The 144,179-nt window shown below is 36.0% G+C and overlaps 1 protein-coding gene and 1 long non-coding RNA gene across 3 annotated transcripts; both read right to left on the bottom strand.

Moving 5' to 3' along the window:
- Window positions 1-3,277: 3,277 nt before the first annotated feature.
- LOC145663704 (uncharacterized) lies at window positions 3,278-10,739 on the bottom strand. 2 transcript variants are annotated; one of them, XR_014127233.1, is made up of 3 exons: window positions 10,445-10,739; window positions 6,439-6,606; window positions 3,278-4,462 (listed from the first exon to the last, which is right to left on the bottom strand). It is a non-coding gene; the product is annotated as an uncharacterized LOC145663704 (long non-coding RNA). The 2 variants fall into 2 exon arrangements; XR_014127234.1 differs by having other exon boundaries at window positions 3,288-4,462; window positions 10,429-10,708.
- An 82,178-nt stretch (window positions 10,740-92,917) lies between these two features.
- Window positions 92,918-143,851, bottom strand: Rpn5 (regulatory particle non-ATPase 5). Its single transcript, XM_081731325.1, has 9 exons — window positions 143,704-143,851; window positions 135,976-136,162; window positions 124,973-125,209; window positions 122,317-122,457; window positions 117,385-117,527; window positions 112,682-112,906; window positions 108,402-108,579; window positions 106,996-107,073; window positions 92,918-95,940 (listed from the first exon to the last, which is right to left on the bottom strand). Exons 2-9 carry the CDS (start codon window positions 136,138-136,140, stop codon window positions 95,716-95,718), a joined length of 1,392 nt encoding a protein of 463 aa, XP_081587451.1. The 5' UTR covers window positions 136,141-136,162; window positions 143,704-143,851; the 3' UTR covers window positions 92,918-95,715.
- Window positions 143,852-144,179: the final 328 nt, after the last annotated feature.

The raw sequence follows: 144,179 nt of genomic DNA, 5'->3' as shown, positions 1-144,179 counted from the left end.
TCGTCACAGCTTTTTTTCTGAAAAAATAATTATTTTAAATTTTAATCCTTGAGTAAATCACCCTTACTTTTAGGTGTCGACGGATATAAAATTCAAAAGATAGTATGTTATTAAAACGTTATGTCTAGAATTCTGTTCAGATACGTTGAACAGTGTGGCCTCTATTTGAGTGCATGTAAAAGCGTGTCGAACCGAGAGGCGAATAGATGGACAGACATCGGAAAATCATTTTTTCGATATGTAGGAGCCATGTAACTTAAATTCATTGAAATCTGGTATTCGGTTCTTATAACTATCACCACACTTTCTTTCGCCGCTCGAATGTGAAAACGAATAGGCCTACACAGACACGTAATGTGATAATTTGTAATCCCAAAAATTTAATTTGTTATGTTTAACGTGTTGTCACGCTAAAAAAAAGCTTCTGCATGTTACATCATTTTATTATCAGTTTTTTTCACTACTGTATATTTCTGAAGAATGGTATGATTATAGTTAATATCCATGGCATCTTTTGGAAGCATTCGTGTTTCTCATAAATAGAGCTGTAAAATTTTTTTGTTTAAAGAAAGCATTCTTTATTTCTTACACAGACTTATAATTGCATTTGTTGCACTTGTGGATATGAAAGAAAAGGAGAGAGAGAGTCAATACTTTAAAAAGAAACACACACACAGAAACACTAGAACAGTAATTTAACATCACCTTTTTTTATGCATGACAACGAGCTATCGCTGTGACTGTGTTCGTCACGCTGTGTGTAAGGCTGCAGGTCGCGCATGTTTTGTTTTCTTCTGTTCCTGAATCACAGAACACTCGCAGTCAGTTGAACTTACTTCTGCTGTGTAAAAACGGAGAGGGAATAATTAAGCATGCCATACCAAAAACTGAAAACAATCGCTGTTACTAATAGCAAGCTAATTCTGAATAAATACGTCATCAGAAAAAACCAAAAGTTATTTCATTATTATATTGTTTCGGTTGTTATTAACATAAAAATTATACACTTTCTACAATGTTTTGTAAAAAAAATGGATGGTATCGGATGGGATTCGATCTGGTGTCAAAACAGTATAAGAATTACCAGCCCATCACTCTACCCACTTTTTTTAAAAAGTTAACTGACTCACCGAACGTGCCTCAGAAACTTGAACTACTTTTTACTTTTCTACTTGCTTTACTCATTTTAACTTGCTTTTCCAATGATCTAGAATGACAGGGACTCGAACACAGAAACATCGAGGACAGTTAAAATTACAAAGGCTCTCCCAAGCAGCACACCGACGTCGAAAAGACGTGTTTTTTTTGGTGTAAAACACCGTAAAATACACCAAACATGACGTGATTTACACGTCTTTTCCCACGTGGAAATGTCCGGGAATATGACGTGATTTTTATGACGTCTTTTTCACGTCATAGAATATGACGTGATTTTTATGACGTCTTTTACACGTCATAGAAATGACGTGTAAATCACGTCTTTTTTACGTGATTTTCACGTGTAAATCACGTCTTTTTCACACCCTTCATGTGAATTGGGGGGGGGCGTTCTCGAAATGAGGCGGCGAGAAGCAAAGGGGTGTAAGTGATATTTGCAATAAAGTATGGATGTCTCAAAAATGGATTCTGCACAGCTAAATATACAAATTGGATGGTGAAGCTCGTCGCAGTCAAATAGAAAGTCTACCCATGAATGCTCTACGCCGAACTTCATTATGCAGTTTGTATATTTTGCAATGCAGAATCCATTTTAGAGACATACATACTCTATTGAAAATGTCACTTACACCCCTTTGCTTCTCGCTACCTCAAATGTCATGGAAGCCTGACAGGATTGTTCAGTTCCAAATGTCAAAACCATTAGAAATTGATGTGCATCCGCAGTTTTGATATTAGGAATTTCAATCCATGTACTACCTCGATTATTCGCCACACTTTTGAGGCTATTTATCAGCCCCTATTCAACCGTTTTGCACCAAAGTTAGGGGTTAGGCTACTAGAGCTACCTAGTTTTGGCCCCGTAAATTTTGAAATAGATCGATTGAATAGTGGTTGAAACAAATAACCCTGAAACTGTGTCGAATAATCGAGATCCTACTATACATAGATTGAGATTCCTAATGTCAACACTGGATACACATCAATTTATGATTATTTGGACATATGGAACTGAATAATAATAATAATAATAATAATAATAATAATAATAATAATAATAATAATAATAATAATAATAATAATAATAATAATAATAATAATAATATCTACTCTAAAACACACAGCTTACAACACATTTTTTTAAAAAAATGATAAAAAAGAAAAAATCATACTTTTTTTCTTAACTGCGTTTTTTTTCTTGACAGTTCTGAACTGATCTCTGGCCGCAACACTTTTCTTGGGTAAAAAAAAAAGTCTACGAATAACAACTGGACAACGATTATTATAAGTAAAAACAATAATGAAAATAAATTTATCCTTGTGGCTACTGCTTGATTTTTCACCATTGTGTTGTAATTTGCATAATAATTTACAAGCTCCTATACCAGATAAGTAAGACCACTAGGTTATTGTAATAAATAACAGATCAGGATAGACCCTAAGAACCCTAGATCTTGCCACAGCGAAATACATCACCACCCTCTCTCGGAAGCACACATTGGGGAACGTCAAAGTATTGTGGTCTATTTGATTGGTCTGTACCAAGAATTTGGAAATTTCGCTTCTCCGAAGGTTCGTATTATCTATGGATTGGGGATTTCCATATCCAATTGACCACCTCTAGTGTTGTTGATTTATATTTTTTTAGTATTTGGATAGTAACCTATTGAAGAGTATATATTCGCCTCTTAATGTGTGGTATATTTACCTACATATTAAGAAGCGAATATACAATAGCTGTCAAGGAATAATTATATACGTAGTGCTACAGAAAAGAAACGGCAGCGCTTGCTCCACGAAAGGATAAATTTAAAGCCATACATTAAACAGAAAACCGAGACGCATTGGATCGACTTGAAAAACATTAAAAAAAAGCCCTCGAATGTAAGACTCACCCTTGGCGGAAAAAAAAACCCTACATAACTTTTAAGAATGAGAAAAGACGAATAAACATTGTAAAAACAAACAATGAAATGGAAAAATAAAGGAACATTGTACTTACAGTCCTAAGAAAATGAAATCTTTAAGTTTTACGTCCCACGCTTATACCGGTTAGGCTAAAGGAGACGGTGATAATTAGAAATGAATGAAATGGTGGAATGAAGAAAGTGGGAGGAAACGGGAGAACCCCGAGAAAACCCACGCACACGGTTTGTCTACTACGAAGTTCACTTGGCGGGGGCTGGGATCGAACCCGGAACCCCAAGCACCAGAGATGAACGCTCTACCACTGAGCCACCGCGGCCCTTGGTACTAAGAAGAATCCACTCATTTCGTCACTGGAATTTATTCATGTGCATTTATTTGTACCTTCTTCTTAATGAAATTACGGTACAACACGTGCTTCGATAAATTTTATAGCTATCCATTATTACGCTAGTATGCGCACACATACACACAAACACAACCACCCACATCCAACACACACTCACATACACAAGAACAATGGGTTTTATTGACAGTGCAAAATTTAGGACTAAACTTTTATAACTCCAATTTAAGACACCTTTATTTTGGAGGTGAAAAATCGAAAAAGAAAGTACATTTTAAAATTAATTAATCTCTGAGGGATGAAAGCGAAAACACATAACCATTAATTTGAATTCTACATTTATTAGTTATATGTACAATGTGCACGTTTTGTCGTATAAAATAATATTCATACTATTTGTAATGCAACAAGAAACACTGATTGTCTATATTATTTGTAATACAAACAAGAAATATGTAGACAATGCAAATCTGTTGGTTATAATCTAAAACTTACAGAGATCTTTTAATAATATAAAATAAAAAGAATTAAATTTTCCTATAAATTTCGTATGAAGGAAAACACCTTTCATAGTTATTGAAAGTACAGAAATACAGCATCATATCAAAAAAGCCTCACCAGCTTAAGTAGGTTAAAAATGGGGACTGCAGTAAGTATCCCACTTCTTCATCTATTATACCAGTAGCAGTTTCTTCCATCTTTTAGTTTTCGAAAGAGATGCCTTTACATTGATTTCCAAACAAAGCGAGGAGGAACAGGTCAACATGTTTCAAGCATGCCGAATCCTTTTCATCCTCAAACAACAAGGCAGATGGAAGTGAATATCTTTCTACTAACGTTTTGAAGATTTGTGGCATTTGTTCATTTGAAGATCTTTATTTTTACTCACGAATGATAAGTGTCTTTAAGGCTAGTTTGCACAACGTGAACTTTGCTCTTTTTTCCGCGGGAGTTAAATTTCATCGCCAACTCTTTGGAAACCAAGCATCAGAGAAAGGTCCCTTTTTCTCCCAACGATGACAGATAGGAACACTGAAACAGAAAAAAAAAATCATGAACAATCATAGTGCAATTTTTCAGGTGGGGAGAAAATTTAAAAAAACAATTACAATACGTCATGTGTAACTACAATCAATACGCAATAAAACGATTAGTTACTGCACTCGCTTGCATGAAGTCCCACTTTTAACGTCCTTCCATACAGCGAAATTAAACTACCATTAATTTATTTATTCTGTAATAGCTTAACTTTTGATTTTATTGCAGCTGTTAACTCTGATTGTTTAGGAAAATCAAACAAGTTGGGGATATAAGACTTTGTATATACAGATACATGACAAATAATTCTGAAACACTCATAGAAGGCTACATTACGTATGTGCTCACAATATAAAATGCCACTCCAAGACCAACTTTAGGATGTGAGCTAAAAGTGACGATCAAGTATATTGATACGATATTACAACTGATGCAAAAAAAAAAAAAACTTTGAGTTTTACGTCCTACAGTTTTGTCGGTTAGGCTAAAGGAGACGGTGATGATGAAGACTGAATGAAATGGTGGAATGAAGAAAGTGGGAGAACCTCGAGTAAACCCACGCACACTGTGCTTGTCCACCACAAAGTTCACTTTGCGGGGACTGGAATCATAACTGATGCAGACTCATGCAGTAAGAATAGTTTTTATGGTATGAAACAAAGAACTTTCTAATAATAAAATAATATAGCTACTCATTTATCAAACACAACTAGACAACGATAGAAATTATACACTACATGTATTATCTTTCACTACTGCTATGTAACCCCCAAAATGGAGTCAAAATTCCGCATTTACATATCGTGACAGAACTGCGCTATCGGATGCAGCAATCTGACAAGCTGCACACAGGTGGAATTAACCAGTAAAGGTATCCTTCTACTGTCATAAGAAATTTCAACCTGATTGGATACGATTTAGTAAGTTAAATTCATGATGCAAGACGAAACATATATTAGCATTTCAAAATATGACAAAAAAGAAAGTGAAAATTACAAACAAAATGGTGTATAACTTATGTATTCCGAAAAATAAAAAAATTGTGAGCAAACGCCCCCTCACTTGTTACTGGAGTATTTTTAAAAAATAAGACTTCTAGAACCAGAATTCTGTCACAAGCAGTAGGGTGAAAATCGTCACATTATTTGTTCTGAGCAGGGTTAGAAGTTGCGGCAGCTATTATTATTATTATTATTATTATTATTATTATTATTATTATTATTATTATTATTATTATTATTATTATTATTATTATTATTATTAATAATAATAATAATAATAATAATAATAATAATAATAATAATAATAAAAATAAAAATAAAAATAAAACTTCTCTTTGGTGAAAATTATATTTAACCCCTCTGTTCAAAAACACATTTTCGGAGGAGTACTTTTACCCATTCAAAAAAAAAAAAAAAGAAAAAAGAAAAGCGCGAACACTATAACATGTGATACATTCCATATTAAAGCTTTGCTTATATATAAATACTCAAGTCAAATAAAATAATTGCTGAAGGAATAAAAATTAATAAACAAGGAAATCTTTAAAAATCTAAAATAATAAATAAATAAATAGAGTGTATCTGAAGAAGACAAGGGTAGTTGCTGAAACAGTTACATTTAAATAAAATTGGCGCAGCTGTGGCTCGGTGATAGAGCGTTCACCTTTGGTGCTTAGGGCCAATGGTTCGATCCCAGCTCACTTCAAGCGGCTTTTCTTGGAGTTCTCCAATTTTTTCCCACATTCTTCATTCCACCATTTAATTCACTTCTCATCATCACCGACTCCCTTAGCCTCAGTGCCTGATCGTGGAACGTTAAATTGAATATTTCATTTACATAAAAGTATTGCCTTATTCAACAATTATTTTATTTTATAAGTACTAATAAAATATTACTACTTTCTTTCTTTTCTTCTTACTCGGCATTTTCTTACATGGGTATTATAAAATAACATATCAAAAACTCACCTGTCGCAACTTTGGTATGTATATCATCCTCCACAGTGATATTTCTAGAGCAGCTCGACGAGCAGAAAGGGGTCAGGGTAACGGCTTCAAGTTCAGTTAAGAAAGATTCCGTGCTAGGTGGTCTGCTGTTGATCAATTCATCATTTGCAGGAGCATTGGCCACACGCTCTGGAAAGTGGGAGTACATGCAAGGCTTATTTTGGGAAATAACATGTATTTACACCTAGGCTTATTACAACGACTAAATACATTTAACATGAAATGAAGCAGTTTAATTTCATGTAAACAGTAAAGTGGGTTTTTACTACATTTTGTATCATAATAAAAAAGAGCTTATAGAAAGAAAAATGAGTTGGCAGGAAAATATCAGCCATAAATTTCACATGCTTTCTGTTCTGGATATTTTCAGCGTAAAGGACGGTGTGAAGAAGAGTCCGAAATCATTCCAACCTCGTCGTGGAATGGTGCAGGAATGGCCACTTTTTAAATGGATAAAAAATAAATATTGACAAACTTGAGGACAGATAGATTTTATGGATTATTGTTTGCCCGTTGTTAACAAGAAGCAGGGATCGGAAAATCTTTGAGTTTTACGTCCCACGGTTATGCCGATTAGGCTAAAGGAGACGGTGATGATGAGTAATGGATGAAATGGTGGAATGAAGAAAGTGTGAGGAAACGGGAGAACCCCGAGAAAACCCACGCACACGGTGTTTGTCCACCACAAAGTTCACTTGGCGGGGGCTGGGATCGAACCCGGGACCCCAAGCACCAGAGGTGAACGCTCTGCCACTGAGCCACCGCGGCCCCATAAGAAGTAGGGATCGGATTTGAGAACGGAGTGAGAGCGTAAAATATCGCATCTTGAACACAAAGAACACAAATGACTACCTGCGTTTTCGAACGCGGACATTTTCTGACCAAAAACACCAAGGCAAGTAATTTCTATTGCTTCATTTAAATTCTGCAACGTGTAAAAAAAAAAAAAAAGTTTTTATCTTACAATTATAATACAAGCTTGAAAAGATCAAGAGCTCCAATTCTGGGATAGGTTTTATTTTTTAAAAAAATAAAAAATATCCTGCTCTGGATCCGCCCCTGTTGTGTACACACCTTCCTTTTGGTGGCAGCAGATATGTAAGCCCCGAAGCAATGAGGTATGTTTTTTACTGATGGGGATTCAGTTCCTCACTGGTAGAGCGTTCACTTCAAGTGCGTGCGGTCCCTGGTTCGATCCCAGCTCGTGCCAAGTGGGCTTTGTGGTGGACAAACACCATGTGCCTGAGTTTTCTCGATACTCTCCCGTTTCCGCCCACTTTCTTCATACCACCATTTTTCACATTTCATTATCACCATCTTCCTTAGGCTCGGTGCTTTTCCTGGGGCGTGAAACTAAATATTTAATTTCATTTCTTTTTAATGATGAGGAATTGGTGTTCCACGTGAAAGCAGGTTTTTGACCCAAAGAGACTTCCGTTGTTAATGTGCGCATAAACATTAGGAGGATATTCCCTATGTCAAGAGCTCTCTTAAACACATCTGACTGGAACCACCACCAGCCCCCAACCACGGTCCCTAAATAAGACATTTGGTTTCCTTTGAATCGTTTCACGATTAGCAGTGGAAATCATAATAATATAGTCATGTAGAGGATACTTAATTGAGCTGGAATATATTTTTTTGAACTTCAGTGGCAACATTGATAAGTATCCATCATCACATGCTGGCACTGGAGTAAGTACTGTAATCTAAAATGCGAGGGAGCTGTCTACTCAATTAATGAACAAAATATTCGAACAGTCAAAAATCCGTTACATTATTACGATTTCCACACCGAATTCTGTAGCACAGTTACGGTAGCCAAGTGTCTTGTGAGGGTGTGTAGGTGCAACAGGGCGATGGTTGCAGTTTGAGAGTGCTCTCAACTGGGGTGATATCCTCCCACTGATTATGCACATATACAATGGGGGCACTACTTTAGCAAACGGGTCTACCAAATATTCATCGATTTTGTGGATTTTTTCACTAGATTTAAGACAGTAGTGCTACAAAAGGCTAAACAAAACATAACTGAGTGAGCGAAGGGGTTAGAACTCCCATAGGGCTCGTTGTTTCTAACTTTGAAGTCATACACGATTGGCATTGCAACAATTGCCGAGGGTCATTTCCTCGACCCTCGAGCAGTCGGTTCTACCTAACAGAAAATTCATAGGTGACATACGATGTGAAACATATTTTTTGTGAAGGAATAAAAGTGTGAATGTAAGTAATTAATTTCAGTACACAGCAAATTGAAGTGAATTTTGGGCATTATTCGAGCAGACGGTTCTACCAAATTTTGACATATTTCTTACAGTTTCATATCAGGTTAGAACAATGCATTTCTTTTAGCAGAGCATGAACTAAATCAGAAGCTCCATTAGTGCTTGAGATTGACTTCAGGCGTCAGTACAAATATAGCGTGGACGTAAAGCGTAACAATTTCAGTGAATAAAACACGAACCAATATATATTAGCTCCCCATCAGGATAGGAGCACAGCAACAGGGTCCGAGCGGCAGCGACGGGATGCGTCTGTAGGGAGCAGGCGCGTCAGCGACGGGGAATATACGTCTAAAAGAGAATAGTGGAAGACCACACTTACATATGCAATACTTTAACTGATCACTTAAAATTCATTTCAATATGTTGTACACTGACAGTAATTACTTATATTCACACTCTTATTCCTTCACGAAAAATTTTTCTTATAATATTTTACCTATAAATTTTCTATTTGGTAGAACCGGCTGCTCGAATGAAGCCGCATTTTGAGTGATAGTGAAATCATTGTAAGCGTAAGTGTGCTTTTCCATTATCCTTCTTTACGCGCATAGTCCCCGTCGCTGACGTGCCTGTTCCCTACGAACGCACCCCCTCGTTGCCGCTCGGGCCCTCTTGCTGTGCTCCTGCACTGATTCCAATAGAATGCATTTGTGCTTTTTAGTGGGCACCTAGCAAAAGTTGTTTCGTGTTTTATGCACTGTACTTAATATGCCACGCGTCGGCAAGGTTCTAGAACACAAGTCCCCCCATATAGGTTAACAGCTAGATTGGTTCTTTTCTGTATCAAAGTTTAACATTTAATTCACATAGTATTGTTGAGCGAGCGTCAGCGAGTGAAGGCGGGTTAGAGCCCCGCACGGCACGTTGTTTTCTGTCTTTGTTACAATTAAGTGGGAAGGGGGACCTGTGTTCTAGAACCTTGCCCCATGCGTCTACTCTATATTTATACTAACCCCCGTGAAGTCAATCTGCAAGTAGTAATGGAGCTCCTCATTTAGTGCATATTCTGCTATAGGAAATACAATGCTCTAACCTAACCTGAAAATGTAAGAAATGTATCAAAATTTAGTAGAACCGTCTGTTCCAGTAATGCCTCCAAAAGCATACACTTACTGTCATCTCGTTGTTTGCTTGTATTTAGCAGTCTTTCGCCTTGGCAAATAGTACCACAATGCGTACAGCTTTTATTATAGGATTCATAGTAAAAGTAGTAGTAGTAGGAACGGGTTAGAAGCCCCGCGGAGGTTGGTTGGTCCTGTTCTCGACATGAAATAGGCAAATTAAAGACTTGTCCAATTTTTTTCGTACATTTTACAATCTATGGATCTGTATAGTAAAACTGCACCACAGAATGACATACTTTCCCATGCATAGTCACTCCCATATACGGTTTATTGAGAATAAAAACACATACATTATCATTTTACTACCTTCACTATTAATATTTTATATAGTATTCTACCTAAAATATTTAATTTGATACAGGCGTCTGCAAATGTTAACCTAATGTAGGTATCCTCGTTCTTTCTACGGTATTTTAATACACTGTAATAAGAAACCGTAGGCAACGCTGTATGAGGAGCTAATCTTCAAAATTACAACACTCAATCTGCTGAATTTTACACAGACTGCACCTAGATAGGAATAGGATAGGAATTATACTTACTTGTCTTAAAGCTGACCTTTATCACAGGTGCCTTTCACAAAACACATTATTTATATTCACACAATCATAACACGATTCCGCAAATGGCTCACGATTCCCAGCATGCACTGCTCAAACTGCAGTTACAGTACGGGGAACGTCCGCGCTTTTTAGCACCTAAAAAAGACGTCTATTTTTGGTGATGTTCGACACGTGATACTTTGTACCATTCTGGCACGTGATAAACACGTACAATTTAGGTCATGTTTGACACGTCATTTTTGTTACCATTTTGGTACGTGATAAAGACGTTCCAAATTTTCAAAAGACGTCATTTTGAATTCGAACCCCAAAGAAAGACGTGTTTATGACGTGACTGTGCTACTTGGGCTCCCACCGGGAATCGAACCCGGGAGCCTGTACACCAAAGGCGCACGTGCTAGCCACTAGACCAGCGGGGAGGGCCCGCACTTCACCATACAGACTACCTTCTGTTGCCTGTCTTTTTCTTAACAAATAAATACTCATGGCTATAGAGCATGTCACTTCGAAACTTAAGACAATAGTTTTTCTCTTTGATTCTATATTTCTGTACAACATCTTGCTTACAGAAGCTAATGTTTATTTGGCAGACAATTTACACCCTAAATTTAAACCAATAAATGCAATATTTTACTCCACTTTCCAGTTCCTTGATTCAACTCTTCCCCTATCAATCCTGTTATTCCCTCTGCGATCGTGCTATGCTACTGCAAAAAAAAAATACCTCGAAAACATTATTGCCAGTATACACAAAACCGAACATAATTTTGTTTTTTGCTTATATTTTTATTTTTTATTTAATATTTGGAAATACCTCCTTAGATGGATTGCTTTCTATTATCTCCACTTACTAATAACTGAATTTTCCCCATAAACATAAGGAAAAAAGGAATAATTGCGAAAAATCGTGAGTTACAGTATACGCGCAATTTTTTTGCGCATGAGGGTACATTCAGCAATGAAAGATCTTTCTGTTTGGTACAATTTATGTTGGGAATAACGATGGTATGGTAGGAACGTACAGAAAACTACATTCTTTTTAATTTAGTGAAAACTGTCCGCAAATTTCCTTCCAATCTGAAGTTATTTACGGAAGTAATTTCATCAAACGGAAAGAACATTCGTCGCTGACTGTACAAGTATCTACCACTACAAACTATAATCTACTTATAGGGCTAGTTTTGTTCCCCTTGTACTCCATGATATAAATTTTGTGACCAACTTTAAACAACTGGCTAGGATAGCGCGTAAAACAGCTGGGTAGAGTAGCGCGCGATAAAACGTACTTCCGGGAGCATTACTTTCCTGAGCGGGTTGTGATAAAATCGAAAAAGAACGTTACACAAGGAAAAATAAGAAATTTACAACAGTTGTTTTGAAAGGAAGAACTTATGAAAGAGGAAGTAAACATATCCAAATTAATTACAAAATGTAATTGATAGATTTTAATTGACTGGAAGGGAATATAACACAATTTACCATTAAGCGTGCAAGTAGTACTCGGCTGACTTGATCTAAATTTTCCGCCCCCTAGAGCGTGGCGCCCGATGCCGCCGCCAAAATTTTGCGCCCTGGGCGCCCGGCACCCATTTGGGTTACGTGGTATGACGTTATAGGGTCTCGTGATGTTAGGCCACGCCTCTTTGGGTCACGTGATGTTAGGCCACGCCTTTTTGGGTTACGTGGTGTTAGGCCATGCCTTTTTGGATTACGTGGTGTTAGGCCACGCCTTTATGGGGCAGGTTCTTGATTTTGTTCCCTTTTACGGTATAAAATTTTGGAGATTGTTACCTTTTGATGGAATACAGGTGTATGTATAGTTTACCTTGCAGTATATAATTTCAACTTTTGCACCCCTGGCGCCCCCTAGGGCACACTCCGTCCGCCTTTATGGGATAGGTTGTTGATTTTGTTCCCTTTTACGGCATAAAATTAGGAGATTGTTACCTTATGATGGAGTACAGGTGTATGTATAGCTTATTTTGTGTTACCTGATTTTAACTTTTGCGCCCCTGGAGTGTGACGTTCGCTGAAATTTTGCGCCCCCGGCCCCTCTAGTTTACATAGTTTTACCCGCCGCTTTTATGGGGTAGTTTCACCTATGGGTTTATTTTGTTTCCTTTTATGGGTATAAATTTGAAGAATGTTATTCCCCTTTTTACCTTATAAGGCAGCGTTTCCCAACCTTTTTCAACTTGCGGCACACTATAGGTGTAACTTTAATTCTCGCGGCACACCCATATATATATATATATATATATATATATATATATATATATATATATATATATATATATATATATATATATATATATAATTACTATTATTATTTGTAAACAAAATACCGTGGTATTTTAATGTGATTACCAGGGTCCGGATCTTGTTGACCTAAAATTTTGTAGAAAGTGACCTATAAAATGACACTAAAATTCCTGTAAAATGCCCCTAAAATTCACAAAAATTGACCTAAAACTTGCGTTTTCTTAAATGTTTATTTCGTAAAACATTGACATTTTTTAAATATCCATTGGATTTTAATTAACGTTTGTCACTCACATTCAAAAAGTTTTGTTTCAGTTAGTTGCAGTCTATTGATCATTTGTGTCCGTTGATCAGTCCATTGTATGGCATTGTAAGTATTGAAAGCGTCAATTCACTCCCGAGTTGAAACTAGGAAACCCTCTTAAACAATAAAACTTAGCAAATTTAGACTACATGAGAATAATAGATAAAAACCCTGTTTAAAGTCTTTGTACGCCTTCTAATTCATTTTTAGTTATTCATGTGATCACATCCTTTGTGGTCAACAACCCAAAACTATTTGTTTGAACACCTACCAACCCCCACCTTTCGTTAACCAGTTACAGTTTAGTTTTCATTAGCTTGTTAAGAATGCAGTTTTTCCACCCCCAATAGTCAGGAAGCAAGAAAAGAGATTATTCAACTTCGTCTTTTCCACAACTGTAAACCGTGTTCATTTAAAGATTTCCTTATGTAGAAGAAAAAGAATAAAAAAACATGTGACCTAAACGTTACCTTAAAATATTAAAAAATGACCTGAAATTTGAAAAACGGCAAAAAGTGACCAAAAGTTGACCCTAAAAATATATATCTTTAGAACCTAGAGTTGATGGATAACGTTTTTATTAGAATTTGCTTTGTCTTATGCGTAACAGAAAAAAGTTGACTTGTCAACAAAATCCGGGCTCTGGTGATTACTGATCTCCTTCTTACAGAGAAGAGATCCCCGTGGTAAATCATTATGCTTATTTTTCATTCTAATTTTAAAATAGAAAACAATTGCAATGAAATATAGGACTCGGGTTTTTAAAAATCCACTTTCTCTTTCGAAAACTGTATCTAACCTTTAACTAAAATGGAAGATCACTAAATAACAAACAAATAAACAAATCTCCTATACTTTTAAAACACAAACGTAGGTAATTTGCATGCATGTTTGCTTTGTTGAATTTATTGAATGATATGTTAAAATTTCAAGTTACGAAATAGTCTGCAACAATAAAGAAGCAATAATGGTCATGACAATGATAAATACGTTTTTCAACAACAGTACAAATGTACAGAAAAGTAACACAGTATGAAACTTAAAATTGTAGATTTATAGTAGAGGTTCATAGTAATGTGATTTTTTTTTTTTTTTTTTTTTTTTACATTCGCTCAGTCGCGTTGCGAATGATTTCTATAGTAGTTTTGTTTTTTTCCCTTTATTTCCAAAAGTGAAAAAAGAAAAAAAAATAGGAAAATTTGGGAAGGAAAGGATAAGGAAGGAAAAGAGACCAAAAAAAGGGAAAATTTACAAATACGAAAAAAAACAATAAAAGCTATAAAAATTTAACAAATGAGTTTGAATCTAGATTGCTTGTTTATTGTGTATTTCTGTGTGTGTGTTTGGTACCTGTGTTCTCTGCGTATTTGTGTTTTTTATGTTTTTACCTATTGGCTTCTTCTTCTTTTTACCTTAGGCTTCTTCTTGTTTCTTGCAGGTTTTCCCTATATGTTTAGGTTTTTTCACCCATATGTTTTATATACATATATATATATATATACATATATGTATATATTTATACATACATACATACATATATATATATATATATATATATATATATATATATATATATATATATATATATATATATATATATATATATATATATATATATACATATTTTTAAATATATTTCTTTGGTATTCACCTATTTCTTTCACTGCACTAATGGTTTTCACCTGTGTTTCCACACTAACACTTGTGCACCAAAACTAATATTCTTAACACTACACTACACTACACTGTATGCTTTTGCTGTCACTAACACTAATAATCACTGACACTTATTTTTCACCTATATGACATTCTATATATATATATATATATATATATATATATATATATATATATATATATATATATATATATATATATATATATATATATATATATAACTTCACCTTGCACCACACGAATTTCTGGCTTAACTTAAGCATTTAGTTTTTCAGCCTGTATGTTTTTTCCATTTATTGTTTACTTTCACTCTTCCACATACTAAAAATGTGTCTTTTCGTTTAACTCTAATACTGTATTCATTATTTATTTATTTATTTTAACCGCTCATTTTGTGTTCCTTGGTATCTTGGCTGGTTCTTATAGACTGGGTCCGGGGTCCACTCGGAGCACTTAGTGTGGACCCCGGTCCGTTGTATCGCAGTGCTATCCTCACCAACCTCACCTGGCACCCGAACGGTAAATGCGGTGTTTTCCATTATGTCCTTTCTTGCCATTACCCTATTCCCTCCCGTGAACCCACCACCACTCTCTACTTCACGCACTCTTCTTCACACACTCTTGCAACGGAATTCCTCTTCCAGTCCCTAGGCTGGAGGTGCATCCATTCATTCAATTTGTTCCCGGTGGGAGACACGGATTTACTGTGTTTCCTCCTGGAGTCTTTTCTCCGGTCCAGGAACAAGTCTCACATTCGTTCATTTTCTTTCATTCATCACTTTAATTCTCTCCATTGTTTAAATTTCTTCTGTACATATTTCTTCTTATATCTGAGTATTCATTAGTTATTTTTTTCAATTTCTCACAATCTTTCTTACTAGTTAATATTTCTTGTAAAGTCTTGTTTCGAATATCCCTTCTTAGTATCACGTCATCTTCCATTGTTGGGCACCACATAATGTGGTGTTCTGGTGTGCCAATTTCTCCACATTCACAGCTTGGTGTCCGTTTGGATTTTATTTTATACAAGTAATCTTCATACGGTCCATGTCCTGTTAGGAAATGAATTATTCCGTAAGTGGGATTTAAATGTTTTATTTCTAGTTTATCTTTTATGTTTGAAAATATCTGATGTACTCTGTGAGCTCCTTCATACCGTTGCCAATCTTCATTCCAAATTGCTATCATATGCTCTTCAATTTCTTTTTCGGTATTTAGTTCTTTATCAAATGTATTCCTGATTTTGTCTAGATTTCCTTTTCTTAACCAATAGTTCGCTGCCCTCTGCAGAGCTACAATATTCATGGGTTTTACTCCTAATATTATACTTAATGAGCTATGTGATGTTGATGAAAAAGCTCCACTTAATCTTATTAGTATGTTTCTTTGTGGTCTATTTAATCTATTCTTATATGTTTTATTTTCTAATGTTCTCCCAATCCAAACACTTGATGTATATGTTATTGCAGCTGCTAAAATGGTTTCTTGGTACAAATTAATTATTTTCAATGGTAGTTTGTATTTGTTTCTAGCTATCGTAATTAATTTATTTGCTATGCTGTTCCCTCTAGTTGTTATATATTTAAAATGTGCATCAAAATTTAGTTTTTCATCTAATATTATTCCCAGATATCTTATCTTTTGTTCTCTTTTTATGTTTATATTATTTAGCTTTATTATTGGGTTTTGTTGTAACTTTGTTTCAAAAATTAGGTATTTAGTTTTGCTCGTTGATAGTTTTAGTTTACTGTCTTTGCTCCACTTGTCTAATTGTTCTATTATTTTTGCAGTTTTAATTTCTAATTCTCTTCTGCTATTTCCACTTGCTGTTATTGCAATATCGTCGGCAAATGCAACAACTATGTCCACTTCCTGCATCTTGTTTAATACTTCTAAGCATGGTTGTAGCTCAATGTCCCATAAAGTTGATCCCAGGATAGAACCTTGTGGGCAACCTTTCCCGGTCTCAATTTCTATGTCTCCTTCTTCGTTTGGTATTATGATTTTCCTGTTTAATAAGTCATTTCTTATTAAGTTTATTATGTATTTAGGCAAATTTAATTTTCTGATATTTTCTAGAAGAGAGGGAAACCAAAGATTGTCAAAAGCTCCTTCAATATCTATAAAGAGTGCTAAGACATATTTTCGTTCGTACCTTTTTTTTTATATTATCTACTAATCTATTTATAGCGTCTTCTGTTGATTTTCCAGTTCTAAAACCATATTGCAATTGATCGTCCTTAACGTCTCTATATTTTTGTAACCTGTTTAGTATTATTCTTTCAAAAATTTTGGAAATGTTTTTAAGCAAGCAAATGGATCTATAAGATCCAACTTCTGAGGCGTCCTTTTCTGGTCCTTTAGATAGGATACTTAACTTTGAAACTTTCCAGGTATCTGGGAAAAGTTGCTTCTTAAGTAACCAGTTAAATAGTCTAGCTAGATATGGTGTCCAAATATCTTTTGCCTTTTTGTATATTTCATTCTTTAGTCCATCTATTCCTGGTGCTTTTTTGTTTTTAAGTTTTTTCATTATCTTTTCCATCTCCTCATTTGTTGCCAGATCTTCAGGTATAGTATCAATGGTTTCCTCCATCATTTTGTTTCTTAACTCGATGTTACTTTCCGTATCTGTCTCCTTTATATCCTTTGGGAAGAACTTATTTGCTAATGCCGTTAATGTTTCCTCTCTGTTCGTAGTTAGCATTCCATCAGGTTTTTTAACTATGCTCAATATTAGAGGGTTGACTTTTTGTGTAATTAGTTTGTAGGGTGTTCCCCATGGGTCTACTTGTATATTCTTTTTTAGGAATAAATCCCAACTTTTCTTTTTTGCCTCTAATAGTTCTTCTTTGTATTCCCTTTTAGCAATTCTGTATTTTTCCAATCTCCTTTCCTTCAGAATGGGATGAACTGTTGATTGGTAGCTTTTTCTTGCTGATGTTGCTATTCGTTTCAACCTCTGGAGTTTGGGATTCCAAAAGTCTTCGTATTTCTTAATTTCCTTATTTGTCGGGATAGCATCTTTTAGTGCTTCTTTGGTTACTAACTCTATTTGCTGTATTATTTGTGTAATATTACTATCTTCTTCTATTTGTGGTAACTTTAAATGATCTTTAAACTTATTCCAGTTTGTTTTCTTTATATTATATGTTTCTGCTACTTTGGTTGTTTGGTTTGGCTGAATCTCTATGGTGATAATTTCGTGATCACTTAGCGTGTTACTGTCTCCCAGATGCCAATTTGTTACTCTGTTTGCTAACTCAGTGGTTGCACATGATACATCTATGTGTGATTTTCCTCTGTTTCCTATAAAGGTTGGTCTATTTCCCACGTTTAAGATTTGCAGTCCATTTTGAATAATTAAATCTTCTACTAAGTCACCCTCTCATTATTCCAACCTCTCATTTCTGTTCGTGGATTAAATATAAAGATGACTTTGCTTAAATCTGATTAGTCCATTGTTCGAGCGATTTTTTAAACGCTCAGCGTTTGTTGATCAGTAAGCGCTTCATTGATGGAAACAATGTTGCCAGATTTTGAAAATCTAAACTGCTCCGATTCTTTTTCGAAACGGTTCCGCTGAGTGCAAGAATTTTCAAGAACTAAAAAATTTTGAAAAACTAAAAATTTTTCGAACTAAAAAATTTAAACAAACTTTTCAAACGAAAAATTTTTCGAACTAAAATTTTCAAATTAAAAAGAAATTAAACAAAATTTTGAAATTAAAAAATCAAAAAAATTGAAACAAATCTTTCAAACAAAATTTTAAACTAATAGATTTCAAATAAAATTCAAAACAAAATTTTAAAACAAATCTTTCAAACAAAATTTCGAACTAAAAGATTTCAAATAAAATTATAAAACAAATTTTGAAAATAACAAAATTTTGAAACTAAAAAAATCAGATCAAACTTTCTGGAACGAAACTTTTTAAACTTAAAATTTTAGAACTTAAGATTTCAAACCGAATTTGAAAACTAAAAACTTTTCAAACAATTTTTTTCGAACTCAGAAAGTTTCAAACTTAAAACTTACAAATCAAAATTTCAAACTAAAAGTTTTCGATTTAAAATTTTGAACTAAAAAATCGAACTCAAAAATCAAACTAAAAATTTTCGAACTCAGAAAGTTTTAAAATCAAAATTTGAAACTCAAGTTTCGAATTAAAAATATTTTCGAACTACAATTATCAAACTCAAACTTTTCGAAAATCTTAACCGAGATTGAAAGTGATCACCTAAAGAGATTACATCGTAGATTGTGAATTGTTGCTAAATTTGAAAGTGCAGTCAGTTTAACGACTTTTAGTTTACTGATTTGAATTTAAATTATCTTGGAGAAGTATTCAGGATTAAATTTGATATATGATGATGAACCGTTTGGCTAGTCATTGCTAGTCATTTATTTCGTAACGGAACATTAAAATGAAGTCTCAAGCTCATCTCATAAGACAAACTAAACTATCTAGTCAGCCCTAACTCACAAATCGTTTCGCTAGCCAAAGACCGTTGGTAAGCCGTAACTTTTAGTAATGTAACATAGTTTACGGTTTAAGATTTATATTGTCTTGAGAACGATTGAGTTCGTTTATGTAATGAACCCGTTGGCCAGCCATAGCCTGATTTCACATTGTAGCTCATGAAAGCAATCTTGTTGTAGTTGTTTAGCCGTGACCATTTTTTTTCTGAACATAACCTTACGATCACCAGGAATGAAATACTACTTAGTTTAGCGACCATTAAGACGTGAAATAAGGTGAAATCTGAACCATCAAATGTTAAGACACCCTGCCATAGAACAAACAAAAATGTGTGTTTTCCTTACCTGGAGTCAAACCCCGGATCGATTTCGCAAAGGTGTAGATTTTTGAATAACTTTTAGAAAAGGACATATTTCGTTTAGCACAGCGATTCATATCTTATGAGCTGGGAACTCGGACCTCAAAATCGTCGTCTGCTTAGTTGTTAAAAGCAATGAACCAATTTTCCATTTACATTACCAAACTCTTTAAAATATTAAGTCAGCTTCTTTCATATTGAAATTGCATAAAAAAATCACATGCGAAGGCGAAGGTGACGAAAGTTTGGGAGCGGCTTCTTGCACAAGTTTCGTAACGAAATGAATTGCATTACTTCAGTATCATAGTTTCTTTGTCATAGATGAAGGATGCAGAATTTGCAGTTTTTCTTTATGACATCATTCAGCTCTGTCATATTGCATTCTCTCTCTCTTTACGGTGTTACTGGTACTTAGTTACTAAGATATCAGTCCCGTGCTTGTAACATTGAACTTGTCATTTACTACAATAGTGATTTCCTACGGAACCGTATTACGTAGTGATGCTATAGGCCTAATGTTGCATTGAATCCAATTTTTTCTGGTGCAAGAGGTTTTCAGTTCGATTCCTTTAGAGGGCTTCCCGTCGTTTTCATGGGATTATCGGTGAAATCATGTTACTTATTTCATGAGAGATTTTACCAGTAGTGAATGATGCTACATTGAATTCAATTTACTATGGTGGAAGAGCTTCCCTCATAAGATTGTAAATGAAAAAAGAAAAAAAACTGTTACGATACCATGGGTCGGCTTTCCTTGTGGGAAAGATATGAACGATTTATCTTTTTGATATTGTTTTGTACCGTGGTGCTGTAATACGAGTCATTTGTATTAAATAACATTCATAAGATTCCGGCAGGAAAACAATTTCATAAAAGTGAACAAGTGCATCCAATGCGAAAATTATTCTAGTTTGATCCTGCTGATGCTCACTATTTTAAGCGAAGTTTTATACGATAAAAGTACTGCACGAACAGTCTGTGCCTACTGCTAAAACTTCATTACATTTTCATTGAAATCAATACAAGTAATACATTTGTATTTAAAAAAAAATTAATCAGTATGTACTGTAATAAACAACATTGTGTGTGGGGGGGGGGTGCGCTTCCCTTTTTTAAGATTTCAAGCTAAAATTTCCAACACTGCTTCTTTCTCGGCTCCTCCGGTAATCACATGTCCGATCCTCACAGCCAGCAGTGTTATTTCAGATATTGCTAGAGGAGGATAGAGAATAGAGTTGTCATCCAGATTTTGGAGAAAATGTCAGGACTTCCATATTTATTAATGGTGTTCATTAAATTAGAATGACATTCATAATTTGGTTCGCTTTCCAGAAATTCCCAGTTTTCATTATTGCTTACAAGGGACATCACCCAATTGTCCGGCTCCGATTTTAATGAAATTTTTGTTGCTGATAGAGGACATGTATTCATTACTTGTGAGTACAGAAATTTTTGCCATCGTGCATGTTTTCTATTTTTTAATAATTTTTAAAGGTTGTGATGTGGTTAATAGAGATTACTGCAGAAGTCCCTTACTACCCTTTGTAAACGGAGTGTTAATGAAAGAACAACCATGTAGATACGTATAGGGCCTAGGGGGAAGTCGTATGGTACGTATGACCTTGACGGCAGCCATCTTGAAATCCGCCATTTTGAATTAAGGTCAAGTTTTTTAAATGGGAATAGGGTAATATGATACATAATTTCGGGCTAGAATTTAATCAGAAAGACAATGATGAAGTTAGTTTTAAGATGCATTCATTTGTTGAAAAGTTACAGGCATATTAATTGTTTATACTTACTATGTGCGTAAGTCCCTTATCTCCGCTTCTTACCCGCGTATTAATGATAATAAGTGGATAAAGGTTTCGGTAATACATATTATGCCTAGAGGGAAGTGGTGCGATAAGGGTATCATTGACAGCAGCCATCTTGAAATCCGCCATTTTGAATTAAAGTGAAGTTTTGAAAACTGAAAACCATAGCATGTGGCACCAAATTTTAATAGTAAATTTTCCCCCAAAGCCAATGGTATGCTTATTTTTGTTCTATAGTTAACCAGTATGAATTTGTGACTCTTCTAATGTGCACGAAACGTCCATTATTCGATCTTCCAAATTGGCAACACTCCTAATTTTCATCGCATGTTTTAAGATTCCAACTGGCACTTTGCAATTGTTTCCATGGCTCATGTTTTCTAACTGTATTACATTTTTTTAAGAGTTGCGATTTGTCAGCTCATGAATAGCGTTGGGATAAGCATCCAGCAATCTTTCTGAATTTTGAAGACTTGCCATGTAATTATTAATTTCCTAGGCAGTGTAGTTATTTATTTTATCCCAGAGTACATGAGGAACCTATGGACCTATGTGATGTAAAGAAATACAAATGAAATTAAAGGAAATTTGTGTAACACGAACTCACAATTATCATGAAATATAGACTACATGTTGCGCAAACGACAAACAGTATTAAAAAAAAAAATAAAAATAAATACAACTTTACAACTTTAAAGGAACAGCAGCAATGATAGAAAATATCAAACAGGCATAATATTACTGTTCCCAACACACTGTTTGTACCATGAACAAAATATGAAAACTGGTAACTTGTTTATAAAAAGGTGTAACTTAATCGAGTTCCCGATCAATACTGATTATAAATCTTACTAACATGAACCATCGACAACAATCACTAGAAAACGAATGACTTTTTTGTCTGACTAGCTAAAATATTGCCATAAAAATAAATAAATATACAATAAACAAATAAATATAAAACAAAACAAAAGACCATTGATTTACACAACAATCATATTTCGTTTCCTTTTTTGAAGTGAATTTTCAACTTATTTCTCGTCTCATCTACTATCCATTATAAGCTACGTCTCCGGTATTACCTGAATGCAAAGTTGGAGTTCTTTCGTTCTGCGATGATTCATGTCAGTAAACGAGTTTTTGAATTGCAGGTATAGGAAGTAAATAATTACATTGCCTATGAAATTAATAATTACATGGCAAGTCTTCAAAATTCAGAAAGATTGCTGGATGCTTATCCCAACACTATTCATGAGCTGACAAATCGCAACTCTTAAAAAAATGTAATACAGTTAGAAAACATGAGCCATGGAAACAATTGCAAAGTGCCAGTTGGAATCTTAAAACATGCGATGAAAATTAGGAGTGTTGCCAATTTGGAAGATCGAATAATGGACGTTTCGTGCACATTAGAAAAGTCATAGATTCATACTGGTTAACTATAGAACAAAAATAAGCATACCATTGGCTTTGGGGGAAAATTTACTATTAAAATTTGGTGCCACATGCTATGGTTTTCAGTTTTCAAAACTTCACTTTAATTCAAAATGGCGGATTTCTAGATGGCTGCTGTCAATGATACCCTTATCGTACCACTTCCCTCTAGGCATAATATGTATTACCGAAACCTTTATCCACTTATTATCATTAATACGCGGGTTAGAAGCGGAGATAAGGGACTTACGCACATAGTAAGTATAAACAATTAATATGCCTGTAACTTTTCAACAAATGAATGCATCTTAAAACTAACTTCATCATTGTCTTTCTGATTAAATTCTAGCCCGAAATTATGTATCATATTACCCTATTCCCATTTAAAAAACTTGACCTTAATTCAAAATGGCGGATTTCAAGATGGCTGCCGTCAAGGTCATACGTACCATACGACTTCCCCCTAGGCCCTATACGTATCTACATGGTTGTTCTTTCATTAACACTCCGTTTACAAAGGGTAGTAAGGGACTTCTGCAGTAATCTCTATTAACCACATCACAACCTTTAAAAATTATTAAAAAATAGAAAACATGCACGATGGCAAAAATTTCTGTCATCACAAGTAATGAATACATATCCTCTATCAGCAATAAAAATTTCATTGAAATCGGAGCCGGACAATTGGGTGATGTCCCTTGTCAGTTCCAGTCTTCTGAAAGATTATTCTCTTTAACCTAATCCATTTTATCCTGACCTAACATTTCCTAGCAACCAAACATTTCGTGTCTGTTATGGGCAATATCGGTAACTGATATTTGTTCAGGCAAAATTTTCAGACGCAATTCATAGATGGCACAAACTTGTAAGAAAGTAAGGGATTGTCCATTAAGTTCAAAACGCTTTTTTTTAACAATTTTTGACCCACTTTGTTGCACAGTTACCTTCAGTGGTGGATTTACACCTTGGGGAGGGGCTGAGCTCCTCCAAAATTTTAGGATTTCTATAAAAAACGAATCAAATGTTACTCATAACCGTCACGTTCCTCCGCTTAAAATTTAAAATTTCTAAACACGAAGTATTCCTAAAGAGAAACTCCTACCAAAATATTTTTTTTTTCTAAATCTGTCTCTGGATACCTTTATGCCCATCCCCTTTTTCCCCTCATACTCAGATAGTAGAATCTTCAATGCTCAGATTATAGTCACTGTGTATTTTTCCGTTTTTTCTTCAGCGCGAGTTTTCTTAAATATTGCCAGAATTTGTTTCTTTTCTTTGGTAATTTTACTATCAGTGAGATACTACAAAATGATGGAAAGTTTGCGACAGTTAAATTGTTAAAAAGAATCCCTTGTGACACAAAGCATAACAAATTGCAAACCTTTCTCATGCTTTGTAGAGTTACATAATTAATGGTCTATCCTAATAGTATCTAATGCCGAAATCTCGAATACACCGCATGCATTCTAATTTGATCTGGAAATCTAGATTTAAAAAAAAAATAGAATTTTATACAAATAGTATTAGTTTGTCATTAGCTAATAAAGCTCTCAGGCAATTGCGTAGCGTTGAAAGCCGTTAGAAGAAAAAGAAAATTATTATAGGTTCGAAATTATGTAAATCATCATATATAAAAAAGTTCAGGAGAGACCAGGCATCATCCAGAATTCAATCAAGTTTATAATTTAAATTCAGCGACAGAGACTGACTCGGACACAGGCCCGTGTTCCTCCGAAACATTACATTATAAATAAAGGTACAACTTTTCTTATAATCAATTCTTACAGTTGTTATTGCTAAAGAACCCGTGATAAGTACAGTACGATCTTTACATAAGGCGCCCTTGCGAAACCACATCAAAAATAAACGGTTTATGGCACAATTCTGTACAATGAATACATACTATTCTTCTGTATGCTGTTAGTAAAGAACCCGTGAATGGTACAGTGCTCCCTTTATTTAAGGCGCCCTTGCAAAACCACATCAAAGATAAACGGTTTTATTTATTCTTCTATATAGCACAGTTCTATAAAATAATACATACTGTAACTGTTGATAAAGAACCCGTGAAGGGTACAATGCGCCCTTTATCTATAAGGGTACGTTATAGATAAACCTAAGTCGTTTTAGTTGTTCTTCTGTATACCAGTTCTGTATAGTAAGTTAATATAGTGGCTATTGGTAAAGAATCTGTGAAGGGTACAGTGCGCCCTTATAAAAGGCGGCCTGCGAAATATCACATTATAAATTTTCTTTCAATTGCTTTTTGCAGATAACAGGTAAAGAGTCCAATTACTTTTCAAACAATATGTATAAAGCCAGTAAAGCACCAAACATGTAGATCTATTTGATAAGATAATATAGGAGTTTTTCGTGCTGCTGCTCATTTTTTGCCAAAAGAACTTTCAGAAGCTAAGTGTAATCGATATAGAGCAGTTTAAGCAATTAAGTTTTTTAAAGCTCTTTATTTACAAATTTGATCATTCCTGTACGTTTTAGAACAGTGTTCGAATAATCAGTGCATATTGTATTTCTAAATTATAGCTATATTGACTTATTAGTATATATTTAGCTTCACTATTGTTAGTATACACCAGCCTGGATGTAAAAATGTCTCCTTCTGGCGCATTGTTCATCAGAAAAATTGTCGGAAAATGTAAAAACAGCCATAATTCAAGAACAAAACGTCGAATCGAAATCGGGTAGAAGGTAGTGTTCATTATTTTTAGTCGTACGTTCCATTAGTGTACAATCGGATATAGTACAGTCGTGGCGGAAGGGTGACACCCAAACAAAGTGGAGTAGACCTATTTATTTGAGTATTTTATCAAACGTTGAATGAGGGAAATTACCAAGTAAAAGGTTTCAAGAATAATAATACATCATTCATGTTAGAACATTTAGAATTCGGAAGAAAGAGAGATACACATGTGTGGCGTCATGTAACATGTAGTAGCCAAAAATGCAAAGATCATATGTGATGAACGAGTGTACAGGGGATTGTATTGTATTGTATTGTATTTATTTCGTCCTTTTTTTCATACATTTAGCAGGGGTGCCCACAAGGGGGGGCTATGACGCAAACTGCGTCATTGAAATATTTGGGGGGGGTTAAAATCTATATAAATATGTTTGATGAGGGGGGGTAAAATTAATCGAAGAGAAGATTTTTTCATGGAAGAACACCTACGGATAGACAATTGGGGGGGTGCGTCATAGACATAAGGGGGGGTGGGCACCACTGCATTTAGCACTGTATTGCAATGCATATGAAGTGGACACGTCATTTATATATATAAACACAAAAGCTAAAAGAACAATAATAATGAAAATTACACACACTAGGTTAATAATTAAACATTACACCTTACATCTTATCCATTACATTTTGCATGATATTATTAAAAATAAAGTAAGAGTAATTATTACTTGCAGTGTATGTAGAAATCCTTGAACATATATCAAATGTTAAAAACAAGCAACGACACTGGTTACTGTAGATAATGTAGTTTTTTGTTGTTGTTGTTGTTGTTTCTGTTAGCAATTCATGTTTCCTCTATCGAGTAAAAGCAGTGTTTTAATAAATATTTCTGTAGTTCTTTTTTAAATTTAGCAACAGATTCCTGAGTCTTTATATCTTTGGGAAGTTTATTGTATAGCATGATACCCGCGTATTTACACCCTTTTCCATATAATACGGTTCTGTGTTCTACAATGGAAAAGTTTTGTTTGTTTCTTGTATCATGATCATGTTGCTGTCCTACTCGCGTAAGGACACCTTGTAGGTGTCTCTTTACAAATATCAGTAGATTTAAAATGTACAAACAAGGTACTGGGAGTATACGAAATTTTTTAAATATTGGCTTGCAGTGATCCTTTGGTTTAGCGGCCGCCATCATTCTTATTATTCTTTTCTGTATTGTAAAAATTACCTTGGCTTTGTGTGTATTTCCCCAAAATATAATGCCATATGTTAAATTTGACTGGAATAATCCAAAGTAAATCGTTTTTAAAGTAGACTCTTTTAAAACATTTTTAAGTACTTTAATTGCAAAATAAATTTGATTTAGTTTTTTACCAAGCTTAGTTATTTGTACATCCTAGGAGAGATTTTTATCTATCCAGATTCCTAAGAACTTAGTTGAGTTCACATAATCTATTCCGTTATTTTAAATTAAAATATTAACAGGCTGCGTATGTTTGTTGCGCATATGATGAAAATTGATTGCTTGTGTCTTTTCAATGTTTAAGTTAAGCTTATTTTCTTTAATCCACTGAGATAGTTTATGAAGGATTTCATTTGCATTACCTTCAACATACTCATTTGTGTTCCCTTTTACTATGATATTAGCATCATCTGCATAAAGGGATAGTTCTGCTGGAGCAATATTACATGGTAGATCGTTAATGTATATCAAAAATAATAATGGCCCTAATACGGATCCCTGTGGCACTCCACATGATATTTCTTGTTTTCCCGATGTGTAGTATGTAGTTTGGTTTGTATCTTTGTTACTGTATGTAATTTCTACTACTTGCTGCCGATTTTCCAGATACGATTTAAACCATTTGGACGCAATGCCTCTTATTCCATAATCTTGGAGCTTTGAAAGAAGATTTCTATGTGACACTAAGTCAAATGCTTTGGAAAGATCAAGGAAAACACCTATACATTTCTCCTTACTATCTAAACTTTTATGTACAATTTCTACAAAATTATATATTGCTGTTTCCGTTGATTTCCCTTTTAGGAAGCCATGTTGCTCGTGTGTTATTAGATCATGTTTAAGTAAAAAGGATGATAGCCGGATACTCATTGTAGTTTGTAAAATTTTTGAGAAAGTTGAGAGAAGTGAAATAGGCCTATAATTTTCAAGCTCTGATTTGTCGCCTTTTTTATATATTGGTTTTACTTTTGCAATTTTTAATATACTAGGGAATTCTCCACTTAAGAACGTCATATTTATGAGGAAACACAGGGAGTCAGCAATATATTTAATGCTTTTCTTTACAATACTTGGCGGTATGCCATCTACGCCAGCTGACCATTTACTTTTCATCTTCTTCACCACTTTTATTATTTCTGGATTTGTAACTGGATGCAGATACATTGTATTGTTGCAAGTTTTAGAGAATATTTTCGTGGGCAATGCTGGCTCACTATTGTACGTTTTTGATAAGTTGCTGTAATAATTATTAAATAGGTCAGCTATTGTACGAGGATCTTTAATTATGTTGCCATTTTTAACTCTCCACATGACAGGGATTTCCGAATATTGCGTGAATACATATTGGGCAAAAGTAAGCTGCATTAAAGGGTTTCCTCCTCGTAACATGTCATTTCGTGGAATAGGATACTTCTGTGTACAGAAACAAAAAAAAATGGACAAAACACGATGTGTTCTACACGTTGCATAACGATAGAAAGAGATGCGCTGGGACATTATACTTGATTTATTCGATAACAGACTGTGAACTTTTATTCTTCACAGCTGTCTCGTGTACACATACTGCATTGCACAAATACTATACAAGATACCTCTGAGTATTTCACAGTTATACTACTTTGTACAAAACAGAAGAAGTCGGTACTTTGAAACTGTGTTTCTTTGTATCATTGTGCAATACGCTTGTGTTTCGTCCAGTTTCATTGCTTCTGTATTCGTAATAATTGTGTTCCACGGAATTACGTATTATGAGGAGGAAATATTTTAATGCACATTACTTTCGCCCAAATTGTATTCACATAATTTGTGCGAATCACTGTTGTCATTTGAAGAACCCCTTGTACTCTCGTTCATCATACATGATCTTCGCCGCCTGACCGTCTTATGCACAGTCGTTACAAACCTAATCTGAATCAAAGTTATTTTTTTCCATTTTCACACACTTTTAACTTGGACAGGAAGCCATTCATTTATCATCCGTTACCATTAGCCTAGAAAATAGAACTATGGTACGTTAAAGACTTCTTTTCATTTAAATTCTTCCTCCGAGATTTTGTTGTATGCTGAGGGCAAAAAAGATCAATCACACATGTGTATATATTTTTTTTTTTTTTCGAATTCTACTCTCAATTGTTGAAATCCTGTACTTAATTGTTCATTTTCTTCATTCAAGATTTGATAACATACTCGAACGAATACTCCAGTATTTTAGGAGTCACCTTGCACCGCTACTGCACATCCGATTGTACACTAATGGAATGTACGACTAAAAATAATGAACATTTCCTTTTGCCCAATATATATACAGGGGTAAAAGTGAGAGGGAACTCGGAGGCGCCGTCACCCCACCTCGAAAAAATATGCACGGCGTCCCCCCAGTTCCTAAAAAATTAGAATGGGCAAAGATAGGCAGGGGGAACGGTGTGGCGTCATGCCGCTACCTATCGTCCCCCCACCTTTTTAGATCCAATTTAACCCCTGTAGTATATATAGACCTATATATGCGTATTCACGTTTGTATGGAAGCCCTTTTGGTAGACTTGTCCACCGTCCCCGTTAGTATCCCAGCACGGGCCTGCTCGGACATGGGTGGATAACCTTAAACTAAACAACCGCTATTCATTTTACTGTAAGTTGTATTTTTCATCTTTGTATCAGTGGCGGCCGGTGGATTGTGGTTTCGGGTGTTGCAGTACGAACGATAAGAGACAGAAGATATAAAGTGGACTCATTGACTAATCAGCATAACTTTAAATGCAAATGCTATGTGGCATGTTAAATTAAATAAAATTATGTTTTTAAAAATAAAAATGCAGAACATTTTATCCGATTAATCACCTTAATTAATTAGTAAGTTCATTCTCCTCTCTTTGATTGGAGCAAATCTGTCTAATACATGCTGGTTGAACTCTGGTATTCTTAGTGTCAGGTCTTTTTCGATGGAAAGCATAACCAATGATGATAACCTTTCTTGGGGCATTCAATTCCTTGAAAGTGTCAATTTTTTCTCATGTGGGAAAAAAAAAACCTTTCGTCTTTTGCTGACGCCATTGGTACTGTTAATATTAATTTCAAAGCTTTGTAGATTTACTAAATATTTTTTCTAGATTATTGCGAACGAATCATTCTAGCAAACTCAAGTCCTTGACAGTGATCCAAATTCCTCTTCAGCGTTGACTGAAGAGAGTACGTAGCAGATATTAGTGTTATAAAAAAAATGTACATTGAACACACTTTATTCACAGTTTATCCAGGAAAATTTAAAATAAATTGAGGAAATGTATCTGGTGCAAACAACACTACTGCATAAGATATCCTGTAAATTTAAACTGGATTTTTTTTTTCGAACACTCTTCTGAATTGCCCTTTGTTTTGTCTAACCCTTGATTGCAAATTTTTTTCCTCAGTTGAAAGCTGGTCAATGTTTTTTGTAAGTTATTTACAGAAGTCATGGTATACAATTCATTCAGAATTTGTAGGTTATTTACAGAATTAAAGCACACACAATAAAATTAAACCTAATAATTAAAAACCAAACCAGCTGATACAAAATAGGTACTGGTATATGAATTCCGAATGTCACATATTCATACATCAACGCACACACATGTGCCTAAAAGAAAAAACTAGATACCAAATCATCCGTCTTGCTTGTTACGCAATGCACGATGAACATAATATACTTCCACATGAGGCGAAACAATGCTTACCAATATGATATATTCTGGAAAGGAAACCTCGAAACCCACCAGATGAAGGATCAGCATGTAACAGAAGCCCAAAAAATCAAAGAACATCAAAACAAACAGCACTGCCAGTTCTACACCCAGAAATGTTAATTGGGAGGGGTCCAAAGTATTTGAGAGAGGTACAATACGTCTACATAATATGGAACCTGTCTTATACTGCACCCGAAAAGACGATAAGTAATTCTTACTTACTGTCACCTATATTTTTAGAAAAAATGATACAACGATTATTTTTATAAGAAAAGAAGAGTACATGATGAGGCGTAAAATAAAATATTTAGCATACATCAATCGTTTCTGTGTTAATAAAGTATAGTTTATTAAGAAAGTCTACAAATGTTAGTCAAGTTTCGAAATTTTTGGGAGGTCCGGACCCGGTGACCCCCTCGTGCCTACGCCCCTGAGTATTGCTAACTAGTCCCAAATTCAATGTGGCGTTCCCCATCATACAGTTTTATGTGGAAATTATCAAGAGTATAAAATATACTTATTTTATAAAAGAAATATGTTTATACTAAAATACTATCCACAGAGGGGGGGAGGAAGGGAGCGATTCTACATATAGACTTATTAATATTTGATTCACAAATTACTGCAGAAGAGGCCTTCATTATCAATATAAGCTAAGAATTAACTTTTAAATGCGGGTCTACTTTCATTTGTTTTCTCCTCTACTAGATATTTTCTTTCTTATTTTGTAATTTTGCAATCACTTTTTTTTTAATTGTCATTATATTGATTTGCTTCAGTATGGTCCTGTAATTTAAAAATATGAATGCATAAAAACAAATTCCATTTGTTAATTGCTAGTGAAAGAAAATTCAGAAATCTTATTTAGCGTGAAAAACCTTCTCGTTCACTGGAAACCGTGCTGTGTTGCAGAAGCACTGCAACGACCAGTCCCTTTAACTTCTGAAATAGGGGAAAGGAGACTTAACATTTGCTCCAATTGCCGCGCTGAAGGAATCTGGTCGTTGTATGCTCGCTGCAACACAATGTAAATTAGAGACTCTGTGACGGATTATTTTTCGCTTTTTCAAACGGATTAACGGAATGGAAAGTTTCAGAAGTAAAAAATATGTTATTTAAAGTGTATATATGCAAGTATTAAAAAGTATTTTTTCTGTTCTTTATTACTATTGATAATATTTTTTTCTTGAAATAGTTTGGTCGTTGCGCAACGCTGCAACACTAACATTAGCCGCCACTGCTTTGTATATTAAAAATTGTCACCTCAGAGTTCCAAGTTTTACGTATTGGTTTCCTGCGTAATTCATTATTCATTTTATATCTTTTGACTTTAATTTTACGTAAATAAAGCCTTGCATTCATGGGCGCCCGAAGGGGAGGGCAGGGTGGGGCCCGGGCCCCTTTGGTTCACGAAAATGTATACGTAAGATAGTAAACCACATATATCAAACACCAGATGTAATATAGCAACCATGGAGATGGGCCTCCCCCCCTAAAAATTTTCTTCGGACGCCCCTGCTTGCATTTTGTAGAAACAAAAAGAAACGTTAGTGTTTTCGTTTAACTTTACGTTACTAGGCCAGTCAATGAAGGGTCGAATAAGGAAAAAAATGGTGGAAAGCTGGAACAAAAATTTTCTTTATATAAGTGTCCGTAACAACATACTAATTTTGCACCACTCTACCACCCCGGATTTGACCGCCATTTTGGAAATATGGCGCCATTTTTTTTAAATATCTCGCATGGAAAGCATTTTAAAACAAAACATGTTATTACAATACAAAAAATAATCTACATTAAATTCTCTACAAGAAATATTCTCTCCTTTTTTTCTCTAGGATGCACCATTTAGATGCTATAGGCGTGGCAAATTACGCATTTTTCTTTTATCATCGCTTTATACCAGAACCTTAACGAAACTTTTCTGATACTATTTTGTTTTAATAATCTTTCTTATATAAAGTATAAATTAATATATTTTTCATTCATTGCAGGTGTGACTAAGGATAAATAAGCAGGTCTATTAGATCATCTATGTTCAAGATATCAGCTAAAAAAAGCATACAGGATGCAGAAGAGCCGAAACTTAAAAAAGAGCTTCCTCAGACTATGGTGCACACAGTCCTAACGAAGAGAGAACATTAAGAAAATGCTTACTACCATACTTTTGATTAAGATGCACCGCAAGTCCTACTTGCGATGAGGCTGAAAGATATTTTGGTGTAGCTGCTGCAATTATGACATGAGAACTTGTTATACCCTCCCCCCCTCCATTTTGTGCTATTCCCTGTCTTGTTTTTCAAGATAGTAGTATCGAGAAGGCATTTTAAGGTTCCAGGAATGAATCAATCGACGTCATTCAAAGACTATCTGCTGATGGCTATTCATCAGTTTCATAAACCTGGGATCTGGTATCTTCAACAATTATTTGACCGGCTGTCATTATGATTCTCAACTTCTTTTCGTCCATATACTTACGCTTTTGACGATCATACCATGCATCCGTGAGAATTTTATGCCCTGTATCACGGAAGCAAACTATGGACTTCATGTTTTTGTTTGTTGGTATAATAATATCTTATGAGTAATTTTCTTTCAGTTTAGTTCTTATTGAAATAATTACTCTTCTGCTATAATTACTCTTCTGAGTAATTTTCTTTCAGTTTAGTTCTTATTGTTTTTTTTTTTTTTTCAGTTGGTAATCGTTATAATCTTGAAAACTTTCATTGAATGAAAATTGGCACTCTTCCTTGTTAGCTTCCATAATAGAATCTTTAACTTGAAAGGTTTCGACGCGATGTACACTCTCACGCTCACTCACAAATTTTTTATCCTGTCCGTTTTAAAATTCATCTGATTAACATTGTCCACAAAACAGATAGGCTTCTTGAAAATTAAATCTTAGGACTTCTGACTTAAGGGTTATCGGCGTAGGTGATGAAGTACGTTGTAATAGCAACGCTTTTCTACTTCTTGTTTTTGTGTAAACTTTTCCACTCTTTTCATGAAATGTAACACTTCTCAGTTCCTTAAGTTGACAGTCGTTTCCATCTTTCACTTTAACCCGTAACTACCGAGGTACGGTATGTGATACTGCTGCTACATTTTGAAGTGGCGCCTTTCAGTAACTAATTGTTTGTGGGTTTCGTCCGCCTAGGTACCTTTCATTCACCACCAACAATGCTCACAACCGCCCTTAGTTGTTAGTTAGCTGCAGCGAGGAGAGCATTGTTTGAATAAGCAGTATCAGATACCGGACCTCGTGGTGCACGTGACACTTTTTTTCATAGCTTCTGATTGCTATTTATATTGTTGTTATGAATTCGGTTGCCAGTGTGAGTACTGCGGACCTGCAGTATGAGTCTGTTGTTAGTTAGTGGCTAGATGAAGATCTCAGTGACATTGAAGATCCAGAAATAGACGATTGTTTTGCTGTTGAAAGTGAACACGACACAGCATCAGATCAGAGTGAAGAGACTTCAGAAGAGGAAGTATCAGATAATGAAAGAAACAGTAGTGGGCAATTTTACTTCGAAAAAAAAATGGATTTAGGTGGTCAGCCGAGCCATTTCACAGTAGAAACACTCGAACCCAACGACACAACATTATAGTTCAACTGCCAGGTTTAACAAAGCGTGCTCGTGCTCTTGGCACAAAAGTAGAACCGATAGACTGCTGGGGATTACTATGTAATGATGACACGCTGAAACGAATTATTGAATTTAATAACCTTAAGCTACGAAGGGAAAGGGGAAGATACAAAAGCCCAGACTCAACCGACATGCGTGATGTTGATTTAATAGAAATGAAGGCTTTCATTGGTTTACTTATTTACTCAGCCGTCTTCAAGTCCAACCATGAGGATACAAGAGCAATATGGGCAACAGATGGAACAGGTCGCCACATTTTTCGTTTGTCATGAGTAGAAATCGTTTTGAAAATTTACTTTCCAACCTACGCTTTGATGACCGATCAGACCAACCTCAGCGTGTTCACGAAAATCCAGCAGCAGCTATATTTGAAATTTTCGAAAAATTTGTAAAAAACTGTCAGAAAGTGTACACAATTGGTGGGCTAGCTACAGTGGATGAGATGCTGGTGGGGTTCAGAGGCAGATGTAGATTTAAGGTTTATATGCCGAAGAAGCCCTGTAAATACGGTCTGAAACTTCAGGTTCTTTTCGACTCGAAAACTCATTACTTCTACGATGAATATATTTGTTGGTAAAAACAGTGATGAAGCCACACTTCCACCAGCTGATAAACAATACTCTCTGCCGACCCAGTCTGTCATCCGTCTCACAAGGGAAATAGTGAACACAAACAGGAACATTACGACTGATAATTGGTAAGCTATGTTTTACTTAAGATAGATAAGAAGAATTTCGAAACTCTCAATATTACGGATGTAAGATATGTTACCACTAGGCCATTAACTGAAGATAAACTGTTAAATTTTAAAACTGCCTTATCTTATGTAAACTGGGTCGATTACCTGGGCGGCTCCAGCAATGTTTATTGAAACACACTATCAGCCAATGAGGTTTTCAAACGTTTTCTTGATTTGTTCCTTCATATTTTCAACTTACAAATTCCAAAAAGGAAATGTAAAGTTATTACTAAAAACAATAGAAAGGGAAACAGAAACAACAAAATGGAATGGTATACTCCAAAATTAGCTAATATGAAATGTAAACTAATGATACTGTATAATCGATATAATAATGTAAAGTCTAAAACAAATAAAGATGCATATATAAGTGCTGAGAAGGAATACAAACTTGCCATAATTACAACTAAGAAAACACACATCATGAACAGCATTGAAGCATCAAGTAATAAATGTAAAGCTGCATGGAAGGTAATAAATTCTGTTGCAAACGAGAATAAGAAAGAAACGATTCTTATAACATCCAATGAATTAAATATTTTTTTATTGGATCTGTTGACAGAATACGTAGCAATGTAGCATGCTCAACTACACCAGGGTCAAAAACCACTATACCAAACCGTGTACAGCATATCAACTATATATTTAATTTTGTAAGTGTTACTCCTAATGAAATATATGATATAGTCAAGAAAATGAAGTATTCTGAAAGTACTGACATATATGATTTGTCAAGTAATATAATTAAAAAAAGTAATAGATCATATATTATTTTCACTCACTTTTTGTATCAATAAATGCTTAATTGAGGGATATTTTCCAAGTGTGCTCAAAGTAAGTAAAGTAGTTCCAATCTATAAGAAAGGTGATAAGAGTGATCCAAGTAGTTACCGACCAATTTCTCTAGTCCCTACTTTCTCAAAAATAATAGAGGCAGCTATGTATTCTCAGCTAAGTAAAATTTTAATGAGTATAACTTAATAAGTAAATCTCAATTTGCTTTTAGGGCAGGCCTATCAACTGTTAACGCCCTTGACGTGCTGGTGAGAGAGGTTACACAAGCTTTTGAAAATAGGTTCTTTGCTCATGCTACATTTTGTGATCTGAGCAAAGCTTTTGACTGCGTAGACCACAGTCTACTGTTGAATAAATTAACTAGTTATGGCGTAAGTGGCACTGGACTGACCTTAATTAAAACATATTTGGAAGACCGAAAGCAAGTTGTCTTTACAAACGGTATACAGTCTCAAATGACAAGTCTAAAGTGTGGCGTTCCTCAAGGGTCGGTGCTTGGTCCACTGTTGTTTACCATAATGATCAATGATCTACCAAGTTGTGTACAAGCTCAATCAATATTGTACGCTGATGACTCCACTTTTGTGAACATAAACCAAGATGTAGATAACCTTGTACACTTGGCAAATATTGTTTTAACTGAAGCAAGTAAGTGGTTTGAAGCTAATTGTTTTCAACTCAATAGAAGTAAAACACAACACATGTTATTCGACTTGAGAGAAGTTCCAAATATTAACATCACAAATAGTGTAAAATTTCTGGGTATTTATGTCGATAGTAGGTTATCATGGGAAACACATATTCAGTATATGGCTAGTAAATTATTTCAAAGTATTCTCTCATACGGTATACTCTTTTGAGAAATGCTTCACGTATCAATGATATCCTATTAATACAGAAAAAAGTAATTAGAATTATGACAAATTCACATCAAACAGTGCATTGTAAACCTTTATTTAGAAATTTGAGAATATTAACTGTGATATATATATATATATATATATATATATATATATATATATATATATATATATATATATATATATATATATCACAGTTAATATATATATAATATATATAATATAATATAATATAATATAATATAATATATATACAGCTATTTTGTTTGTGAAAAACAGACTACCTGAATTATAGTGCATATACAACTTGCATTCGTACAATACAAGATACAATAAACTCATAGATGTACCATATAAGAGACTCAATAAGTCGAAGAATAACTATGATGTACTAGGTATAAAATTGTATAATGGGTTACCAAGTGAATTATCTTCAAGTCCCATGAATGTGTTTAAACATAAATTATACAATTGGCTATTAGAAAGACCGTTTTATTCATTATATGAATACTTTACGCAAATTAAATGTGAAAGTTAACATATTGTAATATTGATGTATACGAGTATTTTGACGTTGTCTATTGCCAAAATTGGTTCAAGGACAATAAAATTATTATTATTATTATTATTATTATTATTATTATTATTATTATTATTATTATTATTATACTTCAAGTGAAGTTGCTGATGTCTTACTTAACCGAGGACTTACGTTTGTTGGTACAATGCATCAATCGAAGCGTGAAATTCCTTCACAGTTTAAACCTGATAGGCGACGTCCAGTAGGAAGCTCAATCTATGGGTTCACCCACGATAAGACTCTTGTATCATATGTATCCTCGTCGCCAAAAGTGCCTTTACATCGCCGTGACGGGTATGTGACAGCGCAGTACATTAAAGAAGGGATGGTTGCATAAGAATTTGTGATTAATTTTGAAGAGTTTTTATTTTGACTAGGAAAATAAAGTAGGTATAGGGAGTAAAGACACAGATTTGAAGCATCAGTGCACTGTCATCTCTGAAAAGATTCGTATTATTGCCTTATATGTTAAGTTAAACACCACAACATCTGTCACTGATAGCGTAGATCATCTTACTTTTTAAAATTGCCTCTGTAGCCTATTTGTCCATACATTAATCTCCAGACATGATGTATAGAGAGGAGAAAGAAAGAGATACAACATCTGTAAGATTTATGTAATTCACTAAGGGACTATAGGAAACGACTAAGCTAATTACTGCTACTAGCGCTTTTTAATCTTCAGGGATTTACTACATATTCGCAAAACATTATTCTAAGTCCTAAATCTGTGCGTGAATTATTTCGTTCGCCTCACTGTAATTATTTTAGAATGGAAACTGATTACGCTGAACGTGAAAATGTTTCTCGTAAAGCAAGGGCCGTAATAAATGTAAATAAGGTTCTCATTATTATATAAAACACATAAGTATTTATTCCGTGTATAGAACAATATAATACAGTAACTAAGCAACATCATAATCACTAACGCCCGCAGGATTTTTTTCAACGGGTGGAGGGGAAGTCCGATATAGAATGTTTCGTTTTATTCCCTATATATATTAACAGTCATAACATTTATCATTGATAGCGTATATCGTCTTTCGCCACTGTAGCTTATTAGTCAGAACATTCATCTCCAGACATGATGTCGAGAGAATAGAAAGAAATAGATATGAACAGTGGTGTAACTAATTTTACTGCGCCCTGGATCGATCGATCATCGATTTAGTCATACTCCCCCAGGCCCTCTGCCACAGGTATTTCAGCTGCTGCGTTATATATATGGTTCCATGTTAGAAGGGCCAAACAAAAGGGCAAAGACAGAAAGACCCGAGTCAAAAGGGCCCTGCGTCAAATGGGCCCGGGTCGAGATGGCCCCCTCGCTATAAAAGGGCCCGAGTCAAAAGATCTCCGCAACAACAGGGCACGAGTCAAAAGACCCTGCGTCAAACGGGCTCGGATCAAAAGGGCCCGAATCAAAACGTCCCTCATAAAAAGGACCCGGGTCGAAAGGTCTCCGCAACAAAAGGGCCCGAGTCAAAAGGCCCCGAATCAAAACGACCCTCATAAAAAAGCCCGAGTCAAAAGGGACTCCGCTACAAAAGAGCCAGAGTCAAACGACCCTACGTCAAAAGGGACCGAGTCAAAAGTGGCCGAATCAAAACGCCCCTCATAAAAAGAGTCATAGTCAAAAGGAGCCCACGAGAAAAGGATCCGAGTCAAAGGCCCTGCGTCAAATGAGCCCGGGTCAAAAGGGGCTCTGCCACAAAAGGGTCCGTGTGAAAACGACCCCACATCAAAAGGTCCCGGGTCAACAGGTCTCCACAACATAAGTCCCGAGTCAAAAGGGCCCGAATCAAAACGCCCATTATAAAAAGGAGCAGAGTCAAAAGGGGCCCCGCTACGAAAGGGCCCGAGTCAAACGGCCGTAAGTCAAAAGGTCGCGGATTAAAAAGTCCCTAGTCAAAAGGGGCCAAATCAAAATGCACCTCAAAAAGAGCCCGGGTCAAAAGGGTTCCACGACAAAGTTACCTGAGTCAAAAGACCCTGCGTCAAACGGACCCGGGTCAAATAAAGCCGGAGTCAAACGGCCCCGCGTCTAAAGGGCCCGGGTCGAAAGGTCTCCTCAACAAAAGGGCCCGAGCCAGAAGGCCCGAATCAAAACGCCCCTCATCAAAAGGGCCATATTCAAAAGAGTCTCCCGACAAAAGACCCGAGTCAAAAGGACCTGCATTAAACGCGCCTGCGTCGAAATGGGCCCCGCTACAAAAGGGCCCGAGTGAAATCGGCCCCACATCAAAAGGGACCTGTTCAAAAGGTCTCCACAACATAAGGGCCCGAATCATAATGCCCCTCATAAAAAGGAGCCGAGTCCAAAGGGGTCCCCCTACTAAAGTGGCCGAGTTAAACGGCCGTGCGTCAAAAGGGTGCTGGTTTAAAGGGCTGGAGTCAAAAGGGGCCGACTCAAAACGCCCCTCATAAAAAGAACCCAAGTCAAAAGTGTTCCACGACAAAGGGACCCGAGTCAAAAGGCCCTGCGTCAAATGGACCCGGGTCAAATAAAGCCGGAGTCAAACGGGCCCGCGTCGAAAGGGCCCGGTCGAAATATTTCCTCAACAAACGGGCCCGAGACAGATGGCCCGAATCAAAACGCCCCTCATCAAAAGGGCCCGGGTCGGAATGTCTCCGCAACAAAAGGGCCTGAGAATCGTTTGTTAACACAACGCAAAAATTTGAGATTTAGATAGCGATAATAAACATAACAATTATAATGTCTGCAGAATTTTTGTGTATACTGGTACGGAATGACAACCAACGTCAGTAACAGAGGCGACTCTTGAGGGAAGTGACATTGGTAAAAATTAACATTTTACGAACGCAATCCACAAGAAGTTAACTGCACAAATGTATGATGGAATTTCATTTACGGTGGAAAACATTAACGGTCTCAAAACAAAAGATCAAACAAAACTAGTGATGAGCGCAAGAGTCTTGGTCTTGCAGTTTTTGCAAGAGTCTTGCATGCAAGACCAAGACCAGGAATCCCGATGCAAGACCAAGACCAAGACCAAGACCAAGACCAAGACCAAGACTCTTGCGCAAGAGTCTTGCACAAGTACCGTTTCGGTGGTAGAGCAGTCACATGTGGTTATACGGGTCCCTGGTTGGATTCTAGCATGCGCCATGGAAACTTTTTAGTGGGCAAACACCGTGTGCGTGGGTTTTCTCGGTAGAGACCTGCATGGGCCGGGCCTTGCCCGAGACCCGAAGCCCGGCCCTACCCGCGGGCCGGGCTTGGGCGGGCCGATTCTATTATTTCTTTGAGTCGGGCCGGGCTTGGGCCGATTAATTCCAATTCTTTAACCCTCGAGAAGTCGCGCTGAAAAAGAAACGCGAGTAGTCGCGCGCGGTCAAATGGACCGAACGAACATAATGTGTTGCAAAAATCGTTTTAAACAGTTTTCTTGTATCAGAAACGTAATTTTGTATATTTTCTGATTAAGAGGGAATAACATTTTTATTATTATAATAAGTTTTACAGTAATAACTATTAGAGAAACCTACAACTAGACATGTTATTTTTTTATTTCTCATTTGGAATAAAATGTTTTTGTCGTTACATATTTCTTTAGATAGATAGCTACGCACTGGTTTTATTGAAAATTCTAAACCTGATGATGATCTTTTGTTTTTGTCAACTTTGGTTCGTCTAAAATTAGAAATGCAATAGTAAATTAGTTAAAAATATACTATATAAACATAACAATAAAACAAAGCTTCACAGCGCATTTTACATTGAATTAGAGCTCAGTCGTAGCTTAGCGGTTAGCATACACGCCTTTGGCGTGGGACTGCCGGCTCGATTCCCGGTAGGACCTCATGTGGTTCGGATCCTTCGTTAAGCAGTAGATCCACGTCTTACATAGCCTTGATGCTGAAAAGGGCGCTAAATTGAAATCAAATCAAATTTACATTGAATTATTTTAAGGTCCTGTTATTTTGAAACTTCACCTATACAGCACTACATTGAATTATTTTAAGTTATCTTCAAATTTACACTGTTCTACACTTCGTCGTCGCTTATTTCGTCCCCTCTTGCTCTGACTACATTCGGGGAATCGCTGGTCATTTCTGGGTTTAAGGTCTTCAGATTCGCTCGCAGACTCCTCACTTGACCTTTCGTGTTCACTCATATATAAATATTCGTTATGATCTTCCTCAGACAAAGTTTCCACGAGATCATGTCGGCTGATTTATCCAAATAGTCAATCCCTAACATTTCTCTCCGTTGTTTTAAGCTGTTCAGTTCTAATTTTCTCTTTTCTCATACTTGGTATCAGTTTGTTAACTCTGTCGACCTCTCTTCCGTCCATTAAAATAATATTTATGTTTATAAAGCTTAAACACCTCCAAAGCAAAGGTCACGTGCAGAGCGAAACACTGAGAAAAAACATTACACGGTTAGTCGCGCGCGGTGGAAAGCACCGCAGAATCACTAAACAATCACTAGTACTTAAACTAAACAACGGATAACGGAGTGATTGAGCAGGAATGTTTGGGAAGGTGAGGGGCAAGATTAGCTAGACGGAGAAGTCTGTCGGACAAACAGAATGGACACACGATCGAAAATAATTTCCCTGTGGTGCTTTTGACCGCGGCGCGACTACTCGAGGGTTAATAATTATTGACATTCGTTAAACGATAATTAGAATAAAGGCAAACGTTGAAGAAGTGTGCCCGTGAAAAATGTTATAAAATGAAACTTCGAAAATTTATCGGGCCCGGGCCGGGCTTGGGCCAAGAATTTTAAAAAACTTATAGGGCCGGGCCGGGCTCGGGCCGAAAATCTCCAAAACGTTTCGGGTCCGGGCTGGGCCGCGCCTACATACATTCGGGCTGGATTGGGCTCGGGCCAAAAACTTCGGCCCGTGCAGGTCTCTATTTCTCGGTGTTTTGATATTCCCCCCTACTTTCTTCAATCCACTATTTCATTCATTTCTCATGAATACCGTCTTCCTTAGCCCCAATGCATAATCGTGGGACGTTAAACTAGATATTTCGTTTCGTTTTAAAACATATTAGTGGTGTTTTTCTTCCAAAACTAAAGTGAAATGTAGTATTGAACATTGGTGATACCGTACACCATAGGTGTCGACTACATGGGTATGGCCTTGGCTCCCAGACTCAAGCATCCGTTGGGAATTTTTAATGTGTGCTCATAAAATTAATATCGAAATAACATTTTCATGACATTGAAAAAACTTAATACATGTAACCGCAAGTTTGATTTCATGAGCGGATGCTTATACGTTGAATAATTGTTTATCAATATAACTTTTAGCATCCTTAGGTATACGACACATCGAGGGTTGAGCGATATAACATTATCCTACAACAATAAATCTATGTCATAAAATTGAAAGTGACTATTTTTGTGACTCCTAATCTCTTGAACCACCCAACCGGTCTCGATCAAATTTTCAACACAGATGGAGTTTGAGCCTGGGAGTGTTTTCATCATTTCACTTTGACGGTAAGCTTAGGAAAGGGGAGAAGGGGGAGTTATATAATAATAAATAAAACTTAACAACTTCAACCAAACGAGTAATCTCGATCAAATTTTTAACACAGAGGAGGTTCAAGCCTGGAATGTTATATGTCAGTTCACTTTGGTGGTAGAACCTAGGGGGAGAAGAGCGAAAGGGTATATATATATAACTTAATAACTCTTGAACCACCTGACCGAACTCGATCTTATTTTAAGATAGATGAGGATCGGGCCTGAGATGGTTTTTATCAAATCACTTTGATCTTGAAGTTTCGGGGAGAGGGAGATTAAAGATATTTAAAAATGATGGAAAATGACCGACATTGAAATGGAATCTATAGTTTTGGGGACCGCTAAGGTAAACAATGATACTTCCGGTGCTGTTTAAATCAAAATTCAGCCCCGTAGCTTGGCGGAGGGGAGGGGAGATATATAAAAATGATCGAAAATGGCGAATATTAGTGTCGAATCCATAGTTTTCGAGGTCGCTAAGTTGAATACTGAGACTTCCTATACCATTTACGACCAAATTCAGCCTCGTAATTTGGGGAAGAGGGAGATGCATAATAATGATTAAAATGACCAAATATTAGTGCCGAATCCATAGTTTCGTGGTCTCTGACACGAACAGTGACACTTGTGATGCCGTTTAAATCCAAATTCAGCCCGGCAACTTGGGGAGGAGGAAGAGAGGGAAACATAAAAATAATCGAAGATGACCGATATTAGAGAGCGCTTTACTAATAGTAAAAAAAGTGATTGACTAACGATATATATATATATATATATATATATATATATATATATATATATATATATATATATATATATATATATATATTATCATTATTATTATTATTATTTTAGTTTAACCCAACAAAGTAGATACTTGATGCTAGTAATCCATATTCACAAATGAGACTTCAAATAACTTGGAGTTTGATGCCCTTATTTTGTATTTCTAATACAGGTCAACAGTATTTATATAAATTGAGTCTACACAAAAGACATAGACAGTTGAGTTGTTTTCAGTTTTCCCTCAAATTATTCTAAAATATTAAGAGGTTTGATTATAATAATTATTATTTTAATTTTCTTTCCCTCTTTTTTTTTTTTTTTTTTTTTTTTTTTTTTTTTTGTCAATATTGCTAAACATATCATCATCATAATAGCTATTCTGCTATTATTGGCAGGTTATTTGCTTCAACAGACAAGGTTTGACGTTCGGTGGTCCTCAGCTGGTCTCTTCGTCTTGACGTGGCAATTTTCTGTTTCAATACCTTCCTTCAACTAGTCTGCTTCGCTCCCTCCCTCTTTTTACTTCCACAATACTCTCTAGCACGTCCCTTGTAATACAGTTCCTCGTCAGCCAATATATTAAACAGTTCCCTTTCCCCCTCTTAACAATATCTAAAATTCTTCTTTTTTTCTCCTACTGCTAATATTTCTAACACATTCGTTTTCGTTCAACACGGCTAATTCTCTCCTTTTTTCTCCATGCCCATGTTTCGAAAGTCTGCAATTTTTTCATCGCTTTTGCGTAATGTGAATGTCTCTGCCCCATGGAAATGAAATCTTTGAGTTTTACGTCCCACGGTTATGCCGGTTAGGCTAATGGAGACGGTGATAATGAGTGATGAATGAAATGGTGGAATGAAGAAAGTGGGAGGAAACGGGAGAACCCCGAGAAAACCCACGCACACGGTGTTTGTCCACCACAAAGTTCACTTGGCGGGGGCTGGGATCGAACCCGGCACCTCAAGCACCAGAGGTGAACGCTCTACCACTGAGCCACCGCGGCCCCCTCTGCCCCATGGAGTACATATTGGAATCAGTAAAACAAAAATTCAATATTTAATTGGAAGTTTGTTTAATACAAGAATTAGCTAATCGTGGTTGGAAAGAAAAATCTGACGCCTTTAGAGTGTAAAAATAATTTTGCAATTCATGGTATTTCAATAATCTGTGCCGTCTGATTTTCTTTCATGCGAAACAGGGGTAGCCTCCTCAGTTTGGGAACCAGTGGAATGTTGGATCTGTTAAAAAATATATATATAAACAGATTACGAAACCCTGTGATTTAGGCATATCTTATAAGTAGTGAAGCATGGGCACCCATTAAAAAAAATAAAGGTCATAACCTATGTTGTACGCTATCATACTTACACGATGTTAAATTATATTACATTTAGAAACATACATTGTATTTCCGTTACTACTGGTGCTTTGTAGAGTTTATTATCCCTTATATCCATAGTAAAATTTACCTATGAAAAGCTTGAGATTTCTTAAATGCAAAGAGCTCCTCCGTGGCTAAGCGGTTAGCGTACGCGCCTTTGGCGTGGGAGGCCCGGGTTCGATTCTCGGCGGGAGCTCATGTGGTTCGGATTCCACGTTAATCAGTAGGTCCACGTCTCATATAGCCTCGCTGCTAAAAGGGACGCTAAACTAAAATCAACTCAACTCTTAAATGCAAGACTTGCAAGACTCTTGCATGCAAGACCAAGACCAAGACCAAGGGTTCCAGTGCAAGACCAAGACCAAGACTCGATGTGCAAAACCAAGACCAAGGCTCTATGTGCAAGACCAAGACCAAGACCTTGCGTTGAGTTGAGTTGATTTTAGTTTAGCGTCCCTTTCAGCAGCGAGGCTATATGAGACGTGGACCTACTGATTAACGTGGAATCCGAACCACATGAGCTCCCGCCGGGAATCGAACCCGGGTCTCCCACGCCAAAGGCGCGTACGCTAACCGCTTAGCCACGGAGGAGCTCAGACCAAGACCTTGCATTTGCTCATCACTAAACAAAACACATCAATCACTTTTTGTTCATTGTTATGCATATTGTGATTATTATTATTATTATTATTATTATTATTATTATTATTATTATTATTATTATATTACTTTTATTATTATTACCATTTTTATTAATAATAATATGCAAGGTCAGTGGTAGCCCATGCCTTCAAACCAGTATACGCCACTGTTTGAAACTATGAAGTCTACATTAACATAGGTCGTCTTTCGATCATTTTATGTTCGAAGGTGTGCATGGGTGTCTTACCCCTTCCCCCAAAGCATGAAAAGCAAACACAGCCAGGGGCAGAGAGAGAGACACACACAGAACACACAGCTCGCTGTGTACCTGCAAGAGACCTATGGGTAACTATAGTTGCCCTCTTGTTACAAGGTGTTGAGTCAGGTAGTATCAAGGTCAGTTCCTGCAGTTGAACACGAAGTTGACTGTTAGAAAACAGAAGCATCTAGTCTCATCTGTTTACTTTTCACGAATATTTTTCACCTTCATGTGTACAGATCACGTCTGGCGTACATTTAAAAGGCATGCTGTGTCAAGTATATATTCCCAAAAAGATATGAGTACTCAAAAGGCAAAAGCCTGTAGCTACTTTTGTTTTCCTTTTTCTATTAGCGTGGAAGCGTTGTTTCAACATCCTTCTTGCGGGAGCTCATGTGGTTCGGATTCCACGTTAATCAGTAGGTCCACGTCTCATATAGCCTCGTTGCTGAACGGGACGTTAAACTCAAAATCAACTCAACTCAACATCCTTCTTGTAGCTTGCTTAGCACTTTCACTTCATCTTTTTAGTTGAGCTTTCGGCTATGAATACTAGGGATAGCCACATTTTTTCGAAAAATACTTTTTCGAAAAATGAATTTTTCAAAAACGAAAATTTTTTCGAAAGTACGAAATTTTTTTCGAGAAACGAAAAACGATTTTTTTTCGAAAAAACGAAAACGAATTTTTTCCGAAAACCGGAAAACGAAAACTACCGAAAAACGGAAAACGGATAATTTTTGTAAAACAAACTGAGTTTATTTCATTTGTTAGTACTTCCAAACTATAGTATACTATGCATACGTATAGGAAGTCTTATAGAAGGGCTATGTTCATCTGTCTGCCTATCCATCCGTTCGTGTCAGCTGGTATCAGAGCAAGAGCGGCAAGAAATAGCGAGAAGCATACATGTAAGTTTGCAACACGAATAGATTCATCTAATGCATTTGACTTTTATTTAATAATCCAGAAGTGGTAGAGATCTATCGCTTTCTGCTACATTGTTGATCAACACAGAACACAAACGGTAACATATAGAAAGACGCGATTTTCCAGAACCAATTCAGTGTCCCAAGAATATATTCAATGTTCGCCCTTATTACACTTGCAGCTTAAGCTATGCATAAGTGTCGAAAATCTTGAGAATGGCTTTGTCCGTCTGTCTGTCGAGAGGTGTCAGAGCAAAACAGTAACAAATATTGAGAAGTCGTTTCTTGCGGTCGATTTAGAGCCCCTAAAATAGGTTCGATCTCCTAAATTAACCCTCCATTTAAAACCGTAAGTGGTTCTAATACCATTTTTGGTTTCAATTTGTATCGCTATAGAACGAAAATCGTAATAGATAACGAGAAGCGATTTGTTGCAAACAATTTAGCGTCTTAGACAACATACAACTATCCACAACATTTAATCAAAACCAGAAATTGTTTATATTTACTATTATTTCCGGTTTTAATACTGAATTACGAGATATCGAGATGTAGATTTTGGCAATCGATTCAACTACCTAGAAATAGCTGTACCTTTTCCATTAATCCTCTATTCAGATCTGAAGTTGTTTAAAATAATCATTTTCGGTTTAACATTGATCGATATAGAACAAAAATGGTAATAGATAGCCACAAGTGTTTTTTTTTTTTTTTTAAAAAAAACGAATCTATACAGCGTCTCAAGAGTATACAAGCTATATATCATCTTAACGCACAATACTATCGAAATTGAAAGTGGCTGAATTTACTAGTATATTCAATAGGGATTCAATACGGATTTTTATAAAGCAAAAGATTGAAGAAATAGTGATGCGGTTTTTCGCGATCGACTAAGCGTTCTAAGAATAGACTCTACCTTCTCCCTTGATCTCTATTCACACCAGAAGTGGTTCAAATTAACGATTACAAGTTTCAACATTAATCGCCACAGAAGAAAATTGGTAATAAATAGCGACAAGTGGTTCATCTACAATCGATTCAGGTTCTCAAGAGGAAATACAATTACAATCCACAACACTCCACAAAGGCAGAAATGGTTGAAGGTTATTACTATTTTTGATTTTATAGGTAATACTAATTTCCATAGAGCAAAATCTGTCAGAGATATCGAGATGCATTTTTTAAAATTAATCCAGCATCCCAAGAATAGATTCCACCTTCTTCGTTAACACTTTATTTGAACCGAAAGTGTTCAAATTAACCATTTCCGGTGTTAACACTTGTCGCGATAAAACAAAATTGTAATAGATAGCGACAAGCAATTTTCTGGAATCAATTCAGGGTTTTAAGAGAACATATCTTCATAACCTGCACCACTCTTCTGAAACGGAAATGCTTGATATTTACTACTACTTTCGGTTCCAATACTTATATGCATAGAACAATAACTATAAAAGATATCGAGAAGTTCTCTGAAATCGATTCAGCGTCCTAAAAATAGATTCCGTCCCCTCCCTTAACCCTCTATTCAAGCCGGAAGTGGTTCAAATTAGCCATTCCTGCTTTCAATCTTTATCGCCATAGAACAAAAACGATAAGTGATAGCTAATAATGGCTTTTTGATATGGATTCAGCATCCGAGGAACAGATTCTATCTTTGATTTTATTAACCTATTCCAACCAAGAGTTTTAGTTGTGCTACTTGTTGTACTGAAGTTTTGAATATTCAATTCGCATGGATTGCAAGTCTGCCTCAGTTTTACACTGTGAAACGAATCTCATTTGTTTCTCTACAAAAACAGGAAAAAATGTATCACAATCAGGGGGGATCCAGGGGTCGATCGCCCCCCAGAAGAGAACACTCTTATTTTATATATAAATAAAACCCATCCCAGAGTTGGAGCTCGTAAAAATAGCTCTAAGTAGCAGTATTACAACCCCCCCCCAGAAGTCCGTCCTGGATCCGCCCCTGATCACAACTCCCGGTTTCAGTATTGATCATCATAGAGCAAGCGAGAAGCATGAATTCAGTACCTTCGCAATAGACTATGTCCAAGTTTTATCCTGTGGTAGAAATTTACTACCACTTCTAATTTCAATAGTGATCACCATAGAGCAAAACTAATAAGAGATAATGAGATATGTTTATATATATGAATCCAGGATTCGAAGATTGTCATATCGATCGCTATCCCTCTATGTAAACCGGAAATAGTGAGAAACTACCATTTCCGATTTCATAGTAAAGAAAAGGCGATAACCGGAAGCAGTTTTTGATATGGATTCTATGCCACAATGGTAGTTTCCATCTCTAAGTTTAATGCAACCGAAAGTGATAAATACTTACTATATCTCTGGTTACACACTGAGAAAAAAAAATGTAGGTGGCATACTTAAAAACGTAGGTTACATTCGTAATTCCTGTAGTTTCTGGACTTAACGTACAACCGTATATAACATCCTGCAGCAAACGTATAGCTGAAAAAGTATGTATTATACGTACTGTCTGCACAAGTGCAATGACGTCATTCGTGTGACGTTATCTGCAGTAACAAGTATATACGGAGGTAATATCTAGCTTTGTGACGTCAGGGTCGTATGTAGCATGTGGGTTAATAATGACGACATACACTGACTATCAGGACGGAGCATGATTTCAAGAAGTATGCAATATACGTTCTGTACGTATGTTTCTTGCGTTCAACCCCGAGACAGCATCTATATTGTACTTGTGCCCCATACGTACGACTAGATACAGTATACGTATTGTACGTATGTATTATACAGATTTTCCTTATGTCGCACACAGCTTGTCCAGATACAGCATACAGAATATCCGTATGCACCATACAGAGTGCATATATGTAGCTTACAGACTGTCTGCATGCAGCATATAGATTATACGTATGTCGCGTACAGGTTGGCCATATGTAATGTATAGATTGGATGTATATAGCTAATAGGTTGTCCATATGAAATATACAGATTTTACCTGTATCGAATACGTATTGCCTTCTTGTAATGTATGGATCGGACATATGCAGGATCTAGAGTGTACGTATAGTGCACCATTATTAAAGTGCTGCAACATACTGCAAAGTGCATGATACATTCTTACTGTAATGTTGTCAAATATTGTTTTACTCTGTATGAAAACAAAAATAGCTTAAAATATGGTTGATCTCCTTTGTGCCAATAATAATAAAATTAACAATACTACACTTTTCAAATCTTAGTTTGGAGCAGTGAAACTGTCCAAAGAAATGTATTTACCTGCAGGGTGTCCTATAAGTTTGGGCTTCCTGCTAATTCGTTGGAAAGCTACTGCAAAGTCAAGTGTTGAAAAGTGACACAAGCGTTAATTTTAAAATTATGGGCACAAAGCAGGGGCGGATCCAGGACGGACTTCTGGGGGGGGGCGGTCGGCGGTAATACTGCTACTTTTAAGAGCTCCAAACTTGTTATGGATGGGTTTATTTATATATAAAATAAGAAAGTTTCCTCTTGTGGGGGGGGGGCGATCGCCCCGATCGCCCCCCTCTGGATCCGCCCCTGGCACAAAGGAGGTTAACCATATATTAAACTATTTTCGTTTCCATACAGAGTAAATCAATATGTGATATATTACTGTAAGAATTTATCATATGGTTTGCAGTTAGTTAGTTGCAGCACCTCAATAATAATGCAAAATGCACAGCCTTATACAATCCTATATTCAAACTCAAACAAGATTTACGTACAATCATTTATTAAGCTGTTATCATCCATTGCTTGTACGATATAAAGATTATTTTACCTCATTCTTTTCCTTAATAGTATCTTCTACTAAAGTGCAGTTGTTACCACAAGAGGCCTGAATAGAATTTTCCAGAAATAACTTCTCTGTACATTTTAATTAACAGTTTTTTTTTTTTTTTTTTTTTTAATGTCGCAATAATTAAAAGTGTGGTGTCAGCCGGAAACGCATTCGCTTACAATATTATTCCTACTCAGTACTCGCCATTAAAAATGAAACACCAAGAAGGAGACTGGGTAGATGCGCCAAAGTTCCCAGGCCGATACCTAATAGTAAGTGCAGAATACTCTTAAACGTTCGCTGTATTCGCTGTGTGACAACGTGGTGACAGCGGAGGCGTTGTGCAGCCATCGACAAAACATATTTATTCTTCCCTGCTATAGACATTCTGCAAATTTGGACTTTCCTGGATGCATCCTTCTTAGTGCAACATTTTAAGGAAAGAGCAATTTAACAGTCTCATACATTGCTTAAAGAAAGAGCAATGATTCTCAGAATTACTCGGAAGATATATATACACAATAATTTAAAACGGTTATTTCAAACTTTGCAATTCAAAGCACGAAAAGAACTATAGATAAAGGAACACTGATTTTAGCCAAATAGTAATTAGTAAACTCAATCACACTCAGTACCATTAGTTGCTTGGTGTTATCCGTAAGTCAGAGATCACGGTATCTCATTTCGTGTAGATTTTTGCATTTGTTTAACGCTAAAAATGTATTTTATCGCTAATTGAACCCAGTACCATATATATACCGACAGGACGTACCTTAGTCACAAGGTGACATGAGTGAAACACTAAACTATTCGATTGACACCTGCGGCCTTGTCAACACTAGAGAAAGTTACAAAGTGATTAAGTAAATACGGAACATAGTTCATACAAAGTATAGCGATGTATGAAGTCTCCGTTTCATACGACTTGGATAAAGGATACATCTGAAATAGCAACAAAGAAATATATAATGATTTCTCTGGATAATTTGGATTAGTCCAGAATTCGAACACACACACGCTGGTAAGTCCAACATTTTTTTTTTTAACTTCTTTCTTCGGATTCCCAATAAAGTTGACTACTGAAAAGCCGAGTTATAGATTCTGTATTAAAACAACACCTTCGCTAGACATGTTCAGTATACACATTGTCTTACATACAGAACAATACATTAGTTATTAATGCATGTCTGAAATAATAGTGCTTCGTATAGAATTTTACTTCATCCAATCGCAATAGCACAAAGATAAAAAATATTGCTAGGGATAATGTTCTTATTACAGAGAAAAAGAATTAAAATGACTTAACATTAACAATCATTTTCTTTAAACAGAGATAATATTTTATTATAATTTATGGAAGAAAGAAATAATTTGTAGTACAGTATCTTTATTAGGGTTATATATTCGTACAAAATAATGTAAGTACAACTGAGTCTGTCTTCAGAAAGGGCGTACTTTTAGCCACAACCTACACTGCTTCTTTTGACTGTCTTTCAAGCAGAATCCTGGTTTGATGCACGAAATACCTGCAACAAAAATCAGAAAATATTTAAAATGTTATATTCAGTGTGCTTAATTTGGTTGTACTTAACAATACAAAGTATCTTAACATTTTTGAGATTAAATGGACAAAATCTGTTCGGTCAGGTATGGACTTTTGGGTTGCACGTAGAAAAACTATGAAGTGTTTATTGATGCTGAACAACAACTCAAAATGTATTACCATTCAAAAGTAAGTGGGTACCTCAATGGTGTTCGGGCTACCATGGGGTACCTAATGTCTGTATTTTTTAGATATATGAAAATATATGTCTCTAAAATGTAAGGAACTGACATCTGTTTACCGAAAACCTCAACTCGGTAAGCCTTATGGATATCGAGATATGGGAAAATAAAGAGCGACACTACAGAACTGTGTAGTTTGCGTACTAGATGGTGCAGTTTCGGAAACGTAATTACGAGCGCTTACAACAACCTCAAAAGTAGTTTCAATTAAATACACTACACACACGCCCTGATGGGGGTTTTCGGGTACCATGATATTCCCAGAACTCTCATTTCTAAATATTCTAAAATATGTCTTAATAACGTTTTAAAGAACGTTAGAGGTGTGTGTTTACCGAAACCGCAAGTCGGTACGCCTAACAGTTACCGAAATATGGTGAAATAAAAAGCGACACCATAGGTACGTGGAGCTTGCATATTAGACAGTACAATTTAGAAAATTAATTAAAATATGACTATCAAGATATTGTCAAATAAAGGGAGGATCCATATAGTTATGGGGTTTTCGTGTTAGGTGGTAAAATTTCCGAAACCGGTCATGTAAAGTTAATAAGCATCAGTAGCAATTTCATCTTAAAATAATTAGGTATTTCCATGGAGTTTAAGAACATCATGGGGTCTACCAAGATTAAATTTTAAAAGTTTTGTAAAATATATTTTGACATTTGTAAAGAGTATTAGAAATATGTATTTACCTAAAAGTTCCAGCTAGTACATCTAGCAGCTAGAGAGACACCATACAATAAAAGCGTATTAGATCTTGAAATTTCAGAAAACAATTATTGATCCTAACAAAAGTTAAATAAGATGGTACTTATATGGGTTAAGTGAGAACCTCAGACTCGTCAGTACAATTTCGATCGAAAGATTAATTCAGCTCTAAATTTTCTTTGGACAATTCCAAGCGTTCATCGGGCTCTGAAATAAAGTGAACATTTTTTGTCAATATCTAATATAGCAAGTGAGATATAAGGAATTATGTATTTTATGACGTCGTAAAAATAGAGACCCACATGGATTTGTACTTTTGAGTATTTGCTGTAAGAAGAAGAAATTTCAGAAAACAACCGTATATACCTTAATAGACAATTAAATGGGCGGGGGCACAGTGGCTTAGTGGTAGAGTGCTTACCTCTGGTGTATTGGGTTCTTGGTTCGATCCACGGCCAAGTCAGTTTGTAGTGGACATCGTATTCGTGGGTTTTCTCGGGGTACTCTCCTCCCACCTTTGCATTCCATCAATTCTGTCAACAACATTCACTTGCTTTAATCATAATCTCCCTGAGACTAAAATGCATAATCGTGGGTCGCTACACTGAAATATTTCCTTTTATTTAATTTTAAAATTAAATAGGGAGTTAAGTATGATCGTATTTCTATGGGTTAAGTGAATACTCCAATAGTTTCTGCAAAAAAAAAAAAAAAAAAAAGATTAGTTAAATACCCTACCACTAAGCTACTGTGTCCCCGCCCACTGAATTGTCTATTAAGGTATATACAGTAGTTTTCTGAATTTTTTTCTTTTAGGAAAGACCCAAAAGTACAAATCCATAAAGATCTCTATTTTCACGTCATAAAATATATAATTCCTTATATCTTATTTACCATCTTAGATATTGACAGCGAATTTTCATTCTTTTGCACAGCTCGATGAACCCTTGGAATTGCCTGAAGAAAACCTAGGACTGAACTAATCTTTCGATCGAAATTGTACTGAGGTACTGATTTAACCCATAGAAGTACCATCTTATTTAATTTTGTTGCGACCAATAATTGTTTCCGAAATTTCAAGCTTTTATTTCACAGTGTTTCTCCAGATGTTAGATGTACTAGCTGGAAGTTTTGGGTAAATACATATTTCAAATACTGTTTACAAATGTCAGATTATATTTTCAAAAGCTTTTAAAATTTAATTTTGGTAGACTCCATGATGTTCTAACACCCCATGAAGATATCTAATTACTTTAAGATGAAATTGCTACTGGTGTTTATTAACTTTCCATGACCGATTTCGGAAATTTTAGCATCTAACACGAAAACCCCTTAACTGTGTTGGTCCTCCCTTTATTTGACAACATCTTGATAGCCGTTAGTCATATTTTAATTCAATTTCCGAATTGTAGCGTCAAGTATGCAAGCCCCACATACCTATAGTTTATTCCCCCCCCCCCTAAAAAAATCAGTTCTTTACATTTTAGAGACATGTATTTCCATATATCTAAAATGCAGAAATTAGGTACCGCATTGGAACCCCATTGGAGTACTCACTTACTTTTGCATAGCAAGGTAAAAACGCCAGTGGTTCTCACTTTAAGTTTGAAAACATACTATTTTGTCTCTTCTCTGAGCATCGTGAATCTGTCGGAGCTGTACCATAGTTGGAAAGACTCACTGATCCTTCCTATAGTGACCATGTAGTCAGAATTCAAAAAGGAGTAGCCCTTGAAGGAAAAACAATATTTTAAAATCCTTGCACCAGTAGTCGTCACCTTAAAATCAAAATGTTCCAGTAGTAGTCAGAATTTTCTACCAGTGTTCATCACTCAAATAACTTGACAATCTATTCAAAAACGCACTGTGTATCAGTTTAGGGTTGAGAATACAATATAAAGTAGTAAGCTTAATAACTTTGCATCACTTTTAGCACTCAAGAAAGAAAATAAAAACGTTTTTACATACTTTTTAAAGCAATTTCAGAAAGAAAAATGTTAACTGAATACAAAAGTTAACTGTATATCACTTCCACGTTAAGAGTACAATATTAAATACTATGTTTAATAACTATACGTCACTTTAAACTCTCGAGAATGAACATAAACAATTGTACATACATTTTAAAAACAATCTGAGAAACAAAATAAGTTAACTGAATTCAAAATTTAATTATACATCACCTTAAGCTTAAGAATACACTATAAAATGCTGAGATTAATAAAAAATGAAATCTTTAAGTTTAACGTCCCACGGTTATGCCGGTTAGGATAAGGAGACGGTGATAATGAGAAATGAGTGAAATGGTGGAATGAACAAAGTGGGAGGAAACGGGAGAACCCCGAGAAAACCCACGAGCAAGGTGTTTGTCCACCACAAAGTCCACACGGCGCGAGTTGGGATCGAACCAGGGACCCCAAGCACCGGAGGTGAACGCTCTACCACTGAGCCACCGCCCCCCCCTGAGATTAATAACAATGCATTACTGAAGAATGAAAACAAAAATGTTTTAGCTACCTATATTGTATTTACATGTTATTTCTCATTAACATTTTTTTTTTTTTTTTTTTGATAACTCATGATCAAGTCTAGGGATGCGCAAGAGAAAAGATTTGAGGTTGTCTCCTCTCGAAAAGGTGCCGCGAAAGTTGTCTCGTCTCGAAAACTGGATCCGTTTCTATTGGAAAAGCTCTATCTTGTCTCGAATTTCGTAACAAAAATTGTCTCGTCTTGTCTCGTGCGCATCCCTAATCAGGTCCATAGCCAAAAACTTCATTTCGGAGGGTGCTCGATAGGGCTTTGGGATATCCGAATTTAGATATAGATAATCGATGTCGACAAACTATCGAAACTTGTTCGAAATATCGAAAAATACAGCAATATCGAAATATAAACAATATCAAAAATCGAAAATATAGAAATATGAAAGAGATCAAAAATATGGATATATCGAACAAAAATGGATATATGATCTTGGAATACGATTTGGTGGAATAATGAGGGAGAAAAATAATCATTGATTAAATATTAAATTGAAAAGAAATAAGAGCCTGACGCTCAAATACTTATCTATCCGGCACCCATCTTGATCCCCATAAAATATCATGAAGTGCTTCATTGATTCTAAACCCAATAATAGTAATTTAACAATAAACACAATATATAATTTACTACGCACCTTGAAATGTAGAAATTAATGATTGTAATCCCCAGCTTTCCAATAGACCTTTGATTTCTCCAAATGAAGATTCGGATATCTTGTTTCTTCTCAAGCAATAATGGGTTACAATAATCAGTTGCAGTCCAAAGCCAAGTCACTAAGTTAAGCATAAAAATAAAAGAATTCATTAGTTAGATGCATACAAAATCCTACGCATGTAAATCCGAATCTACTTGTATTAAATTGTAAATTTAAACAAACTAAATTATACTACAGTTATAGTGACATCAAACATACATTAAATAAGGTATACAGGGTGTCTCAAAAGTCCCCTGACATAGGGTAACTCTGTTATTATCAGAGTTACAACAGAATGTAGGAGGGAAAAGCATATCCAATTATGATGTTTTCAATCTAAAGTGAAGGAATTTTTAAAATCGGATGACCCGTTTGCGCTGTACACTCTCTATGCGCCCAATGTGAAATGAAAATGCAACGTTGCCATTTACCTGGACCCACAACAGAAGTGAGTGAAGTTACTGTCTTTTACGCTAACATGTCGATGGCCAGCCCCCGTTTCAAACAGTAACTTCATTCACTTATGTCGTGGGTCCAGGTAAATGACAACGTTGCATTTTCATTTAAAATTGGGTGCATAAAGAGTATACAGCACATTCATCTTGTCCGATTTTTTAAAAAAGTGTTCACTTTAGATTGAAAACGTCATATTTCGAGATGTTTTTCCTCTTACATTTTGTCGTAACTCTGATAATAACAGAGTTACCCTATGTCAGGGAACGTTTGAGACATCCTGTATACATCATAAGAGGTTCCTTTCTTAATTCTACACGGATGTGGTTTCATTGAATGTGAGGTGGGTGATACACATTAGGCCTTTTGGGAGTACGTCACACGGACAACCGTAATTTTGTGTTCAAAATTTTTATGAACTGGTGGGATATGTGATACATATGGCCACGGGCTAGAATTTTCTCAGTATGTCAAATATGCAATCAGATTTCATGCAGCTTAATTTGGTGAAAAGCTATTGCCAATTGAACGTTACATTTACCTCTTTCTTGCAGATGTTGAACCATGCCGTTAGCACGTGAGGAATGGATCGAAATAATCAAACTGTGGGGCGGGAGGAGTATATGTGCAGTGGTTGCCGATTGCAGAGTCATCCACAATGTGACTGTGTCACATGTTTCAGTGTCACAGTAATTAACTAAATTTGAGAAGACGGGCACATTCGTGAACATACATCGTAGCGGTTCAAACTCGCGGGACCTTGTTCCTTCCCCATTTTGAACCGGTACATGAAAATGCCATTTACTCCATGTTTGCCTGCGCCGATTTTGAAAATTCCTTCACTAATCGATTTCTCCCGTTGAGTACTACAAGAACCAGTTAAAATCTCGCGGGCCCTTTATTCTTCCCCCATTTCGAACCGGTACATGAAAGTGCGATTTTTTTTCATGCTTGCCTGCGCCGATTTTGAAAATTCCTTCACTAGTCGATTTCTCTCGACGAGTACTACAAGAATCAGTTAAAATCTCGCGGTCCTTTTTTCTTCCCATTTTGAACCGGTACCTGAAAATGCGATTTTCTTCATGTTTGCCTGTGCCGATTTTGAAAATTCTTTCAGTAATCTATTTCTGTCTTCGAGTACTACAAGAATCAGTTAAAATCTCGTGGGCCCTTTTTTCTTCCCCATTTTGAACCGGTACATGAAAATGCGATTTTCTTCATGCTTGCCTGTGCCGATTTTGAACATTCCTTCACTAATCGATTTCTCTCGTCGAGTACTACAAGAATCAGTTAAAATCTCGCGGTCCTTTTTTCTTCCCCATTTTGAACCGGTACATGAAAATGCAATTTTCTTCATGCTTGCCTGCGCCGATTTTGAAAATTCCTTCACTAGTCGATTTCTCTCGACGAGTACTACAAGAATCAGTTAAAATCTCGCGGGCCCTTTTTTCTTCCCATTTTGAACCGGTACCTGAAAATGCGATTTTCTTCATGTTTGCCTGTGCCGATTTTGAAACTTCTTTCAGTAATCTATTTCTGTCGTCGAGTACTACAAGAATCAGTTAAAATCTCGCGGGCCCTTTTTTCTTCCCCATTTTGAACCGGTATATGAAAGTGGGATTTTTTTTTCATGCTTGCCTGCGCCGATTTTGAACATTCCTTCACTAATCGATTTCTCTCGTCGAGTACTACAAGAATCAGTTAAAATCTCGCGGTCCTTTTTTCTTCTCATTTTGAACCGGTACCTGAAAATGCGATTTTCTTCATGTTTGCCTGTGCCGATTTTGAAAATTCTTTCAGTAATCTATTTCTGTCTTCGAGTACTACAAGAATCAGTTAAAATCTCGCGGGCCCTTTTTTCTTCCCCAAGCCAATATTTTTTTGTATATTTTGAATGTATTCAAGTATGGAACAAAAGTATTATATAATTCCCTTAGTAGGCTTCTCAACTTAATATTTTTCAACTTAAATTTTATTTATTTTAATTATTTATTTTCTTGTGACTCAATATTTAATTGCAATCGTTCATTGGGGAGAAGGGTGGCCATTCTCAAATATATAAATATAGTATTCTTAAAATTTATGTGTTCTCGTACTATTAGTTTCTTCCACTAGACCTGGAAATTGCAAAATTAATACCTGGAAAACCTGCAAAATTCAGGGAAATTGAGTTCCATATTTATGTATGAACACTGCTATTTACATTTTTTTTTTTTTCGAATAGGGAGAACTGTACGAAAGGGTGGTTTGAGAATAGTATAACAGTAGGTTTCTGGGAGTGTTGTTCGAAATGAAATCTTTAAGTTTTACGTCCCACTATTTTGCTGGCTAGGCTCAAGATGACGGGGTGTTGTTCGGTGGGGGTCAATGTTGCCAATTTTGGGTAAAGTCGCTAAATAAGGGGAATTCGACCTCAACGATAGCGCAGGGTGACCATAAAATTTTCAGTTAAAAACGGGACAGGTTCTTGCAACACTAGACTTTTAGATCTACCTTTGTTCTTATCAGTGCCTTGATATCAGAGTTCCCCCTCTCTCTCTTCGTTACAGAGCGGGTACTTATGAAAAAGGAAAGACACGTTGAAGTTTGTTTAACACACAACCAACTGCTAAAACCTCTGCTGCCTTTCGAGCAGTACTGCGAACTATAGAGTATGTTTAATATAGGGATTTTCAGTTCAATTTTTGCCGCTTTGTTATTATTAATACTTTTAAAAGGAGTAAAGGTACTGGGTTTGTTATTTACTTCTTTCATTTACATAAAACGGGACGAATACTACTTTTTTCCATCTACTGACGGGACGGCCGCGACACGCCCCTAAAACGGGACTGTCCCGGTCAAAACGGGACGTATGGTCGCCCTACGATAACGACAAAAAAAAATTCCGATTGGAGACTTTTTTTGGGTGATTTTTAAATAACGATTTACCTACTTACACATTTAGCGACTTTTTGCTGCAAACAAAATGTTCATCTGTAGAGAAGCATTATTAGTTCAAAACAGTTTTTACGTTCTTTTTTTCTGTTTGTTTGTTTTAATCAGCGCAAGTGATGAAGAGTTTGGAAATACAGCGTACTCATTACTCCACAATCCTGCATTGTTATGTTACCCTTGCCCTCTAACGAAGAATAACTACAAACTTGATGTCCTTTAGTTCGCAGAGTTTCCGTTGAGAGACACACGTAATACATCATTACCGATAGCAACAAGATTAGCTATAGATGCGTGAAAAAAGGCGAAGAAGGTGTTTGTTATATTTGTCCTCTGGGGTCTTTTAATTATTCTGCACTTTTTCTTTTACAAAAAATTGCTTAACGTAAGTACTGTAGTGTTAATTATTTCGGAACTATTTTGACCACAACATGAACAAAAGTACCCGAAACAACCTGAAATGATCCCTGAATTAAAGGATTGGTTGCGCCCTGTTTACAAAGATGTGAATAGAACCAGCGGCGCAAATCTGTCTTCAACATTGGAAGGGGGAGGGGGGTAAGACCGTTACCATACTTTTTTTGGCGATGTCCAAAATACTTATGAAGTTGAAAAACAATGTTGTGGAGGATCAGAGTTGTCTTTAGCGTTAGGAGGCTGCAGATTTGAGGCTTATTCTGGGGGACATCTCACGTTCCTTTGTAGCAATCGGACAAAAATCATCAAATTTCTCCCAAAAAACACATTTCAAATCGGATTATTTGGGAGAAGTCCCCCTCAGTTCCAAGATTGGAGGGGACATGTATCCGTCATCCCCCCCCCCCTGGATTTGCGCCAGTGAGTAGAACATATTGTTTAGTTTACATCTACAACTTTTACAATGCTTATAGACAATGAATTTCTCGATTATTTCTTATAGCGACTTTTCACCCAAAATTGGAGTCGTCACCTCTCGTTTCGCAAACTTATTGCCAACATTTTAGAAACTGGTTGCGGGGAGAGCTACAATGGATGATTCAAGTTATTTCGTCGCTTCCGCTGTGAACCTAAGTACAAGATTCCAAAAGTCACATTTTTTTGGTTCCAAACAATATGTCTGCTGGGTGAAAGCATAGACTGGAATGTGTTGCCTTTCCTACCTTATCTTTAATCCCATAGTAGCTCCTTTCCCAAAGTTAAAAAAATGCAATTCTTCCTTTCTTAATAGTACTTATGACCCAAAGTATTACGTAAGCATTGTATGTTACTTATGTAGCTCACAGAGCCGCAGCTATGGGCGAGCAAGCAAAGCACGTGTCCCGGGCGCGTGGTTGGAGGGGCGCCTAAAAGAGAGGTTATATATTAGTACTTTTCCTGGCGGTATTTAATACTTTTCATCAGAGTGCGAAATCATGAAATCAAAGTGAGAGGAAAAAATGAAATGAAATCTTTGAGTTTTACGTCCCACGGTTATGCCGGTTAGGCTAAAGGAGATGGTGATTATGAGAAATGAATGAAATGGTGGAATGAAGTAAGTGGGAGGAAATGGGAGAACCCCGAGAAAATCCACGCACACGGTGTTTGTCCACCACAAGGTTCACTTGGCGGGGCTAGGATCGAATCCGTGATCCCAAGCACCAGAGGTGAACGCTCTACCACTGAGCCACCGCGGCCCTAAAAGTGAGAGGAGACTGGAGGAGTGAAGAGAGAGAGAGACAGAGACAGAGAGAGAGAGAGAGAGAGAGAGAGAAGAAAACGCTCGCACTTTTACACTTCAAAGTAAATTAAGTCATTTATTTTTTCTGTCCCCCTCCTCCCCCTCCCCTAAGTTCTGTCAAAGTAAATAGCTAAAAACACTCCCAGGCCAGAACCGCATCTACGTTGGAAATTTGATCGAGATCGGTCGGTCGGTGCAAGAGATTAAGAAAAAATGAAATGAAACCTTTGAGTTTTACGTCCCACAGTTATGCCGGTTAGGCTAAGGGAGACGCTGATGATGAGCAATGAATTAAATGGTGGAATGAAGTAAGTGGGAGGAAATGGGAGAACCCCGAGAAAACCCACGCACACGGTGTTTGTCCACCACAAGGTTCACTTGGCGGGGCTAGGATCGAATCCGGGACCCCAAGCACCAGAGGTGAACGCTCTACCACTGAGCCACCGCGGCCCCCGGCCGGGAATCGAACCCGGGTGTCCCACGCCAAAGGCGTGTTCATTAACCACTTAGCCACGAGGGAGCTCATCTGTGAGGCAGTGTAAACCCCCCAAAAAAGAAAGAAAAACGCACACTGGATGTTTGCGCAATTGAGGATCAAAACATTCTCAATGGAGTATGAGAAATAGTAAACGTCAATCAATGTGTGCTTTTGCTTATTCATTACTTCGTTAATACTTAATTCCTTCTAGAAATAGTGAAACAATACTATGAAGAAACACTAATTAAACTAATAACAATTACGTTGTATTTCTTACCATACCGTTTTTACCACCCATAGAATTTCAATCTAGCACTATACTGCATTAGTCACGCCGTAACGAAAGCTGAAATTCAAAGACCTGGCACTCGTTAACTGTTGAAGCTGTGTTGTAGCTACCTGTGTATCACGCGGCCTGCGTTGGTACTCCTCAACATAAATACGTCACAGCCCAAAGCCAGGAAACATCACAAACAGAAGACAGGGGCACAAGCAGTGCCTGACACTTCACGAACTCAAACCCACCAAGACTCAACTCAACATGACCTTCAATTACGTTCTAGAAACCAAACCAGTGCTAAGGCACAAACTCACCAACTTCCTATATGAAAACACAAGAAAAAAATCTAACGTTTTGGTTCCAAAGTGATGACATAACAATAATACTAAAAAGGTTTTAATTTTCAGTAACCCAAACATTAATTAACTAGGGAACATAACAAAGCAAAAATAAATAAATAAAAATAAATTAAATTAAAAAATAAAAACCTGACAAGTAAGCTCTCCCTGACTACTTTTTTTTTAAATTTCAGTGAGGCTGTAAAATATGTCAATATCTTCGTTATATATATATATATATATATATATATATATATATATATATATATATATATATATATATATATATATATATATATATATATTTCATTGTAAACAAGTTCTTTAAACAAAAGAAAGCTCTGAGAGCGCTTACCTCTGACGCGGTAGGTCCCTGGTTCGATTCCTGCTCCCGACAAATAGGCTTTTGGTGAACACTGTAGTTGTGGTTATTCTTAAGACTTTCCAGTTTCCTTACATTTTCTTGATTCCACCATTATCATGTATCTCATCGTCACCTTCTCTCTTACATTGATGTACAATCATGGGGCGTTAAACTAAAAGAAAAAAAAATCTTGCAAATATCCTAGTAAAAATGAGTTTTCTAAACTACACTAGTGGCCCCGCGTAGCGTATTCGCTAACGCTCTCGCCTTCGGTGCGAACGGTCCCGGGTTCGATCCCGGTGGGGGAACTCGGTCGAAAAAGTATCAAAAGATTTTAAGTCCAGCCATCCTGAATGAGGTTTCCTTGGCTTTTCCTCATTCACAGCAGGCAAATGCCGGAGTGGTACCTAACATATAGGTCCCAGGCCGTTTTCTTCCTTTAGTTATGCAATTATGTTAAGCAGCCCTGTAGTAAAACTGCTCCAAGTAATAAATCGTCACATATAAAACGGAATGAATAAACACATAACATTCATTTTGCTACCTTGAAATGTAGAATGTTTCAAAACATTAATATTCAAAGATTTCTCAAAATTCAGATTCACCCATTCCATTGTCCTCAATCATTAACGAGTTTTACAATAGTAAGAATTGTATTCATAAACTACATTACTTACTTAGTACTATATTAAAGCAAGTTACACTAAAAGAATATATAATTAATGGAATATTTAACTAAAGTAATAGTTAACTAGTGTACTTACCCAAGCACTTGTTTCCTTCCTCTCTTCTTTTCCGTTTGTAAACAACCTCGTTTCGCAAGCAAAAGACGGTAGTTCAATGACGTCAGCCATTTCGAAAGAAAGAGTGTCTATAGGCGGTCTGGATCTCACACACAGATGGACGTATATAACATATAGCTGAAGTATTTAACATACGTATTCGTATGTAAAATACGGAAGATTGTGAGATGTCAGACATCCTGCAGCGACATGATGTAATATCTAAGCGAGTAAAAGGCAGTACCTATGTAGTATATGGATAAAGTACGCTCCGTACAGATTTCCTTAGTAAACGTAACGAATCCTTGTATTTGTACAATATACCGCTGTCCGGATAATGGATTTTTCTCAGTGCAATCTTTCTTTCTCATAGAACGAGAGAAGTACTAGGAAGCGACAAACGTTTCTTTTCAATATATAATTTTATAATTCCAAGAAAAGATTTCAAGCCCTGCAACTGGTCTAGTGGCTAGCGCGTATACCTTTGATGCACAGGGTCCCGAGTGGGAAAACATTGAACGTGTTATGGTGGTTCGGATTCCACTTTATAATGTAGGTCCAAGTCTTGTATAGTCTTGCTCGATTCTGAAAAGGGACGCTGAACTTCAACAAACAACCAAATAAAAAATATTTCATCTTAGTAGTATTCTTCTACTGAAGTTAGTAGCAGTAAAAACTAATACGAAAACGAAGACCCACCTATTTAAAATTTGAATTCTCGTTTGATGAGATTATTATAGTCAGATACTTAGTTCTTTGTCTTACCGTATATAAAACATCTTTAGAACAAATAAACCATTCAATAGTATTTTGTTAGTATTAAATTGCCTATTTTTGAAAGCAATCAAATTGTTTTTGATACTGACTTAATTAGTTATAGAAAATAAGATAAATGAATGGGGGATCTTAGTGAGAAGTCTTTAGTATCAGTACATATAATCACTTCATGTTTCATATTTTGTTAAAATCAATTGTTAAAAGTCAATTTATTACAGAGTTGCCTGATACTATCACGATCAGTTTATACAGCATCCTTCTATTTGGTAATTTATTAGTCTTTTTTTACATTATAAAATATGTCGGGCTAATTGCTGTATCGCCGGACTAATTTTAGGAAATTTACCGGGTCAATTGGAGAATTTATTTAAGTTTATGAGGAAGAGTGATTGAAAGTCAGGTAAGGGGAATAGCAAAAGCTCAGATAGTGATTGCATTTGCTGGTTGTTTTTGATGTTGTAAGCGGCACTGTATGTGGAGACGGATGGACTATTTCGCGGAGAGGTACACTTGATTTACTATACGAATCCATAGATTGTAAAATGTATAGATAAATTTGAGCAAATCTTTAATTTTCCCATTTCATGTCGAGAACAGAAACCAACAAACCCCTGTGGGGCTTCTAATCCGTTCCTACTACTATCACTACCCCTACTCCTACTCCTCCTCCTACTACTACTGCTACTCCTACTTATACTATGGATCCGTATAGTAAACCTACGCACCTAATAACATAATCTAACGTAACTTAATGTAATCCAACCAAATATAACCGAATGCAGTATATTTTGTTCCAGTTTTTCGATTTTCAAATTGATCCGGCGATTCAGCAGTAATGCCATATTGTCGATGACACATTAATAATCACTAGTAAATAATTATTTTTTAATATTCTGTAAAATATAAATTTTACACTGTTTACCTTTGTAAATTATTATTTCTAATTTATATCCCTCAAGAACCGAGAACCAAGGGTCTGTGGATCACAATATTTCATGCTGAGCTCGCACACGTACTAGACTTGTTAAAGTCTATGACCATATCAACTTTGGCCAATATCGGATGAGATTAACGCGTTTTAATGAAATTTATTCATTTAACTAAGTTCAAGTCCAAATTTTCTGAACAGTATTTTGAGAAAAAATACTGCTACAGGCTAGTCAGAGCATCAATGCAACTCTGTACTGTCAACAGTTGAGCCGTGTTCAAAAAAAAAAAAAAAAAAGACTCTGGAGCCAGCACTTCTGAATCGCAAAGGGGTCCTCCTCTTACAGGACAAAGCTAAGCCCCACGTGGCTAGGATAACCCGGGACACCATTCTACACTTTGGATGGGAAACACTATTGCATCCGCCATACTCCCCGGACATTGCACCGTCCGATTACCACCTGTTCCATTCCTTGGACAATCAGCTTAGAGGACACTAGTTGAAATCCCTAGTAGAGGTGCAAAATGCATTTGATACCTTTTTCGATTCACGGCCCACCAAGTTCTACCGCGATGGAATACATGGCCTTCCAAAACGTTGGCAGAAGGAGACTATTTTTGATCTTCCAGGTATGTCTTAGGTTAAATATCGATGTTTGAAGGTGTTGGGTGAAAAAGCGACAGATCTTTCTTGGTTACCTTTATAGTTACTAAGCTCGTCAAGATCTACCACCTTACCAAGTTTGGTAAAAATTGGATGAGTTCCATCTTTCGCGCTTTAATGAAATTTCTTGATTTCACTGATTCCAAACCTAACATTGATAGCTAATAACTCAGGAACAAAAAGTCTGCACATCATAATATTTTATATGAGCTTCCATGCATACCAAGCTTGTCAATATTTACGATCCTACCAACTTTAGTCAAGATCATTTGAGTTTAATCAAATGCGACTTGGTGAAATTTCTTGATATCACTAACTTAAAACACAAATTTGATTAGCAATAACTCGGGAACCAAAGTCCCAAACACCATAATATTTAACATGTGTACTAAATACATTGCAGTCCATAACCATACTAATTTTGGTCGTGATTGGATGAGTTTCGTCAATAGTAGCACAACACACTATCCTTTCATTAGATCGAGCTCCTCCGTGACTTAGCGGTTAGCGTACGCGCCTTTGCCGTGTTAGACCCGCGTTCGATTCCCGGCGGGAGCTCATGTGGTTCGGATTCCACGTTAATCAATGAAATGAAATGAAATCTTTGAGTTTTACGTCCCACGGTTATGCCGGTTAGGCTAAAGGAGACGGTGATGATGAGAGATGAATGAAAATGGTGGAATGAAGAAAGTGGGAGAAAACGGGAGAACCCCGAGAAAACCCACGAGCACGGTGTTTGTCCACCACAAAGTTCACTTGGCGGAGGCTGGGATCGAACCCGGGACCCCAAGCACCAGAGGTGAACGTCCACGTTAATCAGTAGGTCCACGTCTCATATAGCCTCGCTGCTGAACGGGCGTTAAACTCAAAATCAATTCAACCTTTCATTAGATCCAAATCCAAGGAGCACGGTAGCTCAGTGTTAGAACGCTTACCTCTTGCGCATTTGATCCCAGACCAAGTAAGTTCGTGGCAGACAACATCGTGTCCGTGTATTTTCCCGGGGTACTCCCATTTCCTCCCACATTATCATTCCACGAATTCCGAAAACTTTTCGAGAAACGAAAAATCATCAAAAAAGGGAAAACGAATTTTTCGAAAAAAATCTTTTCGAAAAAACGAAAAACGATTTTTTTCGAGAAACGAAAAATCTTTAGAAAAAACGGAAAACAAATTTTTTCGAAAAATGAAAGACGAAAAAATTTCCGAAAAACGAAAGACATTTTTTTTCGAAAAACGAACGAAAAAACGAGAAATGAAATTTCCGAAAATCAGATTTTTTTAAAAGGCCATTCCTAATGAATACCACCGCGACAAGTCGTGGTTCTTATGATAGTGGCGTATTTTCGTCCGGAGAAATTATGGAAATAATAAATAATGTAGACTCCGATGCTTTTGAAACGGACGATGAATGTAGTTTGTACGAAGATTCTAGCATCAATTTATGTGACACACATACCTCTTTTCATATAACATCGCTGTTGAACGGGACGTTAAACTCTAAATCAAAACTCAACACATACCTCTTTCTATTTAAAAATATTGTGTGGTATACAATATTCGGAATTCAAGATGGCTGCCATGATGTGCACTAAATCAATTATGTCGTTATTATTGTTCTGTCCCAATACTTTTCAGTAACCCTGTATACAGATCCACATGTCTTCTCACAGCAAAATTAATCTAATGTTTTCCACAGAATATTTTTCATACTAATATGTATTTTTATACTTTGATCCAGGAGTAGAAATGGAATTCTAGAAGTAAGGGAAAAGTCAGCAATAGATAAAGTTTGATTGAGCTATGTCACGAGAATACAAACTCAGAAAGACGGTAGTTAGGGGCGGACTGGCCAGGGCCCTTAGGTCGCAATCGCGGCCTAGGCCCTCTAAGAAAACAATGAAAGAATAAAGAAAGAAAGAGAAAGAAAAGCTAAAACAAAAGAGAGCTAAATAATTCGGTAGCTCAGTGTTATTATGCTACCAACACACACTCCTCTTCCACCCTTCCATCAATCAGTAAGTTATCTTTTTTAATAGGGTCCTTTCGTTACTAGATTTGTGGCTAGGTCCATCTTTCACTATGGTCTTTTATTATCAGAAACTGTGATTTAGTTTGTACCTGGGACCTTGGGCCCTTCTTTCAATATATTGGACAGTTGGGTCCTTCTTTTATTACATTGAGAAGTTGGAGCCCTGGGCCCTTTATTCATTATATTGGGCAGTTGGGGCCCTTCTTTCATTTCATTGAGCAGTTGCGGTCCTAGGCATGTTTTTCATCATGTTGAGCTGTTGGGACCTGGAACCTTTTTTCATAATGTAGGGTAGTTGCATCCCTTTCAAGTTGAAGACTGGTGCCTGGTTTGTAGCTGGGTTCATATTTAACCACAGGCTGGTTGGTTCTTTATGGATGTTAATACACCTTGTAGGTCTATATTTGATAATTCAAAAATGGGAAAACAACGCATTTTTAAAAATTTATTTTCTATCAAAAAGTTTACAAAATAACAGGAGAAAACAGTGGAAGACGCCAAGAAAGCGGGCATTTCAACATAATGGTTGATTCTATCCAAGATGTTTCAGGGCTTAATCAGCTGGCTATAGTAATTCTCTGCGTTATAAACGGTCAAGTATTTGAGCGGCTGTTAGTAGTTGTCGTAAACAGCTTGGGCGTCTCTGGCAGGGGGACGATGGGGACGCGTCCCTCCAATATTTTGAAGTACAAATTATTCAATATTTTGTTCTAATTTAATTTATTTACTAACGGCAGAATAACATATAAATGATAATAATTATATTTATTTGTCATATAATATTCAGGCTGTGTAACAGAGTTCTTCATATGCCTCACGGGGTCCGTGAAGGTTAGCAGAAATGTAACAAATGGAATTAAAGATAATAAACAGGTTGGGCTAGATAGTACCATTTAAATAACTTTCTTTGATGTCCTCCCCAAATTGTATATGCCAGAGACGCCAGTGGTAAACAATGACACTACAAGACAAGTAACTTATAATGAAATCAAAAGAGTACTTTGTGACAAAAATGTTTTGATGCTTGTGATGATATTGTAAGTTGCTTTTTTGATGGAGCTGCTAACTTCAGTGGATGCTATTAAGGAGTTAAAGCATTACTGGAGAAGGATAATCCTGAAATCATTTACACCCAATGCATGACTTATGCTCTTAATTTCGTTATGACAAATTCGACTGAGTAGATACCTGAAGCTGCAAATTTATTTGAAACCAGTGCCATGTTCTGTCTGAATACTACAAAAGAAAGGATGTTTGTAAGAAAATGATTGATGCAAGCCACGAGGGACATGACAGACTACGAAAAGTTCAACAAGTTGGTACAACACGATGATGGAGCAGAAACAAGGCACTGAATGCAGTAGTGGACACTAATGAGTTTCGCTACGAAACATGAAACCAAGACGAGGATGACTGTCTATCATCAAGATTTCTTTCATTTTTATTGTTCCTCAGTGATGATGTACAGAACAGGGGTTTTAATGCGAAATGAAAATTTTAAGCTAAACTTTGCTGAATAAATGGGCAGAATTTAACACTGTAATGAGGACTTCTATGTCTCAGGACTTATTTACGGAAACGGAGCCTGTTTCAAAATACCTGCAGTCTCACGGATTGGACTATCTTACTACCTGGAGATTTCTAGACAATTTGCAGCAGCAGCTTCAGAAGAAAATAGAGGCAAAAGATGTCTGTTTAATGCTTTACGAAAACACAAAAATATTTTGTGTGAAAATAAATCAACAGCTTGCGCAATCTGGTGTAGAGATAGCAATGGAAAAAGACTTTTTGTACAGAAGAATCTTAAAGAAAAAGAAAATGCCAGGAGTGCAGATGAACTGGAAAAGAACTTAAATATAAGTGAAAATGATTTATTCAGAATAAAAAAACTTCAACGAAAATTCTGAATACAGCTGTTACATGTGTCAGTGATAGATTTCAGCAGCCGAAAGAATTCCAAATACTGGAACCTAAGGACTTTTCAGAAATCAAGAAGAATGGTGTATCTGCAAGAGCTTTCAGAGTTCTTCCGAAAAAAAAAAACTAAATTTAAAACAGGAGAAAATATACAAAGAGCTCCAGCAGTTCTCTGTCGTGTATTTCCCTGTCACAAAACGTTCTCGTTTTTGATGATCCTGAAGAGAATGATGCCCCTGAATCCGTAGAAGATAATGATGATTATGCATCTGAGCATGCTATGGAAGATGGAACATCTTTGGACGGGATTCACGGTAAGAGTGATAATGATGCTGCAAACACCTTGTATAAAAATTGTTTGTCATGTGCAGGGAAAATTTTGTACCAATTTCCGTCTGTCTAGTTGCTTTAATAATTTATACATTGTATACAAAAATGCGTTGTCTCTACCATGCACACAAGTGACATGTGGAAGGTGCTTCTCAAAGTTAAAGTTAGAGTAAACAAATCTCAGAGCTAGTTTGTGTGAAGACATTTGGACACATTTTTGCTAATGAATATGGAAAGAGACATGCTAAATTTAGTGTCTGTGAACGAAGTTATTCAGAAACTCCGCGATTCATAAGCTGAACTGCAAAGAATCTTAACTTTTTAAAATTATTAGTTGTTTCGTGGTTCAGCAGTGTTTATCATTTTCAGTAAAACTGTCGTGTTCATTCCACAGTCAAAAGTTATTATTAGTTGTTTAGTGTTACAATTTTTAGTAAGCTGCCCTGTTCATTCCATAGTAAAAGTTATTCGCTATTATTTTTTTAGTGTTTCAGCTACTATAGAGAGTGTCTCAAAAGTCCCGTGACATACGGTAACTCTCTTATTATAAGAGTTACAACAAAATATAGGCGGGGAAACGGTCTCCAAATATGATGTTTTCAATCTAAAGTGAAAGAATTTTTCAAATCGGACAAGCCGTTTGGGCTGTACACTCTATATGCGCCCAATGTTACATGAAAATGCAACGTTACCATTTACCCGGACCCACAACATAAATGAATGAAGTTACTGTCTATTAAAAACATTATATTTGTAGGCGGTTTCCTCTCTTACATTTTGTTGTAACTCTGATAACAACAGAGTTATCCATGTCAGGGGACTTTTTAGACACCCCGTGTGGCAATGCAATAATAATTATAAAATATTCTCTTGAAAGTTTGTTTCTGGAAATTCTGTGCTTGCTGTGTCATCAAATTTTCACCGACCAATGATAAATTATAGCTTGCAAAAACTATCAAGTAGCAACCAATTTACAACTGCACAACGCGATGGCTCATCGCAGATGTTCATTGTACGCAGTGGCGCAACCAGGATTTTATTTCGGGAGGGGCCAAGAATATCCAGTACAGTAGTCTGCAAACGACGTGCTGCACCATTTGATGTGGACAAAATTGAAATTTTGAATTCTCCTCATTACAAGCAATTTAGTTATCCTTATTATTAACATGCTAAAAAACCTTAAAATGAAAATTCCAATTCACAAATTCCCTATTATTAACGGTTACAAGTTTTAAAATTTGCGCTATAATAAATATTTTGAACATCTTTATTTTTGCATAAAATGACGCACTCTTTACTAACGTTTATTACTCTAAGATATTAATGTAGGGGTTTTCACTGGGTATTTCTCCTTTCGTACAGTGCTTTGACTTAATTCAATATTCATTTATGCTTTGATCTATTTTGAAATTTCACCAAAATTTGTCTGCAACGCTGCTGTATAAGATAGATCAGGTTTGCTTCGGAGAGGGCATGGGCCCCCGAGTTCATAGCTCGTTGCGCCACTGATTGTACGTTATTTTAGAAATTGGTGTTATAGTCTGAGCTCCCTCCACAGTAACCGCGGCCTAGGCCCTAATACACCCAGTCCGCCTATGACGGGAGTGCAAGCAACCTTTCATGAAGAACGACTTAAGCGATAGCGATTGTTCCAAAACAATCAACAAGCAAACAAAACTAATATTATCATTCAAATTTCCTATTTGTTATTAATAACCACAGATATATTTCCTTCATTTGCATAAACACTTCAACTTACTAAGGGGACACAATCCTCTTTTGCATGATTGATCTTCACTCTTGCTTTGATCTCAAGCTTTTGACACGTGGAACCGTATTTACCGGGCCCTTTGGACGCGGGGTCTTTCTGACTTGTGCCTTTTTGACGCAGGGCCCTTTTGACTCGCACCCAGTTGACGCCAGTCCGTTTTGACCCGTGCCCTATTGTAATGGTGCTCCTTTTGATCAGGGCCCGTTTGACGAAGTTTCTTGTTGACTCTTTCCCTTTTGTCGCAGAACCCTTTGTATCCGGACCCTTTTGACGCAGCGTCCTTATAACTCGGCTCCTTTTGTTGCAGATCCTTTTTAACCCGGGCCCTTTTAACGCAGAGCCATTTTGTCGCGGAGACCTTTTTACCTAGGCCCTTTCGACGCGGGGCTGTTTTGACTCGGGCATTTTGTAGCGGGCCCCCTTTTGACTCGGACCCGTTTGACGCAGGGCCCTTTTGACTCGGATCCTTTTGTCGTGGTACTCTTTTGACCCAGGCCCTTTTCATGAGAAGCATTTTGATTCGGCCCCTTTTGACTCGGGTCCTTTTGTTGCGTAGATCTTTTGACCCAGGCCCTTTTGATAGGGGGCCATTTGACTCGGGTCCTTTTGTAGCGGGGCTTTTTTTCACTCGGGCCCGTTCGACGCAGAGCCCTTGCGACTCGAGTCCCTTTGTACTGGGAACCTTTGACTCGGGCCCTATTGATGAGGGGTGTTTTGATTCGGGTCCGTTTGACGCGGGGCATTCTGACTCGGGTCATTTTGTCGTGGGACCCTTTTGACACGGGCTCTTTAAATGAAGGGCGTTTTGATTCGGGTCTTTTTGACTCAAACCCTTTTATTGCGGAGAGGTTTTGACCCGGGCAATTTTGACTCGGGCCATTTTGACTCGGGCCCTCTTGTACGCGGCACCTTTTGACACGGGTTCATTTGAGGCAGGTCTCTTTTGACTCGGGCTCTTTTGTCGTGGGACCCTTTTGACGCGGAGCTTTTGATTCTTGCCCTTTTGACTCCTACCCTTTTCTTGCGGAGAAGTTTGTCCCAAGCCCTTTTTTCGCGGGTCCCTTTCGACTCGTGCCCTTTGTAGAGGGGCCACTTTTGACTTCTGCTCTTTTCTTGTGGAGATCTTTTGACCCGGGCCCATTTGACGTGGGAAAGTTTTGACTCGGGCTCTTTTGTAGCGGGACTCTTTTTATCCTGGCCATTTTCATAAGGGGCGTTTCGTTTCGGCCCTTTTTGACTCGGGTCCTTTTGTTGCGGAGATCTTTTGAACCGGGCCCGTTTGACGCAGGTCGCTTGGGACTCAAGCCCTTTTGTCGTGGGACCCTTTTGACTCGGGTTTTTTTAATGAAAGGCGTTTTGACTCGTGCCCATTTTTGCGGAGACCTTTTGAACAGGGCCCTTTTGACGCCGAGCCGTTTGACTCGGGCCATTTTGCAGCGATGCCCCTTTTTGACCCGGGGCCTTTTGACTTGGGTTATTTTGTCGTGGGTCTCTTTTGACCCGGGCTCTTTTTATGAGGGCCGTTTTGATTCGGCCCCTTTTGACTCGGGCCCTTTTGTTGCGGAGGCCTTTTAGCCTGGGCCGTTTGACTCGGGTTCTTTTGTAGCAGGGCTCTTTTTCAGCCGGACTCGTTTGAAGCAAGTCCCTTTTTACTCGGGCCCTTTTGTCATGGACCCTTTTGATGAGGATCGTTTTGATTCGGGCAATTTTGACTCCTGCCCTTTTGTTTCGGAAACCTTTTGACTCGAGCACTTTTGTTGCGGAGTCATTGTGGTCTGGCTTTTTTAAAACATGGTCCATTTTGACTCGGGCCCTTTTGACTTGGGCCCTTTTGTTGCGGAGACGTTTCGACCTGGGTCCTTTTCACATGGGCCATTTTGACTCGGGCCCCTTTGTAGCGGGACCTCTTTCAACCCGGGTCCGTTTGAAGCAGGGCCGTTTTGACTCGGGTCCTTTTGTTGCGGGCCATATTGACTCTGGCCTTTCGGTCTTTTCCCTTTTGTCAGGCCCTTTTGACATGGAACCGTATATATAACGCAGCAGCTGAAATACCTTGGGCAGGGGGCCTGGGGGAGTATGAGTAAATCGAAGGTAGATCGATCCAGGGCGCAGTAAAATTAATCACATCACTGTTCATATCAATTTATTTTTTCTTTCGACATATCTGGAGATCAGTGTTCTGACTAATAGCCTACAGCGGCGAAAGACGATATACGTTATCAGTGTTATGACTGTTAACGTAATATATATAGGGAATAAAACGAAAAACTCTTTATCGGTCTCCCCCCCCCCCCGTTAGAAAAAATCCTGCGGGCGTTAGTGATTATGATGTTGCTTAGTTACTGTATTATATTATTCTATACACGGAATAAATACTTATGTGTTTTATATAATAATAAGAACCTGATCTACATTTATTACGGCCCTTGCTTTACGACAACGAAACATATTCATGTTCAGCGTAATCAGTTTCCATTCACAAATAATTACAGTGAGGCGAATGAAATAATTCAAGCCCGAACATGTCGTAGTAAATTCCTGAAGAGTGAAAAGCGCTAGTAGCAGTTGTTAGCAGTTTTTAACTTAACATATAAGACAATAATTTGAAAAACTGAGAATACAAATCTTTTCAGAGATGACAGTGCACTGATGCTTTAAATCTATGCCCTTACTCCCTATACCTACGTTATTTCCCTAGTCAAAATAAAAACTCTTCAAAATTAATCAAAATTTCTTATGCAACCATCCCTTCCTTAGAGTACTGCGGTGTCACATACCCGTCACGGCGATGTAAAGGCACTTTTGGCGACGAGGATACCTAAGAAAGGAAAGAGTGTTATCCTAGTGTCGACAATGCATAATACACCCGAGACCTGTGCTGTGACAGGAAAACCTGAAATAAACATATTTTACAACGAAAACAATGATGGTGTTGATAGTCTAGATGAAAAATGTGCCAATTTCTGTAGCAAAAGAAGAACCCGACGTTGGCCGATGGCAATTTTCTTCCGAATCTTGGACATCAGCACTGTCAACTCTTATGTTCTCTACTACAGCTATCGCGACAATGAAGCATTAGCAAGGTCTGCTTTCATGAAAAAACTGGCGAAATCTCTCGTTAAGCCTCATATGGAAAGACGAATTGAAGACTTCCACTTAACAACTGAACTACGAGCTTGCATAGCAAGAGTCCTTCAGGTTAGAGCTCCTGTTGCTTCCGTAACAGATCTAGGAGAAAGACTTGAGAAGAAGACCTGCCATTTGTGTGATCCAAAAAAGAAACTTAAGACATTCTATGTGTGTGTTGAGTGCAAGAAGCCAGTGTGTCTCGAATGCACGAAGAAAATTTGCAACAAATGCATGCAGGAAAGAAATGACTAAGTCGTGTACGCTTACAGTAGAAAAAATACCTGCCCCTACGGCATATTAGTGATAAGAGATGGTGTTTTATATAGGCCTATGTTTTATTTTGTTACAATTGTCTCCTATTATTATTTTCGTTATTCGTGGAATCAAATTTCTTTCTTTATATGTATACTTCCTATCAAACGAAGACATGAAAAAATATGGTACTTCCATGAGCTCCTGAATACTGTATTTTCGAAAAATCTTTTGTAAAATAATAATAATATACCATGTTTCAGTCGTACTCTTGAATAAAAGTCAAATAGAGAAGAAAACATTTGATCTTCCCTATTATTGTAATGATTAGATAAGTACATGTAAAATGTTACTCTTTTACCGCCATTAAACTTAAATAATATTTAGAGGCATTCAGTTATAAATTTCTTCTAATCTAGCTCCTACAAAAGTTCGATAAGGCAGCATTTATGAAGTAAATGTAAAAGAGTCCACATAGAAATTTTAGTAACAAAATGGTGGAAGTACAAACACAGCGGTATCACATACCGTACCTCGGGGAGTATGTCATATATTTTGTACCTTGGTGGTTAAGGATTAATACTGTAGTCTACTAATATTCTTTTACAATACACGTAACACCGTCTCTGAGAAGTTTCTCACAGATAAAACATTTTTTAGCTGACATCTTGAACACAGATGATCTAATAGACCTGATTACTTATCCTTAGTTACACCTGCAATGAATGAAAAATATATTAATTTATATTTTATATAAGAAAAATCATTAAAACAAACTAGTATCAGAAAATTTTCGTTAAGGTTTTGCTATAAAACGATGCTGAAAGAAAAACGCATAACATCTAAACGGTGCCTCCTAGAGAAAAAAATGAAGAGAACATTTCTTGTAGAGAATTTAATGTAGATTATTTTTTTGTAATAACATGTTTTGCTCTAAAATGTTTTCCATGCGAGATATTTGCAAAAAACTAATTTTTGGCGCCATTTTTCCAAGATGGCGGCCAAATGCGGGGCGGTAAAGTGGTGCAAAATTAGTATGTTGTTACAGACACTTATATAAAGAAAATAAAATTTGTTCCAGCTTTCCACCATTTTTTCTTTATTCGACTCTACATCATCCTTTATTGACTGGCCTATACATATAATTCAATATATAACAAGCAGAAATACTTTTCTTTTGAGTACTTGGCTCTCGTGAATAATTCAACACTCTAAATCCTAACAATCATACTATTTAAATACTACATTTTCTTTGGAAAGGTAGTAAAAATCATGAAGTGTCCCGATATTTTACTTTGGAAAGGTTGCAATGCTAAGTAAAATTGTCGAGTCATATAATAATTTTACGTCTTTTAGTAATACACTACAATACAATTAATTAAAATATATTTAATTCTCAAACTCAAAGGCAGGCCCGTAGCCAGTACACTAAGACAGGGAGGTCTGAAACATTTTTTTTTTTTTTTTTTTTAGGATCTAACTGAGCTCACATTCATACATAATTAGAACAAGCAACTGAAAGTTTTATGCACTGGCTACGGGCCTGCTCAAGGGGAGGCAATTCCCCTCCCCAAATGATGCTTCTGCTCATAATTACGTTTTAACGATTATGAAACAGAATAAAAGACCTTGTAAACGGATAGGCCTACTACTAACTACAACCGGATAATCTGATAAACGTAGTTAATGAATTAGGGCTACTTAGAAAAATACATTTTCAAATAAAGACTGTATTGCATATTAACAATAAAAAATATTTGAATTCAAATTGAGACATTACAAAAAAATCAATATTCAGCAATTTTGTACTATTTATTATCACCATTGTTACTTCTCAACAATCAAACAGTTGCTAAGAATTAAGTTTCTCTTATTCGTGTGGCGAAACGCAGCGAGTGGAGATAAGATTTCTCTTTCCCCATTTTCTTTCTAGTGACGTTGAGGCTAAAAACGTTACTAGCAATGAACAAGTATCTCTGTACATGAGAACTAGCATGAATTCTCGTAATATGCTAGTTTATAACTTGGCTGTTAAGATTACTTAGAGGCAACAGAGGAAAGGGGAACAGCGCCCTGGAATAAATCCCTCTGCAAAGGAAGCTTCAACGGTTGTTTACCTTAATAGTTTCTATCCTCTTTGTAATTTGCAGGTCATGGGCGCTGAGGGCCTATATATCTTACAATCAATTGGCATCTTCTCAGGCCCGGCAAATTCCCGAAAGATGCCTGAATAGTTAGAAATTGTAAGAAGTTCAATTATGAACCCTATTGCTTGAACTAGTTATCTTTACCATTTTAAAATACCGTAAAAAATTCAGAGAATACTGAATTTTAATTTTCATTGGACAAAATGCACAAATTTATTATTATCATTATTATTATTATTAAATTAATGCAAACTGGCTTAGTTTTGCTTTGAACAATTTATTTCTTTCAGCAAGATATTTCCTTAAATAGATTCAGTTAACTTGTAAAGTATAACATAGGAAGCAGAAATTTCTGGTTTATCATAAATAGTAGGTGTGTTACTGTTAGGAGTATATGTGTGTCTGTTAGCATTAAGTGTGTGGTGTGTCACTAGTAAGAGTATACACGTGTCACTGATAGAAGAACCCAAAACCAAGATACAATAGTCTAACATAAAAGTGTATAGTTTTATATACAGTACACATACTGTAAAGAGATAATCTATTCCAACAGAATAAAAACTATCAGCTCCAACAAAGACATTAATTTTTAATGCCACTTTGATTTTGTCAAAAACTACGCATGATAATTTATCCTCCAGCGTCTCAGTTCAGCTTGATGCGATCTGTCGATTGATATCTGTATTATCAATATACAATACTATCAGTAAACAGAAATTAACGTTAAGGTTAATTACAAATTTGCAGTATATCTCATCAGCCATGCGATGTACTGTCTCCAACCATAATGAAAAGCTTCAGTATTACCTTTACCATACTTATGGCGACAGCATTAATTTTGTTTACAGAGATTCGATTATCTCGATTTTTTCAAAAATTATACATGAAAATTTGCATTCATTTACATTTAGATTTCATTAAGCTCAGAGATTTATGACCGTTTTCTTGTCTTTTTTTTTTTTCGTTGATTTTCGTTTAAGAATTTTCATATAGTACAGGGAAACAGATTTCAAGAAAAAATAATTTACATTGTATGTAACTTAATACAGATGGTTATCAAGGTAATTGAAACGTCTTTTAAAAGTGCACCTTACCAAATTAATATAGCGTTGGAAAACCTTTCGCCCTCAGAACAACTCTGATAAAAATAAAATAGGGGTTGTGAATGGTAGCAAGTGAATTGTTATATCATGCTCCCGTGATTATGAATCCTTAGTTCCGTGAGAGAGGGCACAGATTGAAATCAGTGCCAGATTCCTGTTCCCAAAACGGACCATACATGTTCAATTATGTTCAGCTCCGGGAATTGGGTGAGTCAGAGGAGATATTCAACCAATTTAGCACCCGTTTGGGGAAGAGTACTTATGATTGATTGCCTTAGCATCTTTGTTTCCGATGTTTGGTTAGTTTTTTCTCAACGCAAATCTCTGTATGCAGTATATTTAGACCTTGAATTCTCTTATGACCCTTATCTTTTTGTTTTGTCCTTGACGAATTCTGGCAACTGGGCCTCTCTTCCAAATTCATCCGCATTATTCATAACATACTCATCAACTGTATAACCTACATTCGTATCGATTGTCAATATTCTTCTCTACGCCTCACTTCTCAAGGTTGTTTTAGCCCTCCTTCCCCCCCCCCCCCCGTTATTTGATTTATATATGGTCCGGTTTGTCAGATAACTTGACTTTACTGTTCGGCGAAGCATTGTGTTTTGCGGACGATATCGTTCTCCATACTACTGTTTCCTCCTCCTCTGTAGCTCATAATATTCTTATTTTTGCCCTCTCCTTCGTTCACTGGCGGATCCAAGGGGGGGGGCGAAGGGGGCGACCGCCCCCCCCCCAAAGGTCTGGATTTTACTTCCAGCATTTATCGTTGAAAAATACAAATATGGTCTTTTCCCGACCGATTCAATCTGTGTGACAAGCCTAGCAAAGTAATCAAAATGTGTGGTACTTAGTAGTACTTAATACAGACAAATTTGAAGTGTGAATACTTATGTCCCTAGTTCCTTGAGGCGGTCACTATAAGCCCCAAAGGAGTGAGAATATGATTCATTCGTTGGACCTGCAGCTGTAGGAAGGAGGGTAAGACGCCTCACTCTTTGAACTAAAAAGATATATTTTAAAATTGTGTCCTAGAAAAAGGATATGGAAATGGAATTCGAATCCCGAAACTTCAAGTACCTCTACCTTGAATAAAGAGAAATGTAGAATCTTACCTAAAAGCACTCTGAATCTGAGACTTTTCGGTTGGTTGATTGGTTGATATGTATTTACTTCGTTTGTTAAAAGCGATGCTTTACAGAACGAGAACTAGAGTTTCAAGTTGGATCTGAACCACCATAGTGCGTTCTATGCTCATTCACCGAGAATCAAATCACAGAACCTCATGCATCAAAGATACGTTCGCTAGCTACTAGATCAACGAAGAGAGCCGTGACTTTTGGTGTTCAAACACGGAAACATTAGGAAGGGACCAGGGATTTATTGTGACTTTTAATGGCATTTCATCTCTTCTTGGGAAATAACACAAGCCGTTATATAAAAGAAGTCCTGTGTGAGTAACTAATCGCACAGGCCAAACCGCTCAAGCTAGAACTTGGAATTCGGACTGTAGATAAGATTTCTGGCGTAGGGTATCACTAAGGAAGGATTTCTTGGAAATTCGAAGAGAAGGGGTGGCCATGGATTTCACATTTTAAATAATTTGACACGCGTTTCAACGTTTTTTGATACTTTAGTAAAATGTGGAAAAAAGGGAGGGGAAGAAAAGGGGGCGTGGTTTGCAATTATAAAATTTAGATATCAATATCTAAGAATCTTCGAAGGTTAGAAACATGAAATTTGGTGTATGGACTTCTCATTCAAAATAATACAATATGTATTTCAGCGTTTTTGATATTTTACCTAGAAGGAAAGAAAAGGGACGGTTATTATTATTATTAATATTATTATAATTGATATTATTATTATTATTATTATTATTATTATTATTATTATTATTATTATTATTATTATTATTATTATTATTATTATTATTATAAGATGCTCATATCTCGGGATCCTTTACGGTTAGAGGCATGAAAGTTGGTAGTTTAATTTTTCATTTAAAATAATTAAACATATTTGAGCGTTTTTTGCCACTTAACGTAGAAGAGAAGGAAAAGAGGTGGGTTTGGTTCACTAAAATGCCTTAACGAGGTGTTTGAATTTCGAGACAGAGATTTAGCTTAATGCAATGCTATATGAAAGAGATACGTAGAAGGAAGAACGCGAAAATTGTGCCAAGGTAAAACGTAGGAGCATTTACTATACTGTGTGAGGCCGTATGCAGAGCAAATTGGGAGTCTGGGGGCGAAGCCCTACCTAGGTGAAGGCTAGTATAATATAATTTTATTGTTGTAAGCATAGCTATAATTATATTATGTTTCTAACAACTGCATTTAAGAAATTACCTAATAGAGCCAATTTCCAACCCCGTATTCCTAATCTGGAATAATGCTTTTCTTTCTTTACATATTTAATTATATCGCTGCAAAAGAGGGGGTGTATTCGTACAAAATACCCTATACAAAACATCAACCGAAAGGACATTTCAACACTAAAGAGGTTGAAGACATGGCTACGGTTCTGGATGGGTGCAGATCGACTTAGCGACCTGGCAATACTATATACGCACCAAGACAAACGTAGATTACGCTCGTGTCATCGGCAGATTTGCCATGAACAAGATAGGGCGTAGATTTGAGTTTGTGCTGTAACTTTCCCAGAGGTGGACTGCAAGGTGACTAAGGCTGTTGTTTGGTTTTCGCCCGTCGTGGTGTTTGGTCGTAATTATTTTCAACTCGTGGGTACTCCACAAAAATCATGAGCCTGAGTATAAGTTGAACTCCTTGGATGTATCTGAATCGCAAACGAACTCGAAAAATTTTCTGAAATTGCTTTGCTAAAATCTTTAACTGAAACAAAAGGGCACAACCACAATCGCAAAAGATGTGTACCGGTATATAGGCTATATTATATTTTTAATAAACAGTTATATATTATACATATGATATTTGTTTGTGTAACATCCCACGTGTGTGCCAGAACGGCTAAAGGAAACGTGGACCTACCGATTATAGTGGAATCCGAACCACTTTTTCGTTCAACTGTATCCCCACCGGGAATCGAATCCGGGATCACGCGCACAAAAGGCAAGCGTGTTAGCCTTTAGACCAAACGGGGTCCATATTATATCTGAGATGAAAGAAAAACAAGTTATACGTACATTATTCTCTATTGGTAATTTCGTTTAAAGGTGATATTTTTTTTCAAAATTAAATTTTAATTTGCATTTAAAAAAAAATGTGATATTGTCAAATAATATCGCCAGTCGGTATGTTTTAGGAAATATAGTGTGTGCTGTAATGAACGGAAACATCACTTTGGTTTTACATTTCTGATCTTCTTTCGTTCATTTTGTTGTAGACTTTGCTAATCTTTCAGAGTATTTTTTTACTAGTTATACATTATAATAGCTTATATTGTAATTCTATATAATTTTAAATCGTGTAAAATTTATACACATTTCGTGCTAGATCCGACAAAATTTCTGTTGAGTTCGTGTAAGAGAAAGTTTAGTATTGATATTTTGTTGTTACATTATTTGCAGTATTTTATTGAATAATTGTGCATTTACCTTCGTAGTGATTTATATGGAAAGTGTATCCATTTCATTCTCCTGTACTTGATCTGTGCCCTTGAAAGCGCAGGCCATAGTTCTTTTAAGGCAAAAACCATAACATCCTTATTTCAGGGGAAAGCCACGAAATTCAAGTTCGGACAATCACTAGATACTACGAGGAATAATCACGGAGCCACTAAACATCCTTGGAGTTCAGTTTGAATATTATATTTCTTCTTTTTCAATTTTCGATTTGCTGAATTATATCTGATATAAACAGAAATGAAAGCAATATGTAAAGATTGCTCCCCTATATTTTGGCCCATTTGAACACTGTGTACCATATACTATTAAACATTAATTATTAATTATAAACTTTAATGTATTTTTTAAGCTACCAAGAAACATATACAGAAATATCATAATGTATTTTGTTATTTGTTGACATTTTGTATTATTCTTTATGCATGTATACATTTGATATTGATTTTTGCGTACACCGAATCTGTCGTTTTTTTTTTTTTTCAACTGCTGTTCCGCAATTGTTATTCAAAATATAAACAATTAGAGCAAATTGTACATTTTTCCGCTAAAATGAATGCCATAGTCAATACAGTATTTTCTTTTGTACAAGTATTGTGCAAGACAGAGCATCTGATATATTGCGTTGACTAGTAAATCATGACGCCGCCATGTCTCCGAAATGAAAGTGCGTATTTAATTTAAATCTTCTGAATACTTTCATTAAAAAAAAAAAAAAATTCGGGTCTCAAAATGGAATCAGAGAATCAGATTTAGCTGAATCAGGTTTAGATACCCCCCCCCCTCAAGTCCCGCATTCATATGCGTCCGATTTTTTCAAAGTAAAATTCTGGTTACCTTGAGGCTACGCTCATCTTCCAGGGAGCGAACCGCCCCCCCCAAACGATCCTTCTGGATCCGCTAGTGCCTTCGTTGCACTATGGTGTGATGCGCGTAATTTTTTCCGTAAACTGACTTAAGACTAATGATGTGGAATTTATCCGGAAACGGCCCTTCCGCTTGGTGATACACGATATTCTCATTCCCAAGATTTCGTTGGTCAAATATCTTTAGCACGCATCTTGATACATCTCTGCGTTGGACGACTCACTGAAGTTTTCTTCACATCAAAGCTAAGCGTTACCTTATCCTACTTCGCAAGATCAGTAGCACTTACTGGTATTGATATTCGCCTTCTCCTTACATTGTATTGGCGAATTTATTTACTACTGCTCATCTATGGCCATTTTCTTGCTTTCCCGTAAATCCGTTAATCGCATTCTTTTCCTCAAATCTCTTCAGTATCACACCCTTTCTTGTACCTTGTTTCTTCCTGAAACCATCGCGACCTCAGGAAGTGCGAATTTCCCTGCATATACAAGATGTTCGAAAAGTCTCGCAACTCGAACTTTGGAACATCAAAAGCTTTTAACCGGAAATGCGAATGAAATGAAACTCGTTCCTAGGGAATGTCTGTGTAAACATTTTTGAGGCATAAACCAAAGGTTCGACATTTGTCTTCACGAATACCAGAAACATACAAAGGTGATTTTCTTTTTCTAAACGCGAAAAAGCATAAATTGGAGACTGGTGTGGCAGTGTTTGTGAACAAAAGGGATGTTAAAAGGTAGATATCTCGTTCTGAAACGACACATTCGCACTAAGATCAGATATCTAATTGCATAATAATGGCGTGCTGTAAAAAAAAAAAAAAAAAAAAAAAAAAGTTTTGCACATTATGGCGTAATATTTTAGCTGACTACCGATGTTCAATTTCTGTCACATTAAAGAGAAAAAATAATTCAAAGTATAAACGGAAAATTTGCAGGCGAGCGCTTCTGCTCATAGAATATTCTCTCTCTCTCTCTTCATTTCCTTTTTTGTACTTTATGGTTGGACAACATAAAATAACAGGTAAGGAATCTTACCAGTCCGTGCGACAAATGTAATGATCGTAAGCGTTGTCGTTTCCATTGCATGCTTCTTAAACTTTCAATAACCCCGATCCAGAGAGAAAAAAACCTCTAAATTGCCGTATTCATTTCAAACTTTAGACGGGCTTCAGCAAGCTCATGCATGCTTTGTAATACCAAAGATTACGTTGAGGAAGCCAATAAAGACGTGAAAACGCTGAGGTAGATTAAAAATTGATTTATTGAGAAGCGTCACATGAAGATAGAAGGGTTTCTGCTCGCGAACTCTAAACCTGCAAGACGTACTCAGCAATGTGTGATAATCATCGAGACAAGTAATTAATTATTCATCGTCTTTCTTGAATAACCATATCTCAGGACCATCCAAGGACTTAGAGGTTTGAGTCAGTGTTTCCCAGTTTTACTATTACTATTATTATTAAATTTGAAGCCTGGACTGCAAGATCAGAAGAAAACTAGGGAACCACGTCACTTCTAAGATTTAGAGGGACTTGCAGCCATGCCCATTAGTCCATCCTACTGCAGTGGATAACTACGTTAAGACATCAGCTCCTCAACTTTCTTGATAAAATGTTACATTTCCCAGAAAAAAAGTGAATTACTTACTGGTTCAGTGTTTTTGCGCAGTATTGAGACACAAACTTAGGACATGTTAATAGAAGCCAGCGACGACGAATAATTTAACTCACAGTAATGTTGAGTTGATTTTAGTTTATCGTCCCTTTCAGCAACGAGGCTATATGAAACGTGGACCTACCGGTTAACGTGGAATCCGAACCACATGAGCTCCCGCCGGGAATCGAACCCGGGTCTCCCATTAACTCATAGTAAGTAGCCGGAATACAAAGAATATTTGTTTCTTACTGGTACTGCATTTATTATTTTATGCATGAGATTGTTGGCTCCTGTCTCCTTAGGTCATGTTTTTATTGAATGTTTCCTGCTGCTTTGAAAATTGTAGGTTCTCCTAATGCAATTATCTAGCCTTTTGGCTTTCACACAAGCATTTGAAAATAGATTGGAGAAATTTCTTACTGTTAGCAAAAATCAATAATTTTGTGTAGAAATTTAAATTTAAAACTATCACCAATCCTTAAATTATAGAACAAGTGTAATTCACAACCTTGACTATTTCTGACAGTAGTCTGGATTGTCTTAAGACGACGATCTCCCCAGGGGTAGCCCGAATAAGATATACCCACAGTGACTGTCGTTCTTATTTCGAACATTCTCACCCAGTCTACCCACTCTAATTGTGTACAAGTATTGCCACTTTTGTCTCCAGTTTCATGATATTTCAAGTTTCGTATATATATATATATATATATATATATATATATATATATATATATATATATATATATATATAAATCACCTTCGTTTGTTTCTGCTATTCGTGAGGACAAATGTCGAAACCCTCCCCACGGTGGTTTATATATCAAAAATATCTGCGCAGACAAGGCTTTCGCTAGGCGACAATTTCATTCCCACTTACAGTTCAAAAGTTCTGATACTACAAAATGTGGGAATTAACCTTGGAACTGGTGATCTTTTTTTTTTTTTTTTTTTTCTTGTCTTTGATATGCTGTTTTGTCCACTGCTGTACTCTCTTCTCTATACTACCCTTTTGACCTGGATTTTTTTCTCAAGGTTCAGTTCAAGGCACCGATTCCTCTTCTTAGCTTTTACTTGTTTGAAAGTATCAATGTTTTCCTACAACCCTTACTTTCTCCTTCTCTCCTATAACCTTTCTTCTTTCTTTTGTACTATTTTCTTTCCTTATTTTCAATAGTATTTTCATTCAGCTTCTGATGTTTCTTCGGCAAATTGCGTGCAAAGCTGCTTACAGCTCCGTGGCAAGTTTATGTATGCCTCCGTGTAGTACACCAGGAAAAGAAAGATAATTTCTTTCGTATTACTAGTACAATGTAATCGATACCATTGCATTTAATGCATTTGCCATTGCCATTGATCTGCGTGTAGTTGACGAAGGGTTAAATACAACGCTTACTGTAGGGATCAATCACCATGCTAAGACGGTTCACTATTTGGAATTCTACAAGAACCATGAACCCTACTGTTCTTCACTATCTCGTAAAGAGCAAAATCTTCCTCCAGATATAGGACCTCCGCTCTTATGATTGTGTCTATTTCATCTGCAGATGCCATTCCGTAAAGAGTACGATATAAACATGTGTTGCAAGCGCTTCTATCACTAAATAGTAAACACGTAGAATCTAGACACCCCAATATATATATATATATATATATATATATATATATATATATATATATATATATATATATATATATATATATATATATATATATATACTTCCTTTCGCCAGAATTTGCATTATTATTATTATTATTATTATTGTCACCTTGAAGTAAAAGATGCGAGCTAGTCATCATGATGAACCTTTTAAACTTCACATATATATTCTGTTAATTAGGTCCATTTAGAATTACTAATGAAGACATCCGATTTTCTATAATGACAGACGTACGTTTGTGTTTAAAACAAATGTTATTTTCTTTCTTATTATCAATAACAACAAAATATTTCTGCTCCATCTTAAAAATGGACCTTTTCCTGCTTCTATTTTCTCCGACATAATCCTGGCTCTTAAAAAGAAATGAAATGAAATCTTTGATTTAACGTTCAACAGTTATGCTTTTAAAAAGAAGATAGATAATTAATGAAAGTGAATAGTTATGAAATACGTGAAAAGGAAACGGGAAACCCCCGAGAAAACCCGCGGACACGAAGCTGTCGGCTGCAAACTCACTTGGCCTGGGATCAAAGCACCCGAGCAAAGCACTACCACTAAGCCACCGTCTCCTACTATGCTGGCTCTTAAAATCTTCACAGCGAGCACAGAATATACCAAACGTTCAGAATGTATTTCTAAGCTTAATTTCATCATTCTTAATTGCACGATCTTGAAGGTTTTTAAGATCTAGATCCTTGCCATGCATTTTTCTTTAAGTTATATTGAAAAACAGTGTGAAGTTTTCTTACGATTTTAAAGGAATGGAGAATTCAGACATTTTCATTCGACGAACGTTAGCATTAACAATTCGTATGATGGAAGCATGCTATTTTTATTTAGTTTTCCAAGCTCAGTATATGTCGGTTAAGTTCAAAGCTTATATCACGCAGGAGTCAAGTTCCTTGCGCTACCCTTTTAGTCTATCAGATTCAGCAAAATTTAACCTCGCTAAAAGGGAGTAGCTGTAACATACTTCAAATTGTTCCGTATAGTACCAACAGTGGAAAAAGGCACTGTTACCCACTCTGGAAAAGTAGCTTTCTTAAAATGGCGACCAAAAACAAAATGGTGGCGTAAATTCTTAAAACCGCGATAAGTCTCAAATAATATCCATTTTATTAACTTTTTGTTTCTATTCCATGGTTTTGTGGATCAAGATATCTACCAGTGCAATGTAAAACGTGGTTCAAATATGTTTTATGGTCATTATATAATAATTTGAAAGTGGAAAATAAAAATTCAACTTTGTTATAATAACTCATTTCAACAATTAAATTCCATGATATTAACAGATTTTTCTCCCGAGACGGAAGCAGGAGGGAGGTACATTATCTGTTTAGCATCTGCTTTTGACCTCACTGAACGAAAGGATGTGAAGGCAGCCTGAGATAGACTTAAATATGCTGCAAAAACCAGAGGAAATCATCATTATGTACCAATGTGATTACTGTACCAGTGTTGCAGATATTAGATAACACCGAAAATGTTACCAGGACATTACACATAAACAAAAGCTTCAGAAAATGCTAGAAAAAAAAAAGATTCAATCACAATATGTAGGACCACGTCGCAAGATAAGTAGGACATCTGTATCATCAAATATTCTGCCAAAAGTGTGTATTGTGTGAGAGAGCAAAGTATGTGAAAGGAGGAAAAGCACGTGAATCACTCTCTGACAATTGTGAGCTGGGAGTAGATAACAGTTCACTCAGAAGCAAATGAACATCTGAGTTTAAAGACTGAACAAGCAAAATTAGCTATGAAAAATATTTGGTATTGTTATTAAAGACTTATATCAAGCGAAGCTAAGTATCATTTCACTTGTTACAGAAATTTTGTTAGGATAATACACAAACAGAATGACGCAGAGCCAAGCAGTGACAGTTTGGAAATGAACTGTGGAAATGTTGCATTTGTTAAAGTTTTAAAGTTAGAAGAAGATTTAGTCAAGATTCCTCGAGCTATTCCTTTTCAATGATTTGTCAAAGTTATGGAACAAGAAATTTAAAAATTAGCAGAAAAAATAAATTTCTCGAGAAAAAGCAATCTTATGAGGCAAATTTCATTACACAACAAGAACTTGGTATTTGTTAGTACTGAACATAGAAAAACATTAGTGTACCCAGTTTCGTTAAGCACTGAGAAGTTAGTTATATAAAATGATAAACTGCAACAGGAATGGCAGAATTTACGTAACATTCAAGCAGAAGATACAACAATGGATCTTGCAGCTCTAACTCTAAGAAAAGACATTTAAAATATTAGTAAGAGGCTACCAAGCCCACCAACAGAAGACGACTTGCATCCTGAATGCATTTCTCTGTATGTACCACCAAGATTAGATACATTTGTTACATTTATACTGAGGGCACATCTGATTTCGATAAATGCAGTGCAGTTGGGTTTTGCGTTTAAAGAACTCTTAGCCCAGGACTTCGTGCATAATGTTCCTCGATGTGGAATAAAACTTCCCAAAAGTGTTTTACTTCCACCTGTAGTAAAAGCTCTATGTAACAACACAGAAGTTGTACGGCTCCTGAATAGTCAATGTCATGGTATCAGCTATGAAATCATTAAAGAACTAGAAACAGAATATGCACTAAATGTTATATGTAAACAAAAACAAGGACATGTGGTTTCTAGTGTCAATGAATACAGAGAGGTGTTGTCCTACTAATTGCAGAAATCACTGACAATTTAGAACACACATTAACAAGTGGTGGCACATCACATCGTATAAATTCAATAATTGTTATGCTACAAACTGGCGAATCACTGTTGAAGGCAAAAACAACAGTCTTGTCTTCAAGAACCTGGAATTTCAGCAACAACTGCCACAAACTAAACAATCATCTAATACTCCAATCGAACCCCTCAAAAACTGCCAAAGAAATCATTACCTGAAGATTTGACGACGAGGAAAATGCCAGAATACTACAGTGGCTTCCACCAGGTGAATTGATACACATTCTAAATTTATGGAATTCTACTAGCTACAAAGCAGTTTCAACTCTGTAGAGGGTACAGTACATGTTGTGGATTATCAGCCGTTGCCTGAAGACTAATCCAAGTCTCCTAGTACCAGGCTGGACAGAGTTTTTCATCACACTACGGGATCGGGTGGTTGTCATCAAAACAGAAATTGGTCATCTAGATACTGTTTATTTGCCAGCCATGGACATAAGAACAGCCTATGACGTTTTGTGTACAGGATGAGCAGTAAAAGACCAAATGAAGTTATCCGCTGTGGTTTGTGTTTTCGATCAAGCATTTTATACTAAAGCATGTGACATGTATTGGAATCACAAGGACTAGTTCAGGAACATAGTGCTGCTGATGAGAGGATTCCACCTACTGATGATGCTGTTATTTATAATTCGTTGTAGGTTTGAAGCTGCTGGTTTAAAAGACCTAATTGTCAACAGTGAAATTGTAATGGAAGGGTCAGTTGACAATGCAATAAGTGGGAAAAGCTGCAATCGAGCTATTCGAATGAATTGTGTTGGGAAACAGATTAAAAAAAAAAAAAAAAAAAAAAGGATAAGATAATCTGTGGTTAAGTGAATTTTAAGAAGACGAACTATTATAATGTTTTGTTTAAATAACTTGGCCTAAGGGACAAGATAAACAAATGAACAAGGCCTCTTAATTGTTTAAAGCGTGATAAAGTGGGGAATATAAGGAAAATCGAGGCTGGCTACGGGGAACGGAGGCAGCCATAACAAGGAGAGAAGTTATTCAGCCATGTGGGTGAGAAAATTCCACACACTCATGTAAAATCACTTGCTATTAGTAAAACTTAGCTAAAAAAAAAGACTCTGAGCAAAAAAAGTTAGGTCTTCTAGCAAAAACAGTTTTGTAATCAAAATTAATTTTGTAAACGTTCTCTCATTTTTTGTATATTTTACTCATTCATACTGTGTAAATAAAAGTTAGAAACTAAATATTATTTTTTCTAAATTATGTTCTTTACTAACTTCCATCAAGAAGAGATAAGAACAAATCCCCAATTATTATATAACAGCGTAAAATACTAACTACCAATACTCAAAAATGTTGAATTACCATTTTTATTAATCAGAATAAAGCTGTTCATGAGGTATTTGGTTCCGAGCTGATACAGGAAGAAGGAAATTTTCAGAGTTCAGTTAGATAATAGAAAGTTGTTCGTTACATGTGGAAGTGACTGCTGGAAAATTGAAAAAGACAATGTTTCATTAGTAGAAGAACTGTGCAGTACACAAGAAGAAGGTGACACTAGGGTGTTTCTGTGTGCAAGCTCCCTTCAACAACCATTTGTTATTCATGCCGATGACACAAATGTGTTTGTTCTATTGCTCTACCACTCTACGTATATTAAGAATTCTGGATATATCTATATGGGAAAAGTGCAAACAGAACATTGTCGCTGCTATAATCAATTGGCTACCTACTGATATCACACTTTCAGACTTTATTCTGACATTACCAGGACTTCATGTTATATCTGGTTATGATACAGTGTCACCCTTTTGTGAGAAAGAAAAGTTGTCTATTTTAAAATTGTCATTAAATCAAGCACATATTTTTAAAAACACAACGGTTGGGTTCAGAATGGGACGTCGATGAAGAAACTTTTTTGTTGTTAGTAGAACTTGTTTGAAAATTGGACATCAAGGACAAAAGCACAAAAGACAAACTTGTTACGGTACAACCTTCATTGTGTTATAGGGCGCACTATTCATCCAGAAGGATTCCATCATGTCGTTGGGCCGCGGTGGCTCAGTGGTAGAGCGTTCACCTCTGGTATTTGGGATCCCGGGTTCGATCCCAGCCCCCGCCAAGTGAACTTTGTGGTGGACGAACACCGTGTCCGTGGGTTTTCTCGGGGTTCTCCCACTTTCTCCCATTTCATTCATTTCTCATCTTCACCGTTTCCTTTAGCCTAACCGGCATAACCCGTGGGACGTAAAACTCAAAGATTTCATTTCATTTTTCAATCGTGTAGTTCTTCATTCAGACTGCATATTAGGACAGCAAATTTCCAAACTGCTGTATGGAAAAGAGCATTATAACGAGAATCTGACACACCATTTCCAGATGGCCATGGGTGGAACATTAGTGGTTCAACTGTCATCATACAATGGATTGATGGCAAACCAGCTCTAGAAGAAATACTGTAGTTCGTATCATGCAGCTGTATGAGGAAATGTACGACGGACAGCCGCTCCTGTGTGAACGCTGGTATTTCTTGTACTCATTTCTGCAAGATTCACTATGAGAATATGATACATGATGTAGATTCTAGCTGTGATGAATACACTAGTAGTGACAGTGAGAAGATTAAGAGGCATTACACTAGACATAGCTTATCGCGATAAAGCTATATTATTATATTATTTTGCATTGCTGATTATACTAAAATAAAGGTGCTGCTAATGTGGTACACATATTTGTAAAATACTATATTCAGAGATACGTCAAGCGTATTAACTATGTTAAGAACGTTATCTAATTTACACACAATCCCGCAATATGTAGGAGAATTAACCCATTAGTGCCCAGAATTCCCCAGTGGCATTTTGAAAAGTTTCTTTTCGCCTATTTAGTCTTAATAGCACTCTAAAATAGAAATTAGAATATTTTTGAAAAATATTTATTTTTTCTTGCTTTTTAGGCCGGCAACTTAAGTTGCCAAATGGCACATACATATTCAAAAAAGGAAAAATTTTGGAAAGTTACAATTTTGAGGGTGAAAATACACTGCGAAAACATAACTATTAAAATCAAGTTAATCCTTCCTTTACAGACCTTCAATCCTTCCTTCTGGAGTCTTTGAAATCAATCCAGTTGAGTCTTTCTCCTCAAAACGCATTGTAGCCAAAAACAATGCTAACCTTACGTTAATATATCATACGATGCTATGACGAAACAGACTCCAAAGTAACTTCATGGTTAAAACCTGCAACGTCAATCCATGAATTTCTGCGCTATAACGAAAAATTGCCGTGGCAACTTAGGTTGCCATGGGGCAGTAATGGGTTAAATAAACGTAGTTTTAGGTAAATATATTGTTTTATTCATTGTGTTTTGTTAAATTTATGCACTTTACATACAATAAAGCCAGTCTATGTATTTTTTAATCAAAATTAATATTCCTTAAATCCGAAAACCATGTGAATGAATCTCAAAACTTTGAAAACACATGTTATGTGAGAGAATTATGATGGTTTTAAGAATTGAAGCCACCATTTTGTTTTTGGCCGCCATATTGGGAAAGGTACCGATTCAGAGTGGGCAACATGCATTTTTTTTACTTCTATGACTATATTGTACGACTTTATACTGGTTGTAGCTCCTCCCTCTTTGTGATGTTATTTTCTCATTTTTGGTGGTCTATCTGACGGACTATTTCCCCTAAATTCACTTCTGCTATAAAGAACAGCATACGGTAACTTACACTACTTATATTGGATACAAACCGAATAGTGGTTCGGAGACTTAATATTTTCCATTTCACACAGCCTGCCTGCCTCCCATCAATCAATCAGCATAAAGTATTGCTCTGTCACATTCTGTCCTGAGTTTTCTTATGGTTAATTACAGTGTATTTTGTTGATAAACAAAAATATAGGAATTGATGCATGAAATAAAATACACCATACTGATTTGAAAAAAGTTTAATCCAAAACAATGCTACTAAGATAGATTAAATTCAGGCCAAATTTCAGCCAATAAAATCATTCTTCTGATAGTTCCAAGTATCAGAATTTCATTTAGCACAAGTTTTCATAAAATTAAAAATAATCTCTCCTCAAAATAGAGATGTGAATACATTTTATAATAAATAATTATTCTTAAAGCAGAAACGTTATGATAATATTATACACGTGAAACTTTTTTCTTTTTTTAATGAAACACATTTACTTAATATTTCCAGAAATCAGTTTCCTTATTAAGTATACCATTTTCATACTGGCAAAATAGGATTTGGGAGTTTGAAAGACGTTGCTATGCTTTACAAAATGGTCACAATTATTTATTAACAAGGCAGTAATCGACTGCGAACCAGAGATAAGATCTTGTCCTGTAAGCTTGCTAGACTAGAATTTGAATGTTTTTCGATTGCCTTTTCATGTAATTTAATAACAAGCAAAAGACGTACTGTAGATATTAGTAACTTATCAGGAAAACATATGTATAAAAAAAAAAGTATGTGAAGTTTGACGATAGATTATACTAGCTTTTGATTGCTTGTTCACAAAATTACCAGATGTATCAATTTACTGAAATTATTGATGCATTTTTTCATTCAATACGAAGCACACTGTAAGACTACATATTCAAACAAGCAGTTGAAGTCGCACAGCAGCATATTTTGAAATACCAACAATACAAGCAAAAACTGTACTTTTAAAGTGCTTATAAAGTATTTTTTCTTATTATTTTTTGATAGATAACATTAATAATCCTTTAAGAATTTACTATCTTATACTTCGTTGTTTTACCTTAAGTGAACGTCACTGTAAATTATTTTCTTACAAAATTCAAATGTGTTTTGAATATGTGGTTCATATTTTAACACCTATGTTAATGTACTTCTCATTTGCCTAGAAAACCAGTCAAGATTATTATATGATATGAAAATACTGACAACTATTTTTCAGTATCATCATTATTCGGTGTAAGATTAACTACATGTTACCTAGATCTCCATCGAAGTTCAGTGAGTAACATTTTCTCCTTGAACGAAAGAAACATGGTTTGATTCCCGTTGAGAGTAAAGTAGTTCGAGTTCCTGGTTACTAAAATTTAAATCCTGTATCATAATTGGAACAAAAATGTCCTATTCAACTTAACAATTAAAATACAGGTAACATCGAATTCAACCTCACTTGGTTATGACCTCAATCTTTTTTGCACACATTACCTCTGTAACTTTAAAATATTGGTTTCAAACATGCTGTAGAGACTGAAACAAGTTATGACATAAAAAGAAACATTACTATAATTTAGTCCTGACATAGTAGCTTTATAATTCAATTTTATAATACCATTATCTACCCAAATTTTCATTGAAGTCGAGGACAATTCTGGAATTTAAATCGTACATCATAAACACACTATAATGTTGGGAAAGTTTACGAATCTAATTTTCAATTACTGAAATACTAGAATGTTTTTGGTGTATTAAATCTACACTTTCTAACTTTGATTTTGCTATCTTATCCTTCTTGTCGATATTCAAATACTAATTCGATATTTGCATAGTGCACAACTCAATCTGTGCAGCAGTTACTAGAATCTGAATCCACAGTTTTACAAACACAAAATCAAAATATCATTCTGTCCAGCTAAGACAGAGTCTGTCTTTCACGTATGGTTATTTTGTTCAATGATCGCAGAGCAATTTCGTCAAAGAACTATGCAGTATTTTATTTTTAAAAAAATTAAAAAAAAAAAAAAAACAACCAAAGTACCACCTCCTAATAACTTATGTGACCATTTATAATATAATGTATACAACTATTAACACACTATTGTCTGTTCAGTACCAAAAATATATTACAAAGATGCACTACTGTGTAAATTTGCGTAAATTTAGCAGTAATGTTAGAACCTTGAACTTTTGGATCCAAAGTACCTATTAAAGCTTATGAATATTTTGTGCGGAAATAAAATTTCAATGGATAAGATATAACTAGGTATTTTGTTGCTTCTTGTAATTTCTAAATACACTATACGAGAAATACACTAGATTCGAAACAAACAAAAAAATTGTAATTAAGGGTAAAACAAACACTATACCCTCCCTTTCACACCAACATTAAGCCGTTAGTATAAGCAGAATTCAACAAAAATAAATAAACCAACGAGTTTATTACTCTTTGGTTTTCAAATATGACGGTCCAACACACACATATATATATAAAGAGCCAACTGTTACTTATTTATTCATAAATATACCAAAAGTACAGAACAAATACACTAAATAAATCAAAATGATCTTAATTTATAAGTCGCAATATCATGTTTGTCCACATGTAAGCGTGGAGCAATTAACTTAAATTGTACAATGACTTTTCAAGACACATGGAAGGCAGTTCTTTTTATTCAGTTATTTTCTTCAACACTGTACGTGAGCCAGTTTTAAAATTTCTTGATATTTGAACTTGAAATAATAACAAGAAAGATAGTTTTAACACAACGTCAAATTACTTCTCGTAGCAAGAAGTAGTTAAATAAAGCCCACATTTATGGAGGAAATTCACCACACTCCCAACACAATACATTTCGCATGTCATTCTACGTATGAAAATATAGATTTCTATATACGAGTGAATCTATCAAACATATTTTTAACTCTATTACAGTACCTGATCCAACAACTCACTGTTACCGGCTTGAAAATTTTAACTAAGCCACCGTTTCTTTGCTTGTCAAAATGAAAACAAAAAGTGTCTATTCTTTAGCAGCCAGCAGATGTTTGTGAATCATTTCTTCCTTATTGATGAGGTGGGTTGTCTTGTTCACAATTTGCATTAAAGAGCTCAGATGATTGGACCATTCATTCAAAACGTCATTCGGGTCTTTATTCTGAGTAAAGCACACGACGCCAGCCAAACGATCTGTCTTTGCCTGCACAGTTTTATTTACAACTAAATTGGAGAGGAAGTCTTCAGTCTCCTGCGTAGAAAGTAAAATGTTAAAATACAAGTTAGTTTAATTACCGTGCACAAATCTATGCGATACATATAGTTGCTACCTGTTCAAAGTTTTAGCAAACATTTATTTGTAAAGCTACGTAAAGTACAAATACTTTAATTATCTACTAATCATACGATACCCAGAGTGAGTAACGCCTGCAATAGTGCTTTTCTTGAACAATAAAATTTATTTATGTAGGAACACAAAGTCTAAGCAGTTTTTATTTCTTTTGTCCATTCTATTGAATTTTCACTTCTGTTGCGCATATAGCTTTCTCTATTTGTAGCAGGCAATTTTTGCTTCAAGTTGAATTGATTGAAGGAAGTCTCCTAAAAACATCTAATACTTCATTGTAATATAAATTGTTATAATAAAATCTGGAAGACAATTATTTCATAATCTATAACATATATACTCTTCTGCTTCCTGAGAAAAATCTAGGAAAACTTCGCAGAAGACAAGAAATGTAGAAAATATAAAATCCGTGCTAAGCGCCAAAACGAAAATATTGAGTCAACAGCCCAGATGTTACTACAGAACTGATGGAACATATAGACACGCGCATAACATACTACTTCCACAGTGAACACTAGATAGCCAATTTTTCACTGAGGAGTGTTAGGCACATAGACCATATTTTTACATTAAACTGAACTTTTTCATTTTTGGCACTTAGCACGGATTTTATATTCAGTCCACAAATTATCTAAGGAACAAACAAATAACATGTACGGCAGAAGAACATTTTATAAGTATGTTATGGTTTGTATAGTATGCATATCTATTCCTCTAGAAACACATTTCTGTACTGTTCTATACCAATATTTCGTTTCTTTAATTTCTGCGACTTATGAACGCATATCTTGATCAGTGAAATTTAAAATAATACGTTAGGAAAATTTTAGGTATTATATATAACTATTCCTACTTTTTATAACTGTGCTGAGTGAATATTAATAGAATTACAAGACAAGAATATATATCGTCAGATCAAGGACTCTCGGTCCATTTCATTTTAAATCATGCAGGGGTGACCGTCGACCACTTTGAATTTGTATGAAAATTGTATATGTTAAAAATGTTCATGGCTAATGCTACAATAAAATATTTTTCCTCTCGGGTGATCCGCAACGGAGTGACAGCTCCTTGAAAAATCACCATATTGAGTTACTTTTCCAGTGAAGTAAGGACGTTGCAATTTTAAGTTTTTTTTTTTTTTTTTTAAGTGATGGAAACATTGAGGGTTTTTTATTGTATACTATGCTTCCAAAGGTTATTTAAACAAGTAAATAGTACACAAGCAGCTATTGTGATAAAACTGTTATTCGTACCTAGGTATTTAATATTGTTTAATAAAGCTGTTCATTATTCATCCGACTTTTTATTTAAATTTCCTGTCTATATTAATATCTCGAAATTTGATTCAAATAAAAAATGACTCAACTGTTGAAAGGAAGATGATATGCGACAATGATTTACGTTAAGATATGTCGTTCATATTTTTCCTAAAATAAGTGCTTAGATAAGTTTCAATTTGCGGATACCTTTCCTTGTAAATCTCTAAATGTTTATCATCTTTTGTTTTGTTAATTGCGTTTTCTCATGTTAATGTAACTGTTATCTTTCATTTGATTATATTAACTTCTGGTCGAGAGTCATGATTTACACAATGACTGCACCTAGTTTGTGATCTTTCAGTATTAATTGCAAGCTTAAAAGATGGTTTGAAACTATACTTCTACAAAACTTTATTTAATTTATATGGCAGCGTCGACAACAAAGAGACTTCAATCCATTTTTGTTCTATATTTGAATTCATTTTGTTTTTTCCGTTTTAATAGCGATCAAAGCTAGTATCTGTCATTTCTTTCTATATGTCAGAGTCATATCAATTTTCTACGTCTAAATTAAATAGCGATTAATTTAATCTCTATATTTTTATATATTCTTCTGACGCTACTAGCCTATGAGTTCTAAACAATAAATTGATGAAACATCAAAACGAAAATTAAGACAACACGTAGACTTTAGCGGAGGGAGGATCCGCAATTTCCGACTTATCTAACAACTGATTCCATAAAAACACGATATAAACTACATACGTACGTACGTACTACGTACATACGTGGTATCAAAACGTTCGAATACTAGTTCTGTTTACAAGAAAGTACTTTATTTATCTACGTTCACACACTATTACCTTCAAAAGAGTCACTTTGTACAGCAATACAGCGTTCCAACCGTTTCTGTCACTGCTACAGTATGTCCTGAAAGTCTTCTTTTCGAAGCGTGTCAAGCACATTCTGCGATTCGCACTGAATCTCCGCAATGATGTCCACAGGGCGATATTTGAGCTGGATTTTCAGCTTCGGGAAGATGGTGAAATCTACAGGAGCCAAATCTGCCAAGAAGAGTGGGTGCGGAAGTGCAATCATCTTGTATCTGGTGAGAAACTCACGTGTGAGAACATGGTGACAGGGTGCATTGTCGTCGTAGAGCAGCCAGATTTTCACGCGCCACAGATCCGGCCGCTTTCGTCGAATGTCCTCCTCCACACACCTTAAAACCTTGCAGCAGAACTTGCTATTGACAGTCTGGCCCCTGGGGACAAACTCATGATGCACAATGCCGCGAATGTCGAAAACGACGATGGGTATGTACTTCGTCGAGCTGCGTATCTGCCTCACCTTTCTCGATCGTTGAGATGATGGGCTCTTCCACTGTGAAGACTGCTGCTTTGTCTCAGGATCGTAACTGTACATGTAAGTTTCGTCACCGGAAATGATCCTTGACATGAAGGATGGGTTATCCACGGCACGCTGACGGAGTTCTTGGCAGACTTCGACCCGGTGTTCCTTCTGCTCCTGAGCCAGCAACACGGCGCATGTTTAAATTACATGTGAGGATTGCATGCACAGTTCCGCATGACACACCGATAATGGTAGCAATGTTGTAAATTGTTCTCTAACAATCCTCATGCACAAGTTGAACGGTTTTCAACATTTTCGGTTGTTGTGCTCGTTGAAGATCGTCTTGATCTCTCGTCATCTTCCAGTGATATTCTTCTGCTCTCGAAGAGCGCGTGCCACTCAAAACACCTCAAACGACTCATTGCAGTACCACAGTACACTTGCCGAATCATGTCAAGCGTGTCTGTGGCGGATTTGCCCAGTTTCACACAGAATTTCATCTTCGCTCGTTGTAGTAACTTGCTATCCGTGATGAAATCGCAGACATAGTAAGGCATGTGGTCAAAATAGCATCAGTTGCACAGCTTTCAATGTCTCATGACACATGGACTTAACACTGACTTATATGAAGGCCGATGCTCCCTCTGCTAATGCGTGTAGCCCTGCGATACCATTTGTTGGCGTATTACAGCACTAGTATCGAAGCGTTCTGATACCACCTCGTATATTATGTAAATTACTGTTGCATACTGAAAGGATTTTTTTTTTTTTTTATTATTATTTTTTGAATCAAAAATCCTGATTTTCATAACGACAGGGCACATATAAATGAAGAATACGATACAATGGTCAACAGCTTAGTAAACAATAAAAATTACATTATGAGTGTTTTATTACAACAATTGATTGCTTAAAGTTTCGAAGTTTTCACGTGCAATAATCTCGTTCTGAGGAAACTGATATCAGAAAAGTTTCCTTGGTTAGTTAACTAAAGTTTTGCATTCCTTTTTATCAAAGAGGCAACATGAAAAAGTATCTATTGTTCAAAACCGGATCCGAATCACTTATTCGGTTTTCCCACCAACATTAGTACACAGGAAAATCAAAGCTGATACCACGCGCATTAAAAGCACACCTGTTACCTTCTCTGCCATGAAGAGGCACCACATATCAAGAAACTGACAAGAGAAGATGATGTAACAATACAAATAATAATACACCACCATCGATTTGTAACGAAGAATTTAAGTGTCAGTACAAGATAAGAGGACTTATTCTTTTATATATATAAGTCTTAGTACAGTGGATTATTTTGGAAACAAACATGATTAAAGCAAATCTGACTAGCGGAGGGCGGACTTGGGTAAAGGAGCTACAGATTAATGCATGTGTGGTGAATGGCGGCCATCTTCATGGCCGCCATCTTGGATCCGGGTTATTTTTCTCAAATAGGAAGGAAGGCATGTGACACATCAATTAACACTGTTTTTTGCAGGGGAATGCAGTCCCGCAAGTAAAAATGCGTTATCATGTCCCGTTCCAAAGTTATGACACCCCAAAGTTGACGGTTCTCTGGTTCCTTGCAGGGAGAGCGACATGACACTAACGCTGCAAGAAAGAGGTGACGCCCCAAATTTGACAGGTTTTCTTTTCGTTGCAGGTAGAGCGAGATGGCGCTGACTAAGCAGGAAAGAACTGAGACCATCCTAATGTCTGGGGAAAGAAGTAATCGTGTGGTTGCCCAGGACTTCAACAAGCGCCACCCCGAAAGAACTGCAATAAGCCACAACACCGTTAGCTTTCATTAGGAAATTCAGTGTAACTGGTAATGTTGCCAAGAGACCACGGTCAGGTCCCCCATGAACAGCGACAGATGAAGAGACATCCACAATGGTGCATGCTGCGAGTGTGAAAAGTCCGAAGCGCAGCACAAGACAACTATCAGCATAACAGGGTACCACGTGCTTCCGTGATGAAGATTCTCCATACGAACAAGTGGCATCACTTCAAGCTGCAGTTTGTCCACAATCTTTCAGAGCATGATCCAGACCGGCGCTTGGAATTCGCTAATTGGGCTTTGTCACAATATGACCGAGACCGCATTTCCCAGCCAGCGTTCTCTTCACAGATGAAGCAAACTTTTATTTGGATGGGGAAGTGAATCGCCAGAATATGCAATATTGGTCGGATGCAAACCCACATGCGATCAATCTCTGCAAGAGGGTTACTCCTGCTCAGATCATGGTGTGGTGTGGCATATGGAACACGTCGATCTTAGGACCCTTATTCATTCCTGGTATCCTAAATGATGTCCGATGTCCGGACATGTTACAGGAGTTGGTGTTTCCGTTGCTTCTCCACCCTGAAGCCACCTTTCGGCGATGTTTTCAGCAAGATGGTGCCCCACCGCACTATGCGCTGCCTGTGCAGGAATGCTTGGATCTGCATTTTCCTAGACGTTGGATCGGTCGCCGAGGCCTTGTGAAGTGGCCAGCTCTGTCGCCGGACCTCACTCCCTTGGACTTTTTTTATGGGGACACTTAAAATACCTGGTGTATCAGGAGAAGATCGGGATGCTGTACACCTACAGGGACGTATTCAGGACGCCTGTGATAGCATCACCCCCACTGTGTTGTTACGGGCTCAGGACTGGATTAAGAGACTCTGGTTGTGTGTTGCAATGGATGGGCAACATGTGGAGCACATCCTGTAAATGGGACCTTGGGGCGTCATAACTTTGGAACGGGACATGATAACACATTTCTGCTTGCGGGACTACATTCTCCTGCAAAAAAAAAAAAAAAAAAAAAGTGTTAATTGATGTGTCATATGCCTCCCTTTCCATTTGAAAAAATTACCCCGGATTCCAGATGGCCGCAATTTACCACGCATGTATCAATCGGTAGCTCCTTTATCCAAGTCCGCCCTCCGCTAGTCAGATTTGCTTTAATCATGTTTGTATCCAAAATAATCCACTGTACTACGACTTATGGACCACCCTGTATATATATATATATATATATATATATATATATATATATATATATATATATATATATATATATATATATATATATATATACAGGGTGTTTTAAAACAACACCGACAACGTTTGGGAGGTGATTCCTGACATCAAGATAAGACTAAAATTATAGACCAACCTGGTTGCACAAATGCTTCCTCTCGGAGTTATAGGCTGCCGAAAACATGAAAAAATGAACTTTAAAAGTCCACACATCCAAAACTATGGGTCCTGCCGTAGTCGGGTCAAGAATTCACTTAGGAACTAATATGTGACCTATCCAAAAATAGATGTTTCAGAATCATAAGATACTCACGCAACAATTTTTATAGAGGGAGTTTGGCTGCGGACGTATAGTTTGAAGTACTCATCAACTACCTCTATAAAACTTCTTGCGGAAGCACCACAGGATTCTGAAACATGCATATGAAAGTTAAGTTTTGACCCGACTACGGTAGGTCCCATAGTATTGAAGCTATGGATCTTTAAAGTTCATTTTTCCATGTTTTCGGCAGCCTATAACTCCGTAAAGAAGCAACTGTACACCCAGGTAAGTCTATACTTTATGTCTTATTTTGATGTCAGGAATCATCTCCCAAACGTTGTCGGTGTTGTTTTGAAACACCCTATATATATAAATTTAACTTCTAGAGTCCCTAACATTCCCTAATCCAGTACTTTTACTTGATCTGATGATAACAGTTCAGAAAAGTCGTCGAAATTATAAAGAATGGATAAAAAGTAACGGCATGCGTCAGACAGCTACTGTTATTCGGTAAATGGTAAGGAAGACCAGCAAGTATAGCAAATAACAACGGTCGTATCTTATTCAAATACTGCGATGTTATCAAGTACATATAGAGATTTCAAGACCGCTACTAGCATTTTACGAAAGTGGAACACTGTGTGGATCGAAATTCAAGTGGAATATGGTCGGAGGACTATTTTCAGGGACTGAATGAAAGATGTAGTGCAGATGAGTTAAAGTCGAACAGCGGACTGATGGGAAGTATTTCTGGAAGACAGAAGTGCCGTTCAGGACCATCCCAAACTAAGCATCACACCCCAAACCTAACCTCAAACCACAAAATCCAGCTCTTTTCCTTCCGTGCTGGAGATGAATAATCGACGGACTGGGTCAGTTATCCATGGACGTATTAGTATGCTATGAAACAGTGCTCTACTTTTCTACAGCATTCCTGAGTTCCGCAAAAGTGCAGCGCGGTGGATCATCAAATCACCGAGGTGCAAAAATGGTAACGCTAGCTATGCAATTGTACAACACTTGACGCAGATCTGCTAGAGGGAAGGTGACAACTTCTTTGAATGGATCTTCACTATAAACGAAACCGATTTCCACGCTAGAAGCGGAACTACGTAATAAGCGTCAATCTTCCAACAAGGAAAACACCATATCTTTACCCTTCCAAATAAACACTCGTTCAGTTGAAATGGGCAGAGAAGACCGCGAGATACTGGTGAAAAATTAGAAGAACCAAAAAAAGAATGTAAGCACAAAAAACAATTGTTAGGTTAGATGAAGTCTTTGTTTATGAAACGGGCACCACAGTGCTGCAACATTACATGCTGTCATAGCACATTTATATTACTTGAAGACAATTACATTTATAAAAAGTATATAATGTATAACTTGCGTCACTAGACGCTAGAGAGTCAGTTGTATCTTAGTTGTTGCAGGGTTACCTTAAGAGTTTATGTTTACTTGCTTGCTTTTTCGTTTAGCGTCCTTTTTCAGCACTGAGACTATCTAAGACGTGAACAAACAACTTAAGGTGAAATCCGAAGCACCGTAACGAGCTCAAATTGTTTTGATGCTCTCCCACTGTGAATGAAACCATATACACACTAGCGTAATGGGGAGGGGGAGAGAGTTATGTTCGTGTTATCACAAGCTTTCTTTCAATTAAATTATTTTCTTCTTTTTAGTTTTCATCAAGGGGACAAAATAATAGCCTCGATACTGACGTCCCCATTAAACAGATAATCGAACAACCAACTATTTCCTTTCAGTTATATACTTTAAAACTTCAACTCAATTATTTACCTAGTTCCTTACTTACTTTCTATTATATACCTAGAAACTATTCACCCAAAAATTTACCCACTCCAAAAACTTGCCGTGTAGAATAGTGCAAATAGTTCTCGAGAATTTGGCAATTATATAAATGCTTCCACACAAATGGAAGTAAGTCTGTAATCGGCTTTCCAAATGCATAGCACGAAGATGATATTAAATGTATCAATTCACGTTATTTGTATTGTTTTCAAATTATATATACATATATGTAGCTGATAATTTCAGCGATTTTTTCATCCTATCGCCTTTATCAGAGCATTTAAAAAACAAGGGTTAGGAAACTTGAGCCATTAATACCCATCCTCGTTTCATTGATATTTGCGTAAGGCCTTTCCAAATGCTCCAATAAGGCAGCAAATGTAAAAGGTAGCCGAAATTAACACCTACACACACACAAAAATGAAAATGAAACATAATGCACATAAGTTCATGCTTATCTATTTTTTTTAAATGTATATTTAAAAACAAATACTACATAGAACATGTTTAAGTCTTAAATAAATCGGACGAAAATAATACCTTGCCAGCTTATTTAATCAGAATTAAAATTAAACATCAAATATAGATCAATGATATAATATGTTTAGAACAGGGATATAAATAACCACTCGCCCGGGGCGAGTGGTTTATCGGTGCGGGCGAGTATTTAATATGATTGCGAAGGTAAATAAATGATTTCTATTGTGGGATGAGGGCTAGTGGCTTTTTTTTCTTGGGCTAGTAAAATTCTGTTGCTTATTTGCATCCCTGGTTTAGAAGGTTAACTCCTCCTAGAGCGCTGCACCGATTTTGATGATTTTTGGTATATGAGTGGATCCTGGTCTGTCTTAGGTATTCTCGGCAAGGGGAGGTGTGAGAAGTGACATGTGAACATATCAAAAAAGAGCGATATTAGTATCAAATCCATAGTTTTCGGGGTTGCTAAAATTAATAATAATACTCTAAACGCCGTTGAAGTTCAAGTTTAGCCTCCACCAGTATCGGGTGAGGTTGGAAAGGACAGTATTACCACGTTCCAGTGGAGAAAAGGGACGACATCCAAAATAATTTATTTTTCTTTTTTTATTCAAAAAAATCTAAAAGAGAGGCATTAAAAACTTTAGTGAACAATAGAAAGAAGTAACTTCATACAAAGCAAAAACAATAACTGTCCTTAACACGTCAATAACTGTCTTTGCAAAATTATTAACAGCCACTGCACAGAAATCTAACAGTCTTTGAGTGACGTCACAGTCAAAAGAAACAGAAGAAATACGTTCTTCGACGGAAATACATCTGAGTGTCTTTATTACAAGATGGATGGAAAGCGGTGACTGAGTTTAGAAATATCAAAAATATTATTTTGGCTAAAGTGGAATAGAATACAGGGCTGTGACGTAGTTGGGTCGAAGTTACGGTTTGTAATGTAAAAGAAAATTGAGATGGTTTATAATGACTTGTTTAGTTCTTTCAAAAAGCAGTACGATTCAGACATATGCGTGAGCTGGATCTCTCCGTACTGTCTATCGGTTCACAACCCGCGAAGACCCATCTGTAGGGCAAGTAAATAATTAGCTCACTTAGCTGAATTAACTTACGGCCAAAGTGTACTTGTGTTTAGGTCACTTTGTGTAGTCGCGAATTTTACTCGTCGTTACATTTGGTTTCTATAGTGTAGGAATGGTTGTAATTATGTAAGTACAATAAGTCTTACATTTCAAGTATGCATAACTGATTAATTAAGGTAATACAATATAGTTAACTAGGTCTCATTATGACGTTGGCCAGGTGTATTCTGGAGTAGATAGGGAGCTTAATATCGCTTTCACTCGAAATTCGTCTTCATGGCGAATGACTCTGTGGGTATACTTATAACTACACTGTGTAGTATTTATGTTACATATTAATGCTGTCAATCAAGACTGAAATGTTTTATGTTTTGGACAGCACGATCCTCGAACGGAGGATCTTTAATACTTTATACTACCTTTGTTATAATCCTTTGTAATTAACTCAGAAAAAACAAGAATTTACTACAATAAAAGGAATAGGAAGTTCCAATTGGTTTCTTACATTTAATGGCTAATTGGTAACAGTGAATACCTAGGTTATTTCCTAACTATGTTCCAAATTTATATAAAACCAACTAAAATTCAATTTCTCTACATTTATTGTATGCAGAAGTATGTAAAATAATCGAAAATGACCGATATTAGTATCCAATCCATGAGATGAATAGTGACACTGGCGATGCCGTTTAAGTCCAAATTTATTCTCCATGCGTGTTCTAAGAGAGAAAGAAGTTCAAATACTCCACATAAACCTATTCTCACCGTGAGAAGAATGGGTATTTTAGCTAGTAATGCTATCAATATACAAAATCTACTCGCATTTTATACTCTCCACAACTTAAATTCCTCTTAATGAATGAAGTCAAATCTGTTCTTCCTGCAACTTCTTCTCTGTCAAGCACTTGTTTAACAGTGTATGTCGGCACAAGTATGTGCCAGTACTAACCTACCGCACTCGAGCGCAACGTAGGCAAGAGGACTGAACTATTTTTATAGAAGCAGCCAGGATCAGTATTCTTGAAATTCTGGATACTTTCACTACGTTTTGCAGCTGTGTGGAGGCTGTTCTTAACGCAGTTATGAAATATAGTTTTCTTCATTGCTTTAGCGGTTGCAAGGAGACCACAAATTGACGAATTAAAAGCATAAAAACGCAACATCTTTTTAAAAACTAAGCTTTCAGATTTTTCGTTAATTTTGCTAAATTTCCAAACTGAGCCCTTTGAAGAGGCAGAAGATATTAACTCACAGATCCCAAAATTTAAGTTGTTAATAGACACCGTTTGAGCACCAGAGTTACGAAAATTTTAATTCTTTTTTCGATCCACCCTGCTGAACAGGAAATCAAACATGTAAACAAATATTATGATATTCTGCTCTGCATTTTATCTGTAATTTGGATGAGTGCATTTTCTGAAATCAAAAAGCCTCCAATAGACTGGCAGATAAAGTTACTATTATCACAGAGTATAAGTTGAAGCAACATTTTTCCGGTACGAATTTGGTAAGGAAGGATTCATAATAAAGATTTATTTAAAAGAACAGTTTCACCTTATGAAAATGGTTCCTTAATTTGCTGTCCCTTGCTGCGAATAAATTTTCCATCTCAAATTTGTTTATGTAGTTACAGGGTGTTTCTTACATAACATTAAAGGAAATTAAGCTATTACTTACCTCAGGAGTTAAACCTAACAATTCTGACATTCGTTTTAGAGTTATCCTTGTGTAATACCGTGCCATGATACGAATATTCTGAAAGAAAAAAGTACACAGTTTTATTATTATCCAGAATTACTTCGATGTTTAACCACAACATTTTTATTGTATTTTGTTTCAAATGTACGATTATTATAACTGTTCATTTGTGTTTAAAATTTTCATTTCCTGAAAACAATTCTAAGGTAAAAATTATTAGGTTTGAATTTTCAGTCAAATATCCTTAGTGATACACAATCTGACTACAATCTATGTAAGCATAAGATAACGCAAAAGAATGCTTGCACAGGAATAGAACAGAGTACAAGAGGTGTTCAATATTGATTTACACTTCCCCCATTCAAGGAATCCACAGTTCACCAATTGGCTTGCCGTAACAGTTGTTAAAAGATAGTATGCAGATTTGTTCTCAAGTGTGAACACAGAACCGAGGAGTGTAATACTTGTAAACCGTTGCATATTTTTCCCATAGCTGCCACCGTGAGCAGATAGCATAGGAGTGATCAGCCAGGACAGCGCCGTATGACTTACTTCTTTGAAGGAGTGCATAACAACTGCTGAGATTCACAGACGATTAGTAGCAATGTGCAGAGAGTACGCAGTGCCACGAAAAACCGTTTTCAAATGGGTGAAACAAGGTCGCACATGAAGTGTAAAGGACAGCAATTCCGAAAGGATAGTAGAAGCGACAGGGTAAAGTTAGTGTTTACCTGCACTCTTAAGGGTCACCTACTTTCCAGACTGGCCGGTCCCTTATTGTAAATCTGTCTCATCTGTCAGATACTTGTAACAGTGTCACAATATGAAGGTTATTAGAAAAGATTCTAAGCCTACCTATGAACGGAAAACAGAGAGTTTGTGGATGGTGTTACTTTTCAACACAGTCCCCTGATAAGTCAACATATTTTGCCCATCAATGTTCAAGGGCGTTAATGCAGTTGGTAAAAAAAATATTGTCGAAGGTGTGTAAAATTTCATTTACGGCATGCAAGACGTCATCATCATCAATGTCCAATTAACACCTTCCAACTTCTTTTTGAGCTTTGAAAAGAGATGAAAGTCAGAAGGCGTCAAATAAAACGGATAAGGTGGGTGGGGGACAAATCCGTAGCCATGTGTAGGAAATGCTTGCGTTTGCATAGGAAAGAGCCATGACATACTCTTCAAAAAGCGACTTCGGCGACATTTTTCTAGTACATCTTCATTCTGCTACACAACAGCTAAAAGATACATACACGGGTGGGTGGGTAGTTTTATTTCTCTGCGAACCCGTTTGACAGATGTTGCTGTATGCAAGTTGTTCGCATGAAACTGATCAGCCCCTGAACAGTCCAATGCCAACATGAAATACGACCAATACTTACGTGTTCCACAACTCTACTCCTGAGGTCTTTCCACCTTTTCTGGCCTTCTTCTGTCAACGGGGAGAAAACATCAGTTGCTTTACATGACGGATCTCCTTCCTTCAACACTCGCTCATACGTACTGCACAATCCTTCCCAATGGATCAACTCGAGATTGGTGAACAGTTTTAGCAGCTCTCTGGCAAGATAAATGAGAAAGTATAAATATATGAACAAGAAATTAAAATTCATATAAAGTACACAACGAACAGAAAGTTAACTTATCTACCTCTCGTAGCTTAGGAACCAACAGAACTGTTCTTTACTTAACGACTCACAAAATACACACTCTTCTTACCGATTTCTTTCGTCATTCATATTCTTCTTTCCATTTCCCAGACACATTTCAGATCTTCACTGATAACAGGACCTTGATACTGAGAGCTGTTTACTTTCCCCCCTACAAATATGGTTGATATATTTCTCTTCAATAAATCTCTGTTGCTTTTGCATTTTTCATACTGTATGTGTATGTCTTTCAATTTATTAAAACAGGCACTTCCAACTGATGTTTCAAGTGATAAATAAATCTGTACCTAGCATCCACACAATGTTCCAATTCTGACATTATGTTCCAATTTGTTCCAGCATTTTAGAGTTTACCGTCCTTCATACAGCCGATACTATATCAGACATTTAGTTTAATAGACCTTTTCAACACAAAGACTATTAGGTATAATTTAAGTTTAATCTTTTCGGGCCCAGGTGGTCAAAGTGGCACTTTTTTAATCCGCTCATGTGTGGACATTAACTAAAATATCGATATATATATATATGGCCAAATATTGTTTGACCATAGTTTATCATATTAGTTTCTTTTTCTTCTGGGTGTAAAATTTTCTTCTTAAATTTCGGCCCAGTCAAAAATTTCAGAATTTTCGAATTTTTTTTCTTTCTTTCTTTCTTTCTTTCTTTCTTTCTTGTAGCATCCTTCGTTGTAGACAGATCTCCTCAAAACTTGTCAGGTAGATACCTCGGATGGATACCTAATTGTTGACACCAATTAGACCGGCCCGCGCGTAGTGTTGTCAACTAGGGAATTAAAATTTACCTGAATTTGGGCAAAAAATTCGAAATTTTTGTTTATAAATCCGTACTATACGTCCGCGCGCAAGTCAACTTACGCCAGTCGAACATTGGTCCTTACTGAACAAAAGCGGGTACAGATCGTTACCACGGGGTAATTAGGGGGCGCACGAAAAATTCGTATTTAGGTTCTAACCCTTGATTTTTGTAGTTTTTCCCATTTTTTCTGTTTATCTTAATTATTTTGTAATTAGAAGCTTTGTTTTTTAAATATCATCATGATACTTGTAGAATATATATGTGGTGTACCAATGTTTATTTTAAGATAGTATGGTCTGTCTGATAGCAGTATTGCCAGCTACAGAAAATTCCCTATGCTAGGGGAAAATTTTGTAAAAATTCCCCTTTTGTCTATTATTTCCCTCTTGTTGGCTACATTCGAACAAACGTACCACTTTTTGAAAACCTCTTACCATACACAATGCACCATAAAAAATTTCAGTAGGATAATTAGGGGAAGTACAGTTGAGCTCTATAATAAACCGTGTTCTGTAAATGGTAAGAAAACGGTGAATTTCTGAGGAAGAATGATATATTTTTAATTTCATGCTTACTTTGTTAGATATCGTCATGATACTTGTAGGATACTTGTATTAGTGGGATACCAAGGTTTATTTTCAGATAGTTTGCGTCTGTCTGGTGGTAGTGTTTCCAGCCATAAAAATAATTTCCAATTTTAGGTGAAAAATTAGGAAAATTTTCCTTTTTTCCCCTCTATTATTTCCCTCTTGCTGGTTACATTGGAACAAACGTACCACTATCTCAAAGCCTCCTCTTTGGCCTACAGAACGCACCAACCACAAAAGTTTCAATAGGATAATTAGGGACGCTGTAACCCCGGCATATCTGTTGACTTTTGCTTCTAAGGCGTAAAAAGTGTCAAAATTTCATAGGCATGATGACAGAGAATTTTTTCTCTCTCTCTTTGTATGGCATCCAGCGACTTCAGATTTCCATTGCACTTGTACACCAAAGAATTTTTTTAGGTGACTTGGACCCATGTGGCAACAGTGGTGCTAGCTACAAACAAAATCTTGAAATTCAGTTAGGGAAATTTTTGTAAATTTTCAACCCTTCATTTCCCTCCCGTTGACAACATTGCAATATAACTTACACCAGAAAATAGCCATATCCCTCTTCTGAAAAACAAGGCCTTAACCATATCAATCGGGTAAATAGTTTTTGAGCAATAAGTCACTAATTGAAAATGTAGGAAAACGCCAAAAATGACCTGGGTCCGAAACAGTTAAAACGGGAATACGATCCGTAGGAACTTCCAACGGGAATATGTGAAACTACCACCGTTTGCATTATCTATCTTCCACTATTTTTACGATACAACAGTTTATTTGATGTATTTCTGTAACACAGCATAGCCCTTCTCCCACCAAATTTGACCCCCTCCCTTCCGTTTCTCATGGCGCTCAGCCGCTAAAACTTTGCACATACACATATTTTCAAATTCTCTATCAGGCGCACTATGTCTCATCCCATGCAACTCGATTCATCCATTTGGACCCTTTACTTGTCAGCACGAAACTGTCACCCGTCAACTCAAACACCACTGTGAGGGACTGAAACAAATACAAAACTGCTTGTATAGTGTTGCCCTCAGTCACACATGATAGCGAGTTCGTGCATTTAATTGTCACACCTCATAATATGTTCATCTCTCGTGTAAGGAATCCCTGGTTCGATTACAGACCATGTAAGATTGTATTGGATAACATAGTGTCCATGGATTTTTCGGGAGTACTTTTGTTTCCTTCCACAGTTTCATTTCGTTACGCTTATCGTTGTCATTCACATCATTCATCTTTTTTAGCTTAGAAGAAACAACCGCAAAATGTTAACATTAAACTGTTATGTTCAATGTAATAGCTGATACCATCTACTATTGTATTCTACAAAGCTCTTAGTAAGGATGGTTTAGGAAATAAGTACTGCGAATGATATGTAAATTAGTTTACGTAGCTCTTCCTTTAAATAGTTTACCTTCTGAAATAGTTTAATTTCAAAATTTTTGTAACAGTTGAACGTTATGTTTCTTTTTGAAGTTGTCAGATCAAAAGAATAGTAATATAGCACAGACTATGAAATTGTATTAATTCTGTTAGTTGTTTTGTTTTTGTTATTAAAACTTTTCACAATAATATATCATTCTTTCTTTACATTTCCTCTATCAGTATGCACAGCTGAGTTTTAAATACGAATAAAAGGTGATTCGAATGTGTTCCATTCAATACGAGATGATTTAAGTAAAATACGAATATAATTTATATTATATTTCTGCTGAAATAATTGTTTAGATAATCTGAAATTGCTACACCTTCTTCCTTAAAATGTCTAATGTGATCTCTAATTCTAGTTTCGACGCTGCGTTTTGTTATGAAAATGTAGGAACTACTACATTCGATTCGAATATAGCTTCTGAAACATCAGAAAAGTTAAACTAAGATCCGAATGTAGTAACTCATACATCAGCATAATAAAATGCAACATCAAAACCAGAATTCTGTCTCCATGTTTATTGGGAACTTCCGATTCTATCCTCTTCTTTGTACCTGTCCAAACTATCTTCATTTCTTTTTGTTTATTTTTATATGTAGATGTCCCATCCTTAAGTTTCCATTAATTATTCAACTTTTAGTACATGAAAATACGTTTCATACTCATTAATGGTATTCGCATTAACTGTAATAGATATTTTATAAGGAAGTCTTTCAATAATTTTATCTTATGAGTTTACTGCATTTGTAGTCTGAAGATACGTAACTTGTAATCAAGACATTGATTTAAAAATTGAGTCATTCGTATTTTAGAAGCTTTATTTCTATTAGATTGTAAGTTTATCGAGTTAACTTCCCTTTTCAGCACGGCTCCATTGCCGAGGTTTTATGAAACGTGAATCTACAGTTTAACGAGGAATCCGAACCACATAAGCTTCTTTTGGAATCAAACTTGGGTTATGCGCTTAAGGGGCGTACGCTAACTTCGCAACCAACCGGAACTCTGTACTTGGTTCACCGAAACTTCTTAGTCTATGTTCGTTCTAAAGGCCATAACATCGAAACAAAGCCATGAATGTAATATCCAAAAACAAGTAGTTATTATATTTCACTGTTATGTTATAATGTTCTCTCACTTATACTTACTTATAGTACGGAATATCATCAAGCAATTTATCTTCGAGTACTCGGTGTGTGAGGTCAGCTTGCTCATTATCATACGGACTTAATACAAGATACAATACTACGTTCTGTAAGATCATATTTCGCTGTTCTTTGTCTTCCTGTATTGATGGTGTGCTTAACACTGCCCGATAGTGCTTGCAAGTAGCTAAATATGAGCCTTCATGTTGATCCAGTTCTATCATCAGCCTAGAAAATAAAATGAAAAGTTTTGCAATGAACGGATGTTTACACAGAGAAACTTAGTTTATTAAAGACATATTTTCATTAAATTATACACTGAAAATCCTTAAAATAATCAGAACTCATATCTATTCTTTATTTTTTTTAACTAACGTTAATTTTCTCAACCTACCGAACTCGATTTCTTGGAGGGACAAAGAATTCTCGGTGATCTTTAAGCGACAGTAAAATTTTTCTTCTAGCTGTTGAACAAGAGATGACCAAATGTGATTGTTCAATGGCGTGGAACGGAATGGAATGATATATTAAGAATGTTTGTGGAAATGTTAGAGGGACGAGGGTACCATATGGGTGATGAGTGGGTAAAGACAAACCATTAAAGGAAAGAAGAGTTTTCTGTGAATTATAAACCAGACTAGAACAGCTTGCAAAGTGATGAAGAATATCGAGAGCTAGTACCAAATAAGAGTGGGTAACGGAGATGACAGATCGCTAGCATACGCAAATACATTAAGTAAACGAAACGGAAGAGAAGGTAATGGACGAAGAAGAGTCAGCCTAGTACGACCGTATAACAACCGGTTTAAAGTTAGCAAATTAGTAAGTAGAAAATGTACAACTCTAACGCAAATCTCGACAGAGACTGATAACAGACAATAAATTATCATTAATCTAGATAGTAGTAGAGAAAGTAGATTAAGAATATAGACGCTGAATAACGGTGCGTAGCTTACAGGCAAAGATGAATCTCGAAATTATCAATCCTATGAGCAAGAGAGTCGTAATATGGAGGTGGCGGAATAATTATATGGTCAGGAATCAGTACTGGACGATTCACAGCCGTTCAGATCATCTGGAACTGTACTCGAACTAGAGGACTGCACGGGAAGGAATTTTTAGACCGGAAATAATATGAGGCTCGACCCGAGACCGAAATATTTTAGCATTTAGATCCGAGCCCGACCCAAGCTTGTATAATAATCAAATGAGCTCGAATTACAGAAACTTTATAATTAACGCAACATTGCATTTTTATTTACAGCAATTAGAGGTTGAATTTTGCAGTTGTGCTTTAACAGTTCTCCAGAAAAAATGGTCCAATAAATATCACTGTACAGTATATTTACAAAGTTAGGCCGGAAAAGGCCCGAGAAATATGGTTGTACAGAGGTTGTTCAGTCTACATTTGGCCAATTTCGACTTACCTAAAAATTTAGAAGAATCCATGGCGCCAGGTCCGTAAGTGCTCGATGTCTTTCCCTTGGTTCCTAACAATAGCCTGACAGCGTAATTTCCACTGTAATAAGCTTCTCTGAAGAACTGGGAGGGGAATCTTGTGCCATTCCCTTTGCACAGCATTTCAAAGTCCTTCCCCAGTTGCCACACGCCGTTTTCCCAAAGCCCGCTTCAGCAATCCAAATCCACAATAGTCCATAGGACTTGCTTCTGGAGATTTAACAGGTACCTCATTGAAAGGTATCACCTGTATACCACTTGCCTACTCCATCTCCCAGTAGAATGCGAGGGACGATCGTGAGGTATGTGATGAGGCCTTGTCCATGTGAATGTGCACCAGATTAGCGTAATTTCCGTACATTGTTGGAATCTCATGCTCGTAGATCGGCCGCATGATCTGCTCCTGAAAATACTGCGAATTTATTTTGCAGTTCTTCGCGACCCTACGAATCTTCAGTTTACCTCGGTAACAGTAGCCGGTAACGACCATGAACCCTTTTGGGAAGGATTCTTTACAGACCACCTTCTGAAGTTCTTGGCGCCTTTCTCTCGGTATATGATGGCTCTCGGTTTGCCGCAGTCAGAAAGGTAAATCCATGCTTTCGTGTTGATCGATCTTTCATGTTGATCTATGCACTAGCCAATTACGCAGCACTCAAGCCCTGTTTGTGGCTCGGAATTAATAGTTGGTTCCATCCTTTATAATTTCTAAGTTGCATTGTTGCATAAGAACAAAAAAAACAAAACTTCAAACCCAAATCGATTTTTAAAATTAAATCAGGACAGGCTGTAGTTAATACTGGAATATTACTTACGACAGCGTTTCCCAACCGGTGTGCCGCGAGGAATCGAAACAAAATTATTAATTTTATAGCAATCAAATTGCAAAACGTAGGGGAAAATGTATATTTGTTTTTCACATTACTATGAACCTCTACTATGAATCTACAATTATAAGTTTCATACTGGGTTACTGTTCTGTAACTTGTGTTGAAAAAAATATTTGTTATCATTGTTATGACCATTATTGCTTCCTTATTGTTGCAGACTATTTCGTAACTTGAAAATTTAAAATATCATTCAATCCTTTCGACAAATTACCTACATTTGTGTTTTAAAAGTAAAAGAGATATTCGTTATTTAGTGATCTTTTTAAAAAGAAACCGTATTTTTAAAAACCTGAGTTCAATATTTCATTGCAATTGTTTTCTATTATTAAATTAGAATGAAAAATAAGCTTTCTGATCTACCACGGGGAAAACCCAGTGATGGAGATTTCTTCTCTCTGAGAAGGAGATCAATAATCACAGAAAAAAAATACCACTGTGTTTTATATTTACAAATAATAATATCTATAAGTGTGCCGCGACAATCAAAGTAACACCCGTAGTGTGCCGCAAGTTGAAAAAGGTTGGGAAACACTGACTTACGAAATATGAACAAAATCATAATAGACGTTTTCGGAAAACTATATCAGAAGAAAACTCACCCCAAAGTGTATACTACTCCTTTCCATGGGAAATAACTTATGTAATATTGTGGGGAATCTAATGAAATATTTATTTACGAAGTGATTTGCTATAATTTATATACTGATATTTCGTAAATAAGACGCCACTCTAAAATGGATTAACAATTTAGCCACTTCTTTCATTAATTCCAAATATTTGATAATAACTATTGTATCTTCATAAATACAACACTACTCTCTTGCTAATCTTGTCGTTAAAACTATTTTCCATTTTTCTCTCTCTTGCTTATGTTGTCTTCGTCGCTAAATAGCGTTATGACTCCACACCGAAAGTACATGAAGTTTTAAAACTAAGTAAAGCATTTCAAAACTCCTACGCTGGATAAAGAATTCAAATTTTTGTACTTTACCCGTTAATATATTGTACAGATCAATGGTATACGATATGAACTTGGGTGCTTGAACTCCTCTTTATAACGTTGTGTGTACGCCACTGGAGGTTCTTGTGTTCAATTTGAGTTTTCATTTATGACATCTTTGATTAAATCTATGCTGAGCAAATGTATTTAATTGCGATTCCAGTATCACGTGAACAAAGACAAGCAATATACTGCAAATACACACACACACACACACACACACCAAAAAAAAAAAAAAAAAAGTGTTCTCAGCAATCGGCGTTTTTGCTATTCGGCGTTCTTTACACGAAATGGAACGATTAGCTTCAAACTCCTCTTCCGCACAAGCTGCAGATTACTAGAGAGTGGTCAGTGGTGTCAGGTTACTTAGAGGGATAGAAGTATCGAAAAAGAAAATTCCTACGGTCACAAACAAACATCCCACACCCTTTGCCCCATCCTTCGCGAGAAAAAAAAAATAAAGAAGGGGAGGTAAACTTTAACTCAAAGGTCGTGTCTTATCTTCCAAATTGGGTTCGACAACACTGCCATCTATTTTTGCAAGTTTCGTAAAAACTGAAAGCTATGCCCCTGCGAACGTAAAATTGTACTTCTTTCTGACGGCACTATTTCATGGCTTTAGACCAACCTGAAGTCCACGTCTTACACAGCCCCAATGTTGAAAAGAAACACTAAACTTCAATAAATAAACAATGAACGTCACTACTCAATTTTGCTTTATACCCCTGTATTAGTACTGGGCGTGATACAAATGCTTAGATGGGAAGACCCGTCCTCGCGTGAGAAATCCGTGGGCGTATGGAGTTAGACCTAGCAAGAAGAAGCACTAATTGCGTTTATAATGATTGTTGTTTCTGTAGTGAAGAATTCCCCGGTTCCTTGAGCCACTGAATTCGTTGAATGATTCATCACTCTTGTTTTCTGTGTTCAAATCCAAGCTCAATAAAATGACAGAAAATTAACCGTCATATGCATGTGGGAATGAAAAGATCTTTTAGCAAAATGTTGTCAGTTTTCCGAATTTCGTTAACAAGCCCAACGCAACTCGACTTCTGAATACGGACTTCACAGATCTTCTAAACAATTTGTAAATTATGTATATAAAAACTGTTTTTCACGATGAATTTGATGACAAATGGGCAATTTACATTGCATCCTCGAAGTCACTTCGCTGACTCGTGACTTTAAAAAAAAAAAAAAAAAAAAAAAAAAATTGTTTTTTAAGAATCCCAAGCAACTATCAAATTAGATATGAAAATTATGAAATGTTCACAAAACAAGAAAACCGATCGTGCTTTAAAAAAAATAAAAAGGACTATGATAAATACTACTACAAAATTCTTTTATAATGAAGTTACCTGTAATATTTAAGTTTCAAGTCCTGAATATCCTTGGCTTGATCATCAAAGAACTTCGTATTGATCTTCTTAGATATAATTTGTGTCCTAATGTAATCCTTCTTCGCAATACACAGTCGCATTTGTTCCAGAATCAATTCAACCTGACATAAAAAAAATATAAACAGGTCAATAATAATTAAATATATACCATTTAATTCTTGCATATGCTTACACAAGGTCATTTTCAGACTTGTATTTTTACCTTTTCTTCCCAAACTACAAGCAAAACTACAATTTCTTAAAAATGACAATGATGAAACTACACTAAAGGAATCGAGAGAGTTCGAGACAAAACTTGATCCCTTTCTACAATACGAAAGTGACTCCTGAATCTCAACACAAAAATCAAGACATCCCAACCCACCTTCTATCCCGAATCGCATGCATTTTCTCATTTACCAAAAATTCTGGCTCGAATAAATTTTACAGATATCACTATTCTTATGACACACGTGAAATGCATATCTATACTTCAAGTTAGAGCTTTTTAAATTAACTTCGACTCATTTTCTTGTCGCTCCTACAGAAGTGAAATCTGATTATCTCTTTAAGACTGTGAACATAGAAATTCAGATTAAGTGCTAACATTTGAAATTATTAAATCTTGGGCTTTGTCTGCTTACCTTTCGTTAGTGTGATCTACTGGAGACACCTCAATGATAATGAATGAATTTCTTAAGTTAAGAGAATGGAAGCAAACGAAAGAATCCCATTAAAATTGAATAATGTTTTCTTAAGTTTATATCCATGGGTTTCCTTTAGTTATAAACTTTCTAGATCTATAGTAACACTATTTTACGTTGAAGCTTCTACTATATTTACACTTATTTCAAACTCTCATATTTAATTCCTCTTTCATTTTATTTTCATCTCGATTATCTATATTTAAAATAAAAAATTCATCACTCATCAAAGTTTTTCAATCCAATCGTTACGATTTGGATTAGGAATTAGGTTTCTGGGCTTTCGACACTATGACCATTTAGCCCGCCACATATGAGGGATAACCAGGGTTTGGAGTTTTTTTAAGCAACCCACTTGGGCCCATGTAGGTTTCTTCGTGTTTTATTTTATTTATTTATTTTTACAGGGAAAATCTAGGTTTTTTATGGACGAAAATGGATGTCGAAAAGTTGCATCTAATAATGATGAGCAAAACAACTGCAAAACTATCTTGGTCTCCCATGTTGAGTCCTGCTGTCCTGGTCTTGTACACAGTAAACCTCGACCGCAAGACCAAAACCGACCTGCTTACTGATTAATGATGAGGAACGAAAAAAAAAAAAAAAAAAAAAAAAAAAAAAAAAACTATGGTCCTGTCTTGCATGATTAGTCTTGGTCTTGTTCTTTCTTGCATGCAAAACCAAGACTGAGATTGCATGTAGAATCACCTCTCGAAGTTTTTTTAATCTATTTTAGAATCATTCTATATATTCGGAATAACGTGGAAACAACTCCCAAGATAGTGTTAAAATTCCTTTCTGGAGAGGTTTTACCGGGCAAACCAGTAGTAGTACGACATTCCGCTCCTAGATGTCTTGAGGTTAGCTACTGGGCCACAAAGTTGCGTCATCTTGGGCGCATTTAGTTGTGAGTTGTAGTTGTGCGTATCAGGACGTGTTTCAGTGCTTCTGCGATTTGTCAAATGGCTGACATTAAAAAGCAACGGATTTGCATCAAGTTCTGTGTCAAGCTGAAGAAAACTGCAGCCGAAACCCATCGCGCGCTGAAAGAGGCATTCGGTGAGAATGCACTGAGTCAAGCACGAACATTAGAGTGATTCAAGCCTTTCAAAGAAGGCCGCAAATCTGTGGAAGATGACAGACAATCTGGTCGACTGTCAACATGCACAACACCGGAAATGCTCATGAAAGTTCATGATGTGATTCGCGAAGACAGAAGGCGGACAATTCACGATGTTTGTAACAGACTTCGACTGTCGTACGGTACACGTCAACGAACTTTATCCGATGAATTGCAGACGAATTGCTGCGAGATTTATCCCCCACCTTTTCAGCATCGACCAAAAAATCCTTCACATGTGCACTGAGCTGCAACAAGGAGTTCAAGAGTGTCCAAACTTCGTCATTACAGATGATGAATCTTGGGTCTTGGACCCGGAAACGAAACAGCAATCATCACAATGGAAGCCTTTTCATAAACGAGAAAAGTTCGACAAGTTCGCAGCAACTTTTTTTTTTTTGACATTCGAGGAATTCTGCATGAGGAATTTCTTCTACCTGGTCAGAATGTCAACGGGAAGTTTTACTGCGAGGTTTTACACAGACTGAGGGAAGATGTTCGGCACAAACGGCCAGAGCTGTGGCAAACTTAAGACTGGTTTATGAGCCATGACACCGCGCCCGCGGATACCTCGCTTGTTGTGAGGGAATTCCTGGCCAAAAACAACACGGCAACGGTCTCCCACCCTCCCTACACCCTGACCTAGCCCCGTACAACTTCTACCTGTTCCCAAAGATCGTTGTAAAAACAACGTTTCTGACTCCATTAAAGACATCCAAGTGGAATCGCAACAGGTCCTGAACATTCTTCACCCTACGGATTTCCATGAGTGTTTCCAAAAGTAAGAACAACGCTGGGATTGTTGCATACATGTCGGAGGGGACTACTTTGAAGGTGACGGAGTGAGTATAGTTCTCTGTTTTTTACAATGACATTTTCGGATATTTTGGGTAGCACTCGAATACCGTTTACCAAACATTGTTAGGCTCATCAAGTCTAGGAGGCTCAGGTGGGCAAGTCATGTAACAAGAATGAAAGAAAGTAGGAACGCTTTCAAAGTTTTAATTAGGAGTCTAATCGGAAAACGACCATTAGGAAGACCTAGGCGCAGATGGGAGGGCAATATTAGAATAGATCTCGCAGAAACAGGAATAGAAAGTAGAAACTGGATCCAGTTGGCAAACGACAGAAGTCACTAAAGAGTTTCTGTGAACGCGGCATTGAACCTTCGAGATCCATAGGCCATAGAGTTAGTTAGCGTAGGCTATCCCTTTTTCAAGTTTATTTGTGATTATTAGAAAACAAGAACTGAACGTTCATGTTTATAAGAACAATCAGTTTTCAGGTAAGAATTCCTACATAGGCATGGAAATTACAAATCAGCCAATCTTACATGGTCCGAAGTTCATTTGTGTTTTGGTAAGTGATGGTGTATTTGTTCGAACATACAAATTTATGTATGAAAAGTTGCAAGTGGTCATAGTAAGAGAAAATCAAGTCTCCTCTAGTTAAAAATCCAAGTTAATAAGTGCTTTCACATAGAATTTGTTATTTTAGCATGCTACAGTTTACGTTTGGAAAAATACTATATAATTATGTACATAAGATTCACAATATTAGCTAGTTAAGGGATCTGCGTTGATACAGTCTCAGGTCATTTTTTTTACAATAAATTCTGTAATCTAGGTATTTAGGCAGAAATGCTAAGTTTTCTATCTTTTTTTTTTTTTTTTTTCAATATATTTTAAATATAATATTCTATGGTATAACGATACAAATTGTGTATAGTATAGTAAATTAAATGCAAGAATTAATGTCATGCTTCATGCTAATAACTTGTACTGCCGAACAAGATTCATTACAGCATACACTCGGAGAGGAAAGATGCCAATTACTTTTCCTCCTATACGTCCTCGGGGCAGGAGTATTTCGTAACTATGGACATCTTTACAATACTTAACTGTAAATGAAAAATTAGAAGGAAATCATATATCGTATTGGTCCGATAGAAATACGGCTTTAACAAAAATGAATTAATGACATATTCTTCTTTTTTCTTTCTCAACTCTAAAATTTTATTAAATACCTAGTGAGATTTCGTTCGTTCGTATTTTATTTTTGTTAAACGGGATGAAAGTATTGAGTTGCAAAGATATACAAAGATACAAAGATAAGAGCTAATGGACTTTCTAATTACGTTTATATAACAACTTCCACTTGTTTCTTGTACATTTCCTTGAACCTAAATACTTTAATAACGAGTAGTCATATCCATTCTAACTTCTAACATTAAAATCCAATTTTCATTATAGTCTGTTGTATAAAGTCTTTTGAATTTCAGAAATAGTTTAGGAAGTAGGATAACGAAAAAAAAAAACATTGTATTTTTTTTTTTTTCGTTTTTTCAAGTGGGCCGTCTTTTCGGGCTGGACCCACTGTGGCAAACTCTGAAGATGACGTTCCTCGGCGATCCCGGGAAATTGAGGAAGAAAGGAATGGGGAAGAGAGGAAGTGGGCTGGGACCACTGAGAGATACTATCTTGACATTTGCCTGAGTGAATAAAGAAAAAGGATGGCTGGCCTAAAAAAGCTTTTATACACTTTTTTCACTGAGTGTATCCACCAGGAATCGAACACGAGATAGTTCGTATCAAAGGCGAGAACGTTGCGACTACATTATCCGGGGCTACATTCCGTTCGTACCTTTATTATATGATTAACTATTACACCTATAATAATAATAAGAAGAAAAACGAAAATAAAAAATAAATAAATAACACGTTTGGTAGAGAATCCGTTGACAATACTACGGGAAACGAAAAAAATGGACAAATTTGTAGTTGTTTCTTAGTTATTTTTATGTCACTTCCTGTTAAAGCGTATTTATACTGTAATCGCGAACTTGACTGGTCAGTAAGGATCTGAGGAATAAAACGCCAAAATACACACAACTGGTACTGTAACTGACATGCAAATGAGAAACTAGGACTCGAATCCCCGCGGTCCAGCGGCTATTTGTGTTATTTCATCTTCGTTCTGTGTACTGGTACTTAACAATGTACATGGAATAATTTATGTACTTCTACGTATACTCAAAGCACTCTAAAACTAAAGTAACTTCTGTTAACACTCTATTTATATACTTACCTTCTCTTTTTTCTCCATTGACCCGTATGTTTCAACCTGTAGCTCCTGAATAATATTTGCTGCTTCTGTAACGTTTCCTTCATCTTCCTTTAATTTAGCAAGTTTGTAGGTCAATCTTGCTCGCTCTACTTCCACATAAATCTACAAAAATAAATTTAACTTAGTTGAAATAAAGCATTTACAAAAAAATATTTCATTGATATTCATTTGAAAGGTTTTGTGTGTGTATTAAAGTTTATCTTTCAAGGTAGCTGCTTCGTATCATTTGAAGTAACTTATATAAATGACTCTTAGAAGGTTCCTAAATTGTGAAATGAAACGTCTCACGTTTATGCCCTATACTTGACAGAAAACAGGTATTTTAAAGAAAGAACAAAAAGTGAACAGTAGATTGAGAATTTGCGAGAGGCAAGAAAGCTGCTAGAAAGTGAGATTCAAATTGAACACGTTACGCTCCAAGACACTAATCTTTTCATGGAATCATCATAACATGGTCATTTTACGATGCTTTAAAATTAATAATACTAATGTAGATAAATAACCCTATTTAGAAGAAAAGTTCACCAACATAGCATGAAGATAGAGAAGTCCGGTGGTTCAGAGGTACAGCCGTCACTTACCTCGTGTTCCTAACTTTTTTCCATTCTCTCCCATATTCGCATTTCACAAATTTATTTATAATAATTTTGCTTTCATTAATCACCCGTCTCCTTTATTTACAAAAGATAACAGTGGGGTGTTAAACTAAAAATGTCATTTCAATACCAAAGTAAACAACATTAACAAAATCTTGCGAGTTCAATTCGCATTGAATCTGACTGAAACTAAGGAAACCCGATCGTACTGGATACGAAAATATACTAACATCGATTTGAATATTCGGTGGACGCGTAGTCAAACTATATTAATAGCAGACTGTAGATGTCAATCAAATCGAATCACAGTACGACACACTGATTCACGCAACGTTACGGACGGGGGAGAGTGATACAGTCCTGCGTAGTAAGACAAATACACTTTTCCTTTGAGCGTAAGGGGCTCGACTGCGATTGTAATATGAGTATGGCTTTTAAGAAACTGTTTTTATACTAAAAATAGCATACGCAGTAGATACTAATTGCGTGAATACGGTAGATACTAACCTAATTTATTTTAAACTTTGATTCATACGAGATCTTTACATTTTCTAGCTTTCGATTCTCCGTTGGAGGCTGCTTAAAACCCCGATGGCAGAACTTTCTTTGTCTTTCTGCGACGAGCTTTTGTAAGTCAAAAATTTTCTGCAGAAATTCCAAAATAAAAAATCAAGATGATACTATCATATTCTTATTACAGTGTTACGTGAAGCATGGTAAACAGTTTTCAGTGGTATCTGCAGTTCAAGTTACAACCTGTGAAGTCACATTTTTTTTAACGAGTTTTGCTAAAAGAAGCAGATTTAAAATATTTATGATACGATACCGTATTTTGTAATGAGTAAGTCCATCCTTTGCTGCTGGCCTTTTCTCCATCACATTAGCAACCACTGAATCCCAGCTTTCACATATGGACTCAGACAATGGTATACTCAAACAAAACACCCTTAGATTTACTGCAACAGAGTATTTGACGTAAAAAAAAGTTCAAACTATATTTATGCGAGTCGTCTGTACATTTAAGACGTCTACACATAGCAGGCATGTTTTTATAGTTTTCTATTGGCTAATTTATTTTTTTCCTCTGGTAATTTTTCTGCACAGGCGCGGCAAATTTTCTGCGATCACATCGCAGATTCCAGCACGTTCTGCTATGGGGCTTAAAACTAGCATGAAAAAACAAAAGAACATAAAAGAACAAATCAATCGGGTTAGGGTGGTGCATAAAATACCTTGTCCTATGTAGCTAACTTCCTTAGTTCCACCCTCCTTGCTGATCTTGTGGGTAGTGCATGTGCCTTTGGTGCATGTGGTCCTGGGTTCGATTACCAGTGCGAGAGCACAAAATTTTAGTTACACAATCGTTCACTTTCATTCATCAGTCTCTTTTATCCTTAAAGGCTTAACTGTGGAACGTTAAATAATTCATTTTTACAGTTTCGCTTGTTAATTAAAGAAGACGCTTGGCGTTTTCTCTTTTCTTTGAGAAAGTTAGATCTTATTAATTGTGCCAATATTCAATGTATGTTTAACCACACTTGCACAAGTAGTACTGCCCATTCGTCAGAAGAAAAGCTCTGACATAGTTGTATCACACATGTCCGTGCTGACGACTTCACTGGTACAAAGGAAACGGCTTCATTCGGGCATAAGACATAGTCTTCAAAACAGATACAGGGTTACCACGTCATGATCAAGTGTTAAGATTTGAAAAAAATATATATATTGTAGCAAATAATATTGGATGTAAACACCAAGAACAAGAGCACGAATAAACAGAACACAAACTAGAGTAACACTATATATGTAGGGTGGACCATTTATCTTGATACGACCTTGTAACTTTTTAGTGTGTCAGAAAATGCTGAAATTTAGCTAACTTAGCTTAAAGCAACAATACATTGTAACAAGCTTCTATCAAAGTTCAATGAAGTTATATAGCTAATGACACAATAAAAGCCAACTAAGTAAGCAAGCTGAATTTGCGATAGAAAACGATAGCACAATTCTGATATACTCACTTTACCCTCCGTAACCTGCCTCAAAGTATCAATAAGCTTGAGTTTGGTCTCTTTGTCCGGGGTATTATCAACATATGTACAGCACTCTTGCACCATCTTCGCTACCGCCTGCTTCAGTTGACTCCGCCTTTTCGTCAACAACACAATGTGCTCATTTAATGCATTCCAGTTCTTCGCCTCGTAACAAATCTGTACAATTGCCACAAGCACTTTTCCCGTAGACACCATATCAGCTCCCTGAAATTAAAAAGGTTGAAACTGTAACAAGAAAAGTTTCAACGATCCAGCTTACATAGACAATAGCACACATCACTTTACATCTATTCCCACAATCACGTTACAATAATTATAATTTACTCACGATTCAATACAACACCACGTAATCCATTGTATTTAATGGTAAGATGTCCAGATTTTATTTCATTTACACAATCATGTCCAAAAGAATTCATCTTTCCTCAAACTCTCTAGAAATGAATCCCGAATACAATGAATCAAAAGTGAAACCTTTCTGCTCTCTGAAATCCTCACTACAAAACCAGATCACAAGATCTTATGAAGAGCGTGAGTAGTGTGTTTTCCTAGCAAAGAAGTAAGTTTTTACACAGTCATGTTCGACACTATGACCATCTTAATAATAAATAGCAAACATCTCGGTTTGTGCGTCAGGCTAATCCTAATAATAAGATGTTACTCAAATAGATCCATACCTCCGCTATCGTTACTTGCCTGACGATAATATACCTGCGCAGTCGGGTATTGAACTTTGCAGGCAATTTCTGATAAAATCACTGTGACGATTTAATTGCACTTAAAAACTGTATTATAAAGTATCCGAAATTAAATCATAATTTTCCTAAGTTTATTTTGGGAATTATGAAGTAGAGGTTGTGTCTTGGCAGTGACATCACGCAGAAAATTGAGGAAGAAAGGAAGCGGCTTGAGATCTTCATGTTAAGTACCAACTGGAATTTACCTGGTATGAATGAGAAAAACCTACAAAAATACCTCATTGAGAGTGAAAAAAGTGCTATAGAAATACTGGTAATCCACGATCGGCTATATGACACCAGAGAAAAGCCATGAGAGATGGCCGAATGTGGAAAGACAAATCTGTTTATTGGATGCCGCACATTCTCCCTATCAAACGTCAAGACTCTGTCGTTCAATCACTGTGGAGTAGTGGACCTGAAAACACATCGAGCGCAACTGAAGCGCCCACCAAGTGTGAACAACTACGTGACATAGTTCCGTTTTCTCCAGCCGGATGCTAAATTCCCAAAAATTCCAAGATCAGACATTTCACAAATATTCTACTCTTCTCACGAACCACATGATCCACATCCTAGAGTCCCTGGTTCGATCTCCGACAGTTAAGTTTGTGGTGGACAACATGGTATCCATGACTTTTCTCGGGGTACTTCTGTTTCCTCCAACAGTTTTATTCCACCGATTCTTCAATCATCATTCACTTGCCTCAATCATCCGTCTCCCTTAGCATTAACTGTTCATGTTGTATCTCGGAATGTACAAATGCCTGTCTACTCACATTATTCACACAATCTCATTCAATCGACGAGCTGTTTTTCATCTTATAACGCATTCGATTCAGCAATAACTAATCAAATAATTTTGAACAGTAGACATATCGCAGAAGTCTTATACCATCGCATTGAGTTACCTATGAATCTTTCATTTTTGCAATGGAATGTGAAAAATCAATTTAAATAATTACAGAATCCTTCCCCTCAGTTATAAAACTTAACAGTGAATCCCACTAGGCCGATATCGGCTCATTTTCACAATCATATGTATAGCATGGGATCATTTTCATATTACTGAGATTTGTAATACTTATCATACTTATTAGTTATCGAAGTATATAAACTAAAGAAGGTACTATCTGAAATGAATAATCAAATTCACAGGCCTGAAATGTTTAAAGAAACCAACAATAGCACGAAAGTATAAACTTCAATTACAGGAAACTGAACAGATTACGAACATAATTTTGCGAAGCAAAATTCAAAGTAGAATCTATTACATAACGAAGTTACTAAACTAGAAGTTCCTAACTTGCTTCACCTAGTGCGCCTCTTCTCAAGTCTTCATCATCATCAATAATAATAATAATATCCTCACCAATCTATATTTATTTCCAGCAAAGTTTATGCATACCATTGTACTGCAGCATTATTTTTTACCAAGTTTATTCTTAATCGAACCACAATTCGATAGTTATTTTGTGTTTGTACGGTAGTTAACTTAACATCTTTTTGTTACAACGTTCAGTATGTTTGTAATTACCAATGTAGATAATCTATGTCAGTAGCTTGCGCCCGCCTTGTTCGCTTTTTACCCCCCACCGCCCTCGCCCTCCCAAGGTTGAGAACCGCTGAATTAGATAATAATTATGATAAGCATCTTACAAAGAAACTAGTCAATGCAAGCAATACCAACATTTGATTATTAATAAAACCTATGCTAAGCATATTTTCTAAAAAAAAAAAAAAAAAAAAAAATAACTAATAAAACATTTCACTCTGTTGAATTCTTTTTAGTTTTTCTTTCCCAAATGCTCTCCAAAATGCAATTCCATTATACTTTCGTCACCTCTCTAATTGCTATTTCAGTAATCATTCTAATAATTTTGTCTCTTACAATATATAAACCATAAAAATTAAATTAATTCCAAATAGTATTTTAAAGTTCCCTATACAATCAGTTCAGTATATTGCTCCGAAATCAAATCCACATATCATCTCAAATCATTTAAAACTCTTATGACGACATACTAAATGAATCTCCAACAATCAAAACTTTTACGCCTACTATAATTATTAACGTTAATGGAATCTCCATGAACTCCTCAAGTTTTATGTAAGACATAAGCTAAAAGGTTTATTTTTGTTATATTTAAGTAACAACACAGTATGTATGTAAATTAAAGAACATCAAAACATTCACTCATTCACACTACAATCAGACGACTATATATGAAGTTTCCTATGATGTCACATGTCACCAAATAGATCATGTGGACTAAACCAAACCGGATAATGAGTAACCAACGTATGAAAAAAACTTAACACGAGGTAATATTCCATAATATTATCAGTAACAGAAGTGAGGACTTTCGTGATAACGAACCAAATATGAAAGAGTATATATCTTCTATTTATATGAGTTTCAACAAGTTTCTTTAAAGATGAAACACAAATATACAATGTACAAAATACAAAAACTCTGGTACACAAAAGCTTTGAAATCAAATAAAAAACAAACGAATTATGGAAAATAACGTACTATATAACCACGAAACTACTAAGACAAACTGGTGTGAGAAGTGTTTTATTTTTTCATAATGAGATCTGTGTCTTCTGGAAAATTTGTTTTCTTTTTTTTTTATTTCGTTTCTTTTCTTGCAGGGACATTGTCCTGGCATAGTACATATCAATTCAGGCAGGAGAGTTACCTTGATAGTCTCAGATGTTACCGAATCTAACAAATGTTAAAATTCAGGACATATTAAGAAACTCGTATTTCTTCATTTTATCAAAAAGAAATTCCTGGCCCGAGATACAGGTTGCCACAGATGTCGCATCGAGCGGCATTTCTCACGTGCGATTTTCGGCAAAATATTAAAATGCTCTGGAATAGTTCAAGACATTTTGTTGGCTTCTGTTTTATTTGAAAAATAATTATTTACTGACTCAAATGATATCCTCCGGTTAGAAATATATGTTCAAGTTCTCATGCTGTACTGTACCCTTCTAATTCTTTTTTTCACAAATGGTAATCCCAAAAATGTAGATTTTTACTGTGATCTGTATTATACAGTACTATACTCCCTGAAAACTTCCACTTTTTATAAACAATGTCCATGTTTTAAATTCCATGGATAATGTCTTGTTTGCTTTTTTATTTTATTTTATTTATTTATTATCTCGGAAACACAAGTCTCAGAAATTCTGAGAATTTTACAGGAGTTGTATCTCCAAAAGTACTAGATACCCTGAAAGAACATGTTAATTTGGTGCTCGAATTTTTCATAATTTTCTTGTAAAAAAAATCCACTGTCGGCCTAATGTCCTCAATGTGGTGGTTTAAAGTTAAGTTCACAAGAATCTAATCTGTAAATATTCAAAAACTTGTTATAAGGACACTTACGTACTTTTTTCTCATAAGTCTGAACGGAGGACATGTAGATCACGTATCAATGTAGAAACTGTGAGAGCAGCAAGTGACACAATTTTTTTTTCTATTTTTTATTTTTTAAAATAGAAAAGTGTAACAATATCATATAATTACATTGTTAATATTTCAACTTATTTGTCTAGGATTTATACATACAAATTCACATATGCTATTCTGATTTTAGATATAAATTGTCAACTCTACATGAACAAGAACTATTTCATATTTTTTTTTCTTTTTCTTCTAACAAGTTACTTCCTAAGACTAATATCATAAATGAGAGGAGAGTGATTACAAAAGGAAAATTTCGTCCAAAGCTTTTCCCGGAGGGAGAGTTCCTAGCATCGCTGCTACGTTCCCTCTTTGCACCGCCATACTTATTCTTTGTATAAGATAGGATGAAGCTCGGGTGTCACCTGTGTTAATAGTTATGCGGTGTCCAATTTCCTTAATGAAGTTTAGACCTTCCTGACCCCAGGACCCACAAGTTTCGATGGCTATGGTGACGAAGTGGTATTTGTCCAAGAGGTTGTTATATTTTCGTCTCTTTTCATGTTCCCTGCGAGTTGCAACCGTCCAGCTTTTGTGGAAGATGAAGGAAGATTAGAGGGGGCTAGGGTATCGGTACAAGTAAAATCCCATATTAAAGCCTTCCCTCGTTTCCAAGGCACCAAAGACATTTCGTCAGGTCTCTTGCCATCAGAGCGACTACATCCCATTGGCTCTCTCACGGAAGGCGTTCCCGAGGAGATGAGGGCTCTCATAATGAGATCGTTAACAGTGGAGTGTCGAGAGTATCTGCCAGCACTGTGAACACATTATAGGCCATATATACCTTTCTTATCCACTCAACTTCCGCAAGCCGGGCACTGGTGTTGTTCACAGACATCTGCTCCCAAACGTAACGCACAAGCGATTCGAAAACTTTCGTCGGGAAGATGTAGCCCTAGGGATGAAGATGTCTGTGAACTATATTTTCTTTTTTGTTCTTTCAGCACACCATGATTATGCACCGTGGCTAAGGGAAATGGTGAAAATGATATAGATAATAATGGTGAAATGAAGAAAGTGGAAGAAAACAGAGAATAAAAAAGAAAAAAACTCGCACACGGTGTTTGTTTAACACAAAGCGCACTTGGCGGGAGCTCGGATTGAACCAGGAGCCCTACATGTATCAGAGGTGAGTAATCCACCGCTGAGTCACCGAGGCTCCAGAAACTGTGTTTTCACATTTAGGGCGATAACATCAACAATGATTAATTAAATATTAAGTTATACAGGCGAATCTGGTGGTGACCAAGATCACAGAGTTGGTCGAAACAATTCACTAATAATCATTTATTCTCGAGACACACAGGTAGGGCTACTGATATTTATTCTGAAAGTTCACTTTCTATGTTACTTCGAGAACTATACAATCATGATTTAGTTCTATTTCTGTGGCTCTGTATAGGTTTGAAAGTAAATTGGTAAATTCTCTAACGGTATGCTAAGCCAGATGTACGTGCACTTTCGTCCTGTTAGCTTCTTTTAGGTTTTAGAAAAGAAAAATCAATAATACATCTAATAAAGCTACTTGATTTAATAGGATGCACGTTCATTAAAAGATGCATACCCAAAAACACCCTAAGTTATCTAAATATGAACGTTTCGGCAAATAGATATTACCTTTTTCAGCACATCCTGTTGATTATTTTCTTCCAAGAATCATTACTTTCCTTATTTCCAGTATTCTTGAGTTCCCTTGTAGCTAGTGGTTAGCGTACGCGCCTTTAGCGTGGGAAACCCAGGTTCAATTCTTTGCGGAAGCTCATAGCTTCGCTGCTGAAAGGGACGCTAAACTCAAGTCAAATCAAATCCAGCAGTCTTTCATTAAATTCCCTTTGTGCCTAAATATTCTTTTTCATAAGCACTAACCGATATCTTAATTGATTAAGAATATTTGTAATTAAAGAAACATTGCTACTAAGACTTCCTTGTTGCACCTAAAGGAAAACGGCTGTTCGGTGCTAGAGTGCTTACCTCGCGTGGGGTCCTTGGTTCGATCCCCAGCCAAGTAGTTTGTGGTGGATAACATCGTGTTCATGGGTTTTCTCAGGGTACTCCCGTTTCCTTACTCCACCGATTCTTCCATCATTATTCACTTGCCTTAATCATCCGTCTCCCTTAGCCTAAAGGGTATAACTGTGGGACGTTAAACTAGAAGATTTCATTTCATTTTTGTTTTACCTATATTTTATTTCACTCCTTTAATAACGTAATTTGTCGAAGCAAAGTGTTAACACCATACTAATCTGAATCTCTTCAACATTCTTCAAAAATCAAGATTGAAGATATAATGCCATTTAAGTAACTTTTTACTCCCTTTTAGTACTTTTTAGCCCTTTTTAGTATTCTTTTATACTGCGAACATAATTAGACTTCAAGAAAAAGTACGTAAGTTGAAGCTGAAATTACTTATTTCGTTCAATCCATTTTTTTTTTTTTTTTTTTCATTTCAAAATTGTTACACATTTTGATGACACCTTTGGAACTTCCACACCAATGCTGAGAATCCATGCAAATCAAATTATATACAATAAATAGAAGTATCCTTAATCATAGTATTAAAAATAAATAAATAAATAAATAACACAGCTTACTGAACATGGCTGATTTTCAGCAGATATAGGTTTGGCAAAGCTTCACTCATTACATTGATTCGTAGCATCAGTATGGGAGTTTCGTAGGTGCCATTATAATATGTAAAAATTTGGAACTGAAAAGAAATATTGTGGACAGAGTGAAATAAGGAATTTCAGCTTCAACTTATGTAGTTTTTCTTTAAGCTTAATTACGTTCGTAGTACAAAAAAGAATACAGTGATTAAAAACGGAGTACATCTCAAATTTTGATTTTTGAGGAATGTTGAAGATTCAAAACTAGTGCAACGTTAACACTTTACTTCGACAAATTACGTTATTAGTGGAGTGAAATAAAATATAGGTGAAAAAAGGGAGTCTCGGAAGCAATTTCTTTATTTAATTACAAATATTCTGAATCATCTAAGAAACCAGTTAATGTTCATAAAATTGATTCAGGTACACAGAAAATTTTATGGAAGATACTAGTGCTGAAGAAAGCAATAATTCTCTGCTGAAACGTTCATATTTACGTAAGTTTGGATGTTTTCGGGATACGTACTTTTAAATAAATAAATAAATAAATAATATATATATATATATATATATATATATATATATATATATATATATATATATTCACTAAGGCAACTACATGAAAAGACTGAGGGTACGGTAAACAGTAACTAATAGCATTCATACATAGACTAGGAAAAGCATATGATAAGGTGTTCAGGAAGCACATACAGACAACGTCTTCATATTGGTCTGGAAACAGCAGAATACAGTGGATTAAAAAACTCCACAAATATTACTACTAGAGTGTAGATGAGCCATGGATAATGGAAATGATTGGAGGTGATCTGATATAAGTCAGTGTACTGTCCCCTATACTATTCAATGTCATTATGATAGGCAGAAGAAAAACAGATAAATGTACGTTTATATTCGTAGACGGCATATTAATTTAAGAAGGAACAGATGAAAAAGTATAAGACAACTAAATGCCTGGAACAAAATGCACGAAAGAATGTGACCTTTGCGTACGCTAAGAGAATTGTATTGTGTCTTTTAGTTTTGTGAGCCATGGTTTTCTCCTTTAGGCTAAACAAGATGATGAGCAATGATTGATGATACAACTACCTTTATAATATATTTATCTGGCGTTATGATTTTTGAGAGCCACTCCTGCTTCCATTCTTAGTCGTTCAGTATAACAAGAATGAAACTAACATACTTAATAGTCATAACTAGCAGTATATAAAACTCATGGGAAGCAAAGCAGTTGACCACTTAGCAAACTATTCTATCACTTACGTGTCCGAAACTATCACAAAAACTTTTTAAACGTACTCGGAACAAGAAATACATCAACTGTCAACATATCGCTTCGCAGAATGTAACCCAAATATATTAACCATTTTATAAGCATATAATAAATTGCTCCACAATCACGTCTCTGCATTTTCATAGTGAAAAATGAAATATACGTTTAAAACTGATGCAAATTAAATTTTTGAATTAAACCATTAATAAGGCAGCTCCAATTCTCGTCAAGGTTGTCTCCATTCAACTTTTTTAACTTATGTCTCTTCGTTCTTACATAATACGTAATTACACCATTGCAATAAATACATTGGTATTGTAAAGTTGCTTAATTTATTTCATTAAGAAAAAAATTCCAAGACAGTTTCTTCGAGTCTATGAATAAGAATAAAATAAATGGTAAAAGGTCAGCTCAAAATGGGGTTAGAAACCGTCACAGGCAGATCCTGCCAACCCAATGCCTTAGACCGCTCCATCATGCCACTCGGCTATATACCAAAAGAAAATGAAGCTTTGATCATTGACGAACACCAACAAAATGAACAAATAGCATTACGAAGGAAACCATTACAGACAGTAAAAACTTTCAACCACCTAGATTCAAAAGTGACGGGTGCCGAATAAGAGAAAGAAATATTAGGGACAATGCAGAGATTCAAGAGTGAAACAGAAAGATGGGAAACTAAAGTACTTAGAAAAGTTAAAATGCTACTATATAACAAATATGTCTTACCCTTAATAATTTACGCTACGGACACGAGGCAGATCATGAAAAGAGAGTAAGGCAAATCCAAGTAACAGCTGTGTGTTTCTAAGCATTCTCGGAAAGACAAGAAAGTTCGAATAAGAAATGAAATCATCAGGAGTGCATTCAACCGAGAAAGTGTCTGAGAAGTAAAAAATTCTAAACTGCTATGCGCATGCACGAAAGATGAAAGAAAAATCAGCTACGAAGTTTCTAGACGAAAATTAAAAAAAACTACGAGACAGATCAAATAAATGGCAGAACCGTCTCTAATATTAAGGATGTTAAGAAAGGGTAGCAAATTAAGGAAAGGCCTTGTATACACCCAGACCTATTGAAAAAGATCCTAACTTATATAACTGCTTGTCTTCTGAACATCTGAGGATAAACCGTAATTCTGCAGGAAACAGGATTCTGAACTGTTCAAAACATACCGTAATACGGAAAAGGAAGACTTCGATGTCGATTAAATATTCATATATATAGGTAAAATCAATTAAATTAAATATTTGTAACCAAAATTTACATAATAAAAACTACAATTAATGGTGGGATACAAATTTTTTCAGATCAAAGTGCAAAGTTTTTATTTTCTACTTCTCTCATTACACACATTCTATCTTTATGATCAAGGCAGATAATTTTCAGCTAAGCAATATCGAAGAAATGCATAATAAATGCATGTAAATCTACACGTGGAAAAGCAAAACTTCGTTCATTCGGACGAGAAACTCTGCTGAAAAATGTAATTCATACTGAACTATTGTGAAATGTATGAACTATGTGATTTAACTAATATAATTTTCTCAAGTGACATATACTAAATTCAATCATATTAACTTCCCGTTTTTATAAGGCAGGTTCCCTACTGTTGTGTGACTAAATTTATTTGTTCTGAAAAAAAAAAAAAAAAAAAAAAGTAAAGAAGTTTCAGCAGAAGTAAGCCTCTAGTATAGGAAACTATCCTAGAAGTTTGCGAGCTGGCTACCTTGTCTCATGACTGTTCAGTGGAAGGTGCTGCCCTCTACGAGCTTTCGTGGTTGTGCAGCTAACCTCCCCTCTTCAGTTATGAAGATCAGGTATGTATAGTTACACCTACTTTTTCGTTTTTAGGCAATTTTCATTATAAAGCATGTTACACCTAAGAAATTTGTATTATTTGGTGTTGAGTGACAATTTGAAAGTGAATAGTGATTTAAATTCGTCAAATGAGAATTATACAAATGTTGAGTTTTGAGAAAAGTGAATTTGAAAAGGAAAATTGTTTAGTTAACCTGTTCGACTTAACGAAAACCAAATTGAATTGGACGATTAGATGTTAAAACAAGAGGACATTTGGTATGTATTTATTTTTTTTTTCTATTATTGGCATGCAGACTAAAAAGGAACATTTATATGGAATTTACATTATGTAATGAGATAACATGCTTTTGTTTAAATGAATTCGCGGATAGTCAAAATTGTTTGATATTTAACTTGAATTTGCTTGAGTTATTAATCTCTTTTTTGAGAAGTTGTTTTCACATCTGTTTTCGATTTTGGACTTCTAATAAAATTTGTTATATTTGTTTCGTTGAAATTCTCATCTTTGCTTCTATCTATAATCTGAGAAAACACCGCAAAACGTACTATCCGAGCAGTTTAGTATTAATTTACTTAGATACCGCAACACTACTGAGAAGGAGATAGAATAAATGTACTACATCATTTTTGATAAAGATGGAAAATCCCAACCATTGATTCTCCCGCTTTCTCTTTAAATTAAGTATATTATACAGCATAGTAATTATAGCTGGCATCAGTTCATGATGCATATTTAGAGCGAATAATCAATCAATGCTTGAATACAAAACCATTTACAAGTTTGCTGAAAGAAACAACTAGTATCTATCGTATTACATCAACGCACATAAACATATATATTGTAAAACTGAACTCATATCCATTCATCCATGCTACTCTAACTTTACCTTGTGATGTTTCTCATCTACCCACAACAATACTAAATCACCCCCCACCCCCCAAAAAAAAATACTCTTCTTAATTATTGAAGTTTACACACACAAATTTATTCAAATTTTAAAATTTAGAAAATTGTAATAATTAACACTTACTGTCCTAGTTTGCTTCTCTAAAGCCAGTAGTGCATCTAATGCTTCGTGCATCTTTCCCTCTGAAGCCATTTTCTTGCATTCTGGAATCTTCTCGTCACACGTTGCACTATAGTCCACTTCCATCTTCACGATTCGACCTGAATCTGTTGCTGGTCCGTCCGCCATGTTGAAGACCTTTATTCTCAATCTAAACAAACATATATAAAATACATACATCTTAAAATGTAAAATAATAAGAATTGTGACTGAACATACAGTCACTGCTTTTTTTTTTTTTTTTAAGTTTAAAAGTAATATTTTATTATCAATTATACGCCGATCACTATTTTATTTAAGATAATGTGAATCAACATTACCTTTTGTATTTCTTTTCTTCTGTTTTCGACATTCCATTTAAAAAAAATCTTTCTTTCAGGGCCTCTTACATTGTCTTCTCTTTTAGAGCCTTTATTATTATTATTATTATTATTATTATTATTATTATTATTATTATTATTATTATTATTATTATTATTATTATTATTAAAGATTCCAACTTGGGTGGTCTCATTTTGAAATTCTTGGATAATTTAAACCCAACAAGGAGAATCCAACGACATTGCAGAATCCAAAAGTGACCAAATTTGTTACTGCTGGTTTGAGGAAATAATATACTAAAGTCAACAGGAGCTTAATCTGGATGTTGCATGGAAAACATCAAATGTTCATTTGTTGCAAGACCTGTTGTAATCTTGGCGCATCACCTTTATTTTGCGGAGCTACATTATGAAAACTGTTATTTGCGGAGCCTTCAGAAACAATGAGAGTAAACACTCAAATAAAAGAATGTTAGATGTGATTAGTTAAAACTCAGTAACAAACTCCGAAGAAACAAATACATTCATCCTCTAAGTCACATCTACCTAATTTTTCTTCTCTACGTGCAAAGATTTACGTATAATAAAATTCATTTATTACACGTGAAACACACACAATGAGGTTTTTAAATCAAATAAATAAATGAATAAGATGAGTATCCTGCAGAAAAATAAATAAATAATAATAATAATAAAACATATTTCTATTGCAAGGTGCAGCAGTTCCTTAAAGTTTGTTGCTGTGAAATAAAACACTATATAATTTTGGGAATACTGTTTTACTAAGTTTACATTGGCTAACACCTGAAGTAGAATTATGAAAAAGTGCTGCAAGGGCACCAACATCTTTCCCACAACTGAGAGCTGTACAGAGTTACCCCGAAAAACCAGGGTTGGCAAAAACCATGGTTTTTATTGAAAAAATAAAAAAACAGTTTTTTTCGTTTAAACCCTTTTTTTGATTTAAATAATTTGCTCTATGTATTTATATCACATATGGACAGAAATAAGCTTGTTTCGCCTTGGTGTTAGTATGCAACAACCGGGTTATGCTGGAAGGGGTCACATAAGCTTAAAGGGGAATCCAAATCGCATCTCGGCTTACATCTAAGAGAAATTGTCCTCCATTTGAACTCGAAATCGGGACTAATTGGCCACAAATGCGATACGTGTGCTGACTCACTCACGAAGGATTCCTGATAAAAAATACGTTAGACTGATCTTTACATATTTGTTAATATAATCGTCAACAGTCATTTCAGGACCAAAAGATAAACAATTGCACAAGTGGAACCATTATACAGAATTACATATGGACAACTTCAAAGTACTAGAGAGTACAGAAGAACTAATTTAGTCCGTCAGTTCACTACGACTTTTATTAGTCTAAGTTAAAAAAATATGTCGACTTACTTTGCATATCAGTAAGAAAAATGAATAAAGATACGAATTATTTGAGGCCACTTTGGCTCTGACCCATTAATACATAAATAGTTACCAAAGATTCTTGTGATTTCAATAATTGCCTCTCGTGGGGTTTGTATGACCCCCCTCCCAAAAAAGTACAGCATTTCGATGTATTTTATCGATAGTAAACATTATCAAAACGAAACAATGTTTAGAATTTTCCTTTGGTTGCACAACAATAATAACAAACTATAAAAAAAAATCACAAAAGAAACATCCATAAAGTTACATAAAAAAGGTTGCTTTTGTAATACAATCTCTTTGAGTAATGAATGGGGAATTTAGGTCTGAATACAATACGAATAATATATGGGAGTGACCATTAATGAGATTATGTGTCCATCAAGATTTTACGAATAGTTACACTTTTACGAACATTTTTCGGTTTTTGGTTTAACCCAGTTTTTTTTTTTTTTTTTTTTTTTTTTTTTTTTTTTTTTAACAGCTGGTTTAAACCAGCCAACCCTGCGAAAAGCAATCATGATATAGAAGTGATAGACGATCAGTAGAGAGCACTAACTTATGCGGTGCTTTCGAAAGATCTGCAATCTACGGAAGTGGACGAATTTTGGACTTTCATCAAAAATGTTAAAGATTCCCACGGAAACCTCGAACTTTTAGAGCTGGAAGTCACGAAATCAGAAAATGGTCATGGAAGTCAAGAAAAAGTCACTAAATTTAGCTTAACGGTTAGCTTTACCACATACTAATGCTAATTGTGAGCGTGTATGTTCCAAAATAAACTTAATAAAAACACCGTTAAGAAACATCGCAGTTAAGTACAGTTAGTGATATAATACTCGCTGCCCAGTGTGTGCAGAACTGTGTCGAGTTTGAACCCAATGGAAATGATCGGATCAATGAAATAGTCAAAAATACTGTCTATGGTGATACAAATAAGGATGAAAAAATGAAAAGGATAATGACACCGATCTGGAGTTCGAAACTGAAGATTACTACGTAAGTTTATTATATTTTATTGTTATTATTTATAGTATTATATTTGTTTCTACAATTATCACGTTCATAACGAATATACGATAATTTTAAAGGCAAAAATCGATAATTTTGTTCTCTGAGGTTGGCAACAGTGTACAGTTCGTAATTCTTTCCAATGTCGTTTCATTTATAGCTTTAACAACTATTAGGCAATGCTGAATGAACAATTCAATATAATATACACATAGTTAAAACTTACCTATATAAGGATGCTTATAGGTAAATTTATTTAAACGTGTGTTCAGTATTATCTTTAAGATACTATCTACAGCTTTTAAGCTACATATGATATTACTAAAGTTACATTCGCATTACCACTACTTGTAACTTACACACGATTTAAATCTCAATGAAATGAAATCTGTGAGTTTTACGTCCCACGGTTATGCCGGTTAGGCTAAAGGAGACGGTGATTATGAGAAATGAATGAAATGGTGGAATGAAGAAATTGGGAGGAAACGGGAGAACCCGAGAAAACCCACGCACACGGTGTTTGTCCACCACAAAGTTCACTTGGCGGGAGCAGGGTTTGATCCCGGGACCCCATACACCAGAGGTGAACGCTCTACCACTGAGCCACCGCGGCCCCCCGATTTAAATCTCAACTATAACTTTTCACATTACAAGTGTTGCAATTCCGTACTGTGTAGGATACAAGGTTGGAATTTTCCCCAGCCCCCCTCCAAAAACAAAGTGGGTATTTTTGGATAAAATCCATAATAAAACTCAAAAAAAAAAAAAAAAAAACAACCTACAAAAATATTCTTCAAAACTTGGACTGAAATAATAACCTTAATGTGATCATAGTTAATTTCTTCAATAGTGTTTCTGAGAGCACGAATAATTGCAGAATTGGCTTTAAATATGTATTACCGAAAGAAGATCTCCAGAACAAATAACATGAAATGAAAAGTGATTCTGAATCATGAATAACGAATTTAGTTCGTGCTCGATCAAATTAGCTGTAACATCATTCAACTGTAATCTCGGACAAAAAGAATACAACTACGTTCCCATTGTTATTGTACTCAATACTCGCGTACTAGTCCACATAAATAAAATATCCTCCGTGTGTCAATTAATTACAGATCGAAAATGCTTCGTTTAAAAAGGGATTTTTCTACAGTACTTTTGAATGATTACGCATATACAAAGGAAGAAGAATTACATTTAAAAAGGAACAAAATCTCTTATGATAAGTACTTTTTTTTTTTTTTTTTTTTGACGCATCAAACATCCCACAGCCGCAAAGCTTCCCTGCTGTGCTCCTGCCCTAACTCGGTTAGAGAGCATTTTTACCATTCACTGGCCACCTAGAACAAGTTGGTCAGTGTTTCATGCATTGCAGTTTTTATGCCGTAAGTCCACACTGTATTTATAGTGTGCCCTCTTGAAGTCAATCTGCAAGTAGTAGTGGAGCTCCTCATTTAGTGCATACTCTGCTAAAAGAAATACAAAGGTCTAACACAACCTGAAAATTTATGAAATGTCAAAATGGTATAGTCTCCGGCACGTAGCATGGCTGCTCAAGGTCACAATGTGCTGGCCGAAGCGAGCTTCCATATTATTTGGTTGTACGTTTGGCAGGGTAGTTAGCTACTTTGCATTGCAGAATGTACGTTGCAGTGTCTCAAACTTATGATATACGCGTCTGTGTATAAAACACAAACATAATGTTCTAGTAAATACGCGAAAATATTGTCGCTCACATACTTGAATTATGTTCATCTTACACAGTATTGATAAATATAGGGACGTGAAATTTTCGTTGATTTTCTGCCCATAGGAGATGTTCTTTACGACAAATTGGTGCTATTGGTCGTGTTAAACTAAAGATATACAGTGTTATTTATTTCAAATTGTGTTATTTTTCCGGATAGTTGTAGTTAAATTTAAATATATTGCACATTTTCCCGAATTGAAATAAATGGCATTACTAATTTATTTTTATTATTTCTACTATAAGGATTCTTTTTATCTATTATTAATCCCTCTGTGATTGACTGTACTTATTGTTATCACATGCTGAAATAATTGCGTAGTGCTGGCAGCACTGCCGGTTATTGGAAAGCTGATTGACTATAGGATCCCTGTTCGAAATTCGTCAACTTTTGCAATGACCTTGAGCTGCCATGCTACGTGCCCGCCACTATAGAACCGTCTGCTCGAGTAATGTCACTGTGTGACTTGTAGTATACATTATTAATTATTTAATGTTCATGTGTTTAGTGTTTAGTTATTTGGCATATGAAATTTGAAAAGAGTGGCATACGAAACTTAAGTTAAATTGTGGACTCTATATTTTCGCGGATTGAGGTGAGTTGCCAGTAGAGCATAATCAAACAGCGTTCCATATTATTATGGGGGTCAAGGTGGAATAAAACGAGCCCTGCGGGGCTTCTAACTTCCCTCGCTCGCTCAGCTATGTTTCGTGATGTAAGTAAATCTTTTTTCATCAATAAAGTTATGTGTGGAAAACCACGTGACCTTACGTCACGATCGGGTGGTGCAACTTCAAAGTAAATTTAACTTCATACTTTGGGAAGACAATATTTAACCGGTCGCATTGTTTTAGTCATTAACGAGCATTGTGTAGTTTGCAACACTTAATAATTCCAAGGTGCTAATTTTGTGCAGTAACACTATAGAAATTTATATGGATGTAGGAAAAAAAGCAAAAGAAGCAAGAAAATAAGAAACATTCGTGGTTAATAGTGAACAGTAAAGGCCAGAAATGAAACAGGAGTAATTGTATGGGTGTATGTTTAGCAGGAGTCCAGAAGCACGTTAAAAACCACAAAATTTAGAGAAGAAATGAATGATGCAAGTACTTAAACGTAACATAACGTAACATTAATAGAAATAAGCGAAATCCTGTAATTTCTTGAAAAATTATGCTAGACCCCTACACAAACATAATATAACAAACTAAAAACTACCCTAATCTAACCTAATGTGAACAGACATTACCCAAATTGTAAATTGTTTTTTAGAAAAAAAGAGCTGGGCCCCTTCTGTTAAACACAGGCCATTATAGTTAAGATGTAGGTACGAAAGTAAGGGGTTAAGTTCCAAAGTTGGTCGTCCGTTTCTAGCAAAATTTTGAAAATTTACCAGGAATAAATAGATAATTTGCTGGTTTGTGTGCCTGAAAATATGTAAGAAGAGCGGAAGTTGTAATTATTCCTTTATAAGTGGTTACAAAGATGGAACTATTTGACAAACAGAAGGAACTACTTCGTGCATGGTTACCTCATCACTGCATTGTTGGAAAGTAACAAGCATTTGTATTCTGAACATGGCTGCAGGTATACAGAGACGGTCAATTTGGTATCGTTACGTAGAGACGAGAAATTGTATCCTAAGCTAACCTGACTCCACCATATCCTACTTATCACTATCTTACTTTACTCTACCCAACCGTACTCTCCCCCCTATTATAACCTTTTAAAGCGGTCTCAAAAATTGAAAATGTTATTTGGCATATTTTTGAAACTGGACGGACCAGATTTCTTTGCTTCAAATTCATACTCCCTTGCTCTATTTTTAAGGTGTACGTTACTTTATGTTATGTTAGGTTAATTTAGGTTAGGTTCCTTAGATTCGGATCTGTGGGGCCAGAATTCCTTGCTTAAAATTCATACTTTCTTGCTCTATCTTTTTAAAAAATTACAATTCTTTTTCAATTTGCGTATAAATACGGTCTCTGGATGTACGGTATAAGAAATACAGTGCAAAAGCTCAAACCAACCTGCGCTAGGTGGCTACTAAAAACCACGAACGCTATCTAACCGTCAAGGTAGGGCGATGCTGGCGTGCCCGCGCGCTAGTGCGGGGGCGTGTCCGAAGGGAACAGGCGCGTCAGCGATAGTGGGTAAACGCGTAAACCAAGATAATGAAAAAGAAATGGATTTTGGCACATATGCGAGTTCCTATAGCACTTGTCATGGCTTTACACTAGTAACGTTCCACTTCTATTTTATGTGTTCTTGATGGTTTATGCTACGTTAGGTTAGGTAAGGTTATGTTATGTTAGTACTTAGTAACTACACTTACGTAATATCAACTCATTTCTCTTTTAAACATGGTGTTTTTACCTGATTTTGGCCCCCCAGTTGCAAAATTATCTCTTTTTTTAAAAAAAATTCATAGTTATTAATTTTTTTGTTAAAAAACAGGAGGACGACCACCTTCGAACCAAATGCCAAAGTAAGAAATGGTAAGTTGTTATACAACGTTGATAACAGATCCATGTGGTTTTATCCGGGGTAAACATCTGTGGCAGTTTAGCCAACATGAACACTAGTATTCATCTAAAAAATGAACCTTATATGATGCTCGAGATTGTTCTTTAATACTGATTGCACTGCACCCTCATACATTTTTTAAATTGCACAATGCGCTTCACAGAACTTTTTGTACTACCTACTTAACTAGATCTATTTCCTCTAAATTATGAACTCTGTTCGCGTAACTACATTAAACACGTCGTGAACTGTTGTTCCGTAAGTTCGTCATGGTGCTGCTCTCATGCATATCTTAAACTGGATTCACATTTCTCTTATGATAGAATTACTGGATCCAAGTAGAATCAAATATGAACTATAAACCAAAATACAAAAAACTGGAAGTGCATAAATGAAATTTATGTAGAAGAGGGAAAGATTTATTTCACAGGCGATGAATCCTTATTTCGTTTTCTGAAATTGAACTATACTCTTTTCCTACAATCACGATGTATACTCAAGAATGACAGCTCTCAAGCCGGCTCATATTCAATTTTTAAGTACATGCACATATATAGATTCTATAAAAAAAATAACTTTGCAGATAAAGTTATAGTTTAGCTTCGAACACCTCCTGCTTTTTCGGCATAACAAAATAATACATATATATGAACAATTACCTAATCCCTAAAATTTATGATCACCAAAACCACCAGTCAGTTTCCGGATCCGGATATATGTACTACGCAAGTTCAAAGATGACTAGTTTTATTTTTAATAAATATAATAATTGAAATTTTAAAAAAATTATAACGTTTATTTCGAAGAGAGAAAAATTTCTAGTTCGTTACGTGAATTAGAACTTAAAAGTTTACTATTAATTATTAGGCATAAGGATAAAAATTGATATAAAAGGCAATTAGTTTTTAGCTGCCTAAAACCCTTCACGGAACGACCTCTCAAATTCTACCGCATATGCTTACGCAGTGAACGTAAGAGCCTTATTCCACTCCAGACACCATAAAAGTTGCAACAGAAAAGAAGGTCGCAATAGAAAACTTCCACAATCACTTGTATCTATTATCGTGAACTAAAAGTAAATTCACATAATACGCATAGCAGTTATATGGACATTTTACGTTACGGTTTGCGAAAC

The sequence above is a fragment of the Thermobia domestica genome, chromosome 11 (assembly GCF_964235325.1).
Source record: "Thermobia domestica chromosome 11, izTheDome1.hap1.1, whole genome shotgun sequence".
NCBI classification, from domain to species: domain Eukaryota; kingdom Metazoa; phylum Arthropoda; class Insecta; order Zygentoma; family Lepismatidae; genus Thermobia; species Thermobia domestica.
This window is presented reverse-complemented; position numbering and strand designations above follow the sequence as displayed.

Bases quoted from the DNA above. Each gene is read 5' to 3' on its own strand.
- Rpn5 (XM_081731325.1), bottom strand. From the start codon at position 136,140: ATGGCGGACGGACCAGCAACAGATTCAGGTCGAATCGTGAAGATGGAA. The intron at 125,210-135,975 runs GTAAGTGTTAAT...TTTTAATTTCAG, and splicing joins TAGAGAAGCAAACTAGGACA to GGAGCTGATATGGTGTCTAC. The intron at 117,528-122,316 runs GTAAGTATATAA...TTTTTATGTCAG, and splicing joins CAATGGAGAAAAAAGAGAAG to GTTGAATTGATTCTGGAACA.